A 144179-nucleotide genomic window follows, 5' to 3' on the forward strand; every position below is an offset into this window, starting at 1 on the left:
ACTCTGCTCGTCCTGCCTTTCAGCTTCCAACCTAACTTGCTATATTCGCTTTTCAGGTCCTCATCCCTTTTCCTAGCTATGTCATTGGTACCAATATGTACCACGACCTCTGGCTGCTCCCCCTCCCCCTTAAGAATCCTTTGGACTCGATCAGAGACATCCTTGACCCTGGCACCCAGGAGGCAACATATCATCCGGGAGTCCCGTTCACGACCACAGAATCTCCTGTCTGTTCCTCTAACCATTGAATCTCCTGTCACTATCGCTCTCCTATTCTCCCCCCTGTATTTATGGAGGAGGTAGATAAATTTTTGAAATCTTGGGGAGTTGAGGGTTATGCAAAGCAGGGCCGAAAGAGGAGTTAAAGTCTGGGACAGATCAGCCATGATCTTGTTGAATGGTGGAGCAGGCTTGAGGGGCTGAATGGCCTACTCCTGCTCCTATTTCTTATGTTCTTATCATGTGTGACTATATCAACTAATTCACACCATGCTTCATGATGGGTCCATTGGACCTGCCACTCAACATGACTAGAACGCCTTGGTCGAATGTAATCTAAAAAAACACACTTTCTGGCGTTATGTGAGAGCAATGAGCTGCAGGGTGATATATATGACAGAGTTAGTCCTCATGACTTGTTGTGTCTGTATGGGCTGCCCAAGACAAACAAAAGTGATGTCCCTCTACACCCTATCTTATCTATGACCGGTTCTGCACAACATGAATTGGCCAAATGGTTCAGTGAATTGTTACAACTAGTTTTGAGCAAATCCTCCATGTACACAATGAAGGATTCCTTCATATTTGTGAAAACCATACATGAATTGCATATTGATAGCAATGCCGAATCCATGTACATCCCAAAGACTGGTGGATTGTATCAAATGACATGTCCCTTCTGTTGTTCACAATGGTCAAGGTATAGGCCTTACCCAACCAGCCTGTGCCTTCAAAACACAAAACACAATGCCCAACATTAGATATGATTCCATGATTGACAACATTAGCTAAATAATTCTCAGAGTGGTATGAATTATGCTGAGAACCAATTTAAGATGATCAGTAGAGCCTGCAATGTGGTGCATTTCCATACCGGAAGCTACATTTATTAATACAAAGTTCTTTGCAGACAGAAAGAACATGTACACACATTGAACCTGTTACAGCTAAACAAAATAAGTGGCAGCCATTCGCTGGTTCATTCCTCAGGGAAATGCCTTGCAAAATTGGAGTCAAGCTGCCTGGTTTAATTTTCAAACAAAGCTTGACAGTTAACTGTCAGTCACTGGTACATTCTCCATGGCAACACCTCTACCAATCAGAGCTCACTTGCCAACCAATCAACAGTATCTGCTCACACAGTATAAAGTTGTTGATTTCCATTACATTATTTCTCTTTCAGATTATCCTGCTGAATGCAAAAAGAAAAGATTCGACAACATTTCTCTATTTTCATCAAGACTTAATTGATTTTTTGATGATATGACTGAGTGGGTTGAGAGTAATGCGATTGATGCACTGTTCATGGACTTCAAAAAGGTGATTCAAAAAGTGCCACGTATTTGGCTTGCCAGCAAATTTAAAACTCATGGCATAATATGGCCAGTGCAGCATGGATATGACGTTGGATTGGTAACAGATAGTGGTGGTGAACGCTTATTTTTCGAACTGGAGGAAGGTGCATTGTAGGGTTCCCCAGGGGTCAGTTTTAAGACACCTAATTTTCTTTATTTATATTAATGTCCTAGACTTGGGTGCACAGGGCACAATTTCAAGAATTACGCATGGCACAAAACTTCAAATTATTGTGAACTGCAAGGAAGATAGTGATATAAGTCAGGAGGACATCGAGAGACTGGTGGAATGTACAGACACATGGGACATGAAATTTAATGCAGAGGAGTACGAAGTGATTCGTTTTGGTAGGAGGAGAGGCAATATAATGTCACGAATAGATGAGAACCCCTTGTAACTTGTGTTTTGTGCACTTCACACTTCACCACATGATATTTCATCATTTTTTCCTATTCACGTAACCCGCCATTAGCCTTTTGCAGTCACATTGCGGCCTTCTTCCCCCTACTTACTTTTCCACCATTTTTATCCCATTATTACCAACAAGCTTGGATGTGTTACACACAGTCGACTCATCTAGGTTATTGATGTAGATTGTGATTAACTGAGGCCTGATCCTATTGGTACCACTTTAGTTAGATCCTGCCAGCCGGAATATGACCAACTTATTCTGACTCTCTGTTCTCTGTTCATTAACCAATTCTCAATTCAGGCTAATATACTGCAGGAATACCATAGGAACTAGCTTTGTGCAATAACGTTCAACCTATCTAAAACACCTAATCACCACTTCTTAGAGAATTCCGACGAGTAAACTGCCGAACAAGTGAAATACACGATTCCCACACCAGCGTAGTGACATTAGAGACCACCACCAAAGAATTGCTCATATAATGGAAGAACACAGAGACTGTGATGAGATGCTTAACAGGATCAGCTGCATAAATAGTGTGGCTGCAACAGTAGATCAGAAGCTGGGTATTCTGTGGCAAGTGACTGCCTTCCTGACTCCCCAAATCCTTTAGAATCATAGAATCATAGAATGGTTACAGAACAGAAGGAGATAATCCAGCCTGTTATTTCCATGCCGGCACTCTGCAAAAGCAACTCACCTAGTCGCAATCCCACCTTTTCCGCTTCGCCCTGCAATTATTTTTTTCCTCTTCAGGCAATGATCCAGCTCTTTCCTAAAGGCCTCGATTGAATTTGTCTTCACAACACTCTCAGGCAGTGTATTCTGGATCCTAACCACTCAGTAAAAAAACACACAAATATTTTCCTCCTGTCGCTGTTACTTCTTTTGCTAATCACCATAAATCAATGTCCATTGGTTCTGAATCCTTCAGCCAATGGGAATAGTTTCTCCCCATCTATTCTGTTCAGACACCTCACGATTTAGAACACCTCCATCAAATCACTCCTTAATCTTCTCTTCTCCAAGGAGAACAGGCCGAAATTCTCCAACAATTTACATACGTGAAGTTCCTCGTCCCTTTAATCATTCACGTGAATCAATTCTGTACCATCCCTAATGCCTTAAAATCATTCCCAATGTGTGTATCCCAGAACTGGGTACAAATCTCCAGTTGAGGCCGAACCAGTGTTTTATACGGCTTTATGATAACTTACTTGCTTTTGTAAACTATATCTCTATTTATAAAGCCCAGGATCCCATATGTTTGTTAATTGTTTTCTCAACCTGCGCTGAAACCTTTAGCATTTATGCACACATACCTTCAGGTCCCTCTGCTCCTGCACGCTCTTTGGAATTGTACCCCTTTAATTTATATTGCCTCTCCTTGATCTTCCTACAAAATGAAATTGCATAGGAACTTAGAAATAGAAGTGTGTCATCTCGCACTTCCAGCCTGTTCCAACATTGAACGATATCACGGCTGATCTGTGATATATTCACCTTTACCCAATATCTATTAGTACCATTGATTAACAAAAAAACTATCAATCTCAGATTTAAAATTTACAATTAATCTAGCATCAAACGCCATTTTCAGAAGAGAGTGCCAAACTTCTTCCACAGTTTGTGTGCAGAAATGTTTCGTAATTTCACTCTCAAAAAACTGGCACTAATTTTAAGACTATGCCCTCAGTCTTAGACTCCCCAAGCCAGGAACAATAGTTCCTATCTAGCTTCTCTGTTCCCGTTAGTATGTTGAAAACTTCGCTCAGTTCACTCCTTAACCATCTAAATTCCACCGGATAAAACCTTAGTTTGTTTAATCGTTCCTTGTAATGTTACTCTGGGAGTCCACGTATCATTCTGGTAAAGCTACACTGCATCCTCTGTAAGGCCAATATGTACTTCCTCAGGTGTGGTGCCCACAATGGTTGCCAATATTCCAGGTGTGGTCTACTAAGGGCTTTACAAAGTTTTAACTATCCCTTGTATTCTAATCCTTTAGATATGATTTCAGGCATTTCATTTGATTTTTTGATAATTTTCTGCAGCTGTTCATGACATTTTGATGGCACTGCACGTCAGCAAATAATCTTTTCACTGTCTACAACGCACAAGTCAGGAGAATGCAAAGCAGCGTTTTTAACCCCATCCACCACCGCAAATATTCACGTCCTCCAGCATCCGGTGCACGATGGCAGCAGCGTGTGCCATCTACAGGATGCAGTGCAACAAGACATCAATGCTTCTTCGACTGCACATCCCAACCCCGTGACCTCCACCATCTAGAGGAACAGCAGCAACAGGTGCATTGGAGCACCCACAACCAAGTTTCTCCCCTTTATCATCACTGGGTCAAAATCTTGGAATTCCCTCTCGAATAGCACTGGGAGAGCACCTTCACAACACAGAGTGCAGCAGTTCATGAAGATGGCTCTGCACCAACATTTAACATTTTTGATGACACAAAAATGCTACCCAAATGGGGAACTTGTACACGTTTGATTTTACCTCGCAGGACCATGGTATCTTGTCCATTATTTCACGAGGATTATATATAAAATAGATTGGAACATTTTGAAAAAACGTTTATGAGCACGCCACAGCTGCAGTTTCTTCAGTGCAATATTTTGTTGGTAAAATTTGGTAACAAACAGGGAAAAATCGATCAAAGCTGGAAAATGCATTGAGCCAGACAGACCAATCAATCGAAAGAATGAGCAAGGCGAGATTAAGACTATAAATAAGCGTCTATTCATGAATTAATATGGGAAATATGCATTTTAATCGCATACAGAATTATTTCAAATACAAGGACCATTAGATCAGCCGCTGCCAGGGCCACCAAGTAATGATTGATGCATTTTCCACTGGAGAGAATGATGATTATCACCAAATTATCTGCAGTAAAGGTAAAACTGAATAACAAACTCTTCTTAGTCTAGAGATGATCAGCTGACAGTTCTTTGTACGAAATTTCATGGATATTTTTCTTGTCACTCAAATATCTCTCTCTTTCTACCAATCTATCGGATAGGCCTAGGAATTCTGAAAAGATACATTTCTTTCTGGATGATTTAATATATTAGCATGGATAAAGGATTCGTTACAAGACTGAAAAAAGAGGGTAGGAAAAAATGGATTATTTTCAACTTCGCAGGCTCTTCGTCATTTCACACCTCAAGGATCAGTGTTGAGCATCAATTATTTGTAATCCATATGAGTGAATCAGTTGAAGGGACCGAACGTAAGATATTCAAATTTGCTGATGATATAAAGCTTGATGGGAAGGTAGGCTCTGAGGAGGATACAAAGTGTCTGTAAAGGCATATGGATAGGTTAAGTGAGTCGGTTATAAGGTGGCAAATGGAGTATCATGTGAGGTTATTCACTTTGATAGGAAGAATATAAAAAACAAACGAAATACTTTTAAACAGCGAGAAGCTATTAAATGTTGGTGTTCACAGGTATTTGGTTATTTTTGTACAACAAATATAGAAAGTTAATATCGAGGCTAGCAAGCAATTAGGAAGGCAAATGATATGATGGCCTTTATTGCAAGGGGGTCGGAGTACAACAGTAGCACATCTTGCTGCAATGGATCAGGGCTTCGATAAAATCACACTGGAGTACTGTGTACATGTTTTGACACCATACCTAAAGAAAGATATACTTTCCCTGGAGAAGGTGCCACAAAGGTTCACTGGACTGCTTCCTGGGTAGAGCAGTATGTCTTATGAGGAGAGGTTGAATGGAATTGAATTATGCTGCCTTGATTTTAGAAGAATGAGAAGATGATCTCATTGAAATGTTTAAGATTATGAGAAGGCTTGTCAGGGCAGGAAACTGGCTGTTTCTCTTGAGCTAGAGAATCTACAGTTGGTGGCATAGAATCAGGATAAGGGACGACCATTTCAGATGAGTAATCAGGGGAAATTTCTTCACTCAGCTGATTGTGTATAGAAATGTAGAATGATTACAGCACAGAAGAAGGCCATTCAGTCCGTCATGTCCGTGCCTGATCTCTACAAAAGCAACTGACCTTGTTCCACTTCTCCACCTTTTCCCCAGAGCCCTACAATTTGTTTTTGTCTTCAGATAATTATCCAATTCTCTTTTGAACGCCGCGATTGAATCTGCCTCCTGACAGGCAGTGCATTCCCCGTCCTAACCATTCCCTGCATAAAAAAAGTTTTCCTTCATGTCACCATTTTGCCAGACATCTTAGATAAGTGCCCTCTGGTTGTCTATCATTCCACCAAATGGAACAATTTCTCCCTATTTGTTCTTTCCAGATCCCTCATGAATTTAAACACCTCTATCAGATTCCTCTTCATCTTCTCTTCTCCAAGGAGAACAGATCCAGTTTCTCCAACCTATCCACGTAACTGAAGTTCCACATCCCTGGAACCATTCTCACGAATCTGTTCTGCACCTTCTCTAATGCCTTCACATTTATCATAAAGTGTGGTGCCCAGAAATGGACACGATACTCCAGTTGAGGCAGAACCAGTGTTTTATACAGGTTTGTCATAACGTCCTTGCTTGTGTACTCTGTGCCTCTATTTATAAAGCCCAGGATCCCGGATGCTTTATTCACTGCTTTCTCAACCTGCCGTTCAACTCTTCAGTAACTTGTGCACAAATACCCCCAGGCACTTCTGCAATTGTACCCTTTATATTGTCTCTCCTCGTTCATCCTACCAAAATGAATCACTTCACACTTTGCTGTATCTGTGATGTGTCTGCCCATTTCACCAGCCTGCCTATGCCTACTTGAAATTTATCACGATCCTTCTTTCAGTTCACAATAGTTCCAAGGTTTGTGCCATCCGAAAATGTTGATATTATCCCTCCACACCACAGTCTAGGTCATTAATATATATCAGGAAAAGCAGGTGTCCTAACACTGACCCCTGGGGCTCCCCACTGTATGCCTTCCTCCAGTCCGAAAAATAAGTTAATCACTATACTCTATTTCATGTCACTCAGCCAATTTCGTAACCATGCTACTCCAGTCCTTTTATTCTATGGGCTCTAACTTTTCTGACAAACCTGTCATGTGGCACTTAAAAAAATATCTTTTGGAGGTCCATTTACACCACATCAACCGTATTACCCTCATAAACCATCTCTGTTACCTCATCAAAAAACTCAAGCAAGTTCGTGAAACAACATTTGTCCTTTAACATAAATCAGTGATGGCTTTCCTTAATTAATCCACATTTGCCCAAGTCACTGTTAATTTGATCCCAAATTATAGTTTCTAAAATACTTTCTCACCACCGAGGTAAAATTGTCTTTGGAATTTTTTATCCCAGAGGTTTGCTGATGTTCAGTCGTGGAGCACTTTGCAGACTAAGATCAATAGTTTTTTTGTGGACTCCAGGGGAATGAAGGAATATGTGGACCAAGCAGAAACTGAAGCTGTAGTCGAAGATTCGCCAAGATCTCATTAAATGGTGGAACAGGCTCAAGCGACAATTTGGCCTCCTCCTGCTCCTATTACATATGTTTAGTTTAGAGATACAGCACTGAAACAGGACCTTCGGCCCACCGAGTCTGTGCCGACCATCAACCACCCATTTATACTAATCCTACACTAATTCCAAATTCCTACCACATCCCCACCACCTACCGATACTAGGGGCAATTTATAATGGCCAATTAACCTATCAACCAGCAAGTCTTTGGCATGTGGGAGGAAACCAGAGCACCCGGAGGAAACCCACGCAGACACAGGGAGAACTTGCAAACTCCACACAGGCGGGTCGCTGGAGCTGTGAGGCTGCGGTGCTAACCACTGCGCCACTGTGCCGCTCTTGTATTCTCATGAACGTCGTTAACATATCCTGCGTTACTTCAGAAGAGGTAAAAAGAAAAGAAAAACGGTCAAGAGATTGACATGGTTGAATTTTCAACATTCCACGGGACCAAAAACTGAATTTTCCATCTCATAGCTGCAATAAAACCTGCCCGATTTCTATTTCCATTAAATTCAACAATAAGGAATTTCAGGCTGGGTGTTAGAAGGGCTTTCGGATTGCTTATCCCTGTCCACATTGTCGAACAGCTTTCCAATTGGTTTCATGTCATTCAGGCAGATAAACTCCAACACCCAGGTAGAAGATGTTCGCCAATATCTTCTCATTTCGAATATCCTCGCTAATTTTGCAAGGTATGTATTAGCGTGATAACACGATTCTGACTGCAACAATCTGTCTTTTGTCTTCTGGAAGCAGGTGAGAATTCCGACCAGGTGTCCTTTCCATACCTTTCCATACTTTTCTTCAGCAAATGACTACCAGGAACGATTTCTCAGTGTTACATTGTTTCATGTGCACGATATAACGAGAATCATTTCATTTCAGATTGTGCCTCAACTATGTGTCGCTAGAATCCCTTACATCAATGTAGTTTGTTAAGTCAGGGGAGATACATAGGGCGGAATTTTCAATGGCCCGTGGAGGCGGGTCTGGAAGCCGGAATCCCGAAAACGGGGATTAAAGGTGGCCAATTGCTAATAATATCAAGCAAAGACTCTGGAAATGTCAGTGTTTTGCAAACAAGAGCAGGGTTATGTCGGGTGGTACTGCAATCCCGTGATCTGCCCGCTCAGAAAACAGTTTCTTATACCAATGGACTTGAATTTCGGGAAGGGCATTTAACAATGAACTGATGCCAAACTGCCCAAGAGTCTCTACCCTCTGAATCGCTACATCGACATTAGGAAACCTCTTTAAATAATTTTTCAACGTTTAAAGCAATGTATTTCAAACTGTCTATGCTATTCCAAGTACAACGATTGTTCCCCACTAGATGAGAGAAACTTGATCAAACATAAGCTGAATAATGTAGAAAGCAATAGTTTTTGGCTCTGGTCGAAATCTCTGCCAAGAGCGGCAATTTAAGTTTTGGGAGCTGTAGCGTGCACGAACATAGAATTGGAAATTGATCTGAAAATACAGAGAACATATATAATTACCATGTCCCAATTTATCTGTTCCCTGTTTTCCTTTGATGTATGCCACTGGGGTTGGGGAATCGTATGCCCTTCGGCTATAAGTAACAGTGGGGACCATTTCTGTACCCCAATCCCACCCTGACACTTCGGGTGCCCGCCTGGGAGATCTTTCCAGACGTGCCAATTAAGAGGCTGCCTCCGAGTCTGCCATCCAGTTAAGGACAGTGGGCAGGTGCCTGAGGCTGTAGGCCGAATGAGAGGGCTAGCAGCTTGGAAGGACAACAGCTGCTCTGTCAGAGGTGGCCTTCCCAATGTCAGAGATGGAACACAAGTGAGCTTCCATCTCGAGAAGCATACTGAAGAAATATTAACTATAATAAAACATACGGTGCCACAGCTGCGAGGCCACCCCCGTGGAAGGAAATCTCATAACAGGATGGCCGGCTGCAGCAGCTGTGGCACACTGGTGGTTGCGGCTCTGGTAGGGGTGCGTGGTAAGGTTGTGTTGGAGGCTTCAAAGGTCCTACAGGCCAGCCACTGGCAAGCCGCCTCCAGGCACCTTGGCCCTCAGTGACAGACCAATTTCCCATCGGAGAGATTGTAGCAGCGCGCCCTATGGGTCCAGAAATGGACAATTAATTATGCGTTTCGCTACCCGCTGTGGCAAGTTGGATAGCATCTGCAGGTGCTGAACCTGTTGGGGTGCCAATCAAGTGGGCTGCGTTCTGGATGGGTGTTGAGCTTCTTGAGTGTTGTTGGAGTTGCACCCATCCAGGCAAGTAAGAAGTATTCCATCACAGTCCTGACTTGTTCCTTGTAGATGGTGGACAGGCAGTGGGGGACAGGAAGTGAGTTACTCGCTGCAGAATTCCCACCTTCTGATGTGCTCTTGTAGCTGATCTCTTTGGTTTCTGGTCAATGATAATCCCCAGGATGTTGATAGTAGGGGACTCAGCGATTGTAACCTCATTGAACATTATGGGGAGAGGTCTGGATTATTTCTTGCTTGAGATCGCCGTTGCCTGGCACTTGCATGGCGCGAATGGTACTTGCCATGTATCAGCCCAAGCCCAGATGTTCTCCAGGTCTTTCTCCATCTGGACACGGGCTGCTTCAGTATCTCAGGAGTCACGAATGGTGCTGAACATTGTGCAATTATTAGCGAACATCCCCACTTCTGACATTAGAATGGAGGGAAGGTCATTGATGAAGTAGCTGAAGATGGTTGGGCCTAGAACTCTACCCAGAGGAACTCTTGCGGTGACGTCCTGGATCTGAGGTGATTGCCCTCTAACAACCACGACCATCTTCCTTTGTGCTAGGTTTGAATCCAAACAGCAGAGAGTTTTTCCCCCCCCTGATTCCAATTGATTCCAGTTTTGCTGGGGCTCCTTGATGCCATACCCAGACAAATGCTGCCTTGATGCCAAGGGCAATCAGTCTCACCTCATCTTTAGAGTTCAGCCGCTTTGTCCATGTTTGGACAAAGGCTGTAATGAGGTCAGGAGATGAATGGCCCTGGTGGAACCACAACTGAGCGCTAGTGAACATATTACTGCTGAGCAAGTGTCGCTTGATAGCACTGTCGACGAGCCCTTCAACCAATTTACTGATGATCCAGAGTAGACTGATGAGGCAATAATTGGATGGGTTAGATTTGTCCTGCTTTGTGTGTACAGGATATACTTTGGCAATTTTCCACATTGCTGTGTAGATGCCAGTGTTGTAGCTGTACTGGAACAGCTTGATGGGGGTATGGCTAGTTGTGAAGCACAAATCTTCAATACTATTGCCGGAATGTTGTCAGGGTCCATGGCTTTTGTGTTACAAAATGCCTTCAGCCGTTTCTTGATATCACATAGCATGATCCGGATTGGCTGAAGACTGACATCTGTGATGCTGGGGACCTCAGAAGGAGGTCGAGATGGAGCATCCATCGGCACCTCTGGTTGAAAATGGATGCAAATGCTTCAGTCTTGTCTTTTGCACTAATGTCCTGGGCTCCACATTGTGAAGAATGAGTATAGCTGTGGAACCACCTCCTCCTGTTGTTTGATTGTCCACAAATATTCACGACTGGATGTGGCAGGACTGCAAACCATCCAATCCGTTGGTTATGGGATCACTTAGCCCTGCCTATCAAAAGCTGCTTCTGCTGTTTGGCATGCAAATCAACTTGTGTTGTATCTTTACCAGGCAGACACTTCATTTTTACATATGTGTGCTGATGCTCCTGTCATGCTCTCTTGCACTGTTCACTGAACCAGGGTTGATCCCCCCGCTTGATGTTAGTGGTAGGGTGAGGCATATGACAGGCCATGAGGTTTCAGATTGTGGTTGCAGACAATTCTGCTATTGTTGATGGCCCACAGTGCTTCGTGGATGCCCAGTTTTGAGCTGTCAGCTCTGTTCGAAATCAATCCCATTTAGTACGGTGGTGGTACCACACAGCATGATGCTGGGTACCTCAGTGTGAAGATGGGACTTCATCTGCAGAAGGACTGCGGCCACTCTTACCAATGCTGTCGTGGACAGTTGGATCTCCGACAGATGGATTGGTTAGGACGAGGTCAAGTAGGTTTTTACCTCTTGTTGGTTCCCGCAACAGCCCTTTCCTATCCTGAGTGGCGTGAAACAGGGCTGTGTTCTCGCACCCACACTTTTTGGGATTTTCTTCTCCCTGCTGCTTTCAAATGCGTTCAAGTCCTCTGAAGAAGGAATTTTCCTCCACACAAGATCAGGGGGCAGGTTGTTCAACCTTGCCCATCTAAGGGCGAAGTCCAAAGTACGGAAAGTCCTCATCAGGAACTCCTCTTTACTGACGCTGCTGCTTTAACATCTCACACTGAAGAGTACCTGCAGAGTCTCATCGACTGGTTTGTGGCTGCCTGCAATGGATTTGGCCTAACCATCAGCCTCAAGAAAACGAACATCATGGGGCAGGACGTCAGAAATGTTCCATCCATCAATATTGGCGACTACGCTCTGGAAGTGGTTCAAGAGTTCACCTACCTAGGCTCAACTATCACCAGTAACATGTCTCTAGATGCAGGAATCAACAAGCGCATGGGAAAGGCTTCCACTGCTATGTCCAGACTGGCCAAGAGAGTGTGGGAAAATGGCACTCTGACACGGAACACAAAAGTCCGAGTGTATCAAGCCTGTGTCCTCAGTACCTTACTCTATGGCAGCGAGGCCTGGACAATGTATGTCAGCCAAGAGCGACATCTCAATTCATTCCATCTTCGCTGCCTCCGGAGAATACTTGGATCAGGTGGCAGGACCGTATCTCCAACACAAGAGTCCTCGAGGCGGCCAACATCCCCAGCTTATACACACTACTGAGACAGCGGTGCTTGAGATGGCTTGGCCATGTGAGCCGCATGGAAGATGGCAGGATCCCCAAAGACACATTGTACAGCGAGCTCGTCGCTGGTATCAGCCGAACCGGCCGTCCATGTCTCCGCTCTAAAGACGTTTGCAAACGCGACATGAAGTCCTGTGACATTGATCACAAGTCGTGAGAGTCAGTTGCCAGTGATCGCCAGAGCTGGCGGGCAGCCATAAAGGCGGGTCTAAAGTGTGGCGAGTCGAAGAGACTTAGCAGTTGGCAGGAAAAAAGACAGAGGCGCAAGGGATAGCATTGAGAAAGTGGCGTTCAGATGGATGATCAGCCATGATCTAATTGAGTGATGCTACAGACTCGACGAGCTGAATGGTCTACTCGTGCTCATATGTACCTATGCTCCTATTGCAGCGGGAAAAGTGACACAATGATACGGCTGAAGATGTGCATTAATTGATTATAAGCAGCTTACAAGGAATACCAGCTATTGGAAGAAAAGAGAAGTAAATATTTTTTCTCTGTGTGATTTCCAACTGTTACATCTACCAGGAGCAGCGAAGTTGTCTGTTAGTACCATTGTCGTACGGATCTTCTGCTTTCAGTATAACGTCTTATCGATACCAGAGAGAATCTTCAAGGGACAAGTGAGCACTACACAATTATTGGCATTAGTTACAGTCCTTTGAACAAACAGATTAAGGTGAGTCATATTTACAGCTACTGAAAGTTATTGTGTCACGGGAATGCCCTTTGAAAGAGTAAGGAGTCTATTATCGTGTGTTCCATCGAATATTTCGATATCTCCATTCCTACAGTAATGGTACAAGACTCCTGAAACTGAGGGCATTAATGTACATATTAATGCCAGACGTTTGATGAAACAGGTATGCGCATTAGGAGTGGGTTAGCATTATCTTGATCTCAGTTCCATCAAGAATGTTTTCTATCGGCTTTAATTTATATTTTATCTAATCCATATTACAGGGGATCAATATTACATGTAAGCGACATTCCGACGCGCACAGAAAGTAAGATTTTCAGTTATATACAGCTGAGCAGCCCTGGAGATATGCAGACTTGTTAGATTTCTGGAGATACAAACAGAACTTCTGTGCAGGTACAAACGGGGTTAACAGTTAAATGGGCAAGTTGTCCACTCGAACGTCATTTGAATAAACGCTTTAAAACGCCTAGTTTTATATGATCATGAAATTTCATTAAGAAAATGCCATTGTTCTCAAGGTATTAATGATGACGTTTGTTGTGCAGATCTGTTGGTCAGTGTAAAAGTAAGCATCATATAATATTTATAGTTTTTTTGAGTCTATGTTATGTCCATTTCTTTGTTTGGAAATCAATTAGCAGAAAAGTCAAGAGTTGACTGTCAAAGACACCAGCCTAGCTGGAAGGTTAATAGACATGAATTGACAATCAGTGGGTTTAATCTCTCTGATTGAAAAAGAAACATATTTCATTGGAATGTGCCGACATGAAAACAAGACATCACAAACAATGAAATCGGTCAACCTCCCACTTTGTAAAATTCAAGGAATTCAATACTCCCTTAAAATAATTCAGTGCACACATCATGTCTCAGGCGTTTTAATGCCTCTATTTCCGGTGGGAATTCTGTAATGCTGGACCCAGACAGCAGAGAAAGTCTTGCTTCGGCCAGAGCAGAAGCGGAAAATGGCATCTTTTGTGGGCTCGAATTTAACTCCAGGGCGGGAAAGTGAGTGACGTGTATCTGGGAGCGGCAGTATGCAGGCTCGGCCTATTTTAACGGTCGGGAACGTGTGGTCTGCAGCTTACTGAGCTCTCAAATGAAACAGCAGCTAAATTTCTACCAAACATAAAAATCGGATAGGGGGGTGCAATCAACGACCTTCAAGGCATTCGTTCATGGCAAAAGGTAAGTGGATAGACGGAGAACTTGGTCAGGGATGGGGTGAAGACCAGGCTCCAAGAAGCTCAAGGTTTTCTTGTGCGTTTCAAAGAAGAATACATACTCCTGTTGATCCACGCGGAAGAAAAACGTCCAGCTTCCGAGAAAGTCTGTAGTAAAGCTCGTCACGAATTTCCTGCAGCACCAAGATGTTCTTCATGCGACATAAAGCCGCAATCACCACAATAAATCCAATAACATCATAGATGATTCCGGAAGAAACCGGGATCAGTAGGCTGATGACACCGCGCCAGACTACAAGTAAGAACCTGGTGAACATGCCTGGGATTCTGGTGATACGCACAGACGACACCAGCTCATTCGGATCACGTTTAGTTGAATAACATCCAAAACCCTAAGACTAACAATCCTAATATTATAGGGACCCATTTGATAACAGTTTCTTCCGAATCACATTTTCACTCGTGGCTCGATATAACACAAGCACCACGTTGGATACAAGCATGGGTGTAACACAAGCACCACGTTGGATGCAAGCAAGGGTTTTCTGATTGACATTGAAGCACACTTACTAATCAGTCGCAACAGATCTGTTGAGTGACGACAATACTTTTTTTTTACTGTCCATCATCTTACTTGTTATTCACTTTCTGCATTGGTAGGCGGTTCAGAAGTGGATAGCTAAATACATTAATAAATAAATAATTGGTTCTTTAAAACAAAATAAGGATGGAAGGGCAGGTGAGATGTTGCTGCTGCAGTCTGTGGGAGCTCGTGGGCACCAATGTGATTCACGGCAACAAAGTTTGCCTTGAGTGTCTGCGGCTCGAGGTACTGCGGCTCTGCGTTAACCAGCTGGATGCCGAGCTGCAGACCACATCAGGGAGGGAGAAATTACCTGAACATTTTGTACCAGGAGGCGGCCACACTCCTTAGGATAGAGTCTTCTGATTTGGTCCATGGTCAGGGACAGAACTGTGTGATTGTGAGTGAGGCACATATGGAAACCAGAACGTAGAATTGTAGGAGCCTCAGCCTTTGCAATCGTCTTACAGGTTCGACGTTCTTGCAATATTTATCAATAAAAGCTGGGGATGCAAGTTGGGTGAGTGAACTGAGCAATAGTACAGGAGGCCATTCAACCATGGGGACTAAATAGGAATTTAGTGGTAGTAGGAGATAGCATTGTCAGGAGGAAAGACACAGATTTCTGCAGCGAGAGCGAGAGTCCAGACAGTTGTGTTACCTGCCCAGTGCCAGGGTTCAGGACATCTGCTCTGGGCTGGAGAGGAACTTGCAGTCGGAAGGGGAGGATCCAGTGGTCATGATCAATGTAGGTACCAACGACATAGGCAGAAATAGAAAAGAGTTTCTGCTGAGGGACTATGAGCAGCTAGGGTCCAAACTAAAAAGCAGAAAGGTAATAATCGTTGCATTATTACCTGAGCCACGTGCAAATTGGCCGAGGGCAAATGAGATTAGAGAAATGATTGTGCAGCTCAAAGATGGGTGTGGTAGAGGTGGATTCAGTTTCGTGGAGTACTGGCACCAGTATGGGGAAAATGGGAGTTGTACCGTTGAGGTGGTCCACACCTGAACCATGCTGGAACCAGTGTTCTAGCAACCCACATATCTAGGAAAGTAGAGTTGGTTTTAAACTAAATAATGGGGGTAAGGGATCAACTTTGGGAAGAGGTGATAAATCAAAAAGTAGAGACAAGGCAAGAGAAAAATGTTGAAATATGGGAAATGATAAACAGACCATGGCAGGAAGGGACATAGAGTACAAATCTAAGAGTAAATCAGCAGATAAGGCTAGAGGTTACAAACATAATAAAAGGACTACACAAAAGGCTCTGCATCAGAATACACAGAGTATTTGAAACAAAACAGATGAGCTGATAGTGGAAATAGAATAAAATAAGTACGATCTAATAGTCATTACAGAGACATGGTTGCAAGATGACAAAGATTGGAACCTGAATATTGAAGGGTACAGGACATTTTGTTTGTTCTTTTGTTCTTGACAGGTAGCTCTATTAATTAAAGATGGTATTTGCAAAATATAGATGGATAACCTATGTCCAGGAAACGAGGTATAGAAGCAGTTTGGGTAGAGATCAGAAATGATAAATGCATGAGCTCACTTGTGGAAGTGGTGTACAGGGCCCCTAACAGTAACCATATGGTAGGACGAGGTATACAGGAAGAAATAATGAGAGTCTGTCAGAAAGACACGGTGATAATCGTGGGGGAGTTTTAATTCACATGGAGACTGGAAAATTCAGATGGGCAAAGGTAGCCGAGATGAAGAGTTCATAAAATATTTTCGGGATAGTTTCTTAGAAAGCACGTTCTGGAGCTAACCAGAGTACAAGCAATACGAGACCTGGTAAAGGGCAACGAGATAGGATTAATTAGTGACCTGATAGTTAAGGCATCCCCAGGCAACAGTGAACATAATGTGATTGGAGTTTACATTCAGTTTGAGGGAGAGAAGAATGGGTCTAAGAATATCATTTCAAGTGTAAATAAGAGCAATTATGAGCGTATGAAAGAACAACTAGCTAAAATTAACTGGCAAATATGTTAAGAGATAGGTCAACAGATATTTAAGAGAATATTTCAGTGTACACAAAAGGGATACATTCCAACGAGAGAGGGAGGATTACCATCCGTGGTTAACTAAAAAAGGTTAAGAAAAAGCATATAATTGCGCAAGGATGGCTGGTACGTCATAAGATTGGACAGAATATTTTAAAAAAACAGCAAAGAATGACCAAAAGATTAATAAGGAGGGAAAATTAAAGGACGAGAGAAGGCGAGATAGAAATTTATAAGCATATGGCAGGAGTTTGCGTAGATATTTTTTAAAAAGAAAACAGTTAACACGGTGGGTGTTTGTCCTAAAGAAAGTGAGTCTGGGGAATTTATGAGGGAAATACGGAGATTGCAAATGAATTCAACTGGTATTTTGCATCAGTCTTCACGATAGACGATACAAGTAACATCACAGAAATAGCTGGAACTCGGGAAATGGAAAGGAGGGCCTGCTCAAGAAAATTCCGAGCACCAGGGAAACGTGACTGAGCTATTTGTTGGAGCTGCAATTTGACAAGTCCCCGGGACCTGATGGACTTGATCCCAGGTTTGGAAAATAAATGGCCAGTTAGATAGTTGATGCATTGGTTTTATTGTTGAAGAACTCACGCGGTTCGGGGAAGGTGCCAATCGATCGGAAAATGGCCATTATAACTCACACATTCAAACAGAAAGGGAGACAGAAATCGGGAAATGAAAGTAGACTGATTTTTCGTTTGGTTCTCTGAGCAGCCGCAGCATAAAGCAAAGCATTTTAAGCAGCTAGTGCCATGACTCGCACTTGAACCGAAGTTGCTGTGGCCACAACGCAGAGTGCTAACCACTAAACGACCACAGCGCTACACCGCAGCTGCAGTAATGTCACAACTGATACTGCCTCGAAAAGATGCATATTGGCGACGAGGCCAACATCAGATCTGTAAAAAAATTCTAGCAGCAATGTAATACGACACACGCCCCAGAATCTACTACAGCTTTAATCCACTGCCTTCGACGGTTCGCCCAGGCTGTCCGAAACAGCAGAGAACATATAGAACATTAGAACATTACAGCGCAGTACAGGCCCTTCAGCCCTCGATGTTGCGCCGACCTGAGAAACCATCTGACCTACACTATTCCATTTTCATACATATGTCTATCCAATGACCACTTAAATGCCCTTAAAGTTGGCGAGTCTACTACTGTTGCAGGCAGGGCGTTCCACGCCCCTACTACTCTCTGAGTAAAGAAACTACCTCTGACATCGGTCCTATATCTATCACCCCTCAACTTAAAGTTATGTCCCCTCGTGTTTGCCATCACCATCCGAGGAAAAAGACTCTCACTATCCACCCTATCTAACCCTCTGATTATCTTATATGTCTCTGTTAAGTCACCTCTCCTCCTCCTTCTCTCTAACGAAAACAACGTCAAGTCCCTCAGCCTTTCCTCATAAGACCTTCCCTCCATACCAGGCAACATCCCAGTAAATCTCCTCTGCACCCTTTCCAAAGCTTCACATCCTTCCTATAATGCGTGACCAGAACTGCACGCAATACTCCAGGTGCGGTCTCACCAGAGTTTTGCACAGCTGCAGCATGACCTCGTGGCTCCGAAACTCGATCCCCCTACTAATAAAAGCTAACACGCCATATGCCTTCTTAACAGCCCTATTAACCTGGGTGGCAACTTTCAGGGATTTATGTACCTGGACACCAAGATCTCTCTGCTCATCTACACTACCAAGAATCGTCCCATTAGCCCAGTACTCTGCATTCCTGTTACTCCTTCCAAAGTGAATCACCTCACACTTTTCCGCATTAAACTCCATTTGCCATCTCTCAGCCCAGCTCTGCAGCCTATCTATTTCCCTCTGTAACCTACAACATCCTTCGGCACTATCCACAACTCCACCGACCTTCCTGTCATCCGCACATTTACTAACCCACCCTTCTACACCCTCATCCAGGTCATTTATAAAAATGACAAACAGCAGTGGCCCCAAAACAGATCCTTGCGGTACACCACTAGCAACTAAACTCCAGGATGAACATTTGCCATCAACCACCACCCTCTGTCTTCTTTCAGCTCGCCAATTTCTGATCCAAAGCGCTAAATCACCTTCAATCCCATACTTCCATATTTTCTGCAATAGCCTACCGTGGGGAACCATATCAAACGCTTTACTGAAATCCATATACACCACATCCACTGCTTTACCCTCATCCACCTGTTTGGTCACCTTCTCAAAAAACTCAATAAGGTTTGTGAGGCACGACCTACCCATCACAAAACGGTGCTGACTATCTCTAATGAACTTATTATTTTCAAGATGATTATAAATCCTATCTCTTATAACATTTTCCAACATTTTACACACAACCGAAGTAAGGCTCACAGATCTATAGTTACCATGGCTGTCTCTACTCCCCTTCTTGAACAAGGGGACAACATTTGAAATCCTCCAGTCTTCCGGCACTATTCCTGTCGAAAATGACGACATAAAGATCAAGGTCAAAGGCTCTGCAATCTCCTCCCTGGCTTCCCAGAGAATCCTAGGATAAATCCCATCTGGCCCAGGGGACTTATCTATTTTCACACTTTCCAAAATTGCTAACACCTCTTCCTTGTGAACCTCAATCCCATCTAGCCTAGTAGTCTGTATCTCAGTATTCTCATCGACAACATTTTCTTTCTCTACTGTAAATACTGACGAAAAATATTCATTTAACGCTTCCCCTATCTCCTCTGAGTCCACACATAACTTCCCACTACTATCCTTGATTGCCCCTAATCTATCTCTAGTCATTCTTTTATTCCTGATATACCTATAGAAAGCCTTTGGGTTTTCCTTGATCCTATCCGCCAATGACTTCTCGTGTCCTCTCCTCACTCTTCTTAGCTCTCCCTTTAGATCCTTCCTGGCGAGCTTGTAACTCTCAAGCGCCCTAACTGAGCCTTCACGTCTCATCCTAACATAAGCCTTCTTCTTCCTCTTGACAAGCGCTTCAACTTCTTTCGTAAACCATGCCTCCCTCGCTCGACAACTTCCTCCCTGCCTCACAGGTACATACTGATCAAGGACACGCAGTAGCTGCTCCCTGAATAAGCTCCACATTTCGATTGTGCCCATCCACTGCAGTTTCCTTCCCCATCCTACGCATCCTAAATCTTGCCTAATCGCATCATAATTTCCTTTCCCCCAGCTAAAATTCTTGCCCTGCGGTATAAACCTGTCCCTGCCCATCGCTAAGGTAAACCTAACCGAATTGTGATCACTAGCACCAAAGTGCTCACCTACATCTAAATCTGACACCTGGCCGGGTTCATTACCCAGTACCAAATCCAATGTGGCATCACCCCTGGTTGGCCTGTCTACATACTGTGTCAGAAAAACCTCCTGCACACACTGGACAAAAACTGACCCATCTAAAGTACTCGAACTATAGTATTTCCAGTCAATATTTGGAAAGTTAAAGTCCCTCATAACAACGACCGTGTTACTCTCGCTCCGGTCGACAATCATCTTCGCTATCCTTTCCCATCATTTCAATTTCGAAACTAACTGAAACCAGCCTTTCCTGATGACTGCCCGCCCAGTCCACGGTTTTGCACTGGACGTTGGGAAGAAAATCAAATGCTGTCGGTCAGAAACGGAGTCGACTTTTTTTCCGCAAAAAGAGTCATGTATTCCCCAGCGATTTTAGTAGGCTCGCCCAGCAGGCGGAGACGAGAGAAGAAAATTGCACAGTGGTTCAGCCGTGACTCGCATTCGAACCGAGGTTGCTGCGGCCACAACGCAGAGTACTAACCACAAAACGATCACGGCGCCACACACCAGCTGCCGATGGAACGTCTTGCAGCTGCAGCAATGTCACAACCGACACTGCCTCGAAAAGATGCATTTTAGCGAAAAGACTAACATCAGAGCTGTAAAAAATATCTAGCAGCAATGTAATACGATACTCGCCCCAAGAGCGACTACAGCTTTAATCTAATGCCTTAGAACGTTCGCCCAGGCTGTCCGAAGAAGCACATTTCAATTTCGAAATAAGTGAAAGTTGCCTTTCCTGATGACTGCCCGCCCAGCCCAGCCCAGCCAATGGTTTTGCATTTGACGTTGGGAAGAAAATCAAATGATGTCGTTCCGAAACGGAGTCGACATTTTTCCGCAAAAGGAGTCATATATTCCCCAGCGTCATACAAAGGCGAAATGGTGCAGATGCTGGAAACTCCAGAAATAAAAAGCGACTGCTTGAGCTAATTAGCATGTTTGACTTTGTCATGAGAAACAGAGTTAATGTTCCAGGGATATGATATTTAGGAAATTAAACAATGACGAAAGGGTTGACTTGTTCAAATCGCATTGTTGCTGTCAGCAATTTCAACCCCAGGTGTCCCATATGACAGGTGAGGATACTCAGCATTATCCCAATGAGGAACGCATCCACAGCCTATATATGGTGGGATGCATCGTTCCTGTTCCACTGAATCTTTCGAAAAAAAATATTTGATGACGCTTGTTTCACCTTCCATCGGACACTGTTGAAAAAAACTTATAATTCACATTTCCGTCTCTTTGTAAATTAAGATGCAGAGTAACCGGATGCAGGCAGCGAGGAATCTGTGAGGCAAACTGCCACGCAGAAAAGTGTAGAAAATGTGAGTCGCAGAAACATACACATAGACAGAAATAAGCACACAGGCAGACAATTACATTCGCGCCACTGAAGTGCCAGGCAATGACCAACTGCAACAAGTGAGTATCCAACCATCTCCGCTTGACAGTCAATGGCATTACCATCGCTGAATCCCGAACTATCAACATGTGCCGGGTTACAACTAGCCAGAAACTGAACTAGATCAGCCATATAAGTACTGTGGCTACAGGAGCAGGTCACAAGCTGCTAATTTAACTTCTGAATCCCCAAAGCCTGCCCACCATCCACAAGACAGGAAGGCAGGCACCACCAGTTCCGAAAAGGGTCACTGACCCGAAACGTTAACTCTGCTTCTCTTTCCACAGATGCTGCCAGACCTGCTGAGTGATTGCAGCATTTCTTGTTTTTGTACCAGTCAGGAGTGTTTTGGAATACCCTCCATTTGTTGGTTGAGTGCAGCTCCAGCAACACTCAAGAAGCTCGACCCCATCCAGGACAAACAACGCGCTTGACTGACACCCCCATGAATCAACTTCAACATTCGCTCCTTCCACCACGGACTCACAGTGGCTGCAGTGCACTTTAAAATCCTGATTGCTTTCATCGAGCCTCTGTTGAGTCACTAGCTCGCTAGCTTAGCTTCCTGCTGCAGTCAGTTAAAGCGATTGAACCAACTTCGTTCAGCTGATGGACAAGTAAATGCCACTGCCAGGCAGTTTCTGTTTAACAAGGCAATTTAAGTCACTTGAAGTTTGAAAGATCTATGACAATGCCTGACTCTTAATTTGCATTTAACTTGCGGAAAGCTTACCGGAATTTACCATGTGGACTAAAGTCCCACCGTCACACGCAGACAAGGTCTCCACTCCGGCGAAGAATTTACTCCGTGCGCCTCTCGCTTGCAGCATGATTGTTTGAAAAGACGGTTGAAAGGTACCTATTGAATGAAAATATTAAACCAAATGCAGATCTAGTGTCAGGAAATTAATCCAGATGATGAGGCAATCCTCCCGTTTGCTCGAGATCGATATCGATATTACCCAAATCTTTCCAGAGGGAGCGGGGTAAATAAAATGAGCCTTGTGAAGCAGTGCGTTAAATATTAAGCCGACAGTTGTGAGGGGGTTCGACGCTCCTCGGGGAAAAACGAGCGAATTGCAAATGCAACGCATTAAGGACTCGGCCATCACAACTGTGGCTACTTATTCATCAACAATTTAAACTCTGCTATGACAGCAAAACACTGTGGCGACTGGCAGTCTAACTTGCGCACAGCAATGTTGGAAATGTTCAGCAAATGAAGCAGCATCGGTGGAGAGAGGAGGGAAGATAACATTTCAGATCAACGACCGTTCACTTTAAAATTAATCCTCACCTCGCTGACTCTGCACTGTGTGTTGAATCTCGGTAACGACTGTTTAGTTGGTTCTCTGATATTCAATTTGCTGCAAATTCCTCAACTCGAAAAGAACTGCAGCGATCCGTGCAATAATCTAAATCCTCTGATATTTAATGGCAATATGACATCAGTATTCTGCTGGATACTGAATGTGAACAGCAGAAATGTGGTGGTCTGCTCCCACAGCGCACAGACCAGCCCCAGTCTCTGTTGCTGCCCGCCGGCTGCTCAAACCTTATCTCTGATTATAAATTGCAACCAGATTCAAGCTAAACGTGCAGGATAGAGATGAATCACCGAGGCAAAGATCAAATATATAAAATAGATTACTTACACCAGAGAAATAATCACACAATATCTATTGACCATTAAAATGCAGCATTATATGAAGAAGACAACAAAGACTTTCAGTACTTTTGGCGATCTGTGATAGGTGTTTAGAGGCAAAGAAAGTCCAGGTCATCAGTAAGCATTGGAATTATCAATAGATTCCGAAGATAATGTTGTGAACAATCGGGCCGCTGCCCTTCGGAAGGCCAGACCTGCTTTTGCAGCGCTTGTCTGCCTAGCCGTCCCACAGGTCTAAATGCATGGACTGGTTTCAAGGGAGAGATGTACATTAGTGCGAATGGGAGATGGACCTCGAGGAAGAGCGGTGGCGGCAAAGCAGCGTAAAGGCGTAAGTATTGATGGTGATTATTATAGTTGTTAAGGCGGCAGTAAAGTGACAACGAAATGGAAGGACTAAAGTAAAGTAGGGTTAGTGATTGTGGAAGGGAGGAAAATGTGAGGGAAGAGGCAGGTTTGAATTGGGGAGCATCAAGCACAGACACCCAACAGTGCGAGGTTTGGATGGAGCAAATTGCTTTTGTTCAGCAAACAAGCATATAAATAAACACGGATTTTAGTGGGCTCTCCAAGTGGGCGCCGAGGAGAAAGGAGAACTGCAAACAGTTATTGCCGTGACTCGGATTCGAACCGAGGTTGCTGCGGCCACAACGCAGAGTACTAACCACTATACGATCACGGCGCCACACACTTGCTGTGGTTATGAACCCGGGCAGCTGCAGCAATGTCACAACCGACACTGCCTCGAAACGATGCATTTTTGCGATGGGACCAACATCAGATCTGTAAAATTTTTTGGCAGCAATGTAATACGACACACGCCCCAGGAGCGATTACAGCTTTAATCCACTGCCTTAGACCGTTCGCCCAGGCTGTCCTAAACAGCACATTTCAATTTCGAAACTAACTGAAAGCTGCCTTTCCTGATGACTGCCCGCCCAGCCCATGGTTTTGCATTGCAAGTTGGGGGAAATATCAAACGCTGTCGGTTCGAAACGGAGTCGACTTTTTCCGCGAAAAGAGTCATATATTCCCCAACGTCATACAAAGGCGAAATGCTGAAGATGCTGGAACCTTGATATATAAAAAGCCACTGCTTGAGCTAATTAGCAGCTTTGACTTTGTCATGAGAAACAGAGTTAATGTTCCAGGTATATGATATTTAGGAAATTAAACAATGACGAAAGGGTTGACTTGTTCAAATCGCATTGTTGCTGTCAGCAATTTCAACCCCAGGTGTCCCATATGACAGGTGAGGATACTCAGCATTATACCAATGAGGAACGCATCCACAGCCTATATATGGTGGGATGCATCGTTCCTGTTCCACTGAATCTTTCGAAAAAAAATATTTGATGACACTTGTTTCACCTTCCATCGGACACTGTTGAAAGAAAACTTATAATTCACATTTCCGTCTCTTTGTAAATTAAGATGCAGAGTAACCGGATGTAGGCAGCGAGGAATCTGTTAGGCAAACTGCCACGCAGAAACGTGTAGAAAATGTGAGGCGCAGAAAGATACACATAGACAGAAATAAGCACACAGGCAGACAATTACATTCGCGCCACATAAGTGCCAGGCAATGACCAACTGCAACAAGTGAGTATCCAACCATCTCCGCTTGACAGTCAATGGCATTACCATCGCTGAATCCCGAACTATCAACATGTGCCGGGTTACAACTAGCCAGAAACTGAACTAGATCAGCCATATAAGTACTGTGGCTACAGGAGCAGGTCACAAGCTGCTAATTTAACTTCTGAATCCCCAAAGCCTGCCCACCATCCACAAGACAGGAAGGCAGGCACCACCAGTTCCGAAGAAGGGTCACTGACCCGAAACGTTAACTCTGCTTCTCTTTCCACAGATGCTGCCAGACCTGCTGAGTGATTGCAGCATTTCTTGTTTTTGTACCAGTCAGGAGTGTTTTGGAATACCCTCCATTTGTTGGTTGAGTGCAGCTCCAGCAACACTCAAGAAGCTCGACCCCATCCAGGACAAACAACGCGCTTGACTGACACCCCCATGAATCAACTTCAACATTCGCTCCTTCCACCACGGACTCACAGTGGCTGCAGTGCACTTTAAAATCCTGATTGCTTTCATCGAGCCTCTGTTGAGTCACTAGCTCGCTAGCTTAGCTTCCTGCTGCAGTCAGTTAAAGCGATTGAACCAACTTCGTTCAGCTGATGGACAAGTAAATGCCACTGCCAGGCAGTTTCTGTTTAACAAGGCAATTTAAGACACTTGAAGTTTGAAAAATCTATGACAATGCCTGACTCTTAATTTGCATTGAACTTGCGGAAAGCTTACCGGAATTTACCATGTGGACCAAAGTCCCACCGTCACACGCAGACAAGGTCTCCACTCCGGCGAAGAATTTACTCCGTGCGCCTCTCGCTTGCAGCATGATTGTTTGAAAAGACGGTTGAAAGGTACCTATTGAATGAAAATATTAAACCAAATGCAGATCTAGTGTCAGGAAATTAATCCAGATGATGAGGCAATCCTCCCGTTTGCTCGAGATCGATATCGATATTACCCAAATCTTTCCAGAGGGAGCGGGGTAAATAAAATGAGCCTTGTGAAGCAGTGCGTTAAATATTAAGCCGACAGTTGTGAGGGGGTTCGACGCTCCTCGGGGAAAAACGAGCGAATTGCAAATGCAACGCATTAAGGACTCGGCCATCACAACTGTGGCTACTTATTCATCAACAATTTAAACTCTGCTATGACAGCAAAACACTGTGGCGACTGGCAGTCTAACTTGCGCACAGCAATGTTGGAAATGTTCAGCAAATGAAGCAGCATCGGTGGAGAGAGGAGGGAAGATAACATTTCAGATCAACGACCGTTCACTTTAAAATTAATCCTCACCTCGCTGACTCTGCACTGTGTGTTGAATCTCGGTAACGACTGTTTAGTTGGTTCTCTGATATTCAATTTGCTGCAAATTCCTCAACTCGAAAAGAACTGCAGCGATCCGTGCAATAATCTAAATCCTCTGATATTTAATGGCAATATGACATCAGTATTCTGCTGGATACTGAATGTGAACAGCAGAAATGTGGTGGTCTGCTCCCACAGCGCACAGACCAGCCCCAGTCTCTGTTGCTGCCCGCCGGCTGCTCAAACCTTATCTCTGATTATAAATTGCAACCAGATTCAAGCTAAACGTGCAGGATAGAGATGAATCACCGAGGCAAAGATCAAATATATAAAATAGATTACTTACACCAGAGAAATAATCACACAATATCTATTGACCATTAAAATGCAGCATTATATGAAGAAGACAACAAAGACTTTCAGTACTTTTGGCGATCTGTGATAGGTGTTTAGAGGCAAAGAAAGTCCAGGTCATCAGTAAGCATTGGAATTATCAATAGATTCCGAAGATAATGTTGTGAACAATCGGGCCGCTGCCCTTCGGAAGGCCAGACCTGCTTTTGCAGCGCTTGTCTGCCTAGCCGTCCCACAGGTCTAAATGCATGGACTGGTTTCAAGGGAGAGATGTACATTAGTGCGAATGGGAGATGGACCTCGAGGAAGAGCGGTGGCGGCAAAGCAGCGTAAAGGCGTAAGTATTGATGGTGATTATTATAGTTGTTAAGGCGGCAGTAAAGTGACAACGAAATGGAAGGACTAAAGTAAAGTAGGGTTAGTGATTGTGGAAGGGAGGAAAATGTGAGGGAAGAGGCAGGTTTGAATTGGGGAGCATCAAGCACAGACACCCAACAGTGCGAGGTTTGGATGGAGCAAATTGCTTTTGTTCAGCAAACAAGCATATAAATAAACACGGATTTTAGTGGGCTCTCCAAGTGGGCGCCGAGGAGAAAGGAGAACTGCAAACAGTTATTGCCGTGACTCGGATTCGAACCGAGGTTGCTGCGGCCACAACGCAGAGTACTAACCACTATACGATCACGGCGCCACACACTTGCTGTGGTTACGAACCCGGGCAGCTGCAGCAATGTCACAACCGACACTGCCTCGAAACGATGCATTTTTGCGATGGGACCAACATCAGATCTGTAAAATTTTTTGGCAGCAATGTAATACGACACACGCCCCAGGAGCGATTACAGCTTTAATCCACTGCCTTAGACCGTTCGCCCAGGCTGTCCTAAACAGCACATTTCAATTTCGAAACTAACTGAAAGCTGCCTTTCCTGATGACTGCCCGCCCAGCCCATGGTTTTGCATTGCAAGTTGGGGGAAATATCAAACGCTGTCGGTTCGAAACGGAGTCGACTTTTTCCGCGAAAAGAGTCATATATTCCCCAACGTCATACAAAGGCGAAATGCTGAAGATGCTGGAACCTTGATATATAAAAAGCCACTGCTTGAGCTAATTAGCAGCTTTGACTTTGTCATGAGAAACAGAGTTAATGTTCCAGGTATATGATATTTAGGAAATTAAACAATGACGAAAGGGTTGACTTGTTCAAATCGCATTGTTGCTGTCAGCAATTTCAACCCCAGGTGTCCCATATGACAGGTGAGGATACTCAGCATTATACCAATGAGGAACGCATCCACAGCCTATATATGGTGGGATGCATCGTTCCTGTTCCACTGAATCTTTCGAAAAAAAATATTTGATGACACTTGTTTCACCTTCCATCGGACACTGTTGAAAGAAAACTTATAATTCACATTTCCGTCTCTTTGTAAATTAAGATGCAGAGTAACCGGATGTAGGCAGCGAGGAATCTGTTAGGCAAACTGCCACGCAGAAACGTGTAGAAAATGTGAGGCGCAGAAAGATACACATAGACAGAAATAAGCACACAGGCAGACAATTACATTCGCGCCACATAAGTGCCAGGCAATGACCAACTGCAACAAGTGAGTATCCAACCATCTCCGCTTGACAGTCAATGGCATTACCATCGCTGAATCCCGAACTATCAACATGTGCCGGGTTACAACTAGCCAGAAACTGAACTAGATCAGCCATATAAGTACTGTGGCTACAGGAGCAGGTCACAAGCTGCTAATTTAACTTCTGAATCCCCAAAGCCTGCCCACCATCCACAAGACAGGAAGGCAGGCACCACCAGTTCCGAAGAAGGGTCACTGACCCGAAACGTTAACTCTGCTTCTCTTTCCACAGATGCTGCCAGACCTGCTGAGTGATTGCAGCATTTCTTGTTTTTGTACCAGTCAGGAGTGTTTTGGAATACCCTCCATTTGTTGGTTGAGTGCAGCTCCAGCAACACTCAAGAAGCTCGACCCCATCCAGGACAAACAACGCGCTTGACTGACACCCCCATGAATCAACTTCAACATTCGCTCCTTCCACCACGGACTCACAGTGGCTGCAGTGCACTTTAAAATCCTGATTGCTTTCATCGAGCCTCTGTTGAGTCACTAGCTCGCTAGCTTAGCTTCCTGCTGCAGTCAGTTAAAGCGATTGAACCAACTTCGTTCAGCTGATGGACAAGTAAATGCCACTGCCAGGCAGTTTCTGTTTAACAAGGCAATTTAAGTCACTTGAAGTTTGAAAGATCTATGACAATGCCTGACTCTTAATTTGCATTTAACTTGCGGAAAGCTTACCGGAATTTACCATGTGGACCAAAGTCCCACCGTCACACGCAGACAAGGTCTCCACTCCGGCGAAGAATTTACTCCGTGCGCCTCTCGCTTGCAGCATGATTGTTTGAAAAGACGGTTGAAAGGTACCTATTGAATGAAAATATTAAACCAAATGCAGATCTAGTGTCAGGAAATTAATCCAGATGATGAGGCAATCCTCCCGTTTCCTCGAGATCGATATCGATATTACCCAAATCTTTCCAGAGGGAGCGGGGTAAATAAAATGAGCCTTGTGAAGCAGTGCGTTAAATATTAAGCCGACAGTTGTGAGGGGGTTCGACGCTCCTCGGGGAAAAACGAGCGAATTGCAAATGCAACGCATTAAGGACTCGGCCATCACAACTGTGGCTACTTATTCATCAACAATTTAAACTCTGCTATGACAGCAAAACATTGTGGCGACTGGCAGTCTAACTTGCGCACAGCAATGTTGGAAATGTTCAGCAAATGAAGCAGCATCGGTGGAGAGAGGAGGGAAGATAACATTTCAGATAAACGACCGTTCACTTTAAAATTAATCCTCACCTCGCTGACTCTGCACTGTGTGTTGAATCTCGGTAACGACTGTTTAGTTGGTTCTCTGATATTCAATTTGCTGCAAATTCCTCAACTCGAAAAGAACTGCAGCGATCCGTGCAATAATCTAAATCCTCCGATATTTAATGGCAATATGACATCAGTATTCTGCTGGATACTGAATGTGAACAGCAGAAATGTGGTGGTCTGCTCCCACAGCGCACAGACCAGCCCCAGTCTCTGTTGCTGCCCGCCGGCTGCTCAAACCTTATCTCTGATTATAACTTGCAACCAGATTCAAGCTAAACGTGCAGGATAGAGATGAGTCACCGAGGCAAAGATCAAATATATAAAATAGATTCCTGACACCAGAGAAATAATCACACAATATCTATTGACCATTAAAATGCAGCATTATATGAAGACAACAAAGACTTTCAGTACTTTTGGCGATCTGTGATAGGTGTTTAGAGGCAAAGAAAGTCCAGGTCATCAGTAAGCATTGAAATTATCAATAGATTCCGAAGATAATGTTGTGAACAATCGGGCCGCGGCCCTTCGGAAGGCCAGACCTGCTTTTGCAGCGCTTGTCTGCCCAGCCGTCCCACAGGTCTAAATGCATGGACTGGTTTCAAGGGAGAGATGTACATTAGTGCGAATGGGAGATGGACCTCGAGGAAGAGCGGTGGCGGCAAAGCAGCGTAAAGGCGTAAGTATTGATGGTGATTATTATAGTTGTTAAGGCGGCAGTAAAGTGACAACGAAATGGAAGGACTAAAGTAAAGTAGGGTTAGTGATTGTGGAAGGGAGGAAAATGTGAGGGAAGAGGCAGGTTTGAATTGGGGAGCATCAAGCACAGACACCCAACAGTGCGAGGTTTGGATAGAGCAAATTGCTTTTGTTCAGCAAACAAGCATATAAATAAACACGGATTTTAGTGGGCGCCGAGGAGAAAGGAGAACTGCAAACAGTTATTGCCGTGACTCGGATTCGAACCGAGGTTGCTGCGGCCACAACGCAGAGTACTAACCACTATACGATCACGGCGCCACACACTTGCTGTGGTTACGAACCCGGGCAGCTGCAGCAATGTCACAACCGACACTGCCTCGAAACGATGCATTTTTGCGATGGGACCAACATCAGATCTGTAAAAATTTTTGGCAGCAATGTAATACGACACACGCCCCAGGAGCGATTACAGCTTTAATCCACTGCCTTAGACCGTTCGCCCAGGCTGTCCTAAACAGCACATTTCAATTTCGAAACTAACTGAAAGCTGCCTTTCCTGATGACTGCCCGCCCAGCCCATGGTTTTGCATTGCAAGTTGGGGGAAATATCAAACGCTGTCGGTTCGAAACGGAGTCGACTTTTTCCGCGAAAAGAGTCATATATTCCCCAACGTCATACAAAGGCGAAATGCTGAAGATGCTGGAACCTTGATATATAAAAAGCCACTGCTTGAGCTAATTAGCAGCTTTGACTTTGTCATGAGAAACAGAGTTAATGTTCCAGGTATATGATATTTAGGAAATTAAACAATGACGAAAGGGTTGACTTGTTCAAATCGCATTGTTGCTGTCAGCAATTTCAACCCCAGGTGTCCCATATGACAGGTGAGGATACTCAGCATTATACCAATGAGGAACGCATCCACAGCCTATATATGGTGGGATGCATCGTTCCTGTTCCACTGAATCTTTCGAAAAAAAATATTTGATGACACTTGTTTCACCTTCCATCGGACACTGTTGAAAGAAAACTTATAATTCACATTTCCGTCTCTTTGTAAATTAAGATGCAGAGTAACCGGATGTAGGCAGCGAGGAATCTGTTAGGCAAACTGCCACGCAGAAACCTGTAGAAAATGTGAGGCGCAGAAAGATACACATAGACAGAAATAAGCACACAGGCAGACAATTACATTCGCGCCACATAAGTGCCAGGCAATGACCAACTGCAACAAGTGAGTATCCAACCATCTCCGCTTGACAGTCAATGGCATTACCATCGCTGAATCCCGAACTATCAACATGTGCCGGGTTACAACTAGCCAGAAACTGAACTAGATCAGCCATATAAGTACTGTGGCTACAGGAGCAGGTCACAAGCTGCTAATTTAACTTCTGAATCCCCAAAGCCTGCCCACCATCCACAAGACAGGAAGGCAGGCACCACCAGTTCCGAAGAAGGGTCACTGACCCGAAACGTTAACTCTGCTTCTCTTTCCACAGATGCTGCCAGACCTGCTGAGTGATTGCAGCATTTCTTGTTTTTGTACCAGTCAGGAGTGTTTTGGAATACCCTCCATTTGTTGGTTGAGTGCAGCTCCAGCAACACTCAAGAAGCTCGACCCCATCCAGGACAAACAACGCGCTTGACTGACACCCCCATGAATCAACTTCAACATTCGCTCCTTCCACCACGGACTCACAGTGGCTGCAGTGCACTTTAAAATCCTGATTGCTTTCATCGAGCCTCTGTTGAGTCACTAGCTCGCTAGCTTAGCTTCCTGCTGCAGTAAGTTAAAGCTATTGAACCAACTTCGTTCAGCTGGTGGACAAGTAAATGCCACTGCCAGGCAGTTTCTGTTTAACAAGGCAATTTAAGACACTTGAAGTTTGAAAAATCTATGACAATGCCTGACTCTTAATTTGCATTGAACTTGCGGAAAGCTTACCGGAATTTACCATGTGGACCAAAGTCCCACCGTCACACGCAGACAAGGTCTCCACTCCGGCGAAGAATTTACTCCGTGCGCCTCTCGCTTGCAGCATGATTGTTTGAAAAGACGGTTGAAAGGTACCTATTGAATGAAAATATTAAACCAAATGCAGATCTAGTGTCAGGAAATTAATCCAGATGATGAGGCAATCCTCCCGTTTCCTCGAGATCGATATCGATATTACCCAAATCTTTCCAGAGGGAGCGGGGTAAATAAAATGAGCCTTGTGAAGCAGTGCGTTAAATATTAAGCCGACAGTTGTGAGGGGGTTCGACGCTCCTCGGGGAAAAACGAGCGAATTGCAAATGCAACGCATTAAGGACTCGGCCATCACAACTGTGGCTACTTATTCATCAACAATTTAAACTCTGCTATGACAGCAAAACACTGTGGCGACTGGCATTCTAACTTGCGCACAGCAATGTTGGAAATGTTCAGCAAATGAAGCAGCATCGGTGGAGAGAGGAGGGAAGATAACATTTCAGATAAACGACCGTTCACTTTAAAATTAATCCTCACCTCGCTGACTCTGCACTGTGTGTTGAATCTCGGTAACGACTGTTTAGTTGGTTCTCTGATATTCAATTTGCTGCAAATTCCTCAACTCGAAAAGAACTGCAGCGATCCGTGCAATAATCTAAATCCTCTGATATTTAATGGCAATATGACATCAGTATTCTGCTGGATACTGAATGTGAACAGCAGAAATGTGGTGGTCTGCTCCCACAGCGCACAGACCAGCCCCAGTCTCTGTTGCTGCCCGCCGGCCTCTCAAACCTTATCTCTGATTATAAATTGCAACCAGATTCAAGCTAAACGTGCAGGATAGAGATGAATCACCGAGGCAAAGATCAAATATATAAAATAGATTACTTACACCAGAGAAATAATCACACAATATCTATTGACCATTAAAATGCAGCATTATATGAAGAAGACAACAAAGACTTTCAGTACTTTTGGCGATCTGTGATAGGTGTTTAGAGGCAAAGAAAGTCCAGGTCATCAGTAAGCATTGAAATTATCAATAGATTCCGAAAATAATGTTGTGAACAATCGGGCCGCTGCCCTTCGGAAGGCCAGACCTGCTTTTGCAGCGCTTGTCTGCCCAGCCGTCCCACAGGTCTAAATGCATGGACTGGTTTCAAGGGAGAGATGTACATTAGTGCGAATGGGAGATGGACCTCGAGGAAGAGCGGTGGCGGCAAAGCAGCGTAAAGGCGTAAGTATTGATGGTGATTATTATAGTTGTTAAGGCGGCAGTAAAGTGACAACGAAATGGAAGGACTAAAGTAAAGTAGGGTTAGTGATTGTGGAAGGGAGGAAAATGTGAGGGAAGAGGCAGGTTTGAATTGGGGAGCATCAAGCACAGACACCCAACAGTGCGAGGTTTGGATAGAGCAAATTGCTTTTGTTCAGCAAACAAGCATATAAATAAACACGGATTTTAGTGGGCTCTCCAAGTGGGCGCCGAGGAGAAAGGAGAACTGCAAACAGTTATTGCCGTGACTCGGATTCGAACCGAGGTTGCTGCGGCCACAACGCAGAGTACTAACCACTGTACGATCACGGCGCCACACACTTGCTGTGGTTACGAACCCGGGCAGCTGCAGCAATGTCACAACCGACACTGCCTCGAAACGATGCATTTTTGCGATGGGACCAACATCAGATCTGTAAAAATTTTTGGCAGCAATGTAATACGACACACGCCCCAGGAGCGATTACAGCTTTAATCCACTGCCTTAGACCGTTCGCCCAGGCTGTCCTAAACAGCACATTTCAATTTCGAAACTAACTGAAAGCTGCCTTTCCTGATGACTGCCCGCCCAGCCCATGGTTTTGCATTGCAAGTTGGGGGAAATATCAAACGCTGTCGGTTCGAAACGGAGTCGACTTTTTCCGCGAAAAGAGTCATATATTCCCCAACGTCATACAAAGGCGAAATGCTGAAGATGCTGGAACCTTGATATATAAAAAGCCACTGCTTGAGCTAATTAGCAGCTTTGACTTTGTCATGAGAAACAGAGTTAATGTTCCAGGTATATGATATTTAGGAAATTAAACAATGACGAAAGGGTTGACTTGTTCAAATCGCATTGTTGCTGTCAGCAATTTCAACCCCAGGTGTCCCATATGACAGGTGAGGATACTCAGCATTATACCAATGAGGAACGCATCCACAGCCTATATATGGTGGGATGCATCGTTCCTGTTCCACTGAATCTTTCGAAAAAAAATATTTGATGACACTTGTTTCACATTCCATCGGACACTGTTGAAAGAAAACTTATAATTCACATTTCCGTCTCTTTGTAAATTAAGATGCAGAGTAACCGGATGTAGGCAGCGAGGAATCTGTTAGGCAAACTGCCACGCAGAAACGTGTAGAAAATGTGAGGCGCAGAAAGATACACATAGACAGAAATAAGCACACAGGCAGACAATTACATTCGCGCCACATAAGTGCCAGGCAATGACCAACTGCAACAAGTGAGTATCCAACCATCTCCGCTTGACAGTCAATGGCATTACCATCGCTGAATCCCGAACTATCAACATGTGCCGGGTTACAACTAGCCAGAAACTGAACTAGATCAGCCATATAAGTACTGTGGCTACAGGAGCAGGTCACAAGCTGCTAATTTAACTTCTGAATCCCCAAAGCCTGCCCACCATCCACAAGACAGGAAGGCAGGCACCACCAGTTCCGAAGAAGGGTCACTGACCCGAAACGTTAACTCTGCTTCTCTTTCCACAGATGCTGCCAGACCTGCTGAGTGATTGCAGCATTTCTTGTTTTTGTACCAGTCAGGAGTGTTTTGGAATACCCTCCATTTGTTGGTTGAGTGCAGCTCCAGCAACACTCAAGAAGCTCGACCCCATCCAGGACAAACAACGCGCTTGACTGACACCCCCATGAATCAACTTCAACATTCGCTCCTTCCACCACGGACTCACAGTGGCTGCAGTGCACTTTAAAATCCTGATTGCTTTCATCGAGCCTCTGTTGAGTCACTAGCTCGCTAGCTTAGCTTCCTGCTGCAGTAAGTTAAAGCTATTGAACCAACTTCGTTCAGCTGATGGACAAGTAAATGCCACTGCCAGGCAGTTTCTGTTTAACAAGGCAATTTAAGACACTTGAAGTTTGAAAAATCTATGACAATGCCTGACTCTTAATTTGCATTTAACTTGCGGAAAGCTTACCGGAATTTACCATGTGGACCAAAGTCCCACCGTCACACGCAGACAAGGTCTCCACTCCGGCGAAGAATTTACTCCGTGCGCCTCTCGCTTGCAGCATGATTGTTTGAAAAGACGGTTGAAAGGTACCTATTGAATGAAAATATTAAACCAAATGCAGATCTAGTGTCAGGAAATTAATCCAGATGATGAGGCAATCCTCCCGTTTCCTCGAGATCGATATCGATATTACCCAAATCTTTCCAGAGGGAGCGGGGTAAATAAAATGAGCCTTGTGAAGCAGTGCGTTAAATATTAAGCCGACAGTTGTGAGGGGGTTCGACGCTCCGCGGGGAAAAACGAGCGAATTGCAAATGCAACGCATTAAGGACTCGGCCATCACAACTGTGGCTACTTATTCATCAACAATTTAAACTCTGCTATGACAGCAAAACACTGTGGCGACTGGCAGTCTAACTTGCGCACAGCAATGTTGGAAATGTTCAGCAAATGAAGCAGCATCGGTGGAGAGAGGAGGGAAGATAACATTTCAGATAAACGACCGTTCACTTTAAAATTAATCCTCACCTCGCTGACTCTGCACTGTGTGTTGAATCTCGGTAACGACTGTTTAGTTGGTTCTCTGATATTCAATTTGCTGCAAATTCCTCAACTCGAAAAGAACTGCAGCGATCCGTGCAATAATCTAAATCCTCTGATATTTAATGGCAATATGACATCAGTATTCTGCTGGATACTGAATGTGAACAGCAGAAATGTGGTGGTCTGCTCCCACAGCGCACAGACCAGCCCCAGTCTCTGTTGCTGCCCGCCGGCTGCTCAAACCTTATCTCTGATTATAAATTGCAACCAGATTCAAGCTAAACGTGCAGGATAGAGATGAATCACCGAGGCAAAGATCAAATATATAAAATAGATTACTTACACCAGAGAAATAATCACACAATATCTATTGACCATTAAAATGCAGCATTATATGAAGAAGACAACAAAGACTTTCAGTACTTTTGGCGATCTGTGATAGGTGTTTAGAGGCAAAGAAAGTCCAGGTCATCAGTAAGCATTGAAATTATCAATAGATTCCGAAAATAATGTTGTGAACAATCGGGCCGCTGCCCTTCGGAAGGCCAGACCTGCTTTTGCAGCGCTTGTCTGCCCAGCCGTCCCACAGATCGAAATGCATGGACTGGTTTCAAGGGAGAGATGTACATTAGTGCGAATGGGAGATGGACCTCGAGGAAGAGCGGTGGCGGCAAAGCAGCGTAAAGGCGTAAGTATTGATGGTGATTATTCTAGTTGTTAAGGCGGCAGTAAAGTGACAACGAAATGGAAGGACTAAAGTAAAGTAGGGTTAGTGATTGTGGAAGGGAGGAAAATGTGAGGGAAGAGGCAGGTTTGAATTGGGGAGCATCAAGCACAGACACCCAACAGTGCGAGGTTTGGATAGAGCAAATTGCTTTTGTTCAGCAAACAAGCATATAAATAAACACGGATTTTAGTGGGCTCTCCAAGTGGGCGCCGAGGAGAAAGGAGAACTGCAAACAGTTATTGCCGTGATTCGGATTCGAACCGAGGTTGCTGCGGTCACAACGCAGAGTACTAACCACTATACGATCACGGCGCCACACACTAGCTGTGGTTACGAACCCGGGCAGCTGCAGCAATGTCACAACCGACACTGCCTCGAAACGATGCATTTTTGCGATGGGACCAACATCAGATCTGTAAAAATTTTTGGCAGCAATGTAATACGACACACGCCCCAGGAGCGATTACAGCTTTAATCCACTGCCTTAGACCGTTCGCCCAGGCTGTCCTAAACAGCACATTTCAATTTCGAAACTAACTGAAAGCTGCCTTTCCTGATGACTGCCCGCCCAGCCCATGGTTTTGCATTGCAAGTTGGGGGAAATATCAAACGCTGTCGGTTCGAAACGGAGTCGACTTTTTCCGCGAAAAGAGTCATATATTCCCCAACGTCATACAAAGGCGAAATGCTGAAGATGCTGGAACCTTGATATATAAAAAGCCACTGCTTGAGCTAATTAGCAGCTTTGACTTTGTCATGAGAAACAGAGTTAATGTTCCAGGTATATGATATTTAGGAAATTAAACAATGACGAAAGGGTTGACTTGTTCAAATCGCATTGTTGCTGTCAGCAATTTCAACCCCAGGTGTCCCATATGACAGGTTGACAGGTAAATTGGCCATTATAAATTGTCACCAGTATAGGTAGGTGGTAGGGAAATATAGGGACAGGTGGGGATGTTTGTTGGGAATATGGGATTAGTGTAGGATTAGTGTAAATGGGTGGTTGATGTTCGGCAGAGACTCGGTGGGCTGAAGGGCCTGTTTCAGTGCTGTATCTCTAATCTAATCTAATCATGACAGGTGAGGATACTCAGCATTATACCAATGAGGAACGCATCCACAGCCTATATATGGTGGGATGCATCGTTCCTGTTCCACTGAATCTTTCGAAAAAAAATATTTGATGACACTTGTTTCACCTTCCATCGGACACTGTTGAAAGAAAACTTATAATTCACATTTCCGTCTCTTTGTAAATTAAGATGCAGAGTAACCGGATGTAGGCAGCGAGGAATCTGTTAGGCAAACTGCCACGCAGAAACGTGTAGAAAATGTGAGGCGCAGAAAGATACACATAGACAGAAATAAGCACACAGGCAGACAATTACATTCGCGCCACTGAAGTGCCAGGCAATGACCAACTGCAACAAGTGAGTATCCAACCATCTCCGCTTGACAGTCAATGGCATTACCATCGCTGAATCCCGAACTATCAACATGTGCCGGGTTACAACTAGCCAGAAACTGAACTAGATCAGCCATATAAGTACTGTGGCTACAGGAGCAGGTCACAAGCTGCTAATTTAACTTCTGAATCCCCAAAGCCTGCCCACCATCCACAAGACAGGAAGGCAGGCACCACCAGTTCCGAAGAAGGGTCACTGACCCGAAACGTTAACTCTGCTTCTCTTTCCACAGATGCTGCCAGACCTGCTGAGTGATTGCAGCATTTCTTGTTTTTGTACCAGTCAGGAGTGTTTTGGAATACCCTCCATTTGTTGGTTGAGTGCAGCTCCAGCAACACTCAAGAAGCTCGACCCCATCCAGGACAAACAACGCGCTTGACTGACACCCCCATGAATCAACTTCAACATTCGCTCCTTCCACCACGGACTCACAGTGGCTGCAGTGCACTTTAAAATCCTGATTGCTTTCATCGAGCCTCTGTTGAGTCACTAGCTCGCTAGCTTAGCTTCCTGCTGCAGTCAGTTAAAGCGATTGAACCAACTTCGTTCAGCTGATGGACAAGTAAATGCCACTGCCAGGCAGTTTCTGTTTAACAAGGCAATTTAAGTCACTTGAAGTTTGAAAGATCTATGACAATGCCTGACTCTTAATTTGCATTTAACTTGCGGAAAGCTTACCGGAATTTACCATGTGGACCAAAGTCCCACCGTCACACGCAGACAAGGTCTCCACTCCGGCGAAGAATTTACTCCGTGCGCCTCTCGCTTGCAGCATGATTGTTTGAAAAGACGGTTGAAAGGTACCTATTGAATGAAAATATTAAACCAAATGCAGATCTAGTGTCAGGAAATTAATCCAGATGATGAGGCAATCCTCCCGTTTCCTCGAGATCGATATCGATATTACCCAAATCTTTCCAGAGGGAGCGGGGTAAATAAAATGAGCCTTGTGAAGCAGTGCGTTAAATATTAAGCCGACAGTTGTGAGGGGGTTCGACGCTCCTCGGGGAAAAACGAGCGAATTGCAAATGCAACGCATTAAGGACTCGGCCATCACAACTGTGGCTACTTATTCATCAACAATTTAAACTCTGCTATGACAGCAAAACATTGTGGCGACTGGCAGTCTAACTTGCGCACAGCAATGTTGGAAATGTTCAGCAAATGAAGCAGCATCGGTGGAGAGAGGAGGGAAGATAACATTTCAGATAAACGACCGTTCACTTTAAAATTAATCCTCACCTCGCTGACTCTGCACTGTGTGTTGAATCTCGGTAACGACTGTTTAGTTGGTTCTCTGATATTCAATTTGCTGCAAATTCCTCAACTCGAAAAGAACTGCAGCGATCCGTGCAATAATCTAAATCCTCTGATATTTAATGGCAATATGACATCAGTATTCTGCTGGATACTGAATGTGAACAGCAGAAATGTGGTGGTCTGCTCCCACAGCGCACAGACCAGCCCCAGTCTCTGTTGCTGCCCGCCGGCTGCTCAAACCTTATCTCTGATTATAACTTGCAACCAGATTCAAGCTAAACGTGCAGGATAGAGATGAGTCACCGAGGCAAAGATCAAATATATAAAATAGATTACTGACACCAGAGAAATAATCACACAATATCTATTGACCATTAAAATGCAGCATTATATGAAGACAACAAAGACTTTCAGTACTTTTGGCGATCTGTGATAGGTGTTTAGAGGCAAAGAAAGTCCAGGTCATCAGTAAGCATTGAAATTATCAATAGATTCCGAAGATAATGTTGTGAACAATCGGGCCGCGGCCCTTCGGAAGGCCAGACCTGCTTTTGCAGCGCTTGTCTGCCCAGCCGTCCCACAGGTCTAAATGCATGGACTGGTTTCAAGGGAGAGATGTACATTAGTGCGAATGGGAGATGGACCTCGAGGAAGAGCGGTGGCGGCAAAGCAGCGTAAAGGCGTAAGTATTGATGGTGATTATTATAGTTGTTAAGGCGGCAGTAAAGTGACAACGAAATGGAAGGACTAAAGTAAAGTAGGGTTAGTGATTGTGGAAGGGAGGAAAATGTGAGGGAAGAGGCAGGTTTGAATTGGGGAGCATCAAGCACAGACACCCAACAGTGCGAGGTTTGGATAGAGCAAATTGCTTTTGTTCAGCAAACAAGCATATAAATAAACACGGATTTTAGTGGGCGCCGAGGAGAAAGGAGAACTGCAAACAGTTATTGCCGTGACTCGGATTCGAACCGAGGTTGCTGCGGCCACAACGCAGAGTACTAACCACTATACGATCACGGCGCCACACACTTGCTGTGGTTACGAACCCGGGCAGCTGCAGCAATGTCACAACCGACACTGCCTCGAAACGATGCATTTTTGCGATGGGACCAACATCAGATCTGTAAAAATTTTTGGCAGCAATGTAATACGACACACGCCCCAGGAGCGATTACAGCTTTAATCCACTGCCTTAGACCGTTCGCCCAGGCTGTCCTAAACAGCACATTTCAATTTCGAAACTAACTGAAAGCTGCCTTTCCTGATGACTGCCCGCCCAGCCCATGGTTTTGCATTGCAAGTTGGGGGAAATATCAAACGCTGTCGGTTCGAAACGGAGTCGACTTTTTCCGCGAAAAGAGTCATATATTCCCCAACGTCATACAAAGGCGAAATGCTGAAGATGCTGGAACCTTGATATATAAAAAGCCACTGCTTGAGCTAATTAGCAGCTTTGACTTTGTCATGAGAAACAGAGTTAATGTTCCAGGTATATGATATTTAGGAAATTAAACAATGACGAAAGGGTTGACTTGTTCAAATCGCATTGTTGCTGTCAGCAATTTCAACCCCAGGTGTCCCATATGACAGGTGAGGATACTCAGCATTATACCAATGAGGAACGCATCCACAGCCTATATATGGTGGGATGCATCGTTCCTGTTCCACTGAATCTTTCGAAAAAAAATATTTGATGACACTTGTTTCACCTTCCATCGGACACTGTTGAAAGAAAACTTATAATTCACATTTCCGTCTCTTTGTAAATTAAGATGCAGAGTAACCGGATGTAGGCAGCGAGGAATCTGTTAGGCAAACTGCCACGCAGAAACGTGTAGAAAATGTGAGGCGCAGAAAGATACACATAGACAGAAATAAGCACACAGGCAGACAATTACATTCGCGCCACATAAGTGCCAGGCAATGACCAACTGCAACAAGTGAGTATCCAACCATCTCCGCTTGACAGTCAATGGCATTACCATCGCTGAATCCCGAACTATCAACATGTGCCGGGTTACAACTAGCCAGAAACTGAACTAGATCAGCCATATAAGTACTGTGGCTACAGGAGCAGGTCACAAGCTGCTAATTTAACTTCTGAATCCCCAAAGCCTGCCCACCATCCACAAGACAGGAAGGCAGGCACCACCAGTTCCGAAGAAGGGTCACTGACCCGAAACGTTAACTCTGCTTCTCTTTCCACAGATGCTGCCAGACCTGCTGAGTGATTGCAGCATTTCTTGTTTTTGTACCAGTCAGGAGTGTTTTGGAATACCCTCCATTTGTTGGTTGAGTGCAGCTCCAGCAACACTCAAGAAGCTCGACCCCATCCAGGACAAACAACGCGCTTGACTGACACCCCCATGAATCAACTTCAACATTCGCTCCTTCCACCACGGACTCACAGTGGCTGCAGTGCACCTTAAAATCCTGATTGCTTTCATCGAGCCTCTGTTGAGTCACTAGCTCGCTAGCTTAGCTTCCTGCTGCAGTAAGTTAAAGCTATTGAACCAACTTCGTTCAGCTGATGGACAAGTAAATGCCACTGCCAGGCAGTTTCTGTTTAACAAGGCAATTTAAGACACTTGAAGTTTGAAAAATCTATGACAATGCCTGACTCTTAATTTGCATTTAACTTGCGGAAAGCTTACCGGAATTTACCATGTGGACCAAAGTCCCACCGTCACACGCAGACAAGGTCTCCACTCCGGCGAAGAATTTACTCCGTGCGCCTCTCGCTTGCAGCATGATTGTTTGAAAAGACGGTTGAAAGGTACCTATTGAATGAAAATATTAAACCAAATGCAGATCTAGTGTCAGGAAATTAATCCAGATGATGAGGCAATCCTCCCGTTTCCTCGAGATCGATATCGATATTACCCAAATCTTTCCAGAGGGAGCGGGGTAAATAAAATGAGCCTTGTGAAGCAGTGCGTTAAATATTAAGCCGACAGTTGTGAGGGGGTTCGACGCTCCTCGGGGAAAAACGAGCGAATTGCAAATGCAACGCATTAAGGACTCGGCCATCACAACTGTGGCTACTTATTCATCAACAATTTAAACTCTGCTATGACAGCAAAACACTGTGGCGACTGGCAGTCTAACTTGCGCACAGCAATGTTGGAAATGTTCAGCAAATGAAGCAGCATCGGTGGAGAGAGGAGGGAAGATAACATTTCAGATAAACGACCGTTCACTTTAAAATTAATCCTCACCTCGCTGACTCTGCACTGTGTGTTGAATCTCGGTAACGACTGTTTAGTTGGTTCTCTGATATTCAATTTGCTGCAAATTCCTCAACTCGAAAAGAACTGCAGCGATCCGTGCAATAATCTAAATCCTCTGATATTTAATGGCAATATGACATCAGTATTCTGCTGGATACTGAATGTGAACAGCAGAAATGTGGTGGTCTGCTCCCACAGCGCACAGACCAGCCCCAGTCTCTGTTGCTGCCCGCCGGCTGCTCAAACCTTATCTCTGATTATAAATTGCAACCAGATTCAAGCTAAACGTGCAGGATAGAGATGAATCACCGAGGCAAAGATCAAATATATAAAATAGATTACTTACACCAGAGAAATAATCACACAATATCTATTGACCATTAAAATGCAGCATTATATGAAGAAGACAACAAAGACTTTCAGTACTTTTGGCGATCTGTGATAGGTGTTTAGAGGCAAAGAAAGTCCAGGTCATCAGTAAGCATTGAAATTATCAATAGATTCCGAAAATAATGTTGTGAACAATCGGGCCGCTGCCCTTCGGAAGGCCAGACCTGCTTTTGCAGCGCTTGTCTGCCCAGCCGTCCCACAGATCGAAATGCATGGACTGGTTTCAAGGGAGAGATGTACATTAGTGCGAATGGGAGATGGACCTCGAGGAAGAGCGGTGGCGGCAAAGCAGCGTAAAGGCGTAAGTATTGATGGTGATTATTATAGTTGTTAAGGCGGCAGTAAAGTGACAACGAAATGGAAGGACTAAAGTAAAGTAGGGTTAGTGATTGTGGAAGGGAGGAAAATGTGAGGGAAGAGGCAGGTTTGAATTGGGGAGCATCAAGCACAGACACCCAACAGTGCGAGGTTTGGATAGAGCAAATTGCTTTTGTTCAGCAAACAAGCATATAAATAAACACGGATTTTAGTGGGCTCTCCAAGTGGGCGCCGAGGAGAAAGGAGAACTGCAAACAGTTATTGCCGTGACTCGGATTCGAACCGAGGTTGCTGCGGTCACAACGCAGAGTACTAACCACTATACGATCACGGCGCCACACACTAGCTGTGGTTACGAACCCGGGCAGCTGCAGCAATGTCACAACCGACACTGCCTCGAAACGATGCATTTTTGCGATGGGACCAACATCAGATCTGTAAAAATTTTTGGCAGCAATGTAATACGACACACGCCCCAGGAGCGATTACAGCTTTAATCCACTGCCTTAGACCGTTCGCCCAGGCTGTCCTAAACAGCACATTTCAATTTCGAAACTAACTGAAAGCTGCCTTTCCTGATGACTGCCCGCCCAGCCCATGGTTTTGCATTGCAAGTTGGGGGAAATATCAAACGCTGTCGGTTCGAAACGGAGTCGACTTTTTCCGCGAAAAGAGTCATATATTCCCCAACGTCATACAAAGGCGAAATGCTGAAGATGCTGGAACCTTGATATATAAAAAGCCACTGCTTGAGCTAATTAGCAGCTTTGACTTTGTCATGAGAAACAGAGTTAATGTTCCAGGTATATGATATTTAGGAAATTAAACAATGACGAAAGGGTTGACTTGTTCAAATCGCATTGTTGCTGTCAGCAATTTCAACCCCAGGTGTCCCATATGACAGGTTGACAGGTAAATTGGCCATTATAAATTGTCACCAGTATAGGTAGGTGGTAGGGAAATATAGGGACAGGTGGGGATGTTTGTTGGGAATATGGGATTAGTGTAGGATTAGTGTAAATGGGTGGTTGATGTTCGGCAGAGACTCGGTGGGCTGAAGGGCCTGTTTCAGTGCTGTATCTCTAATCTAATCTAATCATGACAGGTGAGGATACTCAGCATTATACCAATGAGGAACGCATCCACAGCCTATATATGGTGGGATGCATCGTTCCTGTTCCACTGAATCTTTCGAAAAAAAATATTTGATGACACTTGTTTCACCTTCCATCGGACACTGTTGAAAGAAAACTTATAATTCACATTTCCGTCTCTTTGTAAATTAAGATGCAGAGTAACCGGATGTAGGCAGCGAGGAATCTGTTAGGCAAACTGCCACGCAGAAACGTGTAGAAAATGTGAGGCGCAGAAAGATACACATAGACAGAAATAAGCACACAGGCAGACAATTACATTCGCGCCACTGAAGTGCCAGGCAATGACCAACTGCAACAAGTGAGTATCCAACCATCTCCGCTTGACAGTCAATGGCATTACCATCGCTGAATCCCGAACTATCAACATGTGCCGGGTTACAACTAGCCAGAAACTGAACTAGATCAGCCATATAAGTACTGTGGCTACAGGAGCAGGTCACAAGCTGCTAATTTAACTTCTGAATCCCCAAAGCCTGCCCACCATCCACAAGACAGGAAGGCAGGCACCACCAGTTCCGAAGAAGGGTCACTGACCCGAAACGTTAACTCTGCTTCTCTTTCCACAGATGCTGCCAGACCTGCTGAGTGATTGCAGCATTTCTTGTTTTTGTACCAGTCAGGAGTGTTTTGGAATACCCTCCATTTGTTGGTTGAGTGCAGCTCCAGCAACACTCAAGAAGCTCGACCCCATCCAGGACAAACAACGCGCTTGACTGACACCCCCATGAATCAACTTCAACATTCGCTCCTTCCACCACGGACTCACAGTGGCTGCAGTGCACTTTAAAATCCTGATTACTTTCATCGAGCCTCTGTTGAGTCACTAGCTCGCTAGCTTAGCTTCCTGCTGCAGGAAGTTAAAGCTATTGAACCAACTTCGTTCAGCTGATGGACAAGTAAATGCCACTGCCAGGCAGTTTCTGTTTAACAAGGCAATTTAAGACACTTGAAGTTTGAAAAATCTATGACAATGCCTGACTCTTAATTTGCATTTAACTTGCGGAAAGCTTACCGGAATTTACCATGTGGACCAAAGTCCCACCGTCACACGCAGACAAGGTCTCCACTCCGGCGAAGAATTTACTCCGTGCGCCTCTCGCTTGCAGCATGATTGTTTGAAAAGACGGTTGAAAGGTACCTATTGAATGAAAATATTAAACCAAATGCAGATCTAGTGTCAGGAAATTAATCCAGATGATGAGGCAATCCTCCCGTTTCCTCGAGATCGATATCGATATTACCCAAATCTTTCCAGAGGGAGCGGGGTAAATAAAATGAGCCTTGTGAAGCAGTGCGTTAAATATTAAGCCGACAGTTGTGAGGGGGTTCGACGCTCCTCGGGGAAAAAACGAGCGAATTGCAAATGCAACGCATTAAGGACTCGGCCATCACAACTGTGGCTACTTATTCATCAACAATTTAAACTCTGCTATGACAGCAAAACACTGTGGCGACTGGCAGTCTAACTTGCGCACAGCAATGTTGGAAATGTTCAGCAAATGAAGCAGCATCGGTGGAGAGAGGAGGGAAGATAACATTTCAGATAAACGACCGTTCACTTTAAAATTAATCCTCACCTCGCTGACTCTGCACTGTGTGTTGAATCTCGGTAACGACTGTTTAGTTGGTTCTCTGATATTCAATTTGCTGCAAATTCCTCAACTCGAAAAGAACTGCAGCGATCCGTGCAATAATCTAAATCCTCTGATATTTAATGGCAATATGACATCAGTATTCTGCTGGATACTGAATGTGAACAGCAGAAATGTGGTGGTCTGCTCCCACAGCGCACAGACCAGCCCCAGTCTCTGTTGCTGCCCGCCGGCTGCTCAAACCTTATCTCTGATTTTAACTTGCAACCAGATTCAAGATAAACGTGCAGGATAGAGATGAATCACCGAGGCAAAGATCAAATATATAAAATAGATTACTTACACCAGAGAAATAATCACACAATATCTATTGACCATTAAAATGCAGCATTATATGAAGAAGACAACAAAGACTTTCAGTACTTTTGGCGATCTGTGATAGGTGTTTAGAGTCAAAGAAAGTCCAGGTCATCAGTAAGCATTGAAATTATCAATAGATTCCGAAGATAATGTTGTGAACAATCGGGCCGCTGCCCTTCGGAAGGCCAGACCTGCTTTTGCAGCGCTTGTCTGCCCAGCCGTCCCACAGATCGAAATGCATGGACTGGTTTCAAGGGAGAGATGTACATTAGTGCGAATGGGAGATGGACCTCGAGGAAGAGCGGTGGCGGCAAAGCAGCGTAAAGGCGTAAGTATTGATGGTGATTATTATAGTTGTTAAGGCGGCAGTAAAGTGACAACGAAATGGAAGGACTAAAGTAAAGTAGGGTTAGTGATTGTGGAAGGGAGGAAAATGTGAGGGAAGAGGCAGGTTTGAATTGGGGAGCATCAAGCACAGACACCCAACAGTGCGAGGTTTGGATGGAGCAAATTGCTTTTGTTCAGCAAACAAGCATATAAATAAACACGGATTTTAATGGGCTCTCCAAGTGGGCGCCGAGGAGAAAGGAGAACTGCAAACAGTTATTGCCGTCACTCGGATTCGAACCGAGGTCGCTGCGGCCACAACGCAGAGTACTAACCACTATACGATCACGGCGCCACACACTAGCTGTGGTTACGAACTCGGGCAGCTGCAGCAATGTCACAACCGACACTGCCTCGAAACGATGCATTTTTGCGATGGGACCAACATCAGATCTGTAAAAAATTTTGGCAGTAATGTAATACGACACACGCCCCAGGAGCGATTACAGCTTTAATCCACTGCCTTAGACCGTTCGCCCAGGCTGTCCTAAACAGCACATTTCAATTTCGAAACTAACTGAAAGCTGCCTTTCCTGATGACTGCCCGCCCAGCCCATGGTTTTGCATTGCAAGTTGGGGGAAATATCAAACGCTGTCGGTTCGAAACGGAGTCGACTTTTTCCGCGAAAAGAGTCATATATTCCCCAACGTCATACAAAGGCGAAATGCTGAAGATGCTGGAACCTTGATATATAAAAAGCCACTGCTTGAGCTAATTAGCAGCTTTGACTTTGTCATGAGAAACAGAGTTAATGTTCCAGGTATATGATATTTAGGAAATTAAACAATGACGAAAGGGTTGACTTGTTCAAATCGCATTGTTGCTGTCAGCAATTTCAACCCCAGGTGTCCCATATGACAGGTGAGGATACTCAGCATTATACCAATGAGGAACGCATCCACAGCCTATATATGGTGGGATGCATCGTTCCTGTTCCACTGAATCTTTCGAAAAAAAATATTTGATGACACTTGTTTCACCTTCCATCGGACACTGTTGAAAGAAAACTTATAATTCACATTTCCGTCTCTTTGTAAATTAAGATGCAGAGTAACCGGATGTAGGCAGCGAGGAATCTGTGAGGCAAACTGCCACGCAGAAAAGTGTAGAAAATGTGAGGCGCAGAAAGATACACATAGACAGAAATAAGCACACAGGCAGACAATTACATTCGCGCCACTGAAGTGCCAGGCAATGACGAACTGCAACAAGTGAGTATCCAACCATCTCCGCTTGACAGTCAATGGCATTACCATCGCTGAATCCCGAACTATCAACATGTGCCGGGTTACAACTAGCCAGAAACTGAACTAGATCAGCCATATAAGTACTGTGGCTACAGGAGCAGGTCACAAGCTGCTAATTTAACTTCTGAATCTCCAAAGCCTGCCCACCATCCACAAGACAGGAAGGCAGGCACCACCAGTTCCGAAGAAGGGTCACTGACCCGAAACGTGAACTCTGCTTCTCTTTCCACAGATGCCGCCAGACCTGCTGAGTGATTGCAGCATTTCTTGTTTTTGTACCAGTCAGGAGTGTTTTGGAATACCCTCCATTTGTTGGTTGAGTGCAGCTCCAGCAACACTCAAGAAGCTCGACCCCATCCAGGACAAACAACGCGCTTGACTGACACCCCCATGAATCAACTTCAACATTCGCTCCTTCCACCACGGACTCACAGTGGCTGCAGTGCACTTTAAAATCCTGATTGCTTTCATCGAGCCTCTGTTGAGTCACTAGCTCGCTAGCTTAGCTTCCTGCTGCAGTAAGTTAAAGCTATTGAACCAACTTCGTTCAGCTGATGGACAAGTAAATGCCACTGCCAGGCAGTTTCTGTTTAACAAGGCAATTTAAGACACTTGAAGTTTGAAAAATCTATGACAATGCCTGACTCTTAATTTGCATTTAACTTGCGGAAAGCTTACCGGAATTTACCATGTGGACCAAAGTCCCACCGTCACACGCAGACAAGGTCTCCACTCCGGCGAAGAATTTACTCCGTGCGCCTCTCGCTTGCAGCATGATTATTTGAAAAGACGGTTGAAAGGTACCTATTGAATGAAAATATTAAACCAAATGCAGATCTAGTGTCAGGAAATTAATCCAGATGATGAGGCAATCCTCCCGTTTCCTCGAGATCGATGTCGATATTCCCCAAATCTTTCCAGTGGGAGCGGGATAAATAAAATGAGCCTTGTGAAGCAGTGCGTTAAATATTAAGCCGACAGTTGTGAGGGGGTTCGACGCTCCTCGGGGAAAAACGAGCGAATTGCAAATGCAACGCATTAAGGACTCGGCCATCACAACTGTGGCTACTTATTCATCAACAATTTAAACTCTGCTATGACAGCAAAACACTGTGGCGACTGGCAGTCTAACTTGCGCACTGCAATGTTGGAAATGTTCAGCAAATGAAGCAGCATCGGTGGAGAGAGGAGGGAAGATAACATTTCAGATAAACGACCGTTCACTTTAAAATTAATCCTCACCTCGCTGACTCTGCACTGTGTGTTGAATCTCGGTAACGACTGTTTAGTTGGTTCTCTGATATTCAATTTGCTGCAAATTCCTCAACTCGAAAAGAACTGCAGCGATCCGTGCAATAATCTAAATCCTCTGATATTTAATGGCAATATGACATCAGTATTCTGCTGGATACTGAATGTGAACAGCAGAAATGTGGTGGTCTGCTCCCACAGCGCACAGACCAGCCCCAGTCTCTGTTGCTGCCCGCCGGCTGCTCAAACCTTATCTCTGATTATAAATTGCAACCAGATTCAAGCTAAACGTGCAGGATAGAGATGAATCACCGAGGCAAAGATCAAATATATAAAATAGATTACTTACACCAGAGAAATAATCACACAATATCTATTGACCATTAAAATGCAGCATTATATGAAGAAGACAACAAAGACTTTCAGTACTTTTGGCGATCTGTGATAGGTGTTTAGAGGCAAAGAAAGTCCAGGTCATCAGTAAGCATTGAAATTATCAATAGATTCCGAAGATAATGTTGTGAACAATCGGGCCGCTGCCCTTCGGAAGGCCAGACCTGCTTTTGCAGCGCTTGTCTGCCTAGCCGTCCCACAGGTCTAAATGCATGGACTGGTTTCAAGGGAGAGATGTACATTAGTGCGAATGGGAGATGGACCTCGAGGAAGAGCGGTGGCGGCAAAGCAGCGTAAAGGCGTAAGTATTGATGGTGATTATTATAGTTGTTAAGGCGGCAGGAAAGTGACAACGAAATGGAAGGACTAAAGTAAAGTAGGGTTAGTGATTGTGGAAGGGAGGAAAATGTGAGGGAAGAGGCAGGTTTGAATTGGGGAGCATCAAGCACAGACACCCAACAGTGCGAGGTTTGGATGGAGCAAATTGCTTTTGTTCAGCAAACAAGCATATAAATAAACACGGATTTTAGTGGGCTCTCCAAGTGGGCGCCGAGGAGAAAGGAGAACTGCAAACAGTTATTGCCGTGACTCGGATTCGAACCGAGGTTGCTGCGGCCACAACGCAGAGTACTAACCACTATACGATCACGGCGCCACACATTAGCTGTGGTTAGAAACCCGGGCAGCTGCAGCAATGTCACAACCGACACTGCCTCGAAACGATGCATTTTTGCGATGGGACCAACATCAGATCTGTAAAAAATTTTGGCAGTAATGTAATACGACACACGCCCCAGGAGCGATTACAGCTTTAATCCACTGCCTTAGACCGTTCGCCCAGGCTGTCCTAAACAGCACATTTCAATTTCGAAACTAACTGAAAGCTGCCTTTCCTGATGACTGCCCGCCCAGCCCATGGTTTTGCATTGCAAGTTGGGGGAAATATCAAACGCTGTCAGTTCGAAACGGAGTCGACTTTTTCCGCGAAAAGAGTCATATATTCCCCAACGTCATACAAAGGCGAAATGCTGAAGATGCTGGAACCTTGATATATAAAAAGCCACTGCTTGAGCTAATTAGCAGCTTTGACTTTGTCATGAGAAACAGAGTTAATGTTCCAGGTATATGATATTTAGGAAATTAAACAATGACGAAAGGGTTGACTTGTTCAAATCGCATTGTTGCTGTCAGCAATTTCAACCCCAGGTGTCCCATATGACAGGTGAGGATACTCAGCATTATACCAATGAGGAACGCATCCACAGCCTATATATGGTGGGATGCATCGTTCCTGTTCCACTGAATCTTTCGAAAAAAAATATTTGATGACACTTGTTTCACCTTCCATCGGACATTGTTGAAAGAAAACTTATAATTCACATTTCCGTCTCTTTGTAAATTAAGATGCAGAGTAACCGGATGTGGGCAGCGAGGAATCTGTTAGGCAAACTGCCACGCAGAAACGTGTAGAAAATGTGAGGCGCAGAAAGATACACATAGACAGAAATAAGCACACAGGCAGACAATTACATTCGCGCCACTGAAGTGCCAGGCAATGACCAACTGCAACAAGTGAGTATCCAACCATCTCCGCTAGACAGTCAATGGCATTACCATCGCTGAATCCCGAACTATCAACATCTGACGGGTTACAACTAGCCAGAAACTGAACTAGATCAGCCATATAAGTACTGTGGCTACAGGAGCAGGTCACAAGCTGCTAATTTAACTTCTGAATCCCCAAAGCCTGCCCACCATCCACAAGACAGGAAGGCAGGCACCACCAGTTCCGAAGAAGGGTCACTGACCCGAAACGTTAACTCTGCTTCTCTTTCCACAGATGCTGCCAGACCTGCTGAGTGATTGCAGCATTTCTTGTTTTTGTACCAGTCAGGAGTGTTTTGGAATACCCTCCATTTGTTGGTTGAGTGCAGCTCCAGCAACACTCAAGAAGCTCGACCCCATCCAGGACAAACAACGCGCTTGACTGACACCCCCATGAATCAACTTCAACATTCGCTCCTTCCACCACGGACTCACAGTGGCTGCAGTGCACTTTAAAATCCTGATTGCTTTCATCGAGCCTCTGTTGAGTCACTAGCTCGCGAGCTTAGCTTCCTGCTGCAGACAGTTAAAGCTATTGAACCAACTTCGTTCAGCTGATGGACAAGTAAATGCCACTGCCAGGCAGTTTCTGTTTAACAAGGCAATTTAGGACACTTGAAGTTTGAAAAATCTATGACAATGCCTGACTCTTAATTTGCATTTAACTTGCGGAAAGCTGACCGGAATTTACCATGTGGACCAAAGTCCCACCGTCACACGCAGACAAGGTCTCCACTCCGGCGAAGAATTTACTCCGTGCGCCTCTCGCTTGCAGCATGATTGTTTGAAAAGACGGTTGAAAGGTACCTATTGAATGAAAATATTAAACCAAATGCAGATCTAGTGTCAGGAAATTAATCCAGATGATGAGGCAATCCTCCCGTTTCCTCGAGATCGATATCGATATTACCCAAATCTTTCCAGAGGGAGCGGGGTAAATAAAATGAGCCTTGTGAAGCAGTGCGTTAAATATTAAGCCGACAGTTGTGAGGGGGTTCGTCGCTCCTCGGGGAAAAACGAGCGAATTGCAAATGCAACGCATTAAGGACTCGGCCATCACAACTGTGGCTACTTATTCATCAACAATTTAAACTCTGCTATGACAGCAAAACACTGTGGCGACTGGCAGTCTAACTTGCGCACAGCAATGTTGGAAATGTTCAGCAAATGAAGCAGCATCGGTGGAGAGAGGAGGGAAGATAACATTTCAGATAAACGACCGTTCACTTTAAAATTAATCCTCACCTCGCTGACTCTGCACTGTGTGTTGAATCTCGGTAACGACTGTTTAGTTGGTTCTCTGATATTCAATTTGCTGCAAATTCCTCAACTCGAAAAGAACTGCAGCGATCCGTGCAATAATCTAAATCCTCTGATATTTAATGGCAATATGACATCAGTATTCTGCTGGATACTGAATGTGAACAGCAGAAATGTGGTGGTCTGCTCCCACAGCGCACAGACCAGCCCCAGTCTCTGTTGCTGCCCGCCGGCTGCTCAAACCTTATCTCTGATTATAAATTGCAACCAGATTCAAGCTAAACGTGCAGGATAGAGATGAATCACCGAGGCAAAGATCAAATATATAAAATAGATTACTTACACCAGAGAAATAATCACACAATATCTATTGACCATTAAAATGCAGCATTATATGAAGAAGACAACAAAGACTTTCAGTACTTTTGGCGATCTGTGATAGGTGTTTAGAGGCAAAGAAAGTCCAGGTCATCAGTAAGCATTGAAATTATGAATAGATTCCGAAGGTAATGTTGTGAACAATCGGGCCGCTGCCCTTCGGAAGGCCAGACCTGCTTTTGCAGCGCTTGTCTGCCTAGCCGTCCCACAGGTCTAAATGCATGGACTGGTTTCAAGGGAGAGATGTACATTAGTGCGAATGGGAGATGGACCTCGAGGAAGAGCGATGGCGGCAAAGCAGCGTAAAGTTGTAAGTATTGATGGTGATTATTATAGTTGTTAAGGCGGCAGTAAAGTGACAACGAAATGGAAGGACTAAAGTAAAGTAGGGTTAGTGATTGTGGAAGGGAGCAAAATGTGAGGGAAGAGGCAGGTTTGAATTGGGGAGCATAAAGCACAGACACCCAACAGTGCGAGGTTTGGATGGAGCAAATTGCTTTTGTTCAGCAAACAAGCATATAAATAAACACGGATTTTATTGGGCTCTGAGGAGAAAGGAAAACTGCAAACAGTTATTGCCGTGATTCGGATTCGAACCGAGGTTGCTGCGGCCACAACGCAGAGTACTAACCACTATACGATCACGGCGCCACACACTAACTGTGGTTACGAACCCGGGCAGCTGCAGCAATGTCACAACCGACACTGCCTCGAAACGATGCATTTTTGCGATGGGACCAACATCAGATCTGTAAAAAATTTTGGCAGTAATGTAATACGACACACGCCCCAGGAGCGATTACAGCTTTAATCCACTGCCTTAGACCGTTCGCCCAGGCTGTCCTAAACAGCACATTTCAATTTCGAAACTAACTGAAAGCTGCCTTTCCTGATGACTGCCCGCCCAGCCCATGGTTTTGCATTGCAAGTTGGGGGAAATATCAAACGCTGTCGGTTCGAAACGGAGTCGAATTTTTCCGCGAAAAGAGTCATATATTCCCCAACGTCATACAAAGGCGAAATGCTGAAGATGCTAGAACCTTGATATATAAAAAGCCACTGCTTGAGCTAATTAGCAGCTTTGACTTTGTCATGAGAAACAGAGTTAATGTTCCAGGTATATGATATTTAGGAAATTAAACAATGACGAAAGGGTTGACTTGTTCAAATCGCATTGTTGCTGTCAGCAATTTCAACCCCAGGTGTCCCATATGACAGGTGAGGATACTCAGCATTATACCAATGAGGAACGCATCCACAGCCTATATATGGTGGGATGCATCGTTCCTGTTCCACTGAATCTTTCGAAAAAAAAATTGATGACACTTGTTTCACCTTCCATCGGACACTGTTGAAAGAAAACTTATAATTCACATTTCCGTCTCTTTGTAAATTAAGATGCAGAGTAACCGGATGTAGGCAGCGAGGAATCTGTGAGGCAAACTGCCACGCAGAAACGTGTAGAAAATGTGAGGCGCAGAAAGATACACATAGACAGAAATAAGCACACAGGCAGACAATTACATTCGCGCCACATAAGTGCCAGGCAATGACGAACTGCAACAAGTGAGTATCCAACCATCTCCGCTTGACAGTCAATGGCATTACCATCGCTGAATCCCGAACTATCAACATGTGCCGGGTTACAACTAGCCAGAAACTGAACTAGATCAGCCATATAAGTACTGTGGCTACAGGAGCAGGTCACAAGCTGCTAATTTAACTTCTGAATCCCCAAAGCCTGCCCACCATCCACAAGACAGGAAGGCAGGCACCACCAGTTCCGAAGAAGGGTCACTGACCCGAAACGTTAACTCTGCTTCTCTTTCCACAGATGCCGCCAGACCTGCTGAGTGATTGCAGCATTTCTTGTTTTTGTACCAGTCAGGAGTGTTTTGGAATACCCTCCATTTGTTGGTTGAGTGCAGCTCCAGCAACACTCAAGAAGCTCGACCCCATCCAGGACAAACAACGCGCTTGACTGACACCCCCATGAATCAACTTCAACATTCGCTCCTTCCACCACGGACTCACAGTGGCTGCAGTGCACTTTAAAATCCTGATTGCTTTCATCGAGCCTCTGTTGAGTCACTAGCTCGCTAGCTTAGCTTCCTGCTGCAGTAAGTTAAAGATATTGAACCAACTTCGTTCAGCTGATGGACAAGTAAATGCCACTGCCAGGCAGTTTCTGTTTAACAAGGCAATTTAAGACACTTGAAGTTTGAAAAATCTATGACAATGCCTGACTCTTAATTTGCATTGAACTTGCGGAAAGCTTACCGGAATTTACCATGTGGACCAAAGTCCCACCGTCACACGCAGACAAGGTCTCCACTCCGGCGAAGAATTTACTCCGTGCGCCTCTCGCTTGCAGCATGATTGTTTGAAAAGACGGTTGAAAGGTACCTATTGAATGAAAATATTAAACCAAATGCAGATCTAGTGTCAGGAAATTAATCCAGATGATGAGGCAATCCTCCCGTTTCCTCGAGATCGATATCGACATTACCCAAATCTTTCCAGAGGGAGCGGGGTAAATAAAATGAGCCTTGTGAAGCAGTGCGTTAAATATTAAGCCGACAGTTGTGAGGGGGTTCGACGCTCCGCGGGGAAAAACGAGCGAATTGCAAATGCAACGCATTAAGGACTCGGCCATCACAACTGTGGCTACTTATTCATCAACAATTTAAACTCTGCTATGACAGCAAAACACTGTGGCGACTGGCAGTCTAACTTGCGCACAGCAATGTTGGAAATGTTCAGCAAATGAAGCAGCATCGGTGGAGAGAGGAGGGAAGATAACATTTCAGATAAACGACCGTTCACTTTAAAATTAATCCTCACCTCGCTGACTCTGCAGTGTGTTGAATCTCGGTAACGACTGTTTAGTTGGTTCTCTGATATTCAATTTGCTGCAAATTCCTCAACTCGAAAAGAACTGCAGCGATCCGTGCAATAATCTAAATCCTCTGATATTTAATGGCAATATGACATCAGTATTCTGCTGGATACTGAATGTGAAAAGCAGAAATGTGGTGGTCTGCTCCCACAGCGCACAGACCAGCCCCAGTCTCTGTTGCTGCCCGCCGGCTGCTCAAACCTTATCTCTGATTATAAATTGCAACCAGATTCAAGCTAAACGTGCAGGATAGAGATGAATCACCGAGGCAAAGATCAAATATATAAAATAGATTACTTACACCAGAGAAATAATCACACAATATCTATTGACCATTAAAATGCAGCATTATATGAAGAAGACAACAAAGACTTTCAGTACTTTTGGCGATCTGTGATAGGTGTTTAGAGGCAAAGAAAGTCCAGGTCATCAGTAAGCATTGAAATTATCAATAGATTCCGAAGATAATGTTGTGAACAATCGGGCCGCTGCCCTTCGGAAGGCCAGACCTGCTTTTGCAGCGCTTGTCTGCCTAGCCGTCCCACAGGTCTAAATGCATGGACTGGTTTCAAGGGAGAGATGTACATTAGTGCGAATGGGAGATGGACCTCGAGGAAGAGCGGTGGCGGCAAAGCAGCGAAAAGGCGTAAGTATTGATGGTGATTATTATAGTTGTTAAGGCGGCAGTAAAGTGACAACGAAATGGAAGGACTAAAGTAAAGTAGGGTTAGTGATTGTGGAAGGGAGGAAAATGTGAGGGAAGAGGCAGGTTTGAATTGGGGAGCATCAAGCACAGACACCCAACAGTGCGAGGTTTGGATGGAGCAAATTGCTTTTGTTCAGCAAACAAGCATATAAATAAACACGGATTTTAGTGGGCTCTCCAAGTGGGCGCCGAGGAGAAAGGAGAACTGCAAACAGCTATTGCCGTGACTCGGATTCGAACCGAGGTTACTGCGGCCACAACGCAGAGTACTAACCACTATACGATCACGGCGCCACACACTAGCTGTGTTCACAAACCCGGGCAGCTGCAGCAATGTCACAACCGACACTGCCTCGAAACGATGCATTTTTGCGATGGGACCAACATCAGATCTGTAAAAAATTTTGGCAGTAATGTAATACGACACACGCCCCAGGAGCGATTACAGCTTTAATCCACTGCCTTAGACCGTTCGCCCAGGCTGTCCTAAACAGCACATTTCAATTTCGAAACTAACTGAAAGCTGCCTTTCCTGATGACTGCCCGCCCAGCCCATGGTTTTGCATTGCAAGTTGGGGGAAATATCAAACGCTGTCAGTTCGATACGGAGTCGACTGTTTCCGCGAAAAGAGTCATATATTCCCCAACGTCATACAAAGGCGAAATGCTGAAGATGCTGGAACCTTGATATATAAAAAGCCACTGCTTGAGCTAATTAGCAGCTTTGACTTTGTCATGAGAAACAGAGTTAATGTTCCAGGTATATGATATTTAGGAAATTAAACAATGACGAAAGGGTTGACTTGTTCAAATCGCATTGTTGCTGTCAGCAATTTCAACCCCAGGTGTCCCATATGACAGGTGAGGATACTCAGCATTATACCAATGAGGAACGCATCCACAGCCTATATATGGTGGGATGCATCGTTCCTGTTCCACTGAATCTTTCGAAAAAAAATATTTGATGACACTTGTTTCACCTTCCATCGGACACTGTTGAAAGAAAACTTATAATTCACATTTCCGTCTCTTTGTAAGTTAAGATGCAGAGTAACCGGATGCAGGCAGCGAGGAATCTGTTAGGCAAACTGCCACGCAGAAAAGTGTAGAAAATGTGAGGCGCAGAAAGATACACATAGACAGAAATAAGCACACAGGCAGACAATTACATTCGCGCCACTGAAGTGCCAGGCAATGACCAACTGCAACAAGTGAGTATCCAACCATCTCCGCTTGACAGTCAATGGCATTACCATCGCTGAATCCCGAACTATCAACATGTGCCGGGTTACAACTAGCCAGAAACTGAACTAGATCAGCCATATAAGTACTGTGGCTACAGGAGCAGGTCACAAGCTGCTAATTTAACTTCTGAATCCCCAAAGCCTGCCCACCATCCACAAGACAGGAAGGCAGGCACCACCAGTTCCGAAGAAGGGTCACTGACCCGAAACGTTAACTCTGCTTCTCTTTCCACAGATGCTGCCAGACCTGCTGAGTGATTGCAGCATTTCTTGTTTTTGTACCAGTCAGGAGTGTTTTGGAATACCCTCCATTTGTTGGTTGAGTGCAGCTCCAGCAACACTCAAGAAGCTCGACCCCATCCAGGACAAACAACGCGCTTGACTGACACCCCCATGAATCAACTTCAACATTCGCTCCTTCCACCACGGACTCACAGTGGCTGCAGTGCACTTTAAAATCCTGATTGCTTTCATCGAGCCTCTGTTGAGTCACTAGCTCGCTAGCTTAGCTTCCTGCTGCAGTAAGTTAAAGCTATTGAACCAACTTCGTTCAGCTGATGGACAAGTAAATGCCACTGCCAGGCAGTTTCTGTTTAACAAGGCAATTTAAGACACTTGAAGTTTGAAAAATCTATGACAATGCCTGACTCTTAATTTGCATTTAACTTGCGGAAAGCTTACCGGAATTTACCATGTGGACCAAAGTCCCACCGTCACACGCAGACAAGGTCTCCACTCCGGCGAAGAATTTACTCCGTGCGCCTCTCGCTTGCAGCATGATTGTTTGAAAAGACGGTTGAAAGATACCTATTGAATGAAAATATTAAACCAAATGCAGATCTAGTGTCAGGAAATTAATCCAGATGATGAGGCAATCCTCCCGTTTCCTCGAGATCTATATCGATATTACCCAAATCTTTCCAGAGGGAGCGGGGTAAATAAAATGAGCCTTGTGAAGCAGTGCGTTAAATATTAAGCCGACAGTTGTGAGGGGGTTCGACGCTCCTCGGGGAAAAACGAGCGAATTGCAAATGCAACGCATTAAGGACTCGGCCATCACAACTGTGGCTACTTATTCATCAACAATTTAAACTCTGCTATGACAGCAAAACACTGTGGCGACTGGCAGTCTAACTTGCGCACAGCAATGTTGGAAATGTTCAGCAAATGAAGCAGCATCGGTGGAGAGAGGAGGGAAGATAACATTTCAGATAAACGACCGTTCACTTTAAAATTAATCCTCACCTCGCTGACTCTGCACTGTGTGTTGAATCTCGGTAACGACTGTTTAGTTGGTTCTCTGATATTCAATTTGCTGCAAATTCCTCAACTCGAAAAGAACTGCAGCGATCCGTGCAATAATCTAAATCCTCTGATATTTAATGGCAATATGACATCAGTATTCTGCTGGATACTGAATGTGAACAGCAGAAATGTGGTGGTCTGCTCCCACAGCGCACAGACCAGCCCCAGTCTCTGTTGCTGCCCGCCGGCTGCTCAAACCTTATCTCTGATTATAAATTGCAACCAGATTCAAGCTAAACGTGTAGGATGGAGATGAATCACCGAGGCAAAGATCAAATATATAAAATAGATTACTTACACCAGAGAAATAATCACACAATATCTATTGACCATTAAAATGCAGCATTATATGAAGAAGACAACAAAGACTTTCAGTACTTTTGGCGATCTGTGATCGGTGTTTAGAGGCAAAGAAAGTCCAGGTCATCAGTAAGCATTGAAATTAACAATAGATTCCGAAGATAATGTTGTGAACAATCGGGCCGCTGCCCTTCGGAAGGCCAAACCTGCTTTTGCAGCGCTTGTCTGCCTAGCCGTCCCACAGGTCTAAATGCATGGACTGGTTTCAAGGGAGAGATGTACATTAGTGCGAATGGGAGATGGACCTCGAGGAAGAGCGGTGGCGGCAAAGCAGCGTAAAGTTGTAAGTATTGATGGTGATTATTATAGTTGTTAAGGCGGCAGTAAAGTGACAACGAAATGGAAGGACTAAAGTAAAGTAGGGTTAGTGATTGTGGAAGGGAGGTAAATGTGAGGGAAGAGGCAGGTTTGAATTGGGGAGCATCAAGCACAGACACCCAACAGTGCGAGGTTTGGATGGAGCAAATTGCTTTTGTTCAGCAAACAAGCATATAAATAAACACGGATTTTAGTGGGCTCTCCAAGTGGGCGCCGAGTAGAAAGGAGAACTGCAAACAGTTATTGCCGTGACTCGGATTCGAACCGAGGTTACTGCGGCCACAACGCAGAGTACTAACCACTATACGATCACGGCGCCACACACTAGCTGTGGTTACGAACCCGGGCAGCTGCAGCAATGTCACAACCGACACTGCCTCGAAACGATGCATTTTTGCGATGGGACCAACATCAGATCTGTAAAAAATTTTGTCAGTAATGTAATACGACACACGCCCCAGGAGCGATTACAGCTTTAATCCACTGCCTTAGACCGTTCGCCCAGGCTGTCCTAAACAGCACATTTCAATTTCGAAACTAACTGAAAGCTGCCTTTCCTGATGACTGCCCGCCCAGCCCATGGTTTTGCATTGCAAGTTGGGGGAAATATCAAACGCTGTCGGTTCGAAACGGAGTCGACTTTTTCCGCGAAAAGAGTCATATATTCCCCAACGTCATACAAAGGCGAAATGCTGAAGATGCTGGAACCTTGATATATAAAAAGCCACTGCTTGAGCTAATTAGCAGCTTTGACTTTGTCATGAGAAACAGAGTTAATGTTCCAGGTATATGATATTTAGGAAATTAAACAATGACGAAAGGGTTGACTTGTTCAAATCGCATTGTTGCTGTCAGCAATTTCAACCCCAGGTGTCCCATATGACAGGTGAGGATACTCAGCATTATACCAATGAGGAACGCATCCACAGCCTATATATGGTGGGATGCATCGTTCCTGTTCCACTGAATCTTTCGAAAAAAAATATTTGATGACACTTGTTTCACCTTCCATCGGACACTGTTGAAAGAAAACTTATAATTCACATTTCCGTCTCTTTGTAAATTAAGATGCAGAGTAACCGGATGTAGGCAGCGAGGAATCTGTGAGGCAAACTGCCACGCAGAAACGTGTAGAAAATGTGAGGCGCAGAAAGATACACATAGACAGAAATAAGCACACAGGCAGACAATTACATTCGCGCCACATAAGTGCCAGGCAATGACCAACTGCAACAAGTGAGTATCCAACCATCTCCGCTTGACAGTCAATGGCATTACCATCGCTGAATCCCGAACTATCAACATGTGCCGGGTTACAACTAGCCAGAAACTGAACTAGATCAGCCATATAAGTACTGTGGCTACAGGAGCAGGTCACAAGCTGCTAATTTAACTTCTGAATCCCCAAAGCCTGCCCACCATCCACAAGACAGGAAGGCAGGCACCACCAGTTCCGAAGAAGGGTCACTGACCCGAAACGTTAACTCTGCTTCTCTTTCCACAGATGCCGCCAGACCTGCTGAGTGATTGCAGCATTTCTTGTTTTTGTACCAGTCAGGAGTGTTTTGGAATACCCTCCATTTGTTGGTTGAGTGCAGCTCCAGCAACACTCAAGAAGCTCGACCCCATCCAGGACAAACAACGCGCTTGACTGACACCCCCATGAATCAACTTCAACATTCGCTCCTTCCACCACGGACTCACAGTGGCTGCAGTGCACTTTAAAATCCTGATTGCTTTCATCGAGCCTCTGTTGAGTCACTAGCTCGCTAGCTTAGCTTCCTGCTGCAGTAAGTTAAAGCTATTGAACCAACTTCGTTCAGCTGATGGACAAGTAAATGCCACTGCCAGGCAGTTTCTGTTTAACAAGGCAATTTAAGACACTTGAAGTTTGAAAAATCTATGACAATGCCTGACTCTTAATTTGCATTTAACTTGCGGAAAGCTTCCCTTAATTTACCATGTGGACCAAAGTCCCACCGTCACACGCAGACAAGGTCTCCACTCCGGCGAAGAATTTACTCCGTGCGCCTCTCGCTTGCAGCATGATTGTTTGAAAAGACGGTTGAAAGATACCTATTGAATGAAAATATTAAACCAAATGCAGATCTAGTGTCAGGAAATTAATCCAGATGATGAGGCAATCCTCCCGTTTCCTCGAGATCGATATCGATATTACCCAAATCTTTCCAGAGGGAGCGGGGTAAATAAAATGAGCCTTGTGAAGCAGTGCGTTAAATATTAAGCCGACAGTTGTGAGGGGGTTCGACGCTCCTCGGGGAAAAACGAGCGAATTGCAAATGCAACGCATTAAGGACTCGGCCATCACAACTGTGGCTACTTATTCATCAACAATTTAAACTCTGCTATGACAGCAAAACACTGTGGCGACTGGCAGTCTAACTTGCGCACAGCAATGTTGGAAATGTTCAGCAAATGAAGCAGCATCGGTGGAGAGAGGAGGGAAGATAACATTTCAGATAAACGACCGTTCACTTTAAAATTAATCCTCACCTCGCTGACTCTGCACTGTGTGTTGAATCTCGGTAACGACTGTTTAGTTGGTTCTCTGATATTCAATTTGCTGCAAATTCCTCAACTCGAAAAGAACTGCAGCGATCCGTGCAATAATCTAAATCCTCTGATATTTAATGGCAATATGACATCAGTATTCTGCTGGATACTGAATGTGAACAGCAGAAATGTGGTGGTCTGCTCCCACAGCGCACAGACCAGCCCCAGTCTCTGTTGCTGCCCGCCGGCTGCTCAAACCTTATCTCTGATTATAAATTGCAACCAGATTCAAGGTAAACGTGCAGGATAGAGATGAATCACCGAGGCAAAGATCAAATATATAAAATAGATTACTTACACCAGAGAAATAATCACACAATATCTATTGACCATTAAAATGCAGCATTATATGAAGAAGACAACAAAGACTTTCAGTACTTTTGGCGATCTGTGATAGGTGTTTAGAGGCAAAGAAAGTCCAGGTCATCAGTAAGCATTGAAATTATCAATAGATTCCGAAGATAATGTTGTGAACAATCGGGCCGCTGCCCTTCGGAAGGCCAGACCTGCTTTTGCAGCGCTTGTCTGCCTAGCCGTCCCACAGGTCTAAATGCATGGACTGGTTTCAAGGGAGAGATGTACATTAGTGCGAATGGGAGATGGACCTCGAGGAAGAGCGGTGGCGGCAAAGCAGCGTAAAGGCGTAAGTATTGATGGTGATTATTATAGTTGTTAAGGCGGCAGTAAAGTGACAACGAAATGGAAGGACTAAAGTAAAGTAGGGTTAGTGATTGTGGAAGGGAGGAAAATGTGAGGGAAGAGGCAGGTTTGAATTGGGGAGCATCAAGCACAGACACCCAACAGTGCGAGGTTTGGATGGAGCAAATTGCTTTTGTTCAGCAAACAAGCATATAAATAAACACGGATTTTAGTGGGCTCTCCAAGTGGGCGCCGAGTAGAAAGGAGAACTGCAAACAGTTATTGCCGTGACTCGGATTCGAACCGAGGTTGCTGCGGCCACAACGCAGAGTACTAACCACTATACGATCACGGCGCCACACACTAGCTGTGGTTACGAACCCGGGCAGCTGCAGCAATGTCACAACCGACACTGCCTCGAAACGATGCATTTTTGCGATGGGACCAACATCAGATCTGTAAAAAATTTTGGCAGTAATGTAATACGACACACGCCCCAGGAGCGATTACAGCTTTAATCGACTGCCTTAGACCGTTCGCCCAGGCTGTCCTAAACAGCACATTTCAATTTCGAAACTAACTGAAAGCTGCCTTTCCTGATGACTGCCCGCCCAGCCCATGGTTTTGCATTGCAAGTTGGGGGAAATATCAAACGCTGTCGGTTCGAAACGGAGTCGACTTTTTCCGCGAAAAGAGTCATATATTCCCCAACGTCATACAAAGGCGAAATGCTGAAGATGCTGGAACCTTGATATATAAAAAGCCACTGCTTGAGCTAATTAGCAGCTTTGACTTTGTCATGAGAAACAGAGTTAATGTTCCAGGTATATGATATTTAGGAAATTAAACAATGACGAAAGGGTTGACTTGTTCAAATCGCATTGTTGCTGTCAGCAATTTCAACCCCAGGTGTCCCATATGACAGGTGAGGATACTCAGCATTTTAACAATGAGGAACGCATCCACAGCCTATATATGGTGGGATGCATCGTTCCTGTTCCACTGAATCTTTCGAAAAAAAATATTTGATGACACTTGTTTCACCTTCCATCGGACACTGTTGAAAGAAAACTTATAATTCACATTTCCGTCTCTTTGTAAATTAAGATGCAGAGTAACCGGAAGTAGGCAGCGAGGAATCTGTTAGGCAAACTGCCACGCAGAAACGTGTAGAAAATGTGAGGCGCAGAAAGATACACATAGACAGAAATAAGCACACAGGCAGACAATTACATTCGCGCCACATAAGTGCCAGGCAATGACCAACTGCAACAAGTGAGTATCCAACCATCTCCGCTTGACAGTCAATGGCATTACCATCGCTGAATCCCGAACTATCAACATGTGCCGGGTTACAACTAGCCAGAAACTGAACTAGATCAGCCATATAAGTACTGTGGCTACAGGAGCAGGTCACAAGCTGTTAATTTAACTTCTGAATCCCCAAAGCCTGCCCACCATCCACAAGACAGGAAGGCAGGCACCACCAGTTCCGAAGAAGGGTCACTGACCCGAAACGTTAACTCTGCTTCTCTTTCCACAGATGCCGCCAGACCTGCTGAGTGATTGCAGCATTTCTTGTTTTTGTACCAGTCAGGAGTGTTTTGGAATACCCTCCAGTTGTTGGTTGAGTGCAGCTCCAGCAACACTCAAGAAGCTCGACCCCATCCAGGACAAACAACGCGCTTGACTGACACCCCCATGAATCAACTTCAACATTCGCTCCTTCCACCACGGACTCACAGTGGCTGCAGTGCACTTTAAAATCCTGATTGCTTTCATCGAGCCTCTGTTGAGTCACTAGCTCGCTAGCTTAGCTTCCTGCTGCAGTAAGTTAAAGCTATTGAACCAACTTCGTTCAGCTGATGGACAAGTAAATGCCACTGCCAGGCAGTTTCTGTTTAACAAGGCAATTTAAGACACTTGAAGTTTGAAAAATCTATGACAATGCCTGACTCTTAATTTGCATTTAACTTGCGGAAAGCTTACCGGAATTTACCATGTGGACCAAAGTCCCACCGTCACACGCAGACAAGGTCTCCACTCCGGCGAAGAATTTACTCCGTGCGCCTCTCGCTTGCAGCATGATTGTTTGAAAAGACGGTTGAAAGGTACCTATTGAATGAAAATATTAAACCAAATGCAGATCTAGTGTCAGGAAATTAATCCAGATGATGAGGCAATCCTCCCGTTTCCTCGAGATCGATATCGATATTACCCAAATCTTTCCAGAGGGAGCGGGGTAAATAAAATGAGCCTTGTGAAGCAGTGCGTTAAATATTAAGCCGACAGTTGTGAGGGGGTTCGACGCTCCTCGGGGAAAAACGAGCGAATTGCAAATGCAACGCATTAAGGACTCGGCCATCACAACTGTGGCTACTTATTCATCAACAATTTAAACTCTGCTATGACAGCAAAACACTGTGGCGACTGGCAGTCTAACTTGCGCACAGCAATGTTGGAAATGTTCAGCAAATGAAGCAGCATCGGTGGAGAGAGGAGGGAAGATAACATTTCAGATAAACGACCGTTCACTTTAAAATTAATCCTCACCTCGCTGACTCTGCACTGTGTGTTGAATCTCGGTAACGACTGTTTAGTTGGTTCTCTGATATTCAATTTGCTGCAAATTCCTCAACTCGAAAAGAACTGCAGCGATCCGTGCAATAATCTAAATCCTCTGATATTTAATGGCAATATAACATCAGTATTCTGCTGGATACTGAATGTGAACAGCAGAAATGTGGTGGTCTGCTCCCACAGCGCACAGACCAGCCCCAGTCTCTGTTGCTGCCCGCCGGCTGCTCAAACCTTATCTCTGATTATAAATTGCAACCAGATTCAAGCTAAACGTGCAGGATAGAGATGAATCACCGAGGCAAAGATCAAATATATAAAATAGATTACTTACACCAGAGAAATAATCACACAATATCTATTGACCATTAAAATGCAGCATTATATGAAGAAGACAACAAAGACTTTCAGTACTTTTGGCGATCTGTGATAGGTGTTTAGAGGCAAAGAAAGTCCAGGTCATCAGTAAGCATTGAAATTATCAATAGATTCCGAAGATAATGTTGTGAACAATCGGGCCGCTGCCCTTCGGAAGGCCAGACCTGCTTTTGCAGCGCTTGTCTGCCTGGCCGTCCCACAGGTCTAAATGCATGGACTGGTTTCAAGGGAGAGATGTACATTAGTGCGAATGGGAGATGGACCTCGAGGAAGAGCGGTGGCGGCAAAGCAGCGTAAAGGCGTAAGTATTGATGGCGATTATTATAGTTGTTAAGGCGGCAGTAAAGTGACAACGAAATGGAAGGACTAAAGTAAAGTAGGGTTAGTGATTGTGGAAGGGAGGAAAATGTGAGGGAAGAGGCAGGTTTGAATTGGGGAGCATCAAGCACAGACACCCAACAGTGCGAGGTTTGGATGGAGCAAATTGCTTTTGTTCAGCAAACAAGCATATAAATAAACACGGACTTTAGTGGGCTCTCCAAGTGGGCGCCGAGGAGAAAGGGGAACTGCAAACACTTACTGCCGTGACTCGGATTCGAACCGAGGATGCTGCGGCCACAACGCAGAGTACTAACCACGATACGATCACGGCGCCACACACTAGCTGTGGTTACGAACCCGGGCAGCTGCAGCAATGTCACAACCGACACTGCCTCGAAACGATGCATTTTTGCGATGGGACCAACATCAGATCTGTTAAAAATTTTGGCAGTAATGTAATACGACACACGCCCCAGGAGCGATTACAGCTTTAATCCACTGCCTTAGACCGTTCGCCCAGGCTGTCCTAAACAGCACATTTCAATTTCGAAACTAACTGAAAGCTGCCTTTCCTGATGACTGCCCGCCCAGCCCATGGTTTTGCATTGCAAGTTGGGGGAAATATCAAACGCTGTCGGTTCGAAACGGAGTCGACTTTTTACGCGAAAAGAGTCATATATTCCCCAACGTCATACAAAGGCGAAATGCTGAAGATGCTGGAACCTTGATATATAAAAAGCCACTGCTTGAGCTAATTAGCAGCTTTGACTTTGTCATGAGAAACAGAGTTAATGTTCCAGGTATATGATATTTAGGAAATTAAACAATGACGAAAGGGTTGACTTGTTCAAATTGCATTGTTGCTGTCAGCAATTTCAACCCCAGGTGTCCCATATGACAGGTGAGGATACTCAGCATTATACCAATGAGGAACGCATCCACAGCCGATATATGGTGGGATGCATCGTTTCTGTTCCACTGAATCTTTCGAAAAAAAATATTTGATGACACTTGTTTCACCTTCCATCGGACACTGTTGAAAGAAAACTTATAATTCACATTTCCGTCTCTTTGTAAATTAAGATGCAGAGTAACCGGATGTAGGCAGCGAGGAATCTGTTAGGCAAACTGCCACGCAGAAACGTGTAGAAAATGTGAGGCGCAGAAAGATACACATAGACAGAAATAAGCACACAGGCAGACAATTACATTCGCGCCACATAAGTGCCAGGCAATGACCAACTGCAACAAGTGAGTATCCAACCATCTCCGCTTGACAGTCAATGGCATTACCATCGCTGAATCCCGAACTATCAACATGTGCCGGGTTACAACTAGCCAGAAACTGAACTAGATCAGCCATATAAGTACTGTGGCTACAGGAGCAGGTCACAAGCTGCTAATTTAACTTCTGAATCCCCAAAGCCTGCCCACCATCCACAAGACAGGAAGGCAGGCACCACCAGTTCCGAAGAAGGGTCACTGACCCGAAACGTTAACTCTGCTTCTCTTTCCACAGATGCTGCCAGACCTGCTGAGTGATTGCAGCATTTCTTGTTTTTGTACCAGTCAGGAGTGTTTTGGAATACCCTCCATTTGTTGGTTGAGTGCAGCTCCAGCAACACTCAAGAAGCTCGACCCCATCCAGGACAAACAACGCGCTTGACTGACACCCCCATGAATCAACTTCAACATTCGCTCCTTCCACCACGGACTCACAGTGGCTGCAGTGCACTTTAAAATCCTGATTGCTTTCATCGAGCCTCTGTTGAGTCACTAGCTCGCTAGCTTAGCTTCCTGCTGCAGTAAGTTAAAGCTATTGAACCAACTTCGTTCAGCTGATGGACAAGTAAATGCCACTGCCAGGCAGTTTCTGTTTAACAAGGCAATTTAAGACACTTGAAGTTTGAAAAATCTATGACAATGCCTGACTCTTAATTTGCATTTAACTTGCGGAAAGCTTACCGGAATTTACCATGTGGACCAAAGTCCCACCGTCACACGCAGACAAGGTCTCCACTCCGGCGAAGAATTTACTCCGTGCGCCTCTCGCTTGCAGCATGATTGTTTGAAAAGACGGTTGAAAGGTACCTATTGAATGAAAATATTAAACCAAATGCAGATCTAGTGTCAGGAAATTAATCCAGATGATGAGGCAATCCTCCCGTTTCCTCGAGATCGATATCGATATTACCCAAATCTTTCCAGAGGGAGCGGGGTAAATAAAATGAGCCTTGTGAAGCAGTGCGTTAAATATTAAGCCGACAGTTGTGAGGGGGTTCGACGCTCCTCGGGGAAAAACGAGCGAATTGCAAATGCAACGCATTAAGGACTCGGCCATCACAACTGTGGCTACTTATTCATCAACAATTTAAACTCTGCTATGACAGCAAAACACTGTGGCGACTGGCAGTCTAACTTGCGCACAGCAATGTTGGAAATGTTCAGCAAATGAAGCAGCATCGGTGGAGAGAGGAGGGAAGATAACATTTCAGATAAACGACCGTTCACTTTAAAATTAATCCTCACCTCGCTGACTCTGCACTGTGTGTTGAATCTCGGTAACGACTGTTTAGTTGGTTCTCTGATATTCAATTTGCTGCAAATTCCTCAACTCGAAAAGAACTGCAGCGATCCGTGCAATAATCTAAATCCTCTGATATTTAATGGCAATATGACATCAGTATTCTGCTGGATACTGAATGTGAACAGCAGAAATGTGGTGGTCTGCTCCCACAGCGCACAGACCAGCCCCAGTCTCTGTTGCTGCCCGCCGGCTGCTCAAACCTTATCTCTGATTATAAATTGCAACCAGATTCAAGCTAAACGTGCAGGATAGAGATGAATCACCGAGGCAAAGATCAAATATATAAAATAGATTACTTACACCAGAGAAATAATCACACAATATCTATTGACCATTAAAATGCAGCATTATATGAAGAAGACAACAAAGACTTTCAGTACTTTTGGCGATCTGTGATAGGTGTTTAGAGGCAAAGAAAGTCCAGGTCATCAGTAAGCATTGAAATTATCAATAGATTCCGAAGATAATGTTGTGAACAATCGGGCCGCTGCCCTTCGGAAGGCCAGACCTGCTTTTGCAGCGCTTGTCTGCCTAGCCGTCCCACAGGTCTAAATGCATGGACTGGTTTCAAGGGAGAGATGTACATTAGTGCGAATGGGAGATGGACCTCGAGGAAGAGCGGTGGCGGCAAAGCAGCGTAAAGGCGTAAGTATTGATGGTGATTATTATAGTTGTTAAGGCGGCAGTAAAGTGACAACGAAATGGAAGGACTAAAGTAAAGTAGGGTTAGTGATTGTGGAAGGGAGGAAAATGTGAGGGAAGAGGCAGGTTTGAATTGGGGAGCATCAAGCACAGACACCCAACAGTGCGAGGTTTGGATGGAGCAAATTGCTTTTGTTCAGCAAACAAGCATATAAATAAACACGGATTTTAGTGGGCTCCGAGGAGAAAGGAGAACTGCAAACAGTTATTGCCGTGACTCGGATTCGAACCGAGGTTGCTGCGGCCACAACGCAGAGTACTAACCACTATACGATCACGGCGCCACACACTAGCTGTGGTTACGAACCCGGGCAGCTGCAGCAATGTCACAACCGACACTGCCTCGAAACGATGCATTTTTGCGATGGGACCAACATCAGATCTGTAAAAAATTTTGGCAGTAATGTAATACGACACACGCCCCAGGAGCGATTACAGCTTTAATCCACTGCCTTAGACCGTTCGCCCAGGCTGTCCTAAAAAGCACATTTCAATTTCGAAACTAACTGAAAGCTGCCTTTCCTGATGACTGCCCGCCCAGCCCATGGTTTTGCATTGCAAGTTGGGGGAAATATCAAACGCTGTCGGTTCGAAACGGAGTCGACTTTTTCCGCGAAAAGAGTCATATATTCCCCAACGTCATACAAAGGCGAAATGCTGAAGATGCTGGAACCTTGATATATAAAAAGCCACTGCTTGAGCTAATTAGCAGCTTTGACTTTGTCATGAGAAACAGAGTTAATGTTCCAGGTATATGATATTTAGGAAATTAAACAATGACGAAAGGGTTGACTTGTTCAAATCGCATTGTTGCTGTCAGCAATTTCAACCCCAGGTGTCCCATATGACAGGTGAGGATGCTCAGCATTTTAACAATGAGGAACGCATCCACAGCCTATATATGGTGGGATGCATCGTTCCTGTTCCACTGAATCTTTCGAAAAAAAATATTTGATGACACTTGTTTCACCTTCCATCGGACACTGTTGAAAGAAAACTTATAATTCACATTTCCGTCTCTTTGTAAATTAAGATGCAGAGTAACCGGAAGTAGGCAGCGAGGAATCTGTTAGGCAAACTGCCACGCAGAAACGTGTAGAAAATGTGAGGCGCAGAAAGATACACATAGACAGAAATAAGCACACAGGCAGACAATTACATTCGCGCCACATAAGTGCCAGGCAATGACCAACTGCAACAAGTGAGTATCCAACCATCTCCGCTTGACAGTCAATGGCATTACCATCGCTGAATCCCGAACTATCAACATGTGCCGGGTTACAACTAGCCAGAAACTGAACTAGATCAGCCATATAAGTACTGTGGCTACAGGAGCAGGTCACAAGCTGTTAATTTAACTTCTGAATCCCCAAAGCCTGCCCACCATCCACAAGACAGGAAGGCAGGCACCACCAGTTCCGAAGAAGGGTCACTGACCCGAAACGTTAACTCTGCTTCTCTTTCCACAGATGCTGCCAGACCTGCTGAGTGATTGCAGCATTTCTTGTTTTTGTACCAGTCAGGAGTGTTTTGGAATACCCTCCAGTTGTTGGTTGAGTGCAGCTCCAGCAACACTCAAGAAGCTCGACCCCATCCAGGACAAACAACGCGCTTGACTGACACCCCCATGAATCAACTTCAACATTCGCTCCTTCCACCACGGACTCACAGTGGCTGCAGTGCACTTTAAAATCCTGATTGCTTTCATCGAGCCTCTGTTGAGTCACTAGCTCGCTAGCTTAGCTTCCTGCTGCAGTAAGTTAAAGCTATTGAACCAACTTCGTTCAGCTGATGGACAAGTAAATGCCACTGCCAGGCAGTTTCTGCTTAACAAGGCAATTTAAGACACTTGAAGTTTGAAAAATCTATGACAATGCCTGACTCTTAATTTGCATTTAACTTGCGGAAAGCTTACCGGAATTTACCATGTGGACCAAAGTCCCACCGTCACACGCAGACAAGGTCTCCACTCCGGCGAAGAATTTACTCCGTGCGCCTCTCGCTTGCAGCATGATTGTTTGAAAAGACGGTTGAAAGGTACCTATTGAATGAAAACATTTAACCAAATGCAGATCTAGTGTCAGGAAATTAATCCAGATGATGAGGCAATCCTCCCGTTTCCTCGAGATCGATATCGATATTACCCAAATCTTTCCAGAGGGAGCGGGGTAAATAAAATGAGCCTTGTGAAGCAGTGCGTTAAATATTAAGCCGACAGTTGTGAGGGGGTTCGACGCTCCTCGGGGAAAAACGAGCGAATTGCAAATGCAACGCATTAAGGACTCGGCCATCACAACTGTGGCTACTTATTCATCAACAATTTAAACTCTGCTATGACAGCAAAACACTGTGGCGACTGGCAGTCTAACTTGCGCACAGCAATGTTGGAAATGTTCAGCAAATGAAGCAGCATCGGTGAAGAGAGGAGGGAAGATAACATTTCAGATAAACGACCGTTCACTTTAAAATTAATCCTCACCTCGCTGACTCTGCACTGTGTGTTGAATCTCGGTAACGACTGTTTAGTTGGTTCTCTGATATTCAATTTGCTGCAAATTCCTCAACTCGAAAAGAACTGCAGCGATCCGTGCAATAATCTAAATCCTCTGATATTTAATGGCAATATGACATCAGTATTCTGCTGGATACTGAATGTGAACAGCAGAAATGTGGTGGTCTGCTCCCACAGCGCACAGACCAGCCCCAGTCTCTGTTGCTGCCCGCCGGCTGCTCAAACCTTATCTCTGATTATAAATTGCAACCAGATTCAAGCTAAACGTGCAGGATAGAGATGAATCACCGAGGCAAAGATCAAATATATAAAATAGATTACTTACACCAGAGAAATAATCACACAATATCTATTGACCATTAAAATGCAGCATTATATGAAGAAGACAACAAAGACTTTCAGTACTTTTGGCGATCTGTGATAGGTGTTTAGAGGCAAAGAAAGTCCAGGTCATCAGTAAGCATTGAAATTATCAATAGATTCCGAAGATAATGTTGTGAACAATCGGGCCGCTGCCCTTCGGAAGGCCAGACCTGCTTTTGCAGCGTTTGTCTGCCTGGCCGTCCCACAGGTCTAAATGCATGGACTGGTTTCAAGGGAGAGATGTACATTAGTGCGAATGGGAGATGGACCTCGAGGAAGAGCGGTGGCGGCAAAGCAGCGTAAAGGCGTAAGTATTGATGGTGATTATTATAGTTGTTAAGGCGGCAGTAAAGTGACAACGAAATGGAAGGACTAAAGTAAAGTAGGGTTAGTGATTGTGGAAGGGAGGAAAATGTGAGGGAAGAGGCAGGTTTGAATTGGGGAGCATCAAGCACAGACACCCAACAGTGCGAGGTTTGGATGGAGCAAATTGCTTTTGTTCAGCAAACAAGCATATAAATAAACACGGATTTTAGTGGGCTCTCCAAGTGGGCGCCGAGGAGAAAGGAGAACTGCAAACACTTATTGCCGTGATTCGGATTCGAACCGAGGATGCTGCGGCCACAAACCAGAGTACTAACCACTATACGATCACGGCGCCACACACTAGCTGTGGTTACGAACCCGGGCAGCTGCAGCAATGTCACAACCGACACTGCCTCGAAACGGTGCATTTTTGCGATGGGACCAACATCAGATCTGTTAAAAATTTTGGCAGTAATGTAATACGACACACGCCCCAGGAGCGATTACAGCTTTAATCCACTGCCTTAGACCGTTCGCCCAGGCTGTCCTAAACAGCACATTTCAATTTCGAAACTAACTGAAAGCTGCCTTTCCTGATGACTGCCCGCCCAGCCCATGGTTTTGCATTGCAAGTTGGGGGAAATATCAAACGCTGTCGGTTCGAAACGGAGTCGACTTTTTCCGCGAAAAGAGTCATATATTCCCCAACGTCATACAAAGGCGAAATGCTGAAGATGCTGGAACCTTGATATATAAAAAGCCACTGCTTGAGCTAATTAGCAGCTTTGACTTTGTCATGAGAAACAGAGTTAATGTTCCAGGTATATGATATTTAGGAAATTAAACAATGACGAAAGGGTTGACTTGTTCAAATCGCATTGTTGCTGTCAGCAATTTCAACCCCAGGTGTCCCATATGACAGGTGAGGATACTCAGCATTATACCAATGAGGAACGCATCCACAGCCGATATATGGTGGGATGCATCGTTCCTGTTCCACTGAATCTTTCGAAAAAAAATATTTGATGACACTTGTTTCACCTTCCATCGGACACTGTTGAAAGAAAACTTATAATTCACATTTCCGTCTCTTTGTAAATTAAGATGCAGAGTAACCGGATGTAGGCAGCGAGGAATCTGTTAGGCAAACTGCCACGCAGAAACGTGTAGAAAATGTGAGGCGCAGAAAGATACACATAGACAGAAATAAGCACACAGGCAGACAATTACATTCGCGCCACATAAGTGCCAGGCAATGACCAACTGCAACAAGTGAGTATCCAACCATCTCCGCTTGACAGTCAATGGCATTACCATCGCTGAATCCCGAACTATCAACATGTGCCGGGTTACAACTAGCCAGAAACTGAACTAGATCAGCCATATAAGTACTGTGGCTACAGGAGCAGGTCACAAGCTGCTAATTTAACTTCTGAATCCCCAAAGCCTGCCCACCATCCACAAGACAGGAAGGCAGGCACCACCAGTTCCGAAGAAGGGTCACTGACCCGAAACGTTAACTCTGCTTCTCTTTCCACAGATGCCGCCAGACCTGCTGAGTGATTGCAGCATTTCTTGTTTTTGTACCAGTCAGGAGTGTTTTGGAATACCCTCCATTTGTTGGTTGAGTGCAGCTCCAGCAACACTCAAGAAGCTCGACCCCATCCAGGACAAACAACGCGCTTGACTGACACCCCCATGAATCAACTTCAACATTCGCTCCTTCCACCACGGACTCACAGTGGCTGCAGTGCACTTTAAAATCCTGATTGCTTTCATCGAGCCTCTGTTGAGTCACTAGCTCGCTAGCTTAGCTTCCTGCTGCAGTAAGTTAAAGCTATTGAACCAACTTCGTTCAGCTGATGGACAAGTAAATGCCACTGCCAGGCAGTTTCTGTTTAACAAGGCAATTTAAGACACTTGAAGTTTGAAAAATCTATGACAATGCCTGACTCTTAATTTGCATTTAACTTGCGGAAAGCTTACCGGAATTTACCATGTCCCACCGTCACACGCAGACAAGGTCTCCACTCCGGCGAAGAATTTACTCCGTGCGCCTCTCGCTTGCAGCATGATTGTTTGAAAAGACGGTTGAAAGGTACCTATTGAATGAAAATATTAAACCAAATGCAGATCTAGTGTCAGGAAATTAATCCAGATGATGAGGCAATCCTCCCGTTTCCTCGAGATCGATATCGATATTACCCAAATCTTTCCAGAGGGAGCGGGGTAAATAAAATGAGCCTTGTGAAGCAGTGCGTTAAATATTAAGCCGACAGTTGTGAGGGGGTTCGACGCTCCTCGGGGAAAAACGAGCGAATTGCAAATGCAACGCATTAAGGACTCGGCCATCACAACTGTGGCTACTTATTCATCAACAATTTAAACTCTGCTATGACAGCAAAACACTGTGGCGACTGGCAGTCTAACTTGCGCACAGCAATGTTGGAAATGTTCAGCAAATGAAGCAGCATCGGTGGAGAGAGGAGGGAAGATAACATTTCAGATAAACGACCGTTCACTTTAAAATTAATCCTCACCTCGCTGACTCTGCACTGTGTGTTGAATCTCGGTAACGACTGTTTAGTTGGTTCTCTGATATTCAATTTGCTGCAAATTCCTCAACTCGAAAAGAACTGCAGCGATCCGTGCAATAATCTAAATCCTCTGATATTTAATGGCAATATGACATCAGTATTCTGCTGGATACTGAATGTGAACAGCAGAAATGTGGTGGTCTGCTCCCACAGCGCACAGACCAGCCCCAGTCTCTGTTGCTGCCCGCCGGCTGCTCAAACCTTATCTCTGATTATAAATTGCAACCAGATTCAAGCTAAACGTGCAGGATAGAGATGAATCACCGAGGTAAAGATCAAATATATAAAATAGATTACTTACACCAGAGAAATAATCACACAATATCTATTGAACATTAAAATGCAGCATTATATGAAGAAGACAACAAAGACTTTCAGTACTTTTGGCGATCTGTGATAGGTGTTTAGAGGCAAAGAAAGTCCAGGTCATCAGTAAGCATTGAAATTATCAATAGATTCCGAAGATAATGTTGTGAACAATCGGGCCGCTGCCCTTCGGAAGGCCAGACCTGCTTTTGCAGCGCTTGTCTGCCTAGCCGTCCCACAGGTCTAAATGCATGGACTGGTTTCAAGGGAGAGATGTACATTAGTGCGAATGGGAGATGGACCTCGAGGAAGAGCGGTGGCGGCAAAGCAGCGTAAAGGCGTAAGTATTGATGGTGATTATTATAGTTGTTAAGGCGGCAGTAAAGTGACAACGAAATGGAAGGACTAAAGTAAAGTAGGGTTAGTGATTGTGGAAGGGAGGAAAATGTGAGGGAAGAGGCAGGTTTGAATTGGGGAGCATCAAGCACAGACACCCAACAGTGCGAGGTTTGGATGGAGCAAATTGCTTTTGTTCAGCAAACAAGCATATAAAAAAACACGGATTTTAGTGGGCTCGCCAAGTGGGCGCCGAGGAGAAAGGAGAACTGCAAACAGTTATTGCCGTGACTCGGATTCGAACCGAGGTTGCTGCGGCCACAACGCAGAGTACTAACCACTATACGATCACGGCGCCACACACTAGCTGTGGTTACGAACCCGGGCAGCTGCAGCAATGTCACAACCGACACTGCCTCGAAACGATGCATTTTTGCGATGGGACCAACATCAGATCTGTAAAAAATTTTGGCAGTAATGTAATACGACACACGCCCCAGGAGCGATTACAGCTTTAATCCACTGCCTTAGACCGTTCGCCCAGGCTGTCCTAAAAAGCACATTTCAATTTCGAAACTAACTGAAAGCTGCCTTTCCTGATGACTGCCCGCCCAGCCCATGGTTTTGCATTGCAAGTTGGGGGAAATATCAAACGCTGTCGGTTCGAAACGGAGTCGACATTTTCCGCGAAAAGAGTCATATATTCCCCAACGTCATACAAAGGCGAAATGCTGAAGATGCTGGAACCTTGATATATAAAAAGCCACTGCTTGAGCTAATTAGCAGCTTTGACTTTGTCATGAGAAACAGAGTTAATGTTCCAGGTATATGATATTTAGGAAATTAAACAATGACGAAAGGGTTGACTTGTTCAAATCGCATTGTTGCTGTCAGCAATTTCAACCCCAGGTGTCCCATATGACAGGTGAGGATACTCAGCATTTTAACAATGAGGAACGCATCCACAGCCTATATATGGTGGGATGCATCGTTCCTGTTCCACTGAATCTTTCGAAAAAAAATATTTGATGACACTTGTTTCACCTTCCATCGGACACTGTTGAAAGAAAACTTATAATTCACATTTCCGTCTCTTTGTAAATTAAGATGCAGAGTAACCGGAAGTAGGCAGCGAGGAATCTGTTAGGCAAACTGCCACGCAGAAACGTGTAGAAAATGTGAGGCGCAGAAAGATACACATAGACAGAAATAAGCACACAGGCAGACAATTACATTCGCGCCACATAAGTGCCAGGCAATGACCAACTGCAACAAGTGAGTATCCAACCATCTCCGCTTGACAGTCAATGGCATTACCATCGCTGAATCCCGAACTATCAACATGTGCCGGGTTACAACTAGCCAGAAACTGAACTAGATCAGCCATATAAGTACTGTGGCTACAGGAGCAGGTCACAAGCTGTTAATTTAACTTCTGAATCCCCAAAGCCTGCCCACCATCCACAAGACAGGAAGGCAGGCACCACCAGTTCCGAAGAAGGGTCACTGACCCGAAACGTTAACTCTGCTTCTCTTTCCACAGATGCTGCCAGACCTGCTGAGTGATTGCAGCATTTCTTGTTTTTGTACCAGTCAGGAGTGTTTTGGAATACCCTCCAGTTGTTGGTTGAGTGCAGCTCCAGCAACACTCAAGAAGCTCGACCCCATCCAGGACAAACAACGCGCTTGACTGACACCCCCATGAATCAACTTCAACATTCGCTCCTTCCACCACGGACTCACAGTGGCTGCAGTGCACTTTAAAATCCTGATTGCTTTCATCGAGCCTCTGTTGAGTCACTAGCTCGCTAGCTTAGCTTCCTGCTGCAGTAAGTTAAAGCTATTGAACCAACTTCGTTCAGCTGATGGACAAGTAAATGCCACTGCCAGGCAGTTTCTGTTTAACAAGGCAATTTAAGACACTTGAAGTTTGAAAAATCTATGACAATGCCTGACTCTTAATTTGCATTTAACTTGCGGAAAGCTTACCGGAATTTACCATGTGGACCAAAGTCCCACCGTCACACGCAGACAAGGTCTCCACTCCGGCGAAGAATTTACTCCGTGCGCCTCTCGCTTGCAGCATGATTGTTTGAAAAGACGGTTGAAAGGTACCTATTGAATGAAAATATTAAACCAAATGCAGATCTAGTGTCAGGAAATTAATCCAGATGATGAGGCAATCCTCCCGTTTCCTCGAGATCGATATCGATATTACCCAAATCTTTCCAGAGGGAGCGGGGTAAATAAAATGAGCCTTGTGAAGCAGTGCGTTAAATATTAAGCCGACAGTTGTGAGGGGGTTCGACGCTCCTCGGGGAAAAACGAGCGAATTGCAAATGCAACGCATTAAGGACTCGGCCATCACAACTGTGGCTACTTATTCATCAACAATTTAAACTCTGCTATGACAGCAAAACACTGTGGCGACTGGCAGTCTAACTTGCGCACAGCAATGTTGGAAATGTTCAGCAAATGAAGCAGCATCGGTGGAGAGAGGAGGGAAGATAACATTTCAGATAAACGACCGTTCACTTTAAAATTAATCCTCACCTCGCTGACTCTGCACTGTGTGTTGAATCTCGGTAACGACTGTTTAGTTGGTTCTCTGATATTCAATTTGCTGCAAATTCCTCAACTCGAAAAGAACTGCAGCGATCCGTGCAATAATCTAAATCCTCTGATATTTAATGGCAATATGACATCAGTATTCTGCTGGATACTGAATGTGAACAGCAGAAATGTGGTGGTCTGCTCCCACAGCGCACAGACCAGCCCCAGTCTCTGTTGCTGCCCGCCGGCTGCTCAAACCTTATCTCTGATTATAAATTGCAACCAGATTCAAGCTAAACGTGCAGGATAGAGATGAATCACCGAGGCAAAGATCAAATATATAAAATAGATTACTTACACCAGAGAAATAATCACACAATATCTATTGACCATTAAAATGCAGCATTATATGAAGAAGACAACAAAGACTTTCAGTACTTTTGGCGATCTGTGATAGGTGTTTAGAGGCAAAGAAAGTCCAGGTCATCAGTAAGCATTGAAATTATCAATAGATTCCGAAGATAATGTTGTGAACAATCGGGCCGCTGCCCTTCGGAAGGCCAGACCTGCTTTTGCAGCGCTTGTCTGCCTAGCCGTCCCACAGGTCTAAATGCATGGACTGGTTTCAAGGGAGAGATGTACATTAGTGCGAATGGGAGATGGACCTCGAGGAAGAGCGGTGGCGGCAAAGCAGCGTAAAGGCGTAAGTATTGATGGTGATTATTATAGTTGTTAAGGCGGCAGTAAAGTGACAACGAAATGGAAGGACTAAAGTAAAGTAGGGTTAGTGATTGTGGAAGGGAGGAAAATGTGAGGGAAGAGGCAGGTTTGAATTGGGGAGCATCAAGCACAGACACCCAACAGTGCGAGGTTTGGATGGAGCAAATTGCTTTTGTTCAGCAAACAAGCATATAAATAAACACGGATTTTATTGGGCTCTGAGGAGAAAGGAAAACTGCAAACAGCTATTGCCGTGACTCGGATTCGAACCGAGGTTGCTGCGGCCACAACGCAGAGTACTAACCACTATACGATCACGGCGCCACACACTAGCTGTGGTTTCGAACTAGGGCAGCTGCAGCAATGTCACAACCGACACTGCCTCGAAACGATGCATTTTTGCGATGGGACCAACATCAGATCTGTAAAAAATATTGGCAGTAATGTAATACGACACACGCCCCAGGAGCGATTACAGCTTTAATCCACTGCCTTAGACCGTTCGCCCAGGCTGTCCTAAACAGCACATTTCAATTTCGAAACTAACTGAAAGCTGCCTTTCCTGATGACTGCCCGCCCAGCCCATGGTTTTGCATTGCAAGTTGGGGGAAATATCAAACGCTGTCGGTTCGAAACGGAGTCGACTTTTTCCGCGAAAAGAGTCATATATTCCCCAACGTCATACAAAGGCGAAATGCTGAAGATGCTGGAACCTTGATATATAAAAAGCCACTGCTTGAGCTAATTAGCAGCTTTGACTTTGTCATGAGAAACAGAGTTAATGTTCCAGGTATATGATATTTAGGAAATTAAACAATGACGAAAGGGTTGACTTGTTCAAATCGCATTGTTGCTGTCAGCAATTTCAAACCCAGGTGTCCCATATGACAGGTGAGGATACTCAGCATTATACCAATGAGGAACGCATCCACAGCCTATATATGGTGGGATGCATCGTTCCTGTTCCACTGAATCTTTCGAAAAAAAATATTTGATGACACTTGTTTCACCTTCCATCGGACACTGTTGAAAGAAAGCTTATAATTCACATTTCCGTCTCTTTGTAAATTAAGATGCAGAGTAACCGGATGTAGGCAGCGTGGAATCTGTTAGGCAAACTGCCACGCAGAAACGTGTAGAAAATGTGAGGCGCAGAAAGATACACATAGACAGAAATAAGCACACAGGCAGACAATTACATTCGCGCCACTGAAGTGCCAGGCAATGACCAACTGCAACAAGTGAGTATCCAACCATCTCCGCTTGACAGTCAATGGCATTACCATCGCTGAATCCCGAACTATCAACATGTGCCGGGTTACAACTAGCCAGAAACTGAACTAGATCAGCCATATAAGTACTGTGGCTACAGGAGCAGGTCACAAGCTGCTAATTTAACTTCTGAATCCCCAAAGCCTGCCCACCATCCACAAGACAGGAAGGCAGGCACCACCAGTTCCGAAGAAGGGTCACTGACCCGAAACGTTAACTCTGCTTCTCTTTCCACAGATGCCGCCAGACCTGCTGAGTGATTGCAGCATTTCTTGTTTTTGTACCAGTCAGGAGTGTTTTGGAATACCCTCCATTTGTTGGTTGAGTGCAGCTCCAGCAACACTCAAGAAGCTCGACCCCATCCAGGACAAACAACGCGCTTGACTGACACCCCCATGAATCAACTTCAACATTCGCTCCTTCCACCACGGACTCACAGTGGCTGCAGTGCACTTTAAAATCCTGATTGCTTTCATCGAGCCTCTGTTGAGTCACTAGCTCGCTAGCTTAGCTTCCTGCTGCAGTAAGTTAAAGCTATTGAACCAACTTCGTTCAGCTGATGGACAAGTAAATGCCACTGCCAGGCAGTTTCTGTTTAACAAGGCAATTTAAGACACTTGAAGTTTGAAAAATCTATGACAATGCCTGACTCTTAATTTGCATTTAACTTGCGGAAAGCTTCCCTTAATTTACCATGTGGACCAAAGTCCCACCGTCACACGCAGACAAGGTCTCCACTCCGGCGAAGAATTTACTCCGTGCGCCTCTCGCTTGCAGCATGATTGTTTGAAAAGACGGTTGAAAGATACCTATTGAATGAAAATATTAAACCAAATGCAGATCTAGTGTCAGGAAATTAATCCAGATGATGAGGCAATCCTCCCGTTTCCTCGAGATCGATATCGATATTACCCAAATCTTTCCAGAGGGAGCGGGGTAAATAAAATGAGCCTTGTGAAGCAGTGCGTTAAATATTAAGCCGACAGTTGTGAGGGGGTTCGACGCTCCTCGGGGAAAAACGAGCGAATTGCAAATGCAACGCATTAAGGACTCGGCCATCACAACTGTGGCTACTTATTCATCAACAATTTAAACTCTGCTATGACAGCAAAACACTGTGGCGACTGGCAGTCTAACTTGCGCACAGCAATGTTGGAAATGTTCAGCAAATGAAGCAGCATCGGTGGAGAGAGGAGGGAAGATAACATTTCAGATAAACGACCGTTCACTTTAAAATTAATCCTCACCTCGCTGACTCTGCACTGTGTGTTGAATCTCGGTAAAGACTGTTTAGTTGGTTCTCTGATATTCAATTTGCTGCAAATTCCTCAACTCGAAAAGAACTGCAGCGATCCGTGCAATAATCTAAATCCTCTGATATCTAATGGCAATATGACATCAGTATTCTGCTGGATACTGAATGTGAACAGCAGAAATGTGGTGGTCTGCTCCCACAGCGCACAGACCAGCCCCAGTCTCTGTTGCTGCCCGCCGGCTGCTCAAACCTTATCTCTGATTATAAATTGCAACCAGATTCAAGCTAAACGTGCAGGATGGAGATGAATCACCGAGGCAAAGATCAAATATATAAAATAGATTACTTACACCAGAGAAATAATCACACAATATCTATTGACCATTAAAATGCAGCATTATATGAAGAAGACAACAAAGACTTTCAGTACTTTTGGCGATCTGTGATAGGTGTTTAGAGGCAAAGAAAGTCCAGGTCATCAGTAAGCATTGAAATTATCAATAGATTCCGAAGATAATGTTGTGAACAATCGGGCCGCTGCCCTTCGGAAGGCCAGACCTGCTTTTGCAGCGCTTGTCTGCCTAGCCGTCCCACAGGTCTAAATGCATGGACTGGTTTCAAGGGAGAGATGTACATTAGTGCGAATGGGAGATGGACCTCGAGGAAGAGCGGTGGCGGCAAAGCAGCGTAAAGGCGTAAGTATTGATGGTGATTATTATAGTTGTTAAGGCGGCAGTAAAGTGACAACGAAATGGAAGGACTAAAGTAAAGTAGGGTTAGTGATTGTGGAAGGGAGGAAAATGTGAGGGAAGAGGCAGGTTTGAATTGGGGAGCATCAAGCACAGACACCCAACAGTGCGAGGTTTGGATGGAGCAAATTGCTTTTGTTCAGCAAACAAGCATATAAATAAACACGGATTTTAGTGGGCTCCGAGGAGAAAGGAGAACTGCAAACAGTTATTGCCGTGACTCGGATTCGAACCGAGGTTGCTGCGGCCACAACGCAGAGTACTAACCACTATACGATCACGGCGCCACACACTAGCTGTGGTTACGAACCCGGGCAGCTGCAGCAATGTCACAACCGACACTGCCTCGAAACGATGCATTTTTGCGATGGGACCAACATCAGATCTGTAAAAAATTTTGGCAGTAATGTAATACGACACACGCCCCAGGAGCGATTACAGCTTTAATCCACTGCCTTAGACCGTTCGCCCAGGCTGTCCTAAAAAGCACATTTCAATTTCGAAACTAACTGAAAGCTGACTTTCCTGATGACTGCCCGCCCAGCCCATGGTTTTGCATTGCAAGTTGGGGGAAATATCAAACGCTGTCGGTTCGAAACGGAGTCGACTTTTTCCGCGAAAAGAGTCATATATTCCCCAACGTCATACAAAGGCGAAATGCTGAAGATGCTGGAACCTTGATATATAAAAAGCCACTGCTTGAGCTAATTAGCAGCTTTGACTTTGTCATGAGAAACAGAGTTAATGTTCCAGGTATATGATATTTAGGAAATTAAACAATGACGAAAGGGTTGACTTGTTCAAATCGCATTGTTGCTGTCAGCAATTTCAACCCCAGGTGTCCCATATGACAGGTGAGGATACTCAGCATTTTAACAATGAGGAACGCATCCACAGCCTATATATGGTGGGATGCATCGTTCCTGTTCCACTGAATCTTTCGAAAAAAAATATTTGATGACACTTGTTTCACCTTCCATCGGACACTGTTGAAAGAAAACTTATAATTCACATTTCCGTCTCTTTGTAAATTAAGATGCAGAGTAACCGGAAGTAGGCAGCGAGGAATCTGTTAGGCAAACTGCCACGCAGAAACGTGTAGAAAATGTGAGGCGCAGAAAGATACACATAGACAGAAATAAGCACACAGGCAGACAATTACATTCGCGCCACATAAGTGCCAGGCAATGACCAACTGCAACAAGTGAGTATCCAACCATCTCCGCTTGACAGTCAATGGCATTACCATCGCTGAATCCCGAACTATCAACATGTGCCGGGTTACAACTAGCCAGAAACTGAACTAGATCAGCCATATAAGTACTGTGGCTACAGGAGCAGGTCACAAGCTGCTAATTTAACTTCTGAATCCCCAAAGCCTGCCCACCATCCACAAGACAGGAAGGCAGGCACCACCAGTTCCGAAGAAGGGTCACTGACCCGAAACGTTAACTCTGCTTCTCTTTCCACAGATGCCGCCAGACCTGCTGAGTGATTGCAGCATTTCTTGTTTTTGTACCAGTCAGGAGTGTTTTGGAATACCCTCCATTTGTTGGTTGAGTGCAGCTCCAGCAACACTCAAGAAGCTCGACCCCATCCAGGACAAACAACGCGCTTGACTGACACCCCCATGAATCAACTTCAACATTCGCTCCTTCCACCACGGACTCACAGTGGCTGCAGTGCACTTTAAAATCCTGATTGCTTTCATCGAGCCTCTGTTGAGTCACTAGCTCGCTAGCTTAGCTTCCTGCTGCAGTAAGTTAAAGCTATTGAACCAACTTCGTTCAGCTGATGGACAAGTAAATGCCACTGCCAGGCAGTTTCTGTTTAACAAGGCAATTTAAGACACTTGAAGTTTGAAAAATCTATGACAATGCCTGACTCTTAATTTGCATTTAACTTGCGGAAAGCTTACCGGAATTTACCATGTGGACCAAAGTCCCACCGTCACACGCAGACAAGGTCTCCACTCCGGCGAAGAATTTACTCCGTGCGCCTCTCGCTTGCAGCATGATTGTTTGAAAAGACGGTTGAAAGGTACCTATTGAATGAAAATATTAAACCAAATGCAGATCTAGTGTCAGGAAATTAATCCAGATGATGAGGCAATCCTCCCGTTTCCTCGAGATCGATATCGATATTACCCAAATCTTTCCAGAGGGAGCGGGGTAAATAAAATGAGCCTTGTGAAGCAGTGCGTTAAATATTAAGCCGACAGTTGTGAGGGGGTTCGACGCTCCTCGGGGAAAAACGAGCGAATTGCAAATGCAACGCATTAAGGACTCGGCCATCACAACTGTGGCTACTTATTCATCAACAATTTAAACTCTGCTATGACAGCAAAACACTGTGGCGACTGGCAGTCTAACTTGCGCACAGCAATGTTGGAAATGTTCAGCAAATGAAGCAGCATCGGTGGAGAGAGGAGGGAAGATAACATTTCAGATAAACGACCGTTCACTTTAAAATTAATCCTCACCTCGCTGACTCTGCACTGTGTGTTGAATCTCGGTAACGACTGTTTAGTTGGTTCTCTGATATTCAATTTGCTGCAAATTCCTCAACTCGAAAAGAACTGCAGCGATCCGTGCAATAATCTAAATCCTCTGATATTTAATGGCAATATGACATCAGTATTCTGCTGGATACTGAATGTGAACAGCAGAAATGTGGTGGTCTGCTCCCACAGCGCACAGACCAGCCCCAGTCTCTGTTGCTGCCCGCCGGCTGCTCAAACCTTATCTCTGATTATAAATTGCAACCAGATTCAAGCTAAACGTGCAGGATAGAGATGAATCACCGAGGTAAAGATCAAATATATAAAATAGATTACTTACACCAGAGAAATAATCACACAATATCTATTGAACATTAAAATGCAGCATTATATGAAGAAGACAACAAAGACTTTCAGTACTTTTGGCGATCTGTGATAGGTGTTTAGAGGCAAAGAAAGTCCAGGTCATCAGTAAGCATTGAAATTATCAATAGATTCCGAAGATAATGTTGTGAACAATCGGGCCGCTGCCCTTCGGAAGGCCAGACCTGCTTTTGCAGCGCTTGTCTGCCTAGCCGTCCCACAGGTCTAAATGCATGGACTGGTTTCAAGGGAGAGATGTACATTAGTGCGAATGGGAGATGGACCTCGAGGAAGAGCGGTGGCGGCAAAGCAGCGTAAAGGCGTAAGTATTGATGGTGATTATTATAGTTGTTAAGGCGGCAGTAAAGTGACAACGAAATGGAAGGACTAAAGTAAAGTAGGGTTAGTGATTGTGGAAGGGAGGAAAATGTGAGGGAAGAGGCAGGTTTGAATTGGGGAGCATCAAGCACAGACACCCAACAGTGCGAGGTTTGGATGGAGCAAATTGCTTTTGTTCAGCAAACAAGCATATAAAAGAACACGGATTTTAGTGGGCTCTCCAAGTGGGCGCCGAGGAGAAAGGAGAACTGCAAACAGTTATTGCCGTGACTCGGATTCGAACCGAGGTTGCTGCGGCCACAACGCAGAGTACTAACCACTATACGATCACGGCGCCACACACTAGCTGTGGTTACGAACCCGGGCAGCTGCAGCAATGTCACAACCGACACTGCCTCGAAACGATGCATTTTTGCGATGGGACCAACATCAGATCTGTAAAAAATTTTGGCAGTAATGTAATACGACACACGCCCCAGGAGCGATTACAGCTTTAATCCACTGCCTTAGACCGTTCGCCCAGGCTGTCCTAAAAAGCACATTTCAATTTCGAAACTAACTGAAAGCTGCCTTTCCTGATGACTGCCCGCCCAGCCCATGGTTTTGCATTGCAAGTTGGGGGAAATATCAAACGCTGTCGGTTCGAAACGGAGTCGACATTTTCCGCGAAAAGAGTCATATATTCCCCAACGTCATACAAAGGCGAAATGCTGAAGATGCTGGAACCTTGATATATAAAAAGCCACTGCTTGAGCTAATTAGCAGCTTTGACTTTGTCATGAGAAACAGAGTTAATGTTCCAGGTATATGATATTTAGGAAATTAAACAATGACGAAAGGGTTGACTTGTTCAAATCGCATTGTTGCTGTCAGCAATTTCAACCCCAGGTGTCCCATATGACAGGTGAGGATACTCAGCATTTTAACAATGAGGAACGCATCCACAGCCTATATATGGTGGGATGCATCGTTCCTGTTCCACTGAATCTTTCGAAAAAAAATATTTGATGACACTTGTTTCACCTTCCATCGGACACTGTTGAAAGAAAACTTATAATTCACATTTCCGTCTCTTTGTAAATTAAGATGCAGAGTAACCGGAAGTAGGCAGCGAGGAATCTGTTAGGCAAACTGCCACGCAGAAACGTGTAGAAAATGTGAGGCGCAGAAAGATACACATAGACAGAAATAAGCACACAGGCAGACAATTACATTCGCGCCACATAAGTGCCAGGCAATGACCAACTGCAACAAGTGAGTATCCAACCATCTCCGCTTGACAGTCAATGGCATTACCATCGCTGAATCCCGAACTATCAACATGTGCCGGGTTACAACTAGCCAGAAACTGAACTAGATCAGCCATATAAGTACTGTGGCTACAGGAGCAGGTCACAAGCTGTTAATTTAACTTCTGAATCCCCAAAGCCTGCCCACCATCCACAAGACAGGAAGGCAGGCACCACCAGTTCCGAAGAAGGGTCACTGACCCGAAACGTTAACTCTGCTTCTCTTTCCACAGATGCTGCCAGACCTGCTGAGTGATTGCAGCATTTCTTGTTTTTGTACCAGTCAGGAGTGTTTTGGAATACCCTCCAGTTGTTGGTTGAGTGCAGCTCCAGCAACACTCAAGAAGCTCGACCCCATCCAGGACAAACAACGCGCTTGACTGACACCCCCATGAATCAACTTCAACATTCGCTCCTTCCACCACGGACTCACAGTGGCTGCAGTGCACTTTAAAATCCTGATTGCTTTCATCGAGCCTCTGTTGAGTCACTAGCTCGCTAGCTTAGCTTCCTGCTGCAGTAAGTTAAAGCTATTGAACCAACTTCGTTCAGCTGATGGACAAGTAAATGCCACTGCCAGGCAGTTTCTGTTTAACAAGGCAATTTAAGACACTTGAAGTTTGAAAAATCTATGACAATGCCTGACTCTTAATTTGCATTTAACTTGCGGAAAGCTTACCGGAATTTACCATGTGGACCAAAGTCCCACCGTCACACGCAGACAAGGTCTCCACTCCATCGAAGAATTTACTCCGTGCGCCTCTCGCTTGCAGCATGATTGTTTGAAAAGACGGTTGAAAGGTACCTATTGAATGAAAATATTAAACCAAATGCAGATCTAGTGTCAGGAAATTAATCCAGATGATGAGGCAATCCTCCCGTTTCCTCGAGATCGATATCGATATTACCCAAATCTTTCCAGAGGGAGCGGGGTAAATAAAATGAGCCTTGTGAAGCAGTGCGTTAAATATTAAGCCGACAGTTGTGAGGGGGTTCGACGCTCCTCGGGGAAAAACGAGCGAATTGCAAATGCAACGCATTAAGGACTCGGCCATCACAACTGTGGCTACTTATTCATCAACAATTTAAACTCTGCTATGACAGCAAAACACTGTGGCGACTGGCAGTCTAACTTGCGCACAGCAATGTTGGAAATGTTCAGCAAATGAAGCAGCATCGGTGGAGAGAGGAGGGAAGATAACATTTCAGATAAACGACCGTTCACTTTAAAATTAATCCTCACCTCGCTGACTCTGCACTGTGTGTTGAATCTCGGTAACGACTGTTTAGTTGGTTCTCTGATATTCAATTTGCTGCAAATTCCTCAACTCGAAAAGAACTGCAGCGATCCGTGCAATAATCTAAATCCTCTGATATTTAATGGCAATATGACATCAGTATTCTGCTGGATACTGAATGTGAACAGCAGAAATGTGGTGGTCTGCTCCCACAGCGCACAGACCAGCCCCAGTCTCTGTTGCTGCCCGCCGGCTGCTCAAACCTTATCTCTGATTATAAATTGCAACCAGATTCAAGCTAAACGTGCAGGATAGAGATGAATCACCGAGGCAAAGATCAAATATATAAAATAGATTACTTACACCAGAGAAATAATCACACAATATCTATTGACCATTAAAATGCAGCATTATATGAAGAAGACAACAAAGACTTTCAGTACTTTTGGCGATCTGTGATAGGTGTTTCGAGGCAAAGAAAGTCCAGGTCATCAGTAAGCATTGAAATTATCAATAGATTCCGAAGATAATGTTGTGAACAATCGGGCCGCTGCCCTTCGGAAGGCCAGACCTGCTTTTGCAGCGCTTGTCTGCCTAGCCGTCCCACAGGTCTAAATGCATGGACTGGTTTCAAGGGAGAGATGTACATTAGTGCGAATGGGAGATGGACCTCGAGGAAGAGCGGTGGCGGCAAAGCAGCGTAAAGGCGTAAGTATTGATGGTGATTATTATAGTTGTTAAGGCGGCAGTAAAGTGACAACGAAATGGAAGGACTAAAGTAAAGTAGGGTTAGTGATTGTGGAAGGGAGGAAAATGTGAGGGAAGAGGCAGGTTTGAATTGGGGAGCATCAAGCACAGACACCCAACAGTGCGAGGTTTGGATGGAGCAAATTGCTTTTGTTCAGCAAACAAGCATATAAAAAAACACGGATTTTAGTGGGCTCTCCAAGTGGGCGCCGAGGAGAAAGGAGAACTGCAAACAGTTATTGCCGTGACTCGGATTCGAACCGAGGTTGCTGCGGCCACAACGCAGAGTACTAACCACTATACGATCACGGCGCCACACACTAGCTGTGATTACGAATCCGGGCAGCTGCAGCAATGTCACAACCGACACTGCCTCGAAACGATGCATTTTTGCGATGGGACCAACATCAGATCTGTAAAAAATTTTGGCAGTAATGTAATACGACACACGCCCCAGGAGCGATTACAGCTTTAATCCACTGCCTTAGACCGTTCGCCCAGGCTGTCCTAAAAAGCACATTTCAATTTCGAAACTAACTGAAAGCTGCCTTTCCTGATGAATGACCGCCCAGCCCATGGTTTTGCATTGCAAGTTGGGGGAAATATCAAACGCTGTCGGTTCGAAACGGAGTCGACTTTTTCCGCGAAAAGAGTCATATATTCCCCAACGTCATACAAAGGCGAAATGCTGAAGATGCTGGAACCTTGATATATAAAAAGCCACTGCTTGAGCTAATTAGCAGCTTTGACTTTGTCATGAGAAACAGAGTTAATGTTCCAGGTATATGATATTTAGGAAATTAAACAATGACGAAAGGGTTGACTTGTTCAAATCGCATTGTTGCTGTCAGCAATTTCAACCCCAGGTGTCCCATATGACAGGTGAGGATACTCAGCATTATACCAATGAGGAACGCATCCACAGCCTATATATGGTGGGATGCATCGTTCCTGTTCCACTGAATCTTTCGAAAAAAAATATTTGATGACACTTGTTTCACCTTCCATCGGACACTGTTGAAAGAAAACTTATAATTCACATTTCCGTCTCTTTGTAAATTAAGATGCAGAGTAACCGGATGTAGGCAGCGAGGAATCTGTTAGGCAAACTGCCACGCAGAAACGTGTAGAAAATGTGAGGCGCAGAAAGATACACATAGACAGAAATAAGCACACAGGCAGACAATTACATTCGCGCCACATAAGTGCCAGGCAATGACCAACTGCAACAAGTGAGTATCCAACCATCTCCGCTTGACAGTCAATGGCATTACCATCGCTGAATCCCGAACTATCAACATGTGCCGGGTTACAACTAGCCAGAAACTGAACTAGATCAGCCATATAAGTACTGTGGCTACAGGAGCAGGTCACAAGCTGCTAATTTAACTTCTGAATCCCCAAAGCCTGCCCACCATCCACAAGACAGGAAGGCAGGCACCACCAGTTCCGAAGAAGGGTTACTGACCCGAAACGTTAACTCTGCTTCTCTTTCCACAGATGCCGCCAGACCTGCTGAGTGATTGCAGCATTTCTTGTTTTTGTACCAGTCAGGAGTGTTTTGGAATACCCTCCAGTTGTTGGTTGAGTGCAGCTCCAGCAACACTCAAGAAGCTCGACCCCATCCAGGACAAACAACGCGCTTGACTGACACCCCCATGAATCAACTTCAACATTCGCTCCTTCCACCACGGACTCACAGTGGCTGCAGTGCACTTTAAAATCCTGATTGCTTTCATCGAGCCTCTGTTGAGTCACTAGCTCGCTAGCTTAGCTTCCTGCTGCAGTAAGTTAAAGCTATTGAACCAACTTCGTTCAGCTGATGGACAAGTAAATGCCACTGCCAGGCAGTTTCTGTTTAACAAGGCAATTTAAGACACTTGAAGTTTGAAAAATCTATGACAATGCCTGACTCTTAATTTGCATTTAACTTGCGGAAAGCTTACCGGAATTTACCGTGTGGACCAAAGTCCCACCGTCACACGCAGACAAGGTCTCCACTCCGGCGAAGAATTTACTCCGTGCGCCTCTCGCTTGCAGCATGATTGTTTGAAAAGACGGTTGAAAGGTACCTATTGAATGAAAATATTAAACCAAATGCAGATCTAGTGTCAGGAAATTAATCCAGATGATGAGGCAATCCTCCCGTTTCCTCGAGATCGATATCGATATTACCCAAATCTTTCCAGTGGGAGCGGGGTAAATAAAATGAGCCTTGTGAAGCCGTGCGTTAAATATTAAGCCGACAGTTGTGAGGGGGTTCGACGCTCCTCGGGGAAAAACGAGCGAATTGCAAATGCAACGCATTAAGGACTCGGCCATCACAACTGTGGCTACTTATTCATCAACAATTTAAACTCTGCTATGACAGCAAAACACTGTGGCGACTGGCAGTCTAACTTGCGCACAGCAATGTTGGAAATGTTCAGCAAATGAAGCAGCATCGGTGGAGAGAGGAGGGAAGATAACATTTCAGATAAACGACCGTTCACTTTAAAATTAATCCTCACCTCGCTGACTCTGCACTGTGTGTTGAATCTCGGTAACGACTGTTTAGTTGGTTCTCTGATATTCAATTTGCTGCAAATTCCTCAACTCGAAAAGAACTGCAGCGATCCGTGCAATAATCTAAATCCTCTGATATTTAATGGCAATATGACATCAGTATTCTGCTGGATACTGAATGTGAACAGCAGAAATGTGGTGGTCTGCTCCCACAGCGCACAGACCAGCCCCAGTCTCTGTTGCTGCCCGCCGGCTGCTCAAACCTTATCTCTGATTATAAATTGCAACCAGATTCAAGCTAAACGTGCAGGATAGAGATGAATCACCGAGGCAAAGATCAAATATATAAAATAGATTACTTACACCAGAGAAATAATCACACAATATCTATTGACCATTAAAATGCAGCATTATATGAAGAAGACAACAAAGACTTTCAGTACTTTTGGCGATCTGTGATAGGTGTTTAGAGGCAAAGAAAGTCCAGGTCATCAGTAAGCATTGAAATTATCAATAGATTCCGAAGATAATGTTGTGAACAATCGGGCCGCTGCCCTTCGGAAGGCCAGACCTGCTTTTGCAGCGCTTGTCTGCCTAGCCGTCCCACAGGTCTAAATGCATGGACTGGTTTCAAGGGAGAGATGTACATTAGTGCGAATGGGAGATGGACCTCGAGGAAGAGCGGTGGCGGCAAAGCAGCGTAAAGGCGTAAGTATTGATGGTGATTATTATAGTTGTTAAGGCGGCAGTAAAGTGACAACGAAATGGAAGGACTAAAGTAAAGTAGGGTTAGTGATTGTGGAAGGGAGGAAAATGTGAGGGAAGAGGCAGGTTTGAATTGGGGAGCATCAAGCACAGACACCCAACAGTGCGAGGTTTGGATGGAGCAAATTGCTTTTGTTCAGCAAACAAGCATATAAATAAACACGGATTTTAGTGGGCTCTCCAAGTGGGCGCCGAGGAGAAAGGAGAACTGCAAACAGTTATTGCCGTGACTCGGATTCGAACCGAGGTTGCTGCGGCCACAACGCAGAGTACTAACCACTATACGATCACGGCGCCACACACTAGCTGTGGTTATGAACTCGGGCAGCTGCAGCAATGTCACAACCGACACTGCCTCGAAACGATGCATTTTTGCGATGGGACCAACATCAGTTCTGCAAAAAATTTTGGCAGTAATGTAATACGACACACGCCCCAGGAGCGATTACAGCTTTAATCCACTGCCTTAGACCGTTCACCCAGGCTGTCCTAAACAGCACATTTCAATTTCGAAACTAACTGAAAGCTGCCTTTCCTGATGACTGCCCGCCCAGCCCATGGTTTTGCATTGCAAGTTGGGGGAAATATCAAACGCTGTCTGTTCGAAACGGAGTCGACTTTTTCCGCGAAAAGAGTCATATATTCCCCAACGTCATACAAAGGCGAAATGCTGAAGATGCTGGAACCTTGATATATAAAAAGCCACTGCTTGAGCTAATTAGCAGCTTTGACTTTGTCATGAGAAACAGAGTTAATGTTCCAGGTATATGATATTTAGGAAATTAAACAATGACGAAAGGGTTGACTTGTTCAAATCGCATTGTTGCTGTCAGCAATTTCAACCCCAGGTGTCCCATATGACAGGTGAGGATACTCAGCATTATACCAATGAGGAACGCATCCACAGCCGATATATGGTGGGATGCATCGTTCCTGTTCCACTGAATCTTTCGAAAAAAAATATTTGATGACACTTGTTTCACCTTCCATCGGACAGTGTTGAAAGAAAACTTATAATTCACATTTCCGTCTCTTTGTAAATTAAGATGCAGAGTAACCGGATGTAGGCAGCGAGGAATCTGTTAGGCAAACTGCCACGCAGAAACGTGTAGAAAATGTGAGGCGCAGAAAGATACACATAGACAGAAATAAGCACACAGGCAGACAATTACATTCGCGCCACATAAGTGCCAGGCAATGACCAACTGCAACAAGTGAGTATCCAACCATCTCCGCTTGACAGTCAATGGCATTACCATCGCTGAATCCCGAACTATCAACATGTGCCGGGTTACAACTAGCCAGAAACTGAACTAGATCAGCCATATAAGTACTGTGGCTACAGGAGCAGGTCACAAGCTGCTAATTTAACTTCTGAATCCCCAAAGCCTGCCCACCATCCACAAGACAGGAAGGCAGGCACCACCAGTTCCGAAGAAGGGTCACCGACCCGAAACGTTAACTCTGCTTCTCTTTCCACAGATACCGCCAGACCTGCTGAGTGATTGCAGCATTTCTTGTTTTTGTACCAGTCAGGAGTGTTTTGGAATACCCTCCATTTGTTGGTTGAGTGCAGCTCCAGCAACACTCAAGAAGCTCGACCCCATCCAGGACAAACAACGCGCTTGACTGACACCCCCATGAATCAACTTCAACATTCGCTCCTTCCACCACGGACTCACAGTGGCTGCAGTGCACTTTAAAATCCTGATTGCTTTCATCGAGCCTCTGTTGAGTCACTAGCTCGCTAGCTTAGCTTCCTGCTGCAGTAAGTTAAAGCTATTGAACCAACTTCGTTCAGCTGATGGACAAGTAAATGCCACTGCCAGGCAGTTTCTGTTTAACAAGGCAATTTAAGACACTTGAAGTTTGAAAAATCTATGACAATGCCTGACTCTTAATTTGCATTCAATTTGCGGAAAGCTTACCGGAATTTACCATGTGGACCAAAGTCCCACCGTCACACGCAGACAAGGTCTCCACTCCGGCGAAGAATTTACTCCGTGCGCCTCTCGCTTGCAGCATGATTATTTGAAAAGACGGTTGAAAGGTACCTATTGAATGAAAATATTAAACCAAATGCAGATCTAGTGTCAGGAAATTAATCCAGATGATGAGGCAATCCTCCCGTTTCCTCGAGATCGATATCGATATTCCCCAAATCTTTCCAGTGGGAGCGGGGTAAATAAAATGAGCCTTGTGAAGCACTGCGTTAAATATTAAGCCGACAGTTGTGAGGGGGTTCGACGCTCCTCGGGGAAAAACGAGCGAATTGCAAATGCAACGCATTAAGGACTCGGCCATCACAACTGTGGCTACTTATTCATCAACAATTTAAACTCTGCTATGACAGCAAAACACTGTGGCGACTGGCAGTCTAACTTGCGCACAGCAATGTTGGAAATGTTCAGCAAATGAAGCAGCATCGGTGGAGAGAGGAGGGAAGATAACATTTCAGATCAACGACCGTTCACTTTAAAATTAATCCTCACCTCGCTGACTCTGCACTGTGTGTTGAATCTCGGTAACGACTGTTTAGTTGGTTCTCTGATATTCAATTTGCTGCAAATTCCTCAACTCGAAAAGAACTGCAGCGATCCGTGCAATAATCTAAATCCTCTGATATTTAATGGCAATATGACATCAGTATTCTGCTGGATACTGAATGTGAACAGCAGAAATGTGGTGGTCTGCTCCCACAGCGCACAGACCAGCCCCAGTCTCTGTTGCTGCCCGCCGGCTGCTCAAACCTTATCTCTGATTATAAATTGCAACCAGATTCAAGCTAAACGTGCAGGATAGAGATGAATCACCGAGGCAAAGATCAAATATATAAAATAGATTACTTACACCAGAGAAATAATCACACAATATCTATTGACCATTAAAATGCAGCATTATATGAAGAAGACAACAAAGACTTTCAATACTTTTGGCGATCTGTGATAGGTGTTTCGAGGCAAAGAAAGTCCAGGTCATCAGTAAGCATTGAAATTATCAATAGATTCCGAAGATAATGTTGTGAACAATCGGGCCGCTGCCCTTCGGAAGGCCAGACCTGCTTTTGCAGCGCTTGTCTGCCTAGCCGTCCCACAGGTCTAAATGCATGGACTGGTTTCAAGGGAGAGATGTACATTAGTGCGAATGGGAGATGGACCTCGAGGAAGAGCGGTGGCGGCAAAGCAGCGTAAAGGCGTAAGTATTGATGGTGATTATTATAGTTGTTAAGGCGGCAGTAAAGTGACAACGAAATGGAAGGACTAAAGTAAAGTAGGGTTAGTGATTGTGGAAGGGAGGAAAATGTGAGGGAAGAGGCAGGTTTGAATTGGGGAGCATCAAGCACAGACACCCAACAGTGCGAGGTTTGGATGGAGCAAATTGCTTTTGTTCAGCAAACAAGCATATAAATAAACAAGGATTTTAGTGGGCTGTCCAAGCGGGCGCCGAGGAGAAAGGAGAACTGCAAACAATTATTGCCGTGACTCGGATTCGAACCGATGATGCTGCGGCCACAACGCAGAGTACTAACCACTATACGATCACGGCGCCACACACTAGCTGTGGTTACAAACCCGGGCAGCTGCAGCAATGTCACAACCGACACTGCCTCGAAACGATGCATTTTTGCGATGGGACCAACATCAGATCTGTAAAAATTTTTGGCAGTAATGTAATACGACACACGCCCCAGGAGCGAATACAGCTTTAATCCACTGCCTTAGACCGTTCGCCCAGGCTGTCCTAAACAGCACATTTCAATTTCGAAACTCACTGAAAGCTGCCTTTCCTGATGACTGCCCGCCCAGCCCATGGTTTTGCATTGCAAGTTGGGGGAAATATCAAACGCTGCGGTTCGAAACGGAGTCGACTTTTTCCGCGAAAAGAGTCACATATTCCCCAACGTCATACAAAGGCGAAATGCTGAAGATGCTGGAACCTTGATATATAAAAAGCCACTGCTTGAGCTAATTAGCAGCTTTGACTTTGTCATGAGAAACAGAGTTAATGTTCCAGGTATATGATATTTAGGAAATTAAACAATGACGAAAGGGTTGACTTGTTCAAATCGCATTGTTGCTGTCAGCAATTTCAACCCCAGGTGTCCCATATGACAGGTGAGGATACTCAGCATTATACCAATGAGGAACGCATCCACAGCCTATATATGGTGGGATGCATCGATCCTGTTCCACTGAATCTTTCGAAAAAAAATATTTGATGACACTTGTTTCACCTTCCATCGGACACTGTTGAAAGAAAACTTATAATTCACATTTCCGTCTCTTTGTAAATTAAGATGCAGAGTAACCGGATGTAGGCAGCGAGGAATCTGTTAGGCAAACTGCCACGCAGAAAAGTGTAGAAAATTTGATGCGCAGAAAGATACACATAGACAGAAATAAGCACACAGGCAGACAATTACATTCGCGCCACATAAGTGCCAGGCAATGACCAACTGCAACAAATGAGTATCCAACCATCTCCGCTTGACAGTCAATGGCATTACCATCGCTGAATCCCGAACTATCAATATGTGCCGGGTTACAACTAGCCAGAAACTGAACTAGATCAGCCATATAAGTACTGTGGCTACAGGAGCAGGTCACAAGCTGCTAATTTAACTTCTGAATCCCCAAAGCCTGCCCACCATCCACAAGACAGGAAGGCAGGCACCACCAGTTCCGAAGAAGGGTCACTGACCCGAAACGTTAACTCTGCTTCTCTTTCCACAGAAGCTGCCAGACCTGCTGAGTGATTGCAGCATTTCTTGTTTTTGTACCAGTCAGGAGTGTTTTGGAATACCCTCCATTTGTTGGTTGAGCGCAGCTCCAGCAACACTCAAGAAGCTCGACCCCATCCAGGACAAACAACGCGCTTGACTGACACCCCCATGAATCAACTTCAACATTCGCTCCTTCCACCACGGACTCACAGTGGCTGCAGTGCACTTTAAAATCCTGATTGCTTTCATCGAGCCTCTGTTGAGTCACTAGCTCGCTAGCTTAGCTTCCTGCTGCAGTCAGTTAAAGCTATTGAACCAACTTCGTTCAGCTGATGGACAAGTAAATGCCACTGCCAGGCAGTTTCTGTTTAACAAGGCAATTTAAGACACTTGAAGTTTGAAAAATCTATGACAATGCCTGACTCTTAATTTGCATTTAACTTGCGGAAAGCTTACCGGAATTTACCATGTGGACCAAAGTCCCACCGTCACACGTAGACAAGGTCTCCACTCCGGCGAAGAATTTACTCCGTGCGCCTCTCGCTTGCAGCATGATTGTTTGAAAAGACCGTTGAAAGGTACCTATTGAATGAAAATATTAAACCAAATGCAGATCTAGTGTCAGGAAATTAATCCAGATGATGAGGCAATCCTCCCGTTTCCTCGAGATCGATATCGATATTACCCAAATCTTTCCAGAGGGAGCGGGGTAAATAAAATGAGCCTTGTGAAGCAGTGCGTTAAATATTAAGCCGACAGTTGTGAGGGGGTTCGACGCTCCTCGGGGAAAAACGAGCGAATTGCAAATGCAACGCATTAAGGACTCGGCCATCACAACTGTGGCTACTTATTCATCAACAATTTAAACTCTGCTATGACAGCAAAACACTGTGGCGACTGGCAGTCTAACTTGCGCACAGCAATGTTGGAAATGTTCAGCAAATGAAGCAGCATCGGTGGAGAGAGGAGGGAAGATAACATTTCAGATAAACGACCGATCACTTTAAAATTAATCCTCACCTCGCTGACTCTGCACTGTGTGTTGAATCTCGGTAACGACTGTTTAGTTGGTTCTCTGATATTCAATTTGCTGCAAATTCCTCAACTCGAAAAGAACTGCAGCGATCCGTGCAATAATCTAAATCCTCTGATATTTAATGGCAATATGACATCAGTATTCTGCTGGATACTGAATGTGAACAGCAGAAATGTGGTGGTCTGCTCCCATAGCGCACAGACCAGCCCCAGTCTCTGTTGCTGCCCGCCGGCTGCTCAAACCTTATCTCTGATTATAAATTGCAACCAGATTCAAGCTAAACGTGCAGGATAGAGATGAATCACCGAGGCAAAGATCAAATATATAAAATAGATTACTTACACCAGAGAAATAATCACACAATATCTATTGACCATTAAAATGCAGCATTATATGAAGAAGACAACAAAGACTTTCAGTACTTTTGGCGATCTGTGATAGGTGTTTAGAGGCAAAGGAAGTCCAGGTCATCAGTAAGCATTGAAATTATCAATAGATTCCGAAGATAATGTTGTGAACAATCGGGCCGCTGCCCTTCGGAAGGCCAGACCTGCTTTTGCAGCGCTGGTCTGCCTAGCCGTCCCACAGGTCTAAATGCATGGACTGGTTTCAAGGGAGAGATGTACATTAGTGCGAATGGGAGATGGACCTCGAGGAAGAGCTGTGGCGGCAAAGCAGCGTAAAGGCGTAAGTATTGATGGTGATTATTATAGTTGTTAAGGCGGCAGTAAAGTGACAACGAAATGGAAGGACTAAAGTAAAGTAGGGTTATTGATTGTGGGAGGGAGGAAAATGTGAGGGAAGAGGCAGGTTTGAATTGGGGAGCATCAAGCACAGACACCCAACAGTGCGAGGTTTGGATGGAGCAAATTGCTTTTGTTCAGCAAACAAGCATATAAATAAACACGGATTTTAGTGGGCTCTCCAAGTGGGCGCCGAGGAGAAAGGAGAACTGCAAACACTTTCTGCCGTGACTCGGATTCGAACCGAGGTTGCTACGGCCACAACGCACAGTACTAACCACTATACGATCACGGCGCCACACACTAGCTGTGGTTACGAACCCGGGCAGCTGCAGCAATGTCACAACCGACACTGCCTCGAAACGATGCATTTTTGCGATGGGACCAACATCAGATCTGTAAAAAATTTTGGCAGTAATGTAATACGACACACGCCCCAGGAGCGATTACAGCTTTAATCCACTGCCTTAGACCGTTCGCCCAGGCTGTCCTAAACAGCACATTTCAATTTCGAAACTAACTGAAAGCTGCCTTTCCTGATGACTGCCCGCCCAGCCCATGGTTTTGCATTGCAAGTTGGGGGAAATATCAAACGCTGTCGGTTCGAAACGGAGTCGACTTTTTCCGCGAAAAGAGTCATATATTCCCCAACGTCATACAAAGGCGAAATGCTGAAGATGCTGGAACCTTGATATATAAAAAGCCACTGCTTGAGCTAATTAGCAGCTTTGACTTTGTCATGAGAAACAGAGTTAATGTTCCAGGTATATGATATTTAGGAAATTAAACAATGACGAAAGGGTTGACTTGTTCAAATCGCATTGTTGCTGTCAGCAATTTCAACCCCAGGTGTCCCATATGACAGGTGAAGATACTCAGCATTATACCAATGAGGAACGCATCCACAGCCTATATATGGTGGGATGCATCGTTCCTGTTCCACAGAATCTTTCGAAAAAAATATTTGATGACACTTGTTTCACCTTCCATCGGACACTGTTGAAAGAAAACTTATAATTCACATTTCCGTCTGTTTGTAAATTAAGATGCAGAGTAACCGGATGTAGGCAGCGAGGAATCTGTGAGGCAAACTGCCACGCAGAAAAGTGTAGAAAATGTGAGGCGCAGAAAGATACACATAGACAGAAATAAGCACACAGGCAGACAATTACATTCGCGCCACATAAGTGCCAGGCAATGACCAACTGCAACAAGTGAGTATCCAACCATCTCCGCTTGACAGTCAATGGCATTACCATCGCTGAATCCCGAACTATCAACATGTGCCGGGTTACAACTAGCCAGAAACTGAACTAGATCAGCCATATAAGTACTGTGGCTACAGGAGCAGGTCACAAGCTGCTAATTTAACTTCTGAATCCCAAAAGCCTGCCCACCATCCACAAGACAGGAAGGCAGGCACCACCAGTTCCGAAGAAGGGTCACTGACCCGAAACGTTAACTCTGCTTCTCTTTCCACAGATGCTGCCAGACCTGCTGAGTGATTGCAGCATTTCTTGTTTTTGTACCAGTCAGGAGTGTTTTGGAATACCCTCCATTTGTTGGTTGAGTGCAGCTCCAGCAACACTCAAGAAGCTCGACCCCATCCAGGTAAACAACGCGCTTGACTGACACCCCCATGAATCAACTTCAACATTCGCTCCTTCCACCACGGACTCACAGTGGCTGCAGTGCACTTTAAAATCCTGATTGCTTTCATCGAGCCTCTGTTGAGTCACTAGCTCGCTCGCTCAGCTTCCTGCTGCAGTAAGTTAAAGCTATTGAACCAACTTCGTTCAGCTGATGGACAAGTAAATGCCACTGCCAGGCAGTTTCTGTTTAACAAGGCAATTTAAGACACTTGAAGTTTGAAAAATCTATGACAATGCCTGACTCTTAATTTGCATTTAACTTGCGGAAAGCTTACCGGAATTTACCATGTGGACCAAAGTCCCACCGTCACACGCAGACAAGGTCTCCACTCCGGCGAAGAATTTACTCCGTGCGCCTCTCGCTTGCAGCATGATTGTTTGAAAAGACGGTTGAAAGGTACCTATTGAATGAAAATATTAAACCAAATGCAGATCTAGTGTCAGGAAATTAATCCAGATGATGAGGCAATCCTCCCGTTTCCTCGAGATCGATATCGATATTACCCAAATCTTTCCAGAGGGAGCGGGGTAAATAAAATGAGCCTTGTGAAGCAGTGCGTTAAATATTAAGCCGACAGTTGTGAGGGGGTTCGACGCTCCTCGGGGAAAAACGAGCGAATTGCAAATGCAACGCATTAAGGACTCGGCCATCACAACTGTGGCTACTTATTCATCAACAATTTAAACTCTGCTATGACAGCAAAACACTGTGGCGACTGGCAGTCTAACTTGCGCACAGCAATGTTGGAAATGTTCAGCAAATGAAGCAGCATCGGTGGAGAGAGGAGGGAAGATAACATTTCAGATAAACGACCGTTCACTTTAAAATTAATCCTCACCTCGCTGACTCTGCACTGTGGGTTGAATCTCGGTAACGACTGTTTAGTTGGTTCTCTGATATTCAATTTGCTGCAAATTCCTCAACTCGAAAAGAACTGCAGCGATCCGTGCAATAATCTAAATCCTCTGATATTTAATGGCAATATGACATCAGTATTCTGCTGGATACTGAATGTGAACAGCAGAAATGTGGTGGTCTGCTCCCACAGCGCACAGCCCAGCCCCAGTCTCTGTTGCTGCCCGCCGGCTGCTCAAACCTTATCTCTGAATATAAATTGCAACCAGATTCAAGCTAAACGTGCAGGATAGAGATGAATCACCGAGGCAAAGATCAAATATATAAAATAGATTACTTACACCAGAGAAATAATCACACAATATCTATTGACCATTAAAATGCAGCATTATATGAAGAAGACAACAAAGACTTTCAGTACTTTTGGCGATCTGCGATAGGTGTTTAGAGGCAAAGAAAGTCCAGGTCATCAGTAAGCATTGAAATTATCAATAGATTCCGAAGATAATGTTGTGAACAATCGGGCCGCTGCCCTTCGGAAGGCCAGACCTGCTTTTGCAGCGCTTGTCTGCCTAGCCGTCCCACAGGTCTAAATGCATGGACTGGTTTCAAGGGAGAGATGTACATTAGTGCGAATGGGAGATGGACCTCGAGGAAGAGCGGTGGCGGCAAAGCAGCGTAAAGGCGTAAGTATTGATGGTGATTATTATAGTTGTTAAGGCGGCAGTAAAGTGACAACGAAATGGAAGGACTAAAGTAAAGTAGGGTTAGTGATTGTGGAAGGGAGGAAAATGTGAGGGAAGAGGCAGGTTTGAATTGGGGAGCATCAGGCACAGACACCCAACAGTGCGAGGTTTGGATGGAGCAAATTGCTTTTGTTCAGCAAACAAGCATATAAGTAAACACGGATTTTAGTGGGCTCTCCAAGTGGGCGCCGAGGAGAAAGGAGAACTGCAAACAGTTATTGCCGTGACTCGGATTCGAACCGAGGTTGCTGCGGCCACAACGCAGAGTACTAACCACTATACGATCACGGCGCCACACACTAGCTGTGGTTACGAACCCCGGCAGCTGCAGCAATGTCACAACCGACACTGCCTCGAAACGATGCATTTTTGCGATGGGACCAATATCAGATCTGTAAAAAATTTTGGCAGTAATGTAATACGACACACGCCCCAGGAGCGATTACAGCTTTAATCCACTGCCTTAGACCGTTCGCCCAGGCTGTCCTAAACAGCACATTTCAATTTCGAAACTAACTGAAAGCTGCCTTTCCTGATGACTGCCCGCCCAGCCCATGGTTTTGCATTGCAAGTTGGGGGAAATATCAAACGCTGTCGGTTCGAAACGGAGTCGACGTTTTCCGCGAAAAGAGTCATATATTCCCCAACGTCATACAAAGGCGAAATGCTGAAGATGCTGGAACCTTGATATATAAAAAGCCACTGCTTGAGCTAATTAGCAGCTTTGACTTTGTCATGAGAAACAGAGTTAATGTTCCAGGTATATGATATTTAGGAAATTAAACAATGACGAAAGGGTTGACTTGTTCAAATCGCATTGTTGCTGTCAGCAATTTCAACCCCAGGTGTCCCATATGACAGGTGAGGATACTCAGCATTATACCAATGAGGAACGCATCCACAGCCTATATATGGTGGGATGCATCGTTCCTGTTCCACAGAATCTTTCGAAAAAAAATATTTGATGACACTTGTTTCACCTTCCATCGGACACTGTTGAAAGAAAACTTATAATTCACATTTCCGTCTGTTTGTAAATTAAGATGCAGAGTAACCGGATGTAGGCAGCGAGGAATCTGTTAGGCAAACTGCCACGCAGAAACGTGTAGAAAATGTGAGGCGCAGAAAGATACACATAGACAGAAATAAGCACACAGGCAGACAATTACATTCGCGCCACATAAGTGCCAGGCAATGACCAACTGCAACAAGTGAGTATCCAACCATCTCCGCTTGACAGTCAATGGCATTACCATCGCTGAATCCCGAACTATCAACATGTGCCGGGTTACAACTAGCCAGAAACTGAACTAGATCAGCCATATAAGTACTGTGGCTAAAGGAGCAGGTCACAAGCTGCTAATTTAACTTCTGAATCCCCAAAGCCTGCCCACCATCCACAAGACAGGAAGGCAGGCACCACCAGTTCCGAAGAAGGGTCACTGACCCGAAACGTTAACTCTGCTTCTCTTTCCACAGATGCTGCCAGACCTGCTGAGTGATTGCAGCATTTCTTGTTTTTGTACCAGTCAGGAGTGTTTTGGAATACCCTCCATTTGTTGGTTGAGTGCAGCTCCAGCAACACTCAAGAAGCTCGACCCCATCCAGGACAAACAACGCGCTTGACTGACACCCCCATGAATCAACTTCAACATTCGCTCCTTCCACCACGGACTCACAGTGGCTGCAGTGCACTTTAAAATCCTGATTGCTTTCATCGAGCCTCTGTTGAGTCACTAGCTCGCTCGCTTAGCTTCCTGCTGCAGTAAGTTAAAGCTATTGAACCAACTTCGTTCAGCTGATGGACAAGTAAATGCCACTGCCAGGCAGTTTCTGTTTAACAAGGCAATTTAAGACACTTGAAGTTTGAAAAATCGATGACAATGCCTGACTCTTAATTTGCATTTAACTTGCGGAAAGCTTACCGGAATTTACCATGTGGACCAAAGTCCCACCGTCACACGCAGACAAGGTCTCCACTCCGGCGAAGAATTTACTCCGTGCGCCTCTCGCTTGCAGCATGATTGTTTGAAAAGACGGTTGAAAGGTACCTATTGAATGAAAATATTAAACCAAATGCAGATCTAGTGTCAGGAAATTAATCCAGATGATGAGGCAATCCTCCCGTTTCCTCGAGATCGATATTACCCAAATCTTTCCAGAGGGAGCGGGGTAAATAAAATGAGCCTTGTGAAGCAGTGCGTTAAATATTAAGCCGACAGTTGTGAGGGGGTTCGACGCTCCTCGGGGAAAAACGAGCGAATTGCAAATGCAACGCATTAAGGGCTCGGCCATCACAACTGTGGCTACTTATTCATCAACAATTTAAACTCTGCTATGACAGCAAAACACTGTGGCGACTGGCAGTCTAACTTGCGCACAGCAATGTTGGAAATTTTCAGCAAATGAAGCAGCATCGGTGGAGAGAGGAGGGAAGATAACATTTCAGATAAACGACCGTTCACTTTAAAATTAATCCTCACCTCGCTGACTCTGCACTGTGTGTTGAATCTCGGTAACGACTGTTTAGTTGGTTCTCTGATATTCAATTTGCTGCAAATTCCTCAACTCGAAAAGAACTGCAGCGATCCGTGCAATAACCTAAATCCTCTGATATTTAATGGCAATATAACTTCAGTATTCTGCTGGATACTGAATGTGAACAGCAGAAATGTGGTGGTCTGCTCCCATAGCGCACAGACCAGCCCCAGTCTCTGTTGCTGCCCGCCGGCTGCTCAAACCTTATCTCTGATTATAAATTGCAACCAGATTCAAGCTAAACGTGCAGGATAGAGATGAATCACCGAGGCAAAGATCAAATATATAAAATAGATTACTTACACCAGAGAAATAATCACACAATATCTATTGACCATTAAAATGCAGCATTATATGAAGAAGACAACAAAGACTTTCAGTACTTTTGGCGATCTGTGATAGGTGTTTCGAGGCAAAGAAAGTCCAGGTCATCAGTAAGCATTGAAATTATCAATAGATTCCGAAGATAATGTTGTGAACAATCGGGCCGCTGCCCTTCGGAAGGCCAGACCTGCTTTTGCAGCGCTTGTCTGCCTAGCCGTCCCACAGGTCTAAATGCATGGACTGGTTTCAAGGGAGAGATGTACATTCGTGCGAATGGGAGATGGACCTCGAGGAAGAGCGGTGGCGGCAAAGCAGCGTAAAGGCGTAAGTATTGATGGTGATTATTATAGTTGTTAAGGCGGCGGTAAAGTGACAACGAAATGGAAGGACTAAAGTAAAGTAGGGTTAGTGATTGTGGAAGGGAGGAAAATGTGAGGGAAGAGGCAGGTTTGAATTGGGGAGCATCAAGCACAGACACCCAACAGTGCGAGGTTTGGATGGAGCAAATTGCTTTTGTTCAGCAAACAAGCATATAAATAAACACGGATTTTAGTGGGCTCTCCAAGTGGGCGCCGAGGAGAAAGGAGAACTGCAAACAGTTATTGCCGTGACTCGGATTCGAACCGAGGTTGCTGCGGCTACAACGCAGAGAACTAACCACGATACGATCACGGCGCCACACACTAGCTGTGGCTGCGAACCCGGGCAGCTGCAGCAATGTCACAACCGACACTGCCTCGAAACGATGCATTTTTGCGATGGGACCAACATCAGATCTGTAAAAAATTTTGGCAGTAATGTAATACGACACACGCCCCAGGAGCGATTACAGCTTTAATCCACTGCCTTAGACCGTTCGCCCAGGCTGTCCTAAACAGCACATTTCAATTTCGAAACTAACTGAAAGCTGCCTTTCCTGATGACTGCCCGCCCAGCCCATGGTTTTGCATTGCAAGTTGGGGGAAATATAAAACGCTGTCGGTTCGAAACGGAGTCGACTTTTTCCGCGAAAAGAGTCATATATTCCCCAACGTCATACAAAGGCGAAATGCTGAAGATGATGGAACCTTGATATATAAAAAGCCACTGCTTGAGCTAATTAGCAGCTTTGACTTTGTCATGAGAAACAGAGTTAATGTTCCAGGTATATGATATTTAGGAAATTAAACAATGACGAAAGGGTTGACTTGTTCAAATCGCATTGTTGCTGTCAGCAATTTCAACCCCAGGTGTCCCATATGATAGGTGAGGATACTCAGCATTATACCAATGAGGAACGCATCCACAGCCTATATATGGTGGGATGCATCGTTCCTGTTCCACTGAATCTTTCGAAAAAAAATATTTGATGACACTTGTTTCACCTTCCATCGGACACTGTTGAAAGAAAACTTATAATTCACATTTCCGTCTCTTTGTAAATTAAGATGCAGAGTAACCGGATGTAGGCAGCGAGGAATCTGTGAGGCAAACTGCCACGCAGAAAAGTGTAGAAAATGTGAGGCGCAGAAAGATACACATAAACAGAAATAAGCACACAGGCAGACAATTACATTCGCGCCACATAAGTGCCAGGCAATGACCAACTGCAACAAGTGAGTATCCAACCATCTCCGCTTGACAGTCAATGGCATTACCATCGCTGAATCCCGAACTATCAACATGTGCCGGGTTACAACTAGCCAGAAACTGAACTAGATCAGCCATATAAGTACTGTGGCTACAGGAGCAGGTCACAAGCTGCTAATTTAACTTCTGAATCCCAAAAGCCTGCCCACCATCCACAAGACAGGAAGGCAGGCACCACCAGTTCCGAAGAAGGGTCACTGACCCGAAACGTTAACTCTGCTTCTCTTTCCACAGATGCCGCCAGACCTGCTGAGTGATTGCAGCATTTCTTGTTTTTGTACCAGTCAGGAGTGTTTTGGAATACCCTCCATTTGTTGGTTGAGTGCAGCTCCAGCAACACTCAAGAAGCTCGACCCCATCCAGGACAAACAACGCGCTTGACTGACACCCCCATGAATCAACTTCAACATTCGCTCCTTCCACCACGGACTCACAGTGGCTGCAGTGCACTTTAAAATCCTGATTGCTTTCATCCAGCCTCTGTTGAGTCACTAGCTCGCTAGCTTAGCTTCCTGCTGCAGTAAGTTAAAGCTATTGAACCAACTTCGTTCAGCTGATGGACAAGTAAATGCCACTGCCAGGCAGTTTCTGTTTAACAAGTCAATTTAAGACACTTGAAGTTTGAAAAATCTATGACAATGCCTGACTCTTAATTTGCATTTAACTTGCGGAAAGCTTACCGGAATTTACCATGTGGACCAAAGTCCCACCGTCACACGCAGACAAGGTCTCCACTCCGGCGAAGAATTTACTCCGTGCGCCTCTCGCTTGCAGCATGATTGTTTGAAAAGACGGTTGAAAGGTACCTATTGAATGAAAATATTAAACCAAATGCAGATCTAGTGTCAGGAAATTAATCCAGATGATGAGGCAATCCTCCCGTTTCCTCGAGATCGATATCGATATTACCCAAATCTTTCCAGTGGGAGCGGGGTAAATAAAATGAGCCTTGTGAAGCAATGCGTTAAATATTAAGCCGACAGTTGTGAGGGGGTTCGACGCTCCTCGGGGAAAAACGAGCGAATTGCAAATGCAACGCATTAAGGACTCGGCCATCACAACTGTGGCTACTTATTCATCAACAATTTAAACTCTGCTATGACAGCAAAACACTGTGGCGACTGGCAGTCTAACTTGCGCACAGCAATGTTGGAAATGTTCAGCAAATGAAGCAGCATCGGTGGAGAGAGGAGGGAAGATAACATTTCAGATAAACGACCGTTCACTTTAAAATTAATCCTCACCTCGCTGACTCTGCACTGTGTGTTGAATCTCGGTAACGACTGTTTAGTTGGTTCTCTGATATTCAATTTGCTGCAAATTCCTCAACTCGAAAAGAACTGCAGCGATCCGTGCAATAATCTAAATCCTCTGATATTTAATGGCAATATGACATCAGTATTCTGCTGGATACTGAATGTGAACAGCAGAAATGTGGTGGTCTGCTCCCACAGCGCACAGACCAGCCCCAGTCTCTGTTGCTGCCCGCCGGCTGCTCAAACCTTATCTCTGATTATAAATTGCAACCAGATTCAAGCTAAACGTGCAGGATAGAGATGAATCACCGAGGCAAAGATCAAATATATAAAATAGATTACTTACACCAGAGAAATAATCACACAATATCTATTGACCATTAAAATGCAGCATTCTATGAAGAAGACAACAAAGACTTTCAGTACTTTTGGCGATCTGCGATAGGTGTTTAGAGGCAAAGAAAGTCCAGGTCATCAGTAAGCATTGAAATTATCAATAGATTCCGAAGATAATGTTGTGAACAATCGGGCCGCTGCCCTTCGGAAGGCCAGACCTGCTTTTGCAGCGCTTGTCTGCCTAGCCGTCCCACAGGTCTAAATGCATGGACTGGTTTCAAGGGAGAGATGTACATTAGTGCGAATGGGAGATGGACGTCGAGGAAGAGCGGTGGCGGCAAAGCAGCGTAAAGGCGTAAGTATTGATGGTGATTATTATAGTTGTTAAGGCGGCAGTAAAGTGACAACGAAATGGAAGGACTAAAGTAAAGTAGGGTTAGTGATTGTGGAAGGGAGGAAAATGTGAGGGAAGAGGCAGGTTTGAATTGGGGAGCATCAGGCACAGACACCCAACAGTGCGAGGTTTGGATAGAGCAAATTGCTTTTGTTCAGCAAACAAGCATATAAATAAACACGGATTTTAGTGGGCTCTCCAAGTGGGCGCCGAGGAGAAAGGAGAACTGCAAACAGTTATTGCCGTGACTCGGATTCGAACCGAGGTTGCTGCGGCCACAACGCAGAGTACTAACCACTATACGATCACGGCGCCACACACTAGCTGTGGTTACGAACCCGGGCAGCTGCAGCAATGTCACAACCGACACTGCCTCGAAACGATGCATTTTTGCGATGGGACCAATATCAGATCTGTAAAAATTTTTGGCAGTAATGTAATACGACACACGCCCCAGGAGCGATTACAGCTTTAATCCACTGCCTTAGACCGTTCGCCCAGGCTGTCCTAAACAGCACATTTCAATTTCGAAACTAACTGAAAGCTGCCTTTCCTGATGACTGCCCGCCCAGCCCATGGTTTTGCATTGCAAGTTGGGGGAAATATCAAACGCTGTCGGTTCGAAACGGAGTCGACTTTTTCCGCGAAAAGAGTCATATATTCCCCAACGTCATACAAAGGCGAAATGCTGAAGATGCTGGAACCTTGATATATAAAAAGCCACTGCTTGAGCTAATTAGCAGCTTTGACTTTGTCATGAGAAACAGAGTTAATGTTCCAGGTATATGATATTTAGGAAATTAAACAATGACGAAAGGGTTGACTTGTTCAAATCGCATTGTTGCTGTCAGCAATTTCAACCCCAGGTGTCCCATATGACAGGTGAGGATACTCAGCATTATACCAATGAGGAACGCATCCACAGCCTATATATGGTGGGATGCATCGTTCCTGTTCCACTGAATCTTTCGAAAAAAAATATTTGATGACACTTGTTTCACCTTCCATCGGACACTGTTGAAAGAAAACTTATAATTCACATTTCCGTCTGTTTGTAAATTAAGATGCAGAGTAACCGGATGTAGGCAGCGAGGAATCTGTTAGGCAAACTGCCACGCAGAAACGTGTAGAAAATGTGAGGCGCAGAAAGATACACATAGACAGAAATAAGCACACAGGCAGACAATTACATTCGCGCCACATAAGTGCCAGGCAATGACCAACTGCAACAAGTGAGTATCCAACCATCTCCGCTTGACAGTCAATGGCATTACCATCGCTGAATCCCGAACTATCAACATGTGCCGGGTTACAACTAGCCAGAAACTGAACTAGATCAGCCATATAAGTACTGTGGCTAAAGGAGCAGGTCACAAGCTGCTAATTTAACTTCTGAATCCCCAAAGCCTGCCCACCATCCACAAGACAGGAAGGCAGGCACCACCAGTTCCGAAGAAGGGTCACTGACCCGAAACGTTAACTCTGCTTCTCTTTCCACAGATGCTGCCAGACCTGCTGAGTGATTCCAGCATTTCTTGTTTTTGTACCAGTCAGGAGTGTTTTGGAATACCCTCCAGTTGTTGGTTGAGTGCAGCTCCAGCAACACTCAAGAAGCTCGACCCCATCCAGGACAAACAACGCGCTTGACTGACACCCCCATGAATCAACTTCAACATTCGCTCCTTCCACCACGGACTCACAGTGGCTGCAGTGCACTTTAAAATCCTGATTGCTTTCATCGAGCCTCTGTTGAGTCACTAGCTCGCTAGCTTAGCTTCCTGCTGCAGTAAGTTAAAGCTATTGAACCAACTTCGTTCAGCTGATGGACAAGTAAATGCCACTGCCAGGCAGTTTCTGTTTAACAAGGCAATTTAAGACACTTGAAGTTTGAAAAATCTATGACAATGCCTGACTCTTAATTTGCATTTAACTTGCGGAAAGCTTACCGGAATTTACCATGTGGACCAAAGTCCCACCGTCACACGCAGACAAGGTCTCCACTCCGGCGAAGAATTTACTCCGTGCGCCTCTCGCTTGCAGCATGATTATTTGAAAAGACGGTTGAAAGGTACCTATTGAATGAAAATATTAAACCAAATGCAGATCTAGTGTCAGGAAATTAATCCAGATGATGAGGCAATCCTCCCGTTTCCTCGAGATCGATATCGATATTCCCCAAATCTTTCCAGAGGGAGCGGGGTAAAGAAAATGAGCCTTGTGAAGCAGTGCGTTAAATATTAAGCCGACAATTGTGAGGGGCTTCGACGCTCCTCGGGGAAAAACGAGCGAATTGCAAATGCAACGCATTAAGGGCTCGGCCATCACAACTGTGGCTACTTATTCATCAACAATTTAAACTCTGCTATGACAGCAAAACACTGTGGCGACTGGCAGTCTAACTTGCGCACAGCAATGTTGGAAATGTTCAGCAAATGAAGCAGCATCGGTGGAGAGAGGAGGGAAGATAACATTTCAGATAAACGACCGTTCACTTTAAAATTAATCCTCACCTCGCTGACTCTGCACTGTGTGTTGAATCTCGGTAACGACTGTTTAGTTGGTTCTCTGATATTCAATTTGCTGCAAATTCCTCAACTCGAAAAGAACTGCAGCGATCCGTGCAATAACCTAAATCCTCTGATATTTAATGGCAATATAACTTCAGTATTCTGCTGGATACTGAATGTGAACAGCAGAAATGCGGTGGTCTGCTCCCATAGCGCACAGACCAGCCCCAGTCTCTGTTGCTGCCCGCCGGCTGCTCAAACCTTATCTCTGATTATAAATTGCAACCAGATTCAAGCTAAACGTGCAGGATAGAGATGAATCACCGAGGCAAAGATCAAATATATAAAATAGATTACTTACACCAGAGAAATAATCACACAATATCTATTGACCATTAAAATGCAGCATTATATGAAGAAGACAACAAAGACTTTCAGTACTTTTGGCGATCTGTGATAGGTGTTTCGAGGCAAAGAAAGTCCAGGTCATCAGTAAGCATTGAAATTATCAATAGATTCCGAAGATAATGTTGTGAACAATCGGGCCGCTGCCCTTCGGAAGGCCAGACCTGCTTTTGCAGCGCTTGTCTGCCTAGCCGTCCCACAGGTCTAAATGCATGGACTGGTTTCAAGGGAGAGATGTACATTAGTGCGAATGGGAGATGGACCTCGAGGAAGAGCGGTGGCGGCAAAGCAGCGTAAAGGCGTAAGTATTGATGGTGATTATTATAGTTGTTAAGGCGGCGGTAAAGTGACAACGAAATGGAAGGACTAAAGTAAAGTAGGGTTAGTGATTGTGGAAGGGAGGAAAATGTGAGGGAAGAGGCAGGTTTGAATTGGGGAGCATCAAGCACAGACACCCAACAGTGCGAGGTTTGGATGGAGCAAATTGCTTTTGTTCAGCAAACAAGCATATAAATAAACACGGATTTTAGTGGGCTCTCCAAGTGGGCGCCGAGGAGAAAGGAGAACTGCAAACAGTTATTGCCGTGACTCGGATTCGAACCGAGGTTGCTGCGGCCACAACGCAGAGTACTAACCACTATACGATCACGGCGCCACACACTAGCTGTGGTTACGAACCCGGGCAGCTGCAGCAATGTCACAACCGACACTGCCTCGAAACGATGCATTTTTGCGATGGGACCAACATCAGATCTGTAAAAAATTTTGGCAGTAATGTAATACGACACACGCCCCAGGAGCGATTACAGCTTTAATCCACTGCCTTAGACCGTTCGCCCAGGCTGTCCTAAACAGCACATTTCAATTTCGAAACTGACTGAAAGCTGCCTTTCCTGATGACTGCCCGCCCAGCCCATGGTTTTGCATTGCAAGTTGGGGGAAATATCAAACGCTGCGGTTCGAAACGGAGTCGACTTTTTCCGCGAAAAGAGTCATATATTCCCCAACGTCATACAAAGGCGAAATGCTGAAGATGCTGGAACCTTGATATATAAAAAGCCACTGCTTGAGCTAATTAGCAGCTTTGACTTTGTCATGAGAAACAGAGTTAATGTTCCAGGTATATGATATTTAGGAAATTAAACAATGACGAAAGGGTTGACTTGTTCAAATCGCATTGTTGCTGTCAGCAATTTCAACCCCAGGTGTCCCATATGATAGGTGAGGATACTCAGCATTATACCAATGAGGAACGCATCCACAGCCTATATATGGTGGGATGCATCGTTCCTGTTCCACTGAATCTTTCGAAAAAAAATATTTGATGACACTTTTTTCACCTTCCATCGGACACTGTTGAAAGAAAACTTATAATTCACATTTCCGTCTCTTTGTAAATTAAGATGCAGAGTAACCGGATGTCGGCAGCGAGGAATTTGTGAGGCAAACTGCCACGCAGAAAAGTGTAGAAAACGTGAGGCGCAGAAACATACACATAGACAGAAATAAGCACACAGGCAGACAATTACATTCGCGCCACATAAGTGCAAGGAAATGACCAACTGCAACAAGTGAGTATCCAACCATCTCCGCTTGACAGTCAATGGCATGACCATCGCTGAATCCCGAACTATCAACATGTGCCGGGTTACAACTAGCCAGAAACTGAACTAAATCAGCCATATAAGTACTGTGGCTACAGGAGCAGGTCACAAGCTGCTAATTTAACTTCTGAATCCCCAATGCCTGCCCACCATCCACAAGACAGGAAGGCAGGCACCAGTCAGGAGTGTGATGGAATACCCTCCATTTGTTGGTTGAGTGCAACTCGAGCAACACTCAAGAAGCTGGACCCCATCCAGGACAAACAACGCGCTTGTTTGACACCCCCATGAACCAACTTCAACATTCGCTCCTTCCACCGCGGACTCACAGAGGCTGCAGTGCCGATAAAATCCTGTTTGCTTTGATCGAGCCTCTGTTGAGTCACTTGCTCGCGAGCTTAGCTTCCTGCTGCAGTAAGTTAAAGCTATTGAACCAACTTCTTTCTGTTGACAAGTAAAGGCCACTGCCAGGCAGTTTCCGTTTAACAAGGCAATTTAAGACACTTGAACTTTGAAAGATCTATGACAATGCGGCACAGACTCGGTGGGCCGAAGGGCCTGTTTCAGTGCTGTATCTCTAATCTAATCTAATCTAATGCCTGATTCTTAATTTGAATTTAACTTGCGGAAAGCTTCCCGGAATTTACCATGTGGACCAAATTCCCACCGTCACACGCATACTAGGTCTCCACTCGGGTGAAGACTTCACTCCGTGCGCCTCTTCCTTGCAGCATGATTATTTGAATAGACGGTTGAAGGGTCCCTATTGAATGAAAACATTTAACCAAATGCAGGTCTCATGTCAGGAAATTAATCCAGATGATGAGGCAATTCTCCCGTTTCCTTGAGATCGATATCGATATAATCCAAATCCTTCTGGAGGGAGCGGGGTATGTAAAATGACCCTTGTGAAGCAGTGCGTTAAATATTAAGCCGACAGTTGTGAGGGGGCTGGACGCTACCCGGGGAAATTCGAGTGAATTGCAAAGGCAACGCATTAAGGACTCGGCCATCATAACTGTGGCTTCTTATTCATCAACAATTTAAATTCTTCTATGACCGCAAAACACTGTGGCGACTGGCAGTCTAACTTGCGGACAGCAATGTTGGAGATATTCAGCAAATGAAGCAGCATCGGTGGAGAGAGGAGGGAAGATAACATTTCAGATCAACGACCGTTCTGTTTAAAATTAGTCGTCATCTCGCTGACTCTGCACTGTGTGTTGAATCTCGGCAACGACTGTTTAGTTGGTTCTCTGATATTCAATTTGCTGCAAATTCCTCAACTCGGAAAGAACTGCAGCGATCCGTGCAATAATCTAAATCCTCTGATATTTAATGGCAATATGACATCAGTATTCTGCAGGATACTCAGTGTAAAGTGCAGAAATGTTGTGGTCTGCTCCCACAGTGCACAGACCAGCCCCAATCTCTGTTCCTGCCCGCCGGCTGCTCAAACCTTATCTCTGAATATTAATTGCAACCAGATTCAAGCTAAATGTGCAGGATAGAGATTAAACACCGAGGCAAGGATCAAATATAGAATATAGATTACTTACCCCAGAGGAATAATCTCACAATATCTATTGGCCATTAAAATGCATCATTATATGAAGAAGACAATAACATTCTTTCCGTACTTTTGCTGATCTGTGATCGGCGTTTAGAGTGGTGTTAAGCGAGATTCTGGGCAGTGGTCTCCATGTTCATCGTAGCTATGTTTGTCTGCGACCTCTTTGGCTTCATCCTACAATCTGCAGATTTTGCCTTGCCCCTTGCCAGTGTATACGACAGTCTGAAGACCCATTTTCCAAACACTGTTTTACTGCTTCACTCAAATTGGATAAGTTCCGAGTCCAGAGGAGAATTGAGGGATGAACTGATCCAGGTGTTAAAGGAATTGCATAGCGTAGACAGACAGATACGATTTCTTCTGCCAAGTGAATCAACAGCTGGTGCTTGGTCTGCTGAGTGTTTCCACCAGTTTCTGGTTTTACTGTTGTTTTCACCAGAGTCGTTTTCATGAGTACACGGGCGGATTTGCTTTCTTCAGCTCTTCTTTAGATTTCCACACAGTCTTCAATGTCAACCGTTTCTGAACACAGGCTCCTCCACCACGGGAATTCAAACGATGTTACTTTTAGGGCCAACCCGCTGTAATCGCTTATTATTCGCCACTCGCGTTCTTTTCATTTATCCTCCATTCGATTCAGTCGCATATTTCAGCAAGTAAGTTGAATTCGGAACAATTTCTAACTTGCTGCGCCGCCCCAGATTGCCAGCCAATCGCTTACACACCTCAAGTGCTTGCAGAAAAGCGCCAACTGCGATGCAAACAAAGTCCAGGTCATCAGTTAGCATTTAATTATCAATCGATTCCCAGGAAAATGTCGTGAACAATCGCGCCACTGCCCTTCGGAAGGCCAGACCTGCTTTCGCAATGCTTGTCTGTCTGGCCGTCCACAGATCTGCATTTATCGACTGATTTCCAGGAAACGATGTGGGAACGGGTGATGGATCAGCGGTGGTGGCAGAGCTACATAAAGGCGTAAGTATTGAAGGTGACTTTTATATTCGGTCATATTGCAGTAAAGTGACAATGAAATGGAAGGAGAAAACTCTGACAGAGTTAGTAATTGTAAAAGGGAGAAAATCTGAGAGAAAAGGCGGGTTTAAATTCAGCAGCATCATGCACAGACACGTGAGATCGCTCGATTCTGATGGAGTCAAATTGTTTTCGTCAGCAAAATATTCAAGTTATGTATTGAAGATCGACTACTTATTACGGTCTTCCAGTAGGCATAACAACGCAATAATGGTTTAAATCAGCGAGTGGCGTGACTTGGCTTCAAACCGAGATCGTTGTGGCCACAACGCAGAGCAACAACCACTACACGACAGCGGCAACACATATCAGCGGCTCTGCTCTCCTTGCTCAGCTGTCGCAATGTTGCAAATGACACCGTCTTGAAAAGATGCACTGAGGTGACAAGAAAAAAAAGTCTCAAAAAATCTGGCAGCGATGAAATTGGACACACGCCCCAGGAGCGACTGCACCTTTAATCCACTGCCTCGACCGTTCGCCCAGGCTGTCTTAAACAGCACATTTCAATTTCGAAACTAACGGAAAGCTGCCTTTCCTGATGACTGCCCGCCTAGTCCAAGGTTTTGCATTGGACGGAGGGAATAAAATCAACTGCTTTGAGTCCCAAAAGGAGTCGAGGTTTGTCCGCAAAAAGAGTCAGATATCCCCCAGCTTAACACAATAGCGAAATGCTGCAGATGTTGGAAATCTGACATTTAAAAAGAGAATGCTGGAACTACTCAACAGGTTTGACAGCATCTTTGTAACGAGATAAATGTCCACTTATGTCACATGGTCTGCAGTGGTTCAAGAAGGTAACTCACCACAACCTTCTCAAGGGCAATTAGTGATGGGCAATAAATGCTGGCCGACGTGCCAGAAACGTATTAAAATAAAAATGTCCCAGATATGGCATTGAAGAAGTTACACAATGGCGTTATAGTTTGATTTGTTAAAATTACATTGTCACTGTCAGCGAAATCAACCCCAGTCTCCCAGACGATGGGTAAGGATACTCACCATTATACCAATGAGGAGCGCATTCATAGACTACACATTTCCATCTCTCTGTAAATTAAGGACCAGTATAATAGGATGTAGGGATCGGGAGTCTGAGGGACCAACACCCACTCAGAAATGTTTAGAAACTTGCGAGGCATAGTAACAAACACACGGACAGGTGCACAAACAGACATAAACACACACACACACTTACGCAGAGACAGTTACATTCGTGCCACACAAGTGCCAGGCAACGACCGGCTCAAACACGTGAGAATCCAATCATCTCTCCTTCATATTCAATGGCAGTACCATCGCTGAATCCCCAACTATCAACATCCTTGGTGTTCATATTGACCTGAAAGTGAACTGGACCAGCCATCTACTCACTGTGACTGCAAGAGAGGGTGAGAAGCTAGGATTTCTGTGCTGAGTAATTCATCTCTTCAAACTTCAAAGCTTTTCCAAGGCACAAGTCAGCAGTGAGATGGAATACCCCCCACTTTCCTGAATCAGTGCAGCTCCAACAACACTCAAGAAGCTCGACACCATCCAGGACAAACAACCCACTTCATTGGCATTCCATCCACTCGAATTCACTCCTTCCACCATCGACAGACAGTAGCAGCAGTGTGTACCATCTACAATATACAGTGCAGTAATTGACCAAGGCTCCTTTGACAACACTTTCCAGACCCGTGACCTCTACCACCTGGAAGGACAAGGGCAGCAGATGCATGGGAACACCATCACATTTAAGCTCCCCTCCATGCCACACACCATCCTAACTTGAAACAACATTGCTGTTCCTTCGCTGTCACTGGGTCAACGTCCGAGAACTCCCTCCCTAATAGCACTGTGGCTGTACTTACACCACATGGACTGCAGTGGTTCAAGAAAATCCCTCATCTGTGAAAAGGTCGCTGGACATGTACCTGAAGTGCTGTAACCTGCAAGGCTGTGGGTGAGTGCTGGAAGTTGGGATTAGATTGCCTGGCTAATTTTGCAGCCGGTACAGGCACGATGGACTGAATGGCCTCCTCCTGCCCCGTAATTTTCCTATCGTTCTACTGTTCTGTCACGCGTTCTTAAGGGCAATTCGAGATGGGCAATGAAACTGGCCTCGCCAGCGATGCTGATAACCCGTGAAAGAATAAAGACAAGGTACACACAGACAAAAACACAGATATAGCCACAAATATACACGCAGATATACACACACAGGCATATAGACAGGTGCACACAGAGATACACAGAGACATGCACACACATACACGCTGATGTACACACAGTCAGAAATATGCAAAGACACACAGACAACTGCACACACATGCAAATACGTAGACACACACATACACACAGACACACACTCACATAGCCACATAGATCACAGAATCACAGAATTGCTACAGTGCAGAAGGAGACCATTCTGCCCATCGTGTCGGCACCGGCACTCCAAAAAACAATCACTCAGTTCCATTCCCCCGCCTTTTCCCCTTATCCTTGTACATTCGTTCTTTTCAAAAACAGTCTAATTCCCTTTTGAATGTTTCAATTGAATCTGCCTCCACCACACTCTAAGTCACTGCATTCCAGACCTTAACCACGTGCTGTGTGAAAACGTTTTTCCTCGTGTCACTTTTGCTTCTCTTCCAAAATACTTTAAATCTGGAATTAGTCTCAGTTTTCTCGTTCCTGATTGGAGAACTCTTTGTTATCTCGAATGAAGTTGCATTTCAAAGTGTTGTGGAGAGAGTGTTAAAACTATTGTTACTCTATCTTCTACACCTTAGGCAGTCGCTCGGGACTGAGGATGACATTCTTCCACTCCAGGGTTCTGGGTCTTAGGTGACTAAATGGTCCAATTCTGGATCTGCACTCTCTGCCACAGGTGGAGCAGATGGTTTTTAAGTGAGGGAGTGAATGGGATGCTCGAATTTCCGAAAGCTCCTTCCACTGTTGGCACTTGGCCACTTCCTGGGCTTGTCGACGTTGTTAGAACTGGCGGGCATCTTCTCAGATGCTTCTTCTCCATTTTGGGCTGTCTCAGGCAGAAGGTTCCATGAATCAGTGGAGATGACACGTGTTTTTTAGGAAGACTTTAAGGACATCCTTGTTGCCTTTCCTCTGCCCTCCTGGTAGCCTCTAGCCATAATGGATCTCAGAATAGAAAGCGCGTTTTGGGACTCATGTGTCAGGCATGCAGACGATTTGGCCCGCCCAGCGTAACTGACTAGCCATGACTAGTGTCTCGATACTAGGGTTGATGGTCTGAGAGAGGTCACTGATATTGAATCACCTGTCCAGCCACAGATTTTGCCGGATCTTGCGGAGGCACCATTGCTGATATCTCTTCAGGGCTTTAAGCTGCCTATCCCGTCACAAGACCCTTGGAGCAGCCTTTCACCTACTCCATGAAGAACACCGTGATGCAGATCCACACGGCCAGCAATTGGGCTCATCAGCTGGACATGATGGTCATGTGTTACTGTATAGGTCTTCAGAGACGGGAAGGTGTTGTCAAGGGTAATGGTGAGATCCAAACTACTACCTACCCTCCCCCCTCAAACAAATGAAGGTGAGTCGAGCAAACTGTTTTGGCATCATATGGCAGATGGTTTGGAGAGTACATTCACACTTGTTCAACAAGGGGAAGGTAACATTTCAGTTGTATCCCTTCTGTAGCTCCTGTAAGATTGTACGAGCGCAAATTTCCTGATTCCACTTAAACACAAGGTTCAAACAGATAAGCACAGATGCGTATACACAGACGGACACACACGCAGACAGACACACACATACACACATGGACACAAGAATTAAAGCAAAAATTTAAACGCAAAGACACTTGAGCATGCACACAGCCTAATGCAGCCAGGCACATAAATACACACTGACGTCTAGGCAAATACATACACACGTACACCCACGTTGATACACATAGGGCGAAGCACACATACACTTACATATATGAAGAAACTGACTTAGACATAGACAGAAACAGGCTGTGGGAAACATTGTCAGTAAGTTGGCTGATTTTTGACAGAGCAGAGGTTCCCACACTGGTTCCCAAATCTGACAAAATCATTCGGACGCTGGGAAGATGCAACTGGGTGTCAATTACAAAGGATGTAATGCCTGCAATGCTATGTTCCCAGTGGTGGCACGGCATTTCTTCCATCAACTCTCTCAAGTTCATAACTGTGTAACAAATATCTAACAAAAAGAGTAGTGGTAGTCCATATTGCCCCACAAGTCCCCTCCAGCATCGAATAAGATCATGGCTGATCTGATCTTGGTCGCAACTCCACGTTCCTGGTCTGGCTGCCATAACCCTTGCCTCCCTTTAGCTCAAAATTCTATCTGATTCAGCCTGGAATATTTCAACGACTCAGCCACCACAGCTCTCTGTGGTAGAAGATTCGAAAGATTCAAGATTCTCGGAGAGAAGGAACTCCCATCATCTCTGTCTTTACTGGACGACCACTGATTCTGAACCTATCCCTCTAAGTTTTGAATTCCCCCACGAAGAGAAAAATCCTCGCAGCATTTACCCTGTCAAGCTGCTTCAGACTCTTATGTGTTTCAATAAGATCATCTCTCATTCTTCTAAATTCCAATGAGTAGAGGTCTAACATGCTCAACCTTTCCTCGTACGGCAGCCCCTTCATATCAGGAATCAACCTCGTGAACCTGCTTGGAACTGCCTCCAATACATGTATGTCCATCCTTAACTAAGGTGAACAAAACTCTATGCAGTACTCCGGGTGTGCTCTCACCAATGCTCAGAACAATTGCTGCGAGACTTCCCTAAATTTATACTCCATTCCCCTTGCAATAAAGGCTGACATTCCATTTCCCTTCATAATTAGTTGCTGTACCTGCATGCTGATTTTTTGTGAGCCATCTACGAGGATACCCAGATCCATGTTACTACAACTTTCTGTAATCTCTCTGAATTTGAAAAATATTTTTTTTCTATTCTTCCCACCAAGTTGGATGACCTCACACTTTCCCACATTATAGGCAATCGGCCAATTTTTTTCCTACTCACTTAACCCATCTGTATCCCGTTGTAGACTCTTAGTGTCCTCCTCACAACTTGCTTTCCCACTTATCTTTGCATTGCCATAAAATTTGCCTACAATACACTCGATCCCTTCATCCAGGTCATTAATATAGATTGCCAACAGTTGAGGCCCCAGCACTGATTCCTGCGACCACACATTAGTTCCAGTTTGCCAACTTAAAAACGACGCATTTATCCTGACTCTCTATTTCCTGTTAGTATGCCAATCTTCTATCCGTGCTGACATATTATGCAATACCATGAGCTTTTATCTTGTGCTTTTAGCTGTTATGTGGCACCTTATCAAATACCTTTTCGAAATCCAAACATACTGCATTTGCTGGTTCACATTCATCCAGCCTGCACTTTACATTCTCAAAGATCTCCAAACAATTGCCAAACAAAATTTCCCTTTCATAAAAACAGATTGACTCGACTTGATTGCACTATGATTTACTAAATGTCTGCGACTGCTTCCTTAATAATGCATTGCAGCATTTTGCCAATGTAGAGGTTAGACTGACTAGCCGACCTTTTCCTGTTTTCTGTCTCCCACATTTCTGGAATAAGGACATTCCATGTGTGGTATTACAGTGTGCTCGGATCTTTCCTGACTCTAGGTAATTTTCGAAGATTAAAAACAATGCCTGCACTGTCACTGAAGCCACTTCCTTTTGAGTTCGCAGGATACAGGCGGACAGATCGAGGGGACTAGTCAGCCTTTAGTCTCATTAGTTTGTCCAGTACGTTTTTCTCTCGTCATAATGATTGTTTTAAGTTTCTCTCTCCCATTTGCCCTTGAATTTCTACTATTATTGGAAAGCTTTTAGTGTCTTTTTGTGTGAAGTCAGATACAGATTACTTGTTCATATCCTCTGGCATTGCCTTGTTTCCCAATATTCATTCACCAGCGTCTTCCTCTAAAGAATCAACCTTTACTTCACCTACTCGCAATCTTTTTATATACTTGTGGATGCTCTTAATGTCCAATTTTATATTTATTGCTAGTTTTCTCTCCGAATCAATCTTCTCATTTTTTTTAGTTATCCTTTTCTGATTTCAAATTTAATCCAGTCTCTGCTCTGCCACTAATTGCACGCAACATTGGATGCATTTTTTTTCAATTTGATACCATCATTAACTTTCTTAGTTAGCTATGGCGGGTTTATCCTTTCTGTAGAGTCTAACTTTCTCAATGTTGTGATTTATCAACTATCTCCTTAAATGACTGCCTCTGCTAATTTACCGTCATAATTTTTAATCTACTATCCCAGTCCAGCGATTGTACAGGTTGTCAAACCTGGTGAATCGGTTTCCTTCTGTGCTTTATCCGAATTGTCCCACTCCACACTGGTATTATATTCCAAACCTCGGAGCAATCCTCCCCCTTGCATCGTGTCTCAATCGCAATTGAAACCGGCCCAGAGACACTCCAATTTGGTCGCCAACACACTGACAAACACCCGGTTACATTCTGTTGCAGACAGATTAATATCCAGAGCGGCAGTTGCGAGCAAAATGCAAACCAAGAAAGTTTGGCTGACTTATTTGCCTTTAATGTCCTGACGGCAAATTTCATCTCAGTTTGGAGCGGCGCAGTGGTTCGCACCGCAGTTTCACAACTCCAGCAACTCAGATTCAATTCGGTGGACTGCTAGTGTGGAGTTTGCAAGTTCTCCCTGTGAGCGCGTGGGTTTCCACTGTGTGCTCCGGTTTCCTCCCACACCCAAAGACTTGCACGTTGATAAGGAAATTGGCCATTATAAAATTGCTACTAATACAGGTAGGTGTTAAGAAAATTGTGGGTATGTGGTAGGGAATGTAGGGTTAGTATAAAATGGCTGGTTGATGGTCAGCACAGACTCGGTCGGCCGAAGGGCCTGTTTCAGTGCTGTATTGGAATGCAGGGACGTAGGAACTGCAGCTGTTCGTTTAGCCCCTCAAGCCTGTTGTGGGGATTTACCTGGAGTGATTTGGTTTCACCGCTGATCGCCACCCCTCCGCCCCGCCCACCCCCAAAGCAACAATTCTAACCGGAACACGCCGAAGACCCTGGTTCACTAGGGTGTGCACAAAAAGTAATTATTTTGAAATGTTTCACACTGCTCTCGATAAAGTGAGCATTTGAAACCGAAACAAGTTTGCCCTGTCTTCTCAAAGCACCTCACTGTTCCACTTAGACAGTTAGCGATAATGTGTGGAGGCAGCAGGTGCCCAGCAGGAGACCATTACGTTGCATCAGCGTAGATTGCTGGCGGAGGGATGACTTTGATACTGCTCTCAATGTCGGTTGCTTTTCTCTCTTGTAAGCTAACGGGAACTGAAGGAACGCATGTTTACATCCAGCTTCCTCAAATCCAATTGAAGGTGTTAGTTTCAACTGTCAGATACTGCAGTGACTGTTTCACTCACACAATAATGTAGATTCCGCTTTAAATGTGAAGATCATTGAAGAGGGAACCGTGCTCACCTTGAAAGACAGCGAGAAGATCTGGAGCAGCAAGTAATACAAGAACTGCCAATAAAATTCTCATAGGGATAGGAGTTCTCACTTTATCTCCTACATTTCCGCTGTATGGGGAGATCATGAGCTTACAATGAAATACGAGTTTGAGTCATTTTACCAGAAAGTTTTGAAAACGCAGTTTTTGCAAATATACATTGACCTTCCTGAAATGAAAAAGCAATAGGACAAGTGATCACATAATCTGCTCTGCCGAAAAATGTTGAACAGGACACGAGAAGAACTCTTTGAAATGTTTACGTGCTGCCTGTTTAACAACATGTAAAAATATTACTTTTATTTTGCTTTTAAATTCAAAAGTGAGGTAACTCTCACAAATAATTTCAAGGAAAAAATGCACCAATCCAGGCGTCTCCAGATTATCCAGTATTTTAAAAGTGTTGAAGTGTATTTGCTTTTCAAATCATCCTATCAAAGTGGATAACCTCACACTTTCCCATATTATACAACATCTGCCGCCTTTTTACCCATTCAATAAACCTGTCTACATCATTTTGCAACCTCTTTGTGTCCTCCTCACAGTTTCTGTTCCCAGCTAATTTTGCATCGTCAGCAAATTTAAATACATTTCTCTTGGCCTCTATGTCTAAGTCATTCATGTCGATTGTAAATATCTGGGGTCCCAGCACTGATTCCTGCAGCACTCCACTAGTTACAGCCTGCCAAATTGGAAATGTCCAGTTTATCTGTACTCTATGCTGACCGTTAACCAGTCCTTTCTCGGTGATAATATATCCCCCCAACATCACAAAAACATTTGAACAGTTCATTGTCAAATTGCTGTGTGTGAGTTTGCTATGTGTTTCCAACATGACAAAAGGAGCAACATTTCAAAAAGTACTTCTTAGGATGTAAATACATCCGATGGTCATGCACTTGCATCATTTCCCGAAATTTCTACCACCGCATAAGTTAGAGGATAACACACACCACTTCATCAAATGCCTTTTCTAAATTCATACGCACAGAATCTATTGCTCCAGCTTCATCAACAGTCTTACTTCATCAAAGAAGTTGGTTTGTAATGGATCCTGCAGCTCGACATCAGTTAAGATACACATTTCTAAATCTAATTTCAGCCGCGGAAACGAACACATCAATTTTTTAAAAAAGATTTCCCCAGTTTCCAGATGGAAAGGAGCACATGTGAGGCCGCCTATCTGGTGCTGCTCTCTTGCATCATCGGCGACTATCACCTCAGGCAGTTCATTTCTGCCCATCCATGGAAGAATGGCAGATCAGCTGTGGGACACAGAAAATGTATTCATTGGCTGAATTTACAACAGTGTCGGTGGCTCGTTGGTCTAGGGGTATGATTCTCGCTTCGGGTGCTTTATAACGTGGATGTGCGAAAAATGCCGGGTTCGAATCCCGGACGAGCCCTCCAGTGTTAATGCTTTTACTTAAAATGACCGATATTTTCCACACAATCGCATTCTGCGTTCCAGAGGCAGTATTGAATTCACTCGGGAGGATGTTTGAGAACCAGAAGATTTCCTGCAGGAGAGTTGACTATGCCACTCACGTGGATAAAATCAAGAAATATTTGCACTTGTAACTGGACTCTGAATTTATTCCAATTCACCACGCCTGTGAGTTCAGGTAGATCGCTGGATGCGTCCAATTGAAAACTTGCATGAAAGAACATGCAGTCCGACGGAGCTGGAGGCCTGCAGTGTGATAATGCTTTGAAAATATTTGATTCGCATTCTATGGGTTGCTCTGAGCCAGATTTGAGTCTTTTCCTGCGGTTCACAAGAATGACAGAGCACAAGAAATAGGAGCAGATGCAGACCACTTGCCCATCGAGCCTGATCCGCCGTTCACTAAGATCATAGCTGATCTTGGGTTTCAATTCATCTTTCCTGCTTCCTCCCCATAATCCCTTGATTCTCTCCGTGACCCAAAATCTATCTATCCCAGCCTTAAATGTTTTCAACAATGGAGCATCAACAACCCTCTGGAGAGAGAATTCTAAATATTCACAGCCTTTTCAGTGCAGCAATTTCTCCTCATCTCAGTCCTGAATGATTGGTTCCTTATCCTGAGGCTGTGCTTCTACGTTCTAAATTCCCCGACCAGTGGAAACAATCTCTCAACTTCTGCCCGATCGAGCCCTTTCAGAATATTGTATGTCTCAATTCGATCACCTTTCATTCTTTGTACTCCAAAGATTATGGGCCTAATTTACTCATTCACTCATCATAGGACAACCCCCTCATCCCAGGGACCAATTTAGTAAATCTTCGCTGCACCGCCTCTCGTGCAAGTATCTCCTTCCTTAAATATCCTCCCCGCAGCCTACCTTTCCACTGAGCTTTTTATCACAGCTATCTTAGATACACTACTCTCTCCCTTCATCCAAGTCGGTAGTATAAAGGGTAAGTAGCTGTGGCCCCAGCTCCAATCCTTGCAGCAGTCCAATATTCACTGACTACCAACTTGCAAATGGTCCATTTCTGCCCACTCTCTGCTTCCTGTCTGTTAACCAATCCTTTAGCCATGCTAAAGAGGATCTGGATCAGCGCAGGCTTGGAGGGCCGAAGGGCCTGTTCCTGTGCTGCAATTATCTTTGTTCTTTGTTCTTTGTTCTAATTTATTAACCCCAACACCATGAGTCCTTACCTTGCCTTTTAATCTTTTATGTAGCACCTAATGTAATGCCTTATGGAAATCCAGTTATGCTACATCTGCTGGTTCCCCTTTATCTACACTACTAGTTATTTCCTGAAAAAGCACTAATAAATTTGTTAAACAGTATCCCCCTTTAGCAAAACCATGTTGACTTGTTCTAATCATACTATTCTTTTTCATCTATCTCTTTTAGAACCCTATGATGTAGGCCATTTGTTCACCACGACTTGTTTCTCCATTACTTTTTTCTTGGCTGATATCAATGTCCTTAACTTCCTCACTCTTATTAGCCCCTACGTTAATGCCTCTTTCTGGTATGGAACTCGTGTCTTCTACAGAGAAGACAGACACAAAATATCTGTTCGATGCTTCTGCCATTTACTTATTTCCTCCGATGATTTCTCTTGTCTCTACCTCTGAGGCACCGACATCTACTTCAGATATTCTCCTCTTCTGTTCTTTAATTCGTTCATATGATGTGGGTGTTGCTGGCTAGGCCAGCATTTATTGCCCATCCCTAGTTGCCCTTGAACTGAATGGCCATTTCAGAAGTAATTTAAGAGACAAACATGTCGCTGTGAGTATGGAGTTAAATGTAGGCCAGACCAGTTAAGGACATTTTTATGTACTTATAAAAGCCATGACAATCCGCTGGCTAGTTTACTCTCATTATATTTCTTCCCTTTTTAATCAACTTTTTGGTAGCCCTTCGCTGGATCTTAACACACTCCCAATCCTCAGACTTGCTACTATTTTTGCAACATTGTAAGTCTTCATTTAATACTTTCCTTAACTTCCTTAGTGAGCTACGGATGTCTCTTTTTTGACGAGTTATTATTTCTGAATGGAATATATTTTTGTTGAACGCGTTGAATTGTGTTTGTTAAATGTTTCCCCTGTGCATTTACCACCATACCTTCCAGCCGATTACCCCAATCATCCTTAGCCAGTTCTCTTCCCTTACCTTCATAGTTGGTTTTGTCTAAGTTTAAGGATCTTGTTTGTTATTGAAACGTGTCACTTTTAAACTTAACATGAAATTCTATGGTATTATGATTACTATTACCCAGTGGATATTTTAAACTGGCATTGCTTTTAACCCTGCTTCATTGCACAGTACAGGATATAAGGTAGCTTCTTTCCTAGTTGGTTCTACAACGTATTGCTCCAAGAATTTGCCACAAGACATTTTACAAACTCATATTCTATACCACGGTTGCCAATTTGATTGTTCCAGTCGACATGCAGGTTAAAATGTCCCACAATTAATACATTGCCTTTTTTACACGCTCCAAACACTTCCCGTTTAATGTTCTGTCCAATAACATTACTACTATTAGGGCGGTCTTTAAACTACTCCCTCCAGTGGTTTCTGACTCCTGCTATTCATAATTTCCACTCAAACTGAGTCCATGTCATGATCCCCTCAGTCCAGATCCCTTCTGATCAATGACCTTTTGTCTTCCTTTACTGTCAGGGCTACTTCTCCTCATTTGTCAATGTGTCTGTCTCTCCAAAATATTGTGCACCCTGGATTATTCATTTCCCAACCTTGATCTCCTTGTAAACATGTCTCGGTCATGGCAATCAGACCTAGATTATTTACCTCTATTCATGTCACTGGCCCATCAGATGAGTCGTGCATTCAGATAATGAAACGTTAATTTCATGTTTTCCCTCTATTCCGTTCAGAGGGAATTAAGGATCAGGAAAGACCGACAGGACTAGTCTCGCCTTTCGGATAGAATGTATCGGAGCGCCTGTTTCTTCGGTGAGAAAGTATCAGTACGGCAGTTTCTTCGGACAAAAATGATCAAATTGTAATTTTATTAGCAGAGAAAGTGTGAGAGTGGTAGTTTCCTCGGATAGGTGGTGCAGTCTATGGACCGCTCAGCAAATGCTACACTGCTTGACAGAACATAAATCAATAAATAACAGGGAGTCGTAAGAAAGGCACTGCAACATTCGTGGACGACTTTAACCTTCACATAGACTGGACGTACTAAATGGCAAAAGTAGCCTTGGGGACGAGTACATAGAGTGTATTCGGGACAATTTCTTGGAACGTTGTGGCTACAACCAGGAAACAGGTTGTATTAGACCTGGCAACGTGTCATGAGACTGAATTAATTCATGATCTCATGGTAAAAGATCGTCGAGGGAAGGATCATCATTGCATGATAGGATTTGACATTTCGTTCGCGGGTGAGAAGCTTGGCTTTGTCAGTCGTGTTTTCACTTATATTAAGGTAATTACAAAAGTATGAAGGCTGAGTTGACTAAACTGGACTGCAACAATAGATTGATAATCATGACGGCAAATTAGCAGAGGCAGGCATTTAAGGAGATATTTCATCAATCACAACAGTGAGAAAAGTAGACTCTGCAATAAGAATGAAGCATTCATAGGAAGTTAATGACGGTATCAAATCGAAAGAAATTGCAAACAATGTTGCGAAGATTAGTGGCAGGCCAGAGATTGGATGGAATTTTGAAATCAGCAAAGGAAAACTAAAAAAAAACATGAGCCAATTGATTCTGAGTAAAGTAGCAATAAATATAAAATCAGACAGTAAGTGCTTCCAAAAGTATATAAAAATAATGGGAGTAGCTCAAGTACAGGTTGGTGCTTTAGAGGATGAGACTGGTGAATTAATAATGGGAAACAAGGCAATGCCAGGGAGTTTGAACGAATCATCTGTAACTGACTTCACACGAGAATACACTAAACGCTACCCAATAATGAAATTCATGGGGAAATGGGGGAGAGAAACTGAAAACAAGCATTATGACAAGAGAAAAGAAATACTAGGCAATCTAATGGGACTAACGGCTGACAGGTCCACTCGATCTGGTGGCCTGCATCCTGCTGTCTGATAAAGAAGTGGCTTCAGTGATAGTGCATGCACTGGTTTTTATATTCAAAAAGTACCGACAGTCTGGAAAGATCCGAGCGAACTGGAAAAACACACATATAATGCCCTATTCAAGAAATGTGGAAGACAGTAAGTGGGAAACAGTAGCCCATTCAGCCTGAACTTTGGCATTGGGAAAATGCTGAAAGCAGTAGCAGACATTTAGAAAATCACAATGCAATGAAGCCGAGTCAGCATGGCTTTCTGAAAGCGAAATTCTGTTTGACAATTTCTTAGAGATCTTTGAGAATGTAAAGAGCAGAGTGAATAAATGTGAACCAGCAAATGCAGCATGTTTGGATCACTAAAAGGCATTCGATAAGGTGCCACATAACAGCTAAAAGCAGAAGAAAGGAACTCATGATATTGGGAGTAATATATAAGCACGGATAGAAGATTGGCAAAGTATCAGGAAATATGGAGTATAAATTTGTCATTTTTATGTTGGCAAACTGGAACTAATGTACAGACACAGGAATCAGTGCTGGGGCCGCAACTGTTGGCAATCTATATTAATGATCGGGATGAAGGGACTGAGCGTATTGTAGCTAAATTTGCTGACAATACAAAGATAGCTGTGAAAGCGGGTTGTGAGGAGTTCAGAAAGACTCCACAACGGGATATAGATAGGTTAAGTGAGTGGGCAAAAAATTGGCAGATGGAGTACAATCTGGGAAGAATCAAAAAACAAAATATGATTTAAATTGAGAGAGACTTTCGTCGGTGTAACAGATAGAAAGGGTTATCCTCGCATATGACTCACAAAATGTTAGCATGCAGGTGAAGCTAATAATTATGAAGGCAGATGGAATGTCAGCCTTTATTGAAAGGAGGATAGAGTATAAATGTTGGGACGTCTTGTTGCAATTGTACAGAGACCACACCCAGAGTACTGCGTATAGTTCTGTTCACCTTATTAAATGAGGGACATACTTGCATTGGAGGCAGTTCCAAGAAGGTTCACGAGGTTAATTCCTGGCATGAAGGGGTTGTCACACGAGGAAAGGTTGAGCATGTTGGACCCACACACTTTGGAGTTTCGAAGAATAAGAGCTGATCTCATTTAAAAACTTAGGAATCTGAGGCAGCTAGACAGTGTAAATGCTGAGAGGATTTTTCCCTTTGTGGGGAATTCAAAACTTAAGGAGATAGGTTCATAATCAGTGAACGTCCATTTAAGACGGAGATGAGGATGAATTCCTTCTCTCAGAGGGTTGTGAATCTTTGGACTTCTTTACCCCAGATAGCTGTGGTGACTGAGTCATTGAACATATTCCAGGCTGAGACAGACAGATTTTTGCACTATAGGGAGACAAGGAATATGGCAACCGGACAGGAAAGTGGAGTTGCGGCCAGGATCAGATCAGCCATGATCTTCTTCGATACCAAAGGAGCCTCCTGGGACCACATGGCCTACTCATTCTCCTATTTTTTATGTTGGATATGTGTTACGCATTTATGAACTTGAGAGAGTCGATGGAAGGACTGCATTGCCGCCACTGGGAGCATAGGTATTGCAGGCATTACACAATTTTGATTGACACACAGCTGCCTCTTCCCAGCATCTGAATAATCTTGTCAAATTTGGGAACCTGTGTGGGAACCTCTGCTGTGCCAAAAATCAGCCAACTTAGTGATAATGTTTCTCACAGCCTGTTTCTCTCTTTGTCTAAGTCACTTTATTCATATATGTAAGTGTATTTGTGCTTCACTCTATGTGTATCAACTAGGGTGTCCGTGTGCATGTAAATGCCCAGACGTCAGCGTATGTTTAAGTGTCCGGCTGTATCAGGGTCTGTGTTTGCTCCTGTGTTATTGTGCTTATATTTTTGCTTTCATTCTTGTATCCATGTGTGTATTTGTGTGTCCATGTGTATGTGTCTGTTTGTGTATATGTATGTGTATTTATCTCGGCACTGGGTCTTTTAAGCCTTGTGTTTCATTGGAATCAGGAAATTTGTGCTCGTGCCGTCTTCCAGGAGCTACAGAATGGGTACAACTGAAATGCTAGCTTCCCACAGTTGAACAAGTTTGAAAATAATCTTCAAACCATCTGCCACATTACGCCAAAATTGGTTGATAACTCAACTGCATTTGTTTGAGAGGGAAGGGTAGGTTGTGCTTTGGATCACATTATTACCCTTGACCCCACTTTCCTGTCTCTGAAGCTTTATATAGTGATACATGACCAGCATGTCTCGCTGATCAGCCCAGTTGCTGGCTGTGTGGATCTTTGTCAGGATGTTCTTTAAGGGGTAGATAAAAGCCTGCTCCAAAGGCTCCTGTGACAAGAGCTCCCTGGGACCCCTCATGGCAGGTATCTAAAAGCCCTGGAGAGATATCACCAGCAGTGAAGCTGCAAGATCCTTCAAATTCAGTGGTATGTCAGGCGCTTCAATATCAGTGTCCTCTCTCAGACCAACATCCACACGCTGCAGACACTCGTCATGGCTAGTCAGTTATGTCGGGCAGGCCAAGTCATTTGCATGCCAGAAAAAAAGGTCCCCCAAACAAGCGTTCTACTCCAAGCTGCGTCACGGCAAGAGGCCAGCCGGAAGAGAGAGGAAACGCAACAGGATGTCCTTCAAGTCTCCCTAAAATGTGACATCTCAACTGTTTCATGGGAATCTCTTGCCCGAGACAACACAAAATAGAGAAGAAGCATCCACAAATGTGCCAGCCAGTTTGAAGAACATTAACATGCCCAGGCAGCGACCAAGTGCAAAGGTGGAAAGAGAATTGGGAAATTCGAGCATTCCATTCACTCGCCTCACCAAAAACCGTCAGCTCCCCCCGTGGCAGAGTGTGCAGATCCAGATTTGAACTAATCAGTCACCCAGGCACCTCTGACTCTGGAATGCAAGAAAAGTCATGCTCGTTCCGGAGAGACTGCCGAAGAAGATGGAGCCATAGTAACAGTAGTTTTAACACTCCCCCAAATTTCGAAATGCAACATGACGAGAGAAAGCAAAGAGTTCTCCAGTCAGGAACGAGAAAACTGAGACTGATTCCAGATTTAAAGTATTTGTGAAGGGAAGCAAAGTGACACGAAGAAAATTTTTTTTTCACGCAGCGACTGGTTAAGGTCTGGAATGCACTGCCTAAGTGTGTGGTGAAGGCAGGTTCAATTGAAGCATTCAAAAGAGAATTAAACTGTGAAATGAAAAGGAAGAATGTGCAGGGTTATGGAGAGAAGGCAGGGGAATGGATCTGAATAAATTGCTCTTTTCGAGAGCTTGTGCAGACACGATGGGCGGAATAGCCTCCTTCTACACTGTAACAATTCTGTGATCTATCTGTATATGTGAGTGTGTGTCTGTGTGTATGCATGCATCTATCTATATGCATGTGTGCGAATCTGTCTGGGTGTCTTTGCATATTTCTGCCCGTCTGTGTGCATATCTGTGTGTACCCTTTTTATTCTTTCACGGGTTATCGGGATCATTGGCGAGGCCAGTATTCATTGATTATCCTTAATTGCCCTTGAGAACGTGGTGATAGGCTACTTTCTTGAACCACTGCAGTCCATGTGGTCTAGATACACCACAGTGATGTGAGGCAGGGAGTTCCAGGATGTTGACCCAGTGACAGCAAAGGATCGGCAATATTGTTCCAAGTCAAGATAGTGTGTGGCTTGGAGGGGAATTTGCATGTGGTGGTGTTTCCATGAATCTACTGCCATTGTCCTTCGAGGTGGTCGAGGTCGCAGCATTGGAAGGTGCTGTCGAAGGAGCCTTGGTGAGTTGCAGCAGTGCATCTTGTAGATGGTACACACTGCTGCCACTGTCCATTGATAGTGAAGGGAGTGAATGTTGAAGGTGGTAAATCGGGTGACAATCCTGGATGTTTCTCCTGGATGGTGTCGAGCTTCTTGAGTTTTGTTGGAGCTGTCCTCATCCAGGCAGGTGGAGGGCACTCCATCACACTCCTCCCATGTGACTTGGATAGGCTTTGGGCGTTGAGGAGACAAGTTACTCACAGAAGAATACCCATTTTCTGGCATGCTCTTGTTGCCACAGTATAATATGGCCGGTCCAGTTCAGTTTCTTGTCAATAGGATCTCCCAGGATGTTGATAGTTGCGGATTCAGCGATTATAATGACATTGAATATTGAGGAGAGATGGCTGGATGCTGACTTGTTTGAGATGGTGTTATGACCAACCGTTCTTGTCAAAGCCGCCAATCAAAATATATGATTCTGATTGTGGTGGAAGAAACACACTGATAATTCAATCCCGTCGCTCCCCAGGCCGCCTAACATGTAATTTAAAACTTTCCAAATTAAAGAAAGACCCAACCAACTTGTACCATCTACTAACCCCCAAATGAGGCTCACCAAACCAGGTGTCTTTAAATTAACAAATTAACTCCTCAATTAGAACAACTAAATACTTAAATGTTATGAAGATATGAACAACATTTAAAGTAGAAAAAAATATAGTCCTTGCAAATTTACAGTCCAAGTCTGCTTGAAGTCCTCACAGCTGTCCGATGCGGGAACAACGTTCTTTCACAGTAGAACCTCCCGCAGTCTAACTTCAGCAGTAGGTGATGCTTTCCTTCTCCAGCGAATTTCAACAATTAACGACTTGCAAACACTTTCAATGGAATCAATCTGACTTTAGAGTTTTTGAGGGATGAACGATTGTCACAGTCTAACTTCCCTTTCTTGAATTTAAATTACCAGAGATCTCTCTTTTGGTTTGACTTTTTTTTAGAATTTTGAGAGATACCAATTAAACAGACTAAACTCCTATTCCTTCAGTTTAAATGGTTGAGAGCTCTTTATCAGATGTGCTAAACACCACAGCTGTCTGTGTGCTTTGTGTCTCTGAACAGTTACAACAAACTCTCTTCAACTAAAAGCCAGTTCAAAATTGAATTGTACCTAATGTATCACTTGATACTCACTCCCAGTGGCTGTATCTGTGGTAATGAGAAGGCACCCTTTGAATTGCAGTCTCCAAATGGCTGCTTCTAACAGCAACCGAAAATGCACCTTTCTATAACTCCTGAGGACTGCCGGTTCTTAAAGCAATATTGATCCTCTGCAAACCTGAAAGGCAAACCTCATATTCCCGACAAAAAAGCTACAGGGCCATGACTTCTCTGCCCCTCGTGGAATGAAACGCCATTCCTGAAATGCGTTTCATTACACTGGGTAAAAAAAACTATTAAAAAATGCTACTTTTGATACCCCACACATTTTCAGAAATGCACATTTCTAAAAAAAATGTTGAGATTACAGCAACAGGTTCCATTAGAACATTTCGGATTTAAATTTTCAAAGGGTTGTTCTAATTAACTCATTTTAAATTTCCAAGCATTGTCTTGCAATTGTTTCGTGCTTTCCTTCCAAGTGTCCCTATTGTCCATCACCTCAGCCAGGTGAGCTGCACAGCTAGGAGCACTAACTACTGGGTTCACTATTTCTGAGAAGTTTCTTGAGTACCCCCTAAATTATGTGGCATCACTTGACACTGCAAAACCCTGTCCGGTGTAACAGAAGCTGATTTTTCTTACCCTGGGGCGTCAAAGGAATTTGACAGTATCCTTCCAACACATCTGCCCCTTTAAGACACATTGTGTTGCCCGCTCTGTCCATGCAGTCCTTTAAATGAGAATTTGGGTCGGGGTCTGCATTTGTTACCAGAGTTACTTTTCTGGAGTCTGTGCAAGCTTGGGCCATCCCACCAGATTTAGTCATCAAGACAATCTGCGAACTCCAGCTGTGCTGGCGAGGTTCATCTAAGCTGCCCTTCAGCATGCATTGTACCTCTGCTTCCACTTGCGCCTGTCTGTCTGGACCGAAGGAACAAGAATGTAATTTTACAGGAATGGCTCCCCCTATACCCACATCATGTGTGGTGAAGTTTGTACATCCTGGCTTATCCCTACAAACTTTTTGAAACGTTGTGAAAGCCCTGGTTAGGACCTCACGCTGTTCTGTCTCTCAGTGTAAAAGCTCATTGTTTAATTTTCCTAGCCATTCTGCATTCGCTAATGGGATAGTTGAAGGTTCAACTTGACAATTTCCAAGGCCTTCTTCTGCCTCATCCTCGCTATCCACTCCAGCAAAGACTTCAAGCCGTGTAACTCTCACTCCCAGCATGATTTCTGAATAGACGGTGAAAAGCTCATTACTGAGGTAATATATTAAACGAAATGCAGATCTAGTGTCAAGGGAAGCGGTGGCGTAGTGGTGTTGTCACTGGACGAATAACCCAGAAAACAAGGGTATTGCCCTGGGCTTAAATCCCACCACAGCAGAAGGTAGAAATTAAATTCAGTTCAATTAATAACTCTGGAATTAAAAAGCTAGTCCAATGATGGCCATGAAACCATTGTTGTAAAAGCCCATTTGGTTCACTAACGCCCTTTAGGGAAGGAAATCTGCTGTCTTTACCTGGTTTGGCCTAGATGTGACTCCAGACCCACAGCGATGTGGTTGACTCTTACATGCCCTCTGAAATGGCCCAGCACCCCACTCACTTGTATCTAAACGCTACGAAGTCAATAAAAACAGCATTGTGGGTATACCTACCCCACATGGACTGCAGTGGTTCAAGAAGGCAGCTCACCAGCACCTTCTCAAGGGCCATTACGGATGGACAATAAATGCTGGCCTTGCCAGTGATGCCCACATCCCATGAATGAAGAAAAAGAAAGGAAATTAATCCAGATGGCGCGGCAATCCTCCCGTTTCCTTTGGATCGATAACACCATATTCAATATTCTTCCGGAGGGAGCGGAGTAAATGAGCTGTGTGCAACGTTGCATTAAATATTAAGCGGATCCGTTGGAAGGGGGCTCGACGCTGCGAGGGGGAGTAGGAAGGAAGTGGAAACGCAACGCATTAACGACTCGGCCATCACAACTGTGGCTACTTATTCTTCAACAATTTAAATTCTGCTATGACAGCAAAACACTGTGGCTGCTGGCAGTCTAACTTGTGGACAAAAATGTTGGAAATACTCAGCAAGTGAAGCATCATAAGTGGAGAGAGGAGCGAAGTTAACATTTCCGATCAAGGACAGTTCATTTTAAAATTAATCCTCATCTCGCTGACACTGCACTGTATGTTTAAACTCGGTAATGACTCTGAGTTGGTTCTGTGATATTCACTTTGATGCAAATTCCTCAAATCGAAAAGAACTGCAGCGATGCTTGCAATAATCTAAACCCTCTGTTATTCAATGGCAAGTTAAGATTAGTATTCTGCAGGATACTGAATGTAAACAGCAGGAATGTTGTGGTCTGCTCTCACACAGCACAGACCAGCCTCCGTCTCTGTTCCTGCCCGCCGCCTACTGAAAACCTCTCTCTGGATTATAAACTGCTAACAGATACCAGCTATTTATGCAGGATAGAGATTAATCACCGAGGATAAGATCCAATTTATAAAATACATTACTTACACCAGATAAAAATAATCACACAATATCTATTGAACATTAAAATGCATCATTATATGAAGAAGACAATAACATTCTTTCCGTACTTTTCGTGATCTGTGATAGCCGTTTTAAACCAGATTCTGGGCCAGTGGTCTCCATGTTCACCATAGCTGTGCTTGCCTGCGACCTCTCTGTTTTCATCCCACAAGCTGCAAATTTTGCCTTGCCCCTTGCCAGTGGATACCACAGTCTGAAGACCCGTTTTCCGAATACCGTTGGACTGCTTCACTCAAATTGGATACGTTCCGAGTCCAGAGGAGAATTGAGGGATGAACTGATCCAGGTGTTAAAGGAATTCGATGGCGGAGACAGAGAGATACAATTTCTTCTGCCAAGTGAAATAACAGCTGGTGCTTGGTCTGCTGAGTGTTTCCACCGGTTTCTGTTTTGAATGTTGTGATTTCACGAGAGCAGCTTTCCTGAATACATGGAGCTTGTCTCAAGGGCGTATTTGCTTTTTACAGCTCTTCTCACACGCAAGAGCATTGTCTACATTTTCAGACACTCGCTTCAAAGTCTGCCGTTTCTGAACACAGGCACCACCGGAATTCAAACGATGTTATTCTCAGGGCCAAACTCCTCTAATGGCTCCTTAGTCGCGACTCGCATTCTTTTCATTCCTTTCAATCGCATATTATATGAGATATGTTGTATTCGGAACACTTTCAAACCTGGCTCGCCGCCCCAGCTTGCCAGCCTTACCTCAATTGCTCAGAGAAAAACGCCAAATACGGTGCAAACAAATCCCAGGTCATCAGTAAGCATTGAAATTATCAATAGATTTCCACGCTAAGCTTGTGAACAATCAGGGTGGCGACCCTTCGTAAGGCCAGACCTGCTTTTGCAGCGCTTGTCTGCCTGGCCGTCCCACAGGTCTCAATGCATGGACTGGTTTCAAGGGAGAGATGTACATTAGTGCGAATAGGAGATGGACCTCGAGGAAGAGCGGTGGCGGCAAAGCAGCGTAAAGGCGTAAGTATTGATGGTGATTATTATAGTTGTTAATGCGGCAGGAAAGTGACAACGAAATGGAAGGACGAAAGTAAAGTAGGGTTAGTGATTGTGGAAGGGCGGAAAATGTGAGAGAAGAGGCAGGTTCGAATTGGGGTGCATCAAACACAGACTTACGACAGTGCGAGGTTTGGATGGAGCAAATTGATTTTGGTCAGCAAATAAGCAGAGAAATGAACGCGGATTTAAGGAGGCCCTCCCGGCAGGCACAGAGGAGAAAAGAGAATCGCACACTGGTAACGCCGTAATTCGGATTCGAACCGAGGTTGCTGCAGCCACAACGCAAAGCACAAACCACTGTACGATCACGGCGCCACACACCAGACATCCATGCAAAGCTTTGCAGCTGCAGCAATGTCACAACCGACACTGCCTCGAAAAGATGCATTTTGGCGAGAAGACGAACATCAGAGCTGTAAAAAATTTCTAGCAGCAATGTAATACGATACTCGCCCCAGGAGCTACTACAGCTTTAATCCAATGCCTTAGAACGTTCACCCAGGCTGTCCTCAGCAGTACATTTCAATTTCGAAATAAGTGAAAGTTGCCTTTCCTGATGTCTGCCCACCCAGCCCAGCCAAGACCAGCCCAGCCCATGGTTTTGCATTTGACGTTGGGAAGAAAATCAAATGATGTCGTTCCGAAACGGAGTCGACATTTTCCCGCAAAAGGAGTCATATATTCCCCAGCGTCATACAAAGGCGAAATGCTGAAGATGCTGGAAACTCCAGAAATAAAAAGCGACTGCTTGAGCTAATTAGCATGTTTGACTTTGTCATGAGAAACAGAGTTAATGTTCCAGGTATATGATATTTAGGAAATTAAACAATGACGAAAGGGTTGACTTGTTCAAATCGCATTGTTGCTGTCAGCAATTTCAACCCCAGGTGTCCCATATGATAGGTGAGGATACTCAGCATTATACCAATGAGGAACGCATCCACAGCCTATATATGGTGGGATGCATCGTTCCTGTTCCACTGAATCTTTCGAAAAAAAATATTTGAAGACACTTGTTTCACCTTCCATCGGACACTGTTGAAAGAAAACTTATAATTCACATTTCCGTCTCTTTGTAAATTGAGATGCAGAGTAACCGGATGTAGGCAGCGAGGAATCTGTGAGGCAAACTGCCACGCAGAAAAGTGTCGAAAATGGGAGGCGCAGAAACATACACATAGACAGACATAAGTACACAGGCAGACAATTACATTCGCGCCACATAAGTGCCAGGCAAAGACCAACTGCAACAAGTGAGTATCCAACCACCTCAGCTTGACAGTCAATGGCATTACCATCGCTGAATCCAGAACTATCAACATGTGCCGGGTTACAACTAGCCAGAAACTGAACTAAATCAGCCATGTAAGGACTGTGGCTACAGGAGCAGGTCACAAGCTGCTAATTTAACTTCTGAAACCACAAAGCCTGCCCACCATCCACAAGACAGGAAGGCAGGCACCAGTCAGGAGTGTTTTGGAATACCCTCCATTTGTTGGTTGAGTGCAGCTCCAGCAACACTCAAGACTCTCGACCCCATCCAGGACAAACAACGCGCTTGACTGACACCCCCATGAATCAACTTCAACATTCGCTCCTTCCACCACGGACTCACAGTGGCTGCAGTGCACTTTAAAATCCTGATTGCTTTCATCGAGCCTCTGTTGAGTCACTAGCTCGCTAGCTTAGCTTCCTGCTGCAGTAAGTTAAAGCTATTGAACCAACTTCGTTCAGCTGATGGACAAGCAAATGCCACTGCCAGGCAGTTTCCGTTTAACAAGGCAATTTAAATCACTTGAAATTTGAAAAATCTATGACAATGCCTGACTCTTAATTTGCATTTAACTTGCGGAAAGCTTACCGGAATTTACCATGTGGACCAAAGTCCCACCGTCACACGCAGACAAGGTCTCCACTCCGGCGAAGAATTTACTCCGTGCGCCTCTCGCTTGCAGCATGATTATTTGAAAAGACGGTTGAAAGGTACCTATTGAATGAAAATATTAAACCAAATGCAGATCTAGTGTCAGGAAATTAATCCTGATGATGAGGCAATCCTCCCGTTTCCTCGAGATCGATATCGATATTACCCAAATCTTTCCAGAGGGAGCGGGGTAAATAAAATGAGCCTTGTGAAGCAGTGCGTTCAATATTAAGCCGACAGTTGTGAGGGGGTTCGACGCTCCGCGGGGAAAAACGAGCGAATTGCAAATGCAACGCATTAAGGACTCGGCCATCACAACTGTGGCTACTTATTCATCAACAATTTAAATTCTGCTATGACAGCAAAACACTGTGGTCACTGGCAGTCTAACTTGCGCACAGCAATGTTGGAAATATTCAGCAAATGAAGCAGCATCGGTGGAGAGAGGTGAGAAGATAACATTTCAGATCAACGACCGTTCACTTTAAAATTAATCCTCACCTCGCTGACTCTGCACTGTGTGTTGAATCTCGGTAACGACTGTTTAGTTGGTTCTCTGATATTCAATTTTCTGCAAATTCCTCAACTCGAAAAGAACTGCAGCGATCCGTGCAATAATCTAAATCCTCTGATATTTAATGGCAATATGACATCAGTATTCTGCAGGATACTGAATGTGAACAGCAGAAATGTTGTGGTCTGCTCCCACAGTGCACAGACCAGCCCCAGTCTTTGTTGCTGCCCGCCGGCTGCTCAAACTTTATCTCTGATTATAAATTGCAACCAGATTCAAGCTAAACGTGCAGGATAGAGATGAATCACCGAGGCAAAGATCAAATATATAAAATAGATTACTTACACCAGAGAAATAATCACACAATATCTATTGACCATTAAAATGCAGCATTATATGAAGAAGACAACAAAGACTTTCAGTACTTTTGGCGATCTGTGGTAGGTGTTTAGAGGCAAAGAAAGTCCAGGTCATCAGTAAGCATTGAAATTATCAATAGATTTCGAAGATAATGTTGTGAACAATCGGGCCGCTGCCCTTCGGTTGGACAGACCTGCTTTTGCAGCGCTTGTCTGCCTAGCCGTCCCACAGGTCTAAATGCATGGACTGGTTTCAAGGGAGAGATGTACATTAGTGCGAATGGGAGATGGACCTCGAGGAAGAGCGGTGGTGGCAGAGCAGCGTAAAGGCGTAAGTATTGATGGTGATTATTATAGTTGTTAAGGCGGCAGTAAAGTGACACGAAATGGAAGAACTAAAGTAAAGTAGGGTTAGTGATTGTGGAAGGGAGGAAAATGTGAGGGAAGAGGCAGGTTTGAATTGGGGAGCATCAAGCACAGACATACGACAGTGCGAGGTTTGGATGGAGCAAATTGCTTTTGGTCAGCAAACAAGCAAACACGGATTTCGGTCGGCTCTCCTAGCAGGCGTAGACGAGAACAGAGTATTGCACACAGGTGTTGCCGTGCCTCGGATTCGAACCGAGGTTGCTGCAGACACAACGCAGATTACTAACCACTATACGATCACGGCGCCACACACCAGCTGCCGATGCAACGCCTTGCAGCTGCAGCAATGTCACAACTGACACTGCCTCGAAAAGACGCATTTTGGCGAGAAGACGAACATCAGATCTGCAAAAAATTTCCAGCAGCAATGTAATACGATACTCGCCCCAGGAGCTACTACAGCTTTAATCCACTGCCTTAGAACGTTGGCGCAGGCTGTCCTAAGCAGCACATTTCAATTTCGAAATAAGTGAAAGTTGCCTTTCCTGATGACTGCCCGCCCAGCCCAGCCCAGCCCATGGTTTTGCATTTGACGTTGGGAAGAAAATCAAATGATGTCGTTCCGAAACGGAGTCGACATTTTTCCGCAAAAGGAGTCATATATTCCCCAGCGTCATACAAAGGCGAAATGGTGCAGATGCTGGAAACTCCAGAAATAAAAAGCGACTGCTTGAGCTAATTAGCATGTTTGACTTTGTCATGAGAAACAGAGTTAATGTTCCAGGTATATGATATTTAGGAAATTAAACAATGACGAAAGGGTTGACTTGTTCAAATCGCATTGTTGCTGTCAGCAATTTCAACCCGGTGTCCCATATGACAGGTGAGGATACTCAGCATTATACCAATGAGGAACGCATCCACAGCCTATATATGGTGGGATGCATCGTTCCTGTTCCACTGAATCTTTCGAAAAAAAAATATTTGATGACACTTATTCACCTTCCATCGGACACTGTTGAAAGAAAACTTATAATTCACATTTCCGTCTCTTTGTAAATTGAGATGCAGAGTAACCGGATGTAGGCAGCGAGGAATCTGTGAGGCAAACTGCCACGCAGAAAAGTGCAGAAAATGGGAGGCGCAGAAACAGACACATAGACAGACATAAGTACACAGGCAGACAATTACATTCGCGCCACATAAGTGCCAGGCAATGACCAACTGCAACAAGTGAGTATCCAAACACCTCAGCTTGACAGTCAATGGCATTACCATCGCTGAATCCAGAACTATCAACATGTGCCGGGTTACAACTAGCCAGAAACTGAACTAAATCAGCCATATAAGTACTGTGGCAACAGGAGCAGGTCACAAGCTGCTAATTTAACTTCTGAATCCCCAAAGCCTGCCCACCTTCCACAAGACAGGAAGGCAGGCACCAGTCAGGAGTGTTTTGGAATACCCTCCATTTGTTGGTTGAGTGCAGCTCCAGCAACACTCAAGACGCTCGACCCCATCCAGGACAAACAACGCGCTTGACTGACACCCCCATGAATCAACTTCAACATTCGCTCCTTCCACCACGGACTCACAGTGGCTGCAGTGCGCTTTAAAATCCTGTTTGCTTTGATCGAGCCTCTGTTGAGTCACTAGCTCGCGAGCTTAGCTTCCTGCTGCAGTAAGTTAAAGCTATTGAACCAACTTCGTTCAGCTGATGGACAAGTAAATGCCACTGCCAGGCAGTTTCCGTTTAACAAGGCAAATTAAGTCACTTGAAGTTTGAAAGATCTATGACAATGCCTGACTCTTAATTTGCATTTAACTTGCGGAAAGCTTACCAGAATTTACCATGTGGACCAAAGTCCCACCGTCACACGCAGACAAGGTCTCCACTCCGGCGAAGAATTTACTCCGTGCGCATCTCGCTTGCAACATGATTATTTGAAAAGACGGTTGAAAGGTACCTATTGAATGAAAACATTTAACCAAATGCAGGTATAGTGTCAGGAAATTAATCCAGATGATGAGGCAATCCTCCCGTTTCCTCGAGATCGATATCGATATTACCCAAATCTTTCCAGAGGGAGCGGGGTAAATAAAATGAGCCTTGTGAAGCAGTGCGTTAAATATTAAGCCGACAGTTGTGAGGGGGTTCGACGTTCCGCGGGGAAAAACGAGCGAATTGCAAATGCAACGCATTAAGGACTCGGCCATCACAACTGTGGCTACTTATACATCAACAATTTAAACTCTGCTGTGGCAGCAAAACACTGTGACGACTGGCAGTCTAACTTGCGCACAGCAATGTTGGAAATATTCAGCAAATGAAGCAGCATCGGTGGAGAGAGGAGGGAAGATAACATTTCAGATCAACGACCGTTCACTTTAAAATTAATCCTCACCTCGATGTCTCTGCACTGTGTGTTGAATCTCGGTAACGACAGTTTAGTTGGTTCTCTGATATTCAATTTTCTGCAAATTCCTCAACTCCAAAAGAACTGCAGCGATCCGTGCAATAATCTAAATCCTCTGATATTTAATGGCAATATAACATCAGTATTCTGCTGGATACTGAATGTGAACAGCAGAAATGTTGTGGTCTGCTCCCACAGTGCACAGACCAGCCCCAGTCTTTGTTGCTGCCCGCCGGCTGCTCAAACTTTATCTCTGATTATAAATTGCAACCAGATTCAAGGTAAACGTGCAGGATAGAGATGAGTCACCGAGGCAAAGATCAAATATATAAAATAGATTACTTACACCAGAGAAATAATCACACAATATCTATTGACCATTAAAATGCAGCATTATATGAAGAAGACAACAAAGACTTTCAGTACTTTTGGCGATCTGTGATAGGTGTTTGGAGGCAAAGAAAGTCCAGGTCATCAGTAAGCATTGAAATTATCAATAGATTCCGAAGATAATGTTGTGAACAATCGGGCCGCTGCCCTTCGGTTGACCAGACCTGCTTTTGCAGCGCTTGTCTGCCTACCCGTCCCACAGATCTAAATGCATGGACTGGTTTCAAGGGAGAGATGTACATTAGTGCGAATGGGAGATGGACCTCGAGGAAGAGCGGTGGTGGCAGAGCAGCGGAAAGGCGTAAGTCTTGATGGTGATTAATATAGTTGTTAAGGCGGCAGTAAAGTGACAACGAAATGGAAGGACTAAAGTAAAGTAGGGTTAGTGATTGTGGAAGGGAGGAAAATGTGAGAGAAGAGGCAGGTTTGAATTGGGGAACATCAAGCACAGACAGACGACAGTGCGATGTTTGGCTGGAGCAAATTGCTTTTGGTCAGCAAACAAGCAAACACGGATTTCGGTCGGCTCTCCTGGCAGGCGTAGACGAGAGCGGAGAATTGCACATAGGTATTGCCGTAATTTGGATTCGAACCGAGGTTGCTGCGACCACAACGCAAAGTACTAACCACGAACCGATCACGGCGCCACACACCAGCTACCCATGCACCATATTGCAGCTGCAGCAATGTCGCAACCGACACTGCCTCGAAAAGATGCATTTTGGCGAGAAGACGAACATCAGAGCTGTAAAAAATGTCTAGCAGCAATGTAATACGATACGCGCCCCAGGAGCTACTATAGCTTTAATCCAATGCCTGAGAACGTTCGCCCAGGCTGTCCTAAACAGCACATTTCAATTTCGAAAGAAGTGAAAGTTGCCTTTCCTGATGACTGCCCGCCCAGCCCAGCCCAGCCCATGGTTTTGCATTTGACGTTGGGAAGAAAATCAAATGATGTCGTTCCGAAACGGAGTCGACATTTTTCCGCAAAAGGAGTCATATATTCCCCAGCGTCATACAAAGGCGAAATGGTGCAGATGCTGGAAACTCCAGAAATAAAAAGCGACTGCTTGAGCTAATT

General features: G+C 44.6%; 21 non-coding genes across 21 annotated transcripts; all 21 read right to left on the reverse strand.

Annotated features, from left to right (window-relative positions):
- Nucleotides 1-23804: 23804 nt before the first annotated feature.
- Nucleotides 23805-23876, reverse strand: trnah-gug (transfer RNA histidin (anticodon GUG)). The gene has a single exon. It is a non-coding gene; the product is annotated as a tRNA-His (tRNA).
- Nucleotides 23877-27056: 3180 nt separating this feature from the next.
- trnah-gug (transfer RNA histidin (anticodon GUG)) lies at nt 27057-27128 on the reverse strand. Its single transcript has one exon. It is a non-coding gene; the product is annotated as a tRNA-His (tRNA).
- A 3164-nt stretch (nt 27129-30292) lies between these two features.
- On the reverse strand, nt 30293-30364 carry trnah-gug (transfer RNA histidin (anticodon GUG)). The gene has a single exon. It is a non-coding gene; the product is annotated as a tRNA-His (tRNA).
- Nucleotides 30365-33544: 3180 nt separating this feature from the next.
- Nucleotides 33545-33616, reverse strand: trnah-gug (transfer RNA histidin (anticodon GUG)). Its single transcript has one exon. It is a non-coding gene; the product is annotated as a tRNA-His (tRNA).
- A 6617-nt stretch (nt 33617-40233) lies between these two features.
- trnah-gug (transfer RNA histidin (anticodon GUG)) lies at nt 40234-40305 on the reverse strand. Its single transcript has one exon. It is a non-coding gene; the product is annotated as a tRNA-His (tRNA).
- Nucleotides 40306-43485: 3180 nt separating this feature from the next.
- Nucleotides 43486-43557, reverse strand: trnah-gug (transfer RNA histidin (anticodon GUG)). The gene has a single exon. It is a non-coding gene; the product is annotated as a tRNA-His (tRNA).
- Nucleotides 43558-46939: 3382 nt separating this feature from the next.
- On the reverse strand, nt 46940-47011 carry trnah-gug (transfer RNA histidin (anticodon GUG)). Its single transcript has one exon. It is a non-coding gene; the product is annotated as a tRNA-His (tRNA).
- Nucleotides 47012-50191: 3180 nt separating this feature from the next.
- trnah-gug (transfer RNA histidin (anticodon GUG)) lies at nt 50192-50263 on the reverse strand. Its single transcript has one exon. It is a non-coding gene; the product is annotated as a tRNA-His (tRNA).
- A 6415-nt stretch (nt 50264-56678) lies between these two features.
- On the reverse strand, nt 56679-56750 carry trnah-gug (transfer RNA histidin (anticodon GUG)). The gene has a single exon. It is a non-coding gene; the product is annotated as a tRNA-His (tRNA).
- Nucleotides 56751-59930: 3180 nt separating this feature from the next.
- Nucleotides 59931-60002, reverse strand: trnah-gug (transfer RNA histidin (anticodon GUG)). The gene has a single exon. It is a non-coding gene; the product is annotated as a tRNA-His (tRNA).
- A 3180-nt stretch (nt 60003-63182) lies between these two features.
- trnah-gug (transfer RNA histidin (anticodon GUG)) lies at nt 63183-63254 on the reverse strand. Its single transcript has one exon. It is a non-coding gene; the product is annotated as a tRNA-His (tRNA).
- Nucleotides 63255-69673: 6419 nt separating this feature from the next.
- On the reverse strand, nt 69674-69745 carry trnah-gug (transfer RNA histidin (anticodon GUG)). The gene has a single exon. It is a non-coding gene; the product is annotated as a tRNA-His (tRNA).
- A 6422-nt stretch (nt 69746-76167) lies between these two features.
- Nucleotides 76168-76239, reverse strand: trnah-gug (transfer RNA histidin (anticodon GUG)). The gene has a single exon. It is a non-coding gene; the product is annotated as a tRNA-His (tRNA).
- Nucleotides 76240-79406: 3167 nt separating this feature from the next.
- Nucleotides 79407-79478, reverse strand: trnah-gug (transfer RNA histidin (anticodon GUG)). The gene has a single exon. It is a non-coding gene; the product is annotated as a tRNA-His (tRNA).
- A 3167-nt stretch (nt 79479-82645) lies between these two features.
- Nucleotides 82646-82717, reverse strand: trnah-gug (transfer RNA histidin (anticodon GUG)). Its single transcript has one exon. It is a non-coding gene; the product is annotated as a tRNA-His (tRNA).
- A 3180-nt stretch (nt 82718-85897) lies between these two features.
- On the reverse strand, nt 85898-85969 carry trnah-gug (transfer RNA histidin (anticodon GUG)). The gene has a single exon. It is a non-coding gene; the product is annotated as a tRNA-His (tRNA).
- Nucleotides 85970-89149: 3180 nt separating this feature from the next.
- On the reverse strand, nt 89150-89221 carry trnah-gug (transfer RNA histidin (anticodon GUG)). Its single transcript has one exon. It is a non-coding gene; the product is annotated as a tRNA-His (tRNA).
- A 3180-nt stretch (nt 89222-92401) lies between these two features.
- Nucleotides 92402-92473, reverse strand: trnah-gug (transfer RNA histidin (anticodon GUG)). The gene has a single exon. It is a non-coding gene; the product is annotated as a tRNA-His (tRNA).
- Nucleotides 92474-102154: 9681 nt separating this feature from the next.
- trnah-gug (transfer RNA histidin (anticodon GUG)) lies at nt 102155-102226 on the reverse strand. Its single transcript has one exon. It is a non-coding gene; the product is annotated as a tRNA-His (tRNA).
- Nucleotides 102227-108652: 6426 nt separating this feature from the next.
- Nucleotides 108653-108724, reverse strand: trnah-gug (transfer RNA histidin (anticodon GUG)). Its single transcript has one exon. It is a non-coding gene; the product is annotated as a tRNA-His (tRNA).
- A 3180-nt stretch (nt 108725-111904) lies between these two features.
- Nucleotides 111905-111976, reverse strand: trnah-gug (transfer RNA histidin (anticodon GUG)). Its single transcript has one exon. It is a non-coding gene; the product is annotated as a tRNA-His (tRNA).
- Between the last annotated feature and the right edge of the window lie 32203 nt (nt 111977-144179).

Source organism: Heterodontus francisci, chromosome 29, assembly GCF_036365525.1.
Source record: "Heterodontus francisci isolate sHetFra1 chromosome 29, sHetFra1.hap1, whole genome shotgun sequence".
Classification (NCBI taxonomy): Eukaryota; Metazoa; Chordata; class Chondrichthyes; order Heterodontiformes; family Heterodontidae; genus Heterodontus; species Heterodontus francisci.